The sequence below is a fragment of the Schistocerca piceifrons genome, chromosome 11 (genome assembly GCF_021461385.2).
Source record: "Schistocerca piceifrons isolate TAMUIC-IGC-003096 chromosome 11, iqSchPice1.1, whole genome shotgun sequence".
Classification (NCBI taxonomy): Eukaryota; Metazoa; Arthropoda; class Insecta; order Orthoptera; family Acrididae; genus Schistocerca; species Schistocerca piceifrons.
Window position 1 is genome coordinate 598,954 of NC_060148.1, and position 144,179 is coordinate 743,132.

At 44.3% G+C, this 144,179-nt stretch overlaps 1 protein-coding gene across 1 annotated transcript; it reads left to right on the forward strand.

Moving 5' to 3' along the window:
• Positions 1-35,900: 35,900 nt before the first annotated feature.
• On the forward strand, positions 35,901-118,234 carry LOC124720178 (zinc finger protein 782-like). The gene is given in 4 exon segments (XM_047245503.1): positions 35,901-35,921; positions 42,588-42,659; positions 110,812-110,886; positions 117,299-118,234. Coding segments are annotated over 4 exon segments (1,104 nt in total).
• The last annotated feature ends 25,945 nt before the right edge of the window (positions 118,235-144,179 follow it).

Here is a 144,179-nt window from a genome sequence, read left to right on the forward strand (position 1 = left end):
CCAAGTCCCTGTTTTTAGCTCTATTCTCTTCCATCGATTGGGTTTAACATGTAGTTGTTTTTAACTCTTCTCTTTGTGTTATACGGTTGTGATGTAGGCGTGTATGACGCTAGTTGTTTTTGCGCCCTAAACTAAAACAAACAGTTTACATGCTGCGTGCAGATTTGTTTGTGAGCGTTGCTACAGCTTTCCAGGTGGAATGTGGGCTTAAATTTAGTAACAACGAGCATATTTATATTGACTGCCAGTCACTTTGTTAGTGATACTCTTAAGTTTGACCTTTTATAACTAAACAGTTGTTAAAAAAAAATCTGTGGGGCAGATGATACCCAGAAGAAATCGTGGGTTAATCAAAGTTCACAATACTGCATTGGCAACTGTGAACAAAACTGTAGTCTTTTGACCTCACACACACACACACACACACACACACACACACACACACACACACACACACACACACACACACACACACACTCTTTCACAAGCACATCATTGTCATAGGACAAACCCGACATGTGGCATGGTAGGCCCATTCACCCAGTTGACCTGAAATTATTTAAGGCTAGATATTTGAAATGTACCTGGTTATCCATAATATCTTTTGGACAATGATCTTTTGTGGATGTATACTGAATGCCTTCTTGTGCATATATTTGGGTATCTTTCTCTTCAAATTGGGAAAAATTTCATTTGTAGGCACACATATTTTGATGAAGCAGTTGAAGAGGTTTCTTCTAGACACTTGTGGGTTTATCTGTTTCTCATAAATTCCATCATAAAGAGATTTTATGTTACTGTCAGTACCTTCTTTTACACAATTTATACTCTTTCTTATTAAGTTACTAATAAGTGGAAATATGCAGATACACAAGAGATTTGATTTTCCAGAGCTGACATTGGAGAACTTAACTGCTCAGGTCACTCAGTAACATAATTCTTCCAGTCCAAGTTTTCATCAGCACGTATACCCAGAGATTTAGAACCTGCTACCCTTTGTGCTGATTGCTGTGGGAGTGCAACATTAATTATTGTCATTACTCTGTTTGATGTACAGAGGTGAATAAACAGTGATTTCTAAGAACTAATGGGGGTTCAGTTTCCAGTGAGACACTTAGTGATTCTTTGCTCGTCCCATCCAGGCGACCATCTCTGCTCTGTACACTATGTGGCAGGTTTTCAATGTGTATTGGGAGTAGATGGGGGTGGAACCAGAGGTGTATGCTTTAAAACTGCCTTTTTGATCCATCCCCCGTCACAGAATTTAGGCATTTGAAATTTTGAGTTGTTTGTGAGTGTCCACTTTGACTTTATCTGTTAATGTCGTGTATGTCGGTTTAAAGTAGCGCACCATCGTGCCCGTACCATCTGCAAATTGCTGTTATCTGTTCTAGTTCAAAGAAAGTCAGTAACAAATATTAAGCAGAGAAGCAGTTCTACTGCAGAAAGTCTGCAGACAACCCCTGTCCCCCCTCAAGATTCTCTCATCCACACATTGTTTCCTGTCAGTTGCGTCAGAGAGAAGTCCCTTATGGGATGTGGAATGGCTACAGTTGTGTGTTAGCATACAGAAACTATACTGACATCAAATTCTGACCAGTATTATTACACCCACCCTGCAAACTACAAAACAAATTAGTAGCATTAGGGGTTACCTGTAGACCCCTGATTCCTTAAAGAATCAAAGTGGAATGTGTAAGACAGGTTCAAAGTTCTGATTACTTTACAAAAGAGTTGATGCATTTTATAGTAGACATTAAACATGCAAGTGAGAAAAAGTTTTTGTCTGAAGTTGCTAAGTGCTGTTAATATCAGACAGTGGATGAGTACAGTCTGAGTAATTTGTCCTCTCTCGAGAGGAAAAGCTAGTTTTTCACAACAAATACCAATGTGCGAGTCGTATCTCCTGAACTGTGTGTCGTACAGTGATACAGTTGTGCAGGCATAGTGTATGGTATTTGTGGATGCTTTCTGCAAAATTTGTTGCAAAAAGTTATTAGTAAAGAAGTAATACATTAATCTTCTCTTCTTTCATCATTTCCCGAAACGGATGTCCGTGAGAAAAAATTTCTTAAACATTTGAAATTATGGGTAAAGTTTGTCCCTGTCAAGTACTGGACGAATCCGGGCTGGGTATTTGCACACTGCGAGTTCCACTACATCAGAGCGTAACACAGTTTCTAACAGTAATACGTGAGTCAGTGTGTTTAATGGTAATATGTACCTCACAGTGTTAAACCTTCCACCTCTTAATGAGTCAATTATGACAGCATTTTGAAACTGTAAATTCATATAATTATGAGGTACTGAAAATAAAACAAAGGGTAACATGCAGCTGAGCTAGTGTGCCACAAACTGGCTCAGCTTCTTACTGGTATCTGTGTGTGAGAACCCCTCGGCCCCTGCGACATGTACCATTAATGCCTCGATTGAATTTTCTGACACTGTATTTCTGTAGGATAAATGCTCATTTCACGTTGACATGCCCCAGAACATTCTGAACTTAAGAAAAATTGTATATTCTCCCAAAAATTAATGTGCATCTGGATTTGACAGTGTTTCCGATGGAGTACGAAAGATACGTTCCCGTAGAATTGCCCCTGTCGTACCTGAAATATGTAATGCGTCACTAACTAGGCAGTTTTCCAGAGAAACTGAAATATGCTGTCATCACACCCCTCTTTAAGAAAGATATCAGTGAGTACCGACCTGTTTCACTGCTTGACATTTCCTAAAATTCTTGAGGAACAGATATATTCTAGAATAGTATCACACCTGAGTGTATTATCTTCAGTAAATCACAGCTTGGGTTTCAGAAGAGTCGGAAGCCATTTACATGTGCACTCACAAAATTCTAAAAGTACAAAATAACAAAATAGTGCATTCAGTACTTTGTGTGACCTACCCGAGGCATTAGACAGTGTGAAACACAATATTCTCCTAGATAAATAGTTTTTATGGTGTTGACCAAAGCTCAATCTTAGGACCACAATTGTTTCTCATATATGTAAAAGATCTTCTGTCTAGTATATGACGAGCAGAACTAGTTCCTTTTGCAGATGGCACCAGAGTTTCTCAGTCCGGGCATGTACACAGTGACAAAAGAAATGGTGAACGATGTTCTCAGAAGTATCAACTCATTTTGTGCAAATCGTCTCGCCCTCAATTTTAAAAAGACATGACATATTCATTTCTGCACCTCTTGGATACTACACCACTTGATAACTAACAAATGATGAGAAAATAATAAGTAGGGTTGTTGTTGTTGTTGTTGTTGTGGTTGTTGTTGTTGTTGTTGTGGTTGTTGTTGTTGTGGTTGTTGTTGTTGTGGTTGTTGTTGTTGTGGTTGTTGTTGTTGTGGTTGTTGTTGTCGTCTTCAGTCCAGAGGCTGATTTGATGCAGCTCTCCAAGCTACTCTATCCTGTGCAAGCTTCATCATCTCCCAGTACCTACTGCAACCTACATCCTTCTGAATCTGCTTAGTTTATTCATCTCTTGGTCTCCCTCTACGATTTTTACCCCCCACACTGCCCTCCGATACTAAATTGGTGATCCCTCTATGTCTCAGAACATGTCCTACCAACTGATCCCTTCTTCTCGTCAAGTTGTGCCACAAACTCCTCTTCTTCCACTTCTATTCAATACCTCCTCATTAGTTATGTGATCTACCCATCTAATCTTCAGCATTCTTCTGTAGCACCACATTTCGAAAGCTTCTATTCTCTTGTCCAAACTATTTATCATCCATGTTTCACTTCCATACATGGCTAAACTCCATACAAATACTTTCAGAAACGACTTCCTGACACTTAAATCTATACTCGATTTTAACAAATTTCACTTCTTGAGAAACGCTTTCCTTGCCATTGCCAGTCTACATTTTGTACCCTCAGTTATTTTGCTCCCCAAATAGCAAAAAAATGGTTCAAATGGCTCTGAGCACTATGGGACTTAACTTGGTAATCAGTATGCAGTAGAGGTAGAAAGATTGCGGAATAGGAGGGGAAAATTGTTGCCCTTCAGGCTGAGTTAGATGAGGCTAGGCGAGAACTGGGCAGGTTAAGAGGGGAGAAGGGTAAACAGGGGTGGGAAGTGGCAACAGGCATAAGGAACGGGCCAAGAAATTCTTCTGACAGCTTTGTTATTAATTGACCTGTTGCCTCAGTCAGAAACTGATGAGCCTCTCACAGAAGTAGATGTAGACAGGGCTCAACAAGCTTTCAGCAGCAGATTGAATAAGAATGTAGGGAAGTCTGCAAAGAGAAAGAAGGTCTTGTTGCTAGGTAGTTGGCATGCTAGGGGTGTGGGCCAACTTCTGCAGGATGAATTAGGGTCAGAATACCAGGTCACAAGCTTTTCAAACCTAGTGCTGGATCGGGGCAGGTTACAGAGGATTTAGGTTCACTATGTAGAGGCTTTACTAAGGAAGATTCCGTGGTTATTGTGGGTGGGCCGGGCAACAGTATTGACAGAGATTCGGGGTACAGCATAGAGTGTGACCTGGCGAAGATTGCATCAACATCGAGTCATACCAGTGTCGGGTTTGTGTCGGTTCTGGATTGCCACGACTGACCTTATTTGAGCTCCTCTGTCCGGAGAGTTAATTTGGAGTTGGAACGGCTACTTGGATCTGGTGCAGGGTCACACATTGGTGTGGTCCCTGTTGATTCACTAGACATGGCCTACACCTCAACAAGAAAGGGGAGGGTAAACTGGCTGGGCTGATAGCAGGAAATTTAAAGGGGGGAGGAACTACATCTCGTAGTGGAAACTCTTTTTTAGTATAAGATCAGTGCCCAGTGGGAAACTCAGCCAGGCAAGTACTAAAGATGTTAAAAAAGTTCAAGATACTCACAAAAGTAAAGTGAAAAATAATGTTAGTATATTTCATCAAAATAGTGGGGGATTGAAGAATAAAATTGATGAGCTTCTGCTTTGTTTAGAAGATATAGAAACTGAGAATGTAATAGATGTACTGTGCATGTCTGAGCATCACATTGTCACTGATATGCAAAAGGTTAGCATTAATGGGTACAAATTAGTTGCACATGTAAGTAGAGATAATATGATGAGAGGAGGAGTTGCCATACATGTCAAAAGCTTCCACAGTGTAAAAAATTTAGAAACTAAAAAATTTTGTGTAGAGCAACATATGGAAGCATGTGCCACTGAACTTAAACTAAATGATGGCACTTTCATAATTGTAACAGTGTATAGGTCCCCCTCAGGGAATTTCCAGCTATTTCTAGAAAACTTGGATGCTTTGTTGTGCTATCTGTCAGACAGGGGGAAGCAAATTATCATTTGTGGGGATTTCAATGTTGATTCCCTGAAAGTGTAATAGGAAGAATGACCTGGTAGTATTACTCAGTTCATTCAATTAGAGCTCCGTCATTGATTTTCCTACTCGGATAACAAAGAACAGCAGTACATTGATAGATAACTTTTTATAGACCAAGATAAGTTTGACATAAATGCGTATCCTGTTGAGAATGGTCTTTCAGACCATGGTGCACAGCTAGTTACAGTACATGACATAGCTCCATGCAGTATATCAAATCAGACTTTCAAAGCAGTGTGTTCAATTAACAATATAAATATTGCAAACTTTAGGGAAAGCCTACATCAGCTAGACTAGGATGAAGTGTATAAGGAACCCGATGCAAACTTGAAACATAACTTATTTCACGATACATTTTTAAGGGTATTTGAAATTTGTTTTCCCAAGAAAATAGTTAAACATAATTCCAAGAAAACATATAAAAAACCTTGACTAGCTAAAGGAATAAGAATAGCTTGCAACCGTAAAAGAGAACTGTATCTAACAGCAAGAGGGAGTACTGACCCCGAAATTGTTCAGTATTATAAAAACAATTGTGCGATACTAAGAAAAGTTATTAAAAAGTCCAGAAGCATGTGTATCATGTCTGAGATCAGTAATTCTGATAATTAAATTAAAGCAATTTTGAATATTATTGAAAGGGAAACAGGGCAACCAAGAGCACAGGAAGACTTTAGTGCCACAAAACTGAATGACAAGTGTACTAACAAACAATCAGAAATTGAAAATATTTTCAATAATCATTTTTTAAATGTTGTGGAGAAAATAGGATCTAGATCTTCACTAGAAGAGGTGAGGCTACTAATAGAAGAGGCCATACCTGTGCAGTTTGAAACAACTGTAATTCCACCAACCTCTTCCTCTGAAATCAGTAAAATAATAAACTCACTGAAAAGTAAAAGCTCTTACAGAATTGATGGCATTTCCAGCAAGGTACTTAAAGCTTGTTCCCCACAGATAAGTAGGATTCTCAGCCACGTATGTAATAGCTCTTTTTTGGAGCATGGTGTTTTCCCCGATAGACTGAAATATGCCATTGTAAAACCATTGCATAAAAAGGGGGATACATCGGATGTCAACAACTACTGCCCAATGTCTCTTCTGACAGCTCTATCAAAAATTTTTGTGAAAGTAATGTATTCAAGAGTAGCCTCCCATTTTTGTAAAAATAAAGTAGTAACAAAATGTCAGTTTGGTTTTCAGAAAGGCTTTTCAACAGAAAATGCTATATACACAGTCACTGATCAAATATTAAATGCTCTGAATAACTGGACATCACCCATTGGTATTTTTTGTGATCTCTCAAAGGCCTTTGATTGTGTAAATCATGGAATTCTTTTAGATAAGCTAAATCATTATGGTTTGAGTGGGGCATTGCACAAATGGTTTAATTCATACTTAAATGGAAGAATGCAGAAAGTTGAAACCCACAGGGTTTGGTCTTAGGTCCTTTACTGTTCTTGATATACATTAATGACTTACCATTCCACATTGATGAATATGCAAAGTTAGTTATTTTTGCGGATGATACAAGTATAGTAATAACATCGAAAAACCAAGAACTAAGTGATGTATTTGTAAATGATGATTTTCACAAAATTATTAAGTGGTTCTCAGCAAACGGACACTCTTTAAATTTTGATAAAACACAGTATATACAGTTCCGTACAGTAAATGGCACATTTCCAGTAATAAATACAGACTTTGAACAGAAGTCTGTAACTAAGGTAGAATTTTCAAAATTTTTAGGTGTGTCCATTGATGAGAGGTTAAAGTGGAAGCAACACATTGATGGTCTACTGAAACGTCCGAGTTCAGCTACGTATGCTATTAGGGTTATTGCAAATTTTGGTGATAAGAATCTCAGTAAATTAGCTTACTATGCCTACTTTCATTCACTGCTTTCGTATGGCATTATATTCTGGGGTAATTCATCATTGAGTAGAAAAGTATTCATTGCTGAAAAACGTGTAATCAGAATAATTTCTGGAGCCCACCCACGGTCATCCTGCAGACATCTAGTTAAGGATCTAGGGACCCTCACAGTAACCTCACAGTATATATATTCACTTATGAAATTTGTTGTTAATAATCCAGCTCAGTTCAAAAGTAACAGCAGTGTGCATGGCTATAACACCAGGAGAAAAGATGATCTTCGCTATGCAGGGTTAAATCTGACTTTGGCACAGAAAGGGGTAAATTATGCTGCCACAAAAGTCTTTGGTCACGTACCAAACAGCATCAAAAGCCTGACAGATAGCCAACTAATATTTAAAAATAAATTAAAAGAATTTCTAGATGACAACTCCTTCTACTCATTGGCTGAATTTTTAGATATAGATTAAGGGGGGGGGGGGAAATAAAAAAAAACAACTTAAACATTAGTGACATGCAATATATTGTGTAATGTAATATCTTTTACAGACATCTTTTATTAGCCTGACATGTTCCACATCATTACGAAGTGTCTTATTCATGATCTATGGAACAAGTATTAATCTAATCTAATCTAGCACCACATTTCAAAAGCTTCTATTCTCTTCTTGTCTAAACTATTTATCATCCATGTTTCATTTCCATACATGGCTACACTCCATACAAATACTTTCAGAAACGTCTTCCTCACACTTAAATCAATACTCGATGTTAACACATTTCTCTTCTGCAGAAACGCTTTCCTTGCCATTGCCATTCTACATTTTATATCCTCTCTACTTCGACCATCATCAGTTATTTTGCTCCCCAAACAGCAAAACTCCTTTACTACTTTAAGTGTCTCATTTCCTAATCTAATTCCCTCAGCATCACCCGACTTAATTCGACTACATTCCATTATCCTCGTTTTGCTTTTGTTGATGTTCATCTTATATCCTCCTTTCAAGACACTATACATTCCATTCAACTGCTCTTCCAAGTCCTTTGCTGTCTCTGACAGAATTACAATGTCATCGGCGAACCTCAAAGTTTTTATTTCTTCTCCATGGATTTTAATACCTACTCCGAATTTTTCTTTTGTTTCCTTTACTGCTTGCTCAATATACAGATTGAATAGAATTGGGGAGAGGCTACAACCCTGTCTCACTCCCTTCCCAACCACTGCTTCCCTTTCATGTCCCTCGACTGTTATAACTGCCATCTGGTTTCTGTACAAATTGTAAATATCCTTTCGCTCCCTGTATTTTACCCCTGCCACCTTTAGAATTTGAAAGAGTATTCCAGTCAACATTGTCAAAAGCTTTTTCTAAGTCTACAAATGCTAGAAATGTAAGTTTGCCTTCCCTTAATCTTTCTTGTAAGATAAGTCGTAGGGTCAGTATTACCTCATGTGTTCCAACATTTCTACAGAATCCAAACTGATCTTCCCCGAGGTCGGCTTCTACCAGTTTTTCCATTCGTCTGTAAAGAATTAGTTAGTATTTTGCAGCTGTGACTTATTAAACTGATAGTTCGGTAATTTTCACATTTGTTAAGACCTGCTTTCTTTGGGATTGGAATTATTATATTCTCTTTGAAGTCTGAAGGTATTTCACCTGTCTCATACATCTTGCTCACCAGATGGTAGAGTTTTGTCAAGACTGGATCTCCCAAGGCTGTCATTAGTTCTAATGGGATGATGTCTACTCCCGGGGCCATGTTTCGACTTAGGTCTTTCAGTGCTCTGTCAAACTCTTCATGCAGTATCATATTTCCCATTTCATCTTCATCTACATCCTCTTCCATTTCCATAATATTGTCCTCAAGTACATCGCCCTTGTATAGACCCTCTATATACTCCTTCCACCTTTCTGCTTTCCCTTCTTTGCTTAGAACTGGGTTGCCATCTGAGCTCTTGATATTCATACAAGTGGTTCCCTTTTCTCCAAAGGTCTCTTTAATTTTCCTGTAGGCAGTATCTATCTTACACCTTGTGAGATAAGCCTCTACACCCTTACATTTGTCCTCTAGCCATCCCTGCTTAGCCATTTTGCACTTTCTGTCGATCTCATTTTTGAGACGTTTGTATTCCTTTTTGCCTGGCTTCAGTTACTGCATATTTATATTTTCTCCTTTCATCAATTAAATCCAGTACCTCTTCTGTTACCCTCGTCTTTTTACCTACTCGATCCTCTGCTGCCTTCACTATTACATTCCTCAGAGCTGCCCATTCTTCTTCTACTGTATTTCTTTCCCCCATTCCTGTCAGTCGTTCCCTTATGCTCTCCCTGAAACTCTGTACAACCTCTGGTTTTTTCAGTTTATCCAGGTCCCATCTCCTTAAATTCCCATCTTTTTGCAGTTTCTTCAGTTTTAATCTACAGTTCATAACCAATAGATTGTGATCAGAGTCCACGTCTGCCCCTGGAAATGACTTACAATTTAAAACCTGGTTTCTAAATCTCTGTCCTACCATTATATAATCTATCTGATACCTTCCAGTATCTCCAGGATTCTTCCATGTATACAACCTTCTTTCATGATTCTTGATCCAAGTGTTAGCTATGATTAAGTTATGCTCTGTGCAAAATTCTAGCAGGCAGCTTCCTCTTTCATTTCTTAGCCCCAATCCATATTCACCTACTACGTTTCCTTCTCTTCCTCTTCCTACTGTCAAATTCCAGTCACCCATGACTATTAAATTTTCATCTCCCTTCACTACCTGAATAATTTCTTTTATCTCATCATACATTTCATCAGTTTCTTCATCTGAAGAGCTAGTTGGCATATAAACTTGTACTACTGTAGTAGGTGTGGGCTTCGTGTCTATCTTGGCCATAATAACGCGTTCACTATGCTGTTTCTAGTAGCTTACCCGCGCTCCTATTTTTTTTTTTTTTTTTTTTTTTTTTTTTTTTTTTTTTTTTTTTTTTTTTTGTTAAACCTACTCCAGCATTACGCTTATTTGATTTTGTATTTATAACCCTGTATTCACCTGATCAAAAGTCTTGTTCCTCCTGCCACCGAATTTCACTAATTCCCACTATATCTAACTTTAACCTATCCACTTCCCTTTTTAAATTTTCTAACCTACGTGCCCGATTAATGGATCTGACATTCCACGCTCTGACCCGTAGAACGCCAGTTTTCTTTCTCCCGATAACGACGTCCTCCTGAGTAGTCCCCGCCCGGAGATCCGAATGGGGGACTATTTTACCCAAGAGGACGCCATCATCATTTAGCTGTACAGTAAAGCTGCATGCCCTCGGGAAAAATTACGGCTGTAGTTTCCCCTTGCTTTCAGCCGTTCGCAGTACCCGGACAGCAAGGCCATTTTGGTTATTGTTACAAGGCCAGATCAGTCAATCATCCAGACTGTTGCCCCTGCAACTACTGAAAAGGCTGCTGCCCCTCTTCAGGAACCACACGTTTGTCTGGCCTCTCAACAGATACGCCTCCGTTGTGGTTGCACCTACGGTACGGCTATCTGTATCGCTGAGGCACGCAAGCCTCCCCACCAAACAGCAAGGTCCATGGTTCATGGGGGGAAGATAAGTAGGGTGGAAATTTCAAAAGTATTGGGTGTCCATATTGATGAGAATCTAAACTGGATATGGCACACTTTGAAACTCTTGAAACAGTTCAGCCATATTTGCACTTAGAATCACTGCAAATTTTAGGGTAGGAGAGATTATTGAGTTGACGTATTTTTCCACGTTTTCATTCAATAATTAGTAACTCACATTATTAAAAATAAAATAAAGCCGTCAGTTATCAACGCGTAGGTATATTGAGAAACTGATTTGTGATGTGAACTTAAAAAAGACTCGTTCCAGATCGTTACGAAATATTGTGCAAATGATCCGTGAAGGTCCACTACAGGACTGAGTGAAACTATGCAAATTGACCCAGTGGAAGAGATTTGAGAGTGGGAAGCAGCTAGAACTCAGCTCTGCGGCTGACTCGCCCACGCGCTGGTCACGCGTGCGTTCACTACCCGTGCGGATGCTCGGAAGCCTCGCCTGCGGCGTGCCCGGCGGTCTCCGCTTCTTTCTGCATTCCACATGCGAATGGAACAGAAAAGAGCCCAAACAACGGATACAGTGGGACGTGCTCTCTGCTCTGCACTTCACAGAGGTTTTGACAGTATAGATGCAGATGAGACCTGGATTCATCTGGAATAGCAGAATTTGAGTTTTTGTTCGTTTGAGGACTGAACTGTCACGTCTGAGTGACTGTCCCATTGTTCCCCTCCATGTGTTTAGTACAGTATGTATGTAGTTGGGTCTCTCAGCTTTGTATTTGTCATCTGTTATTGAAGGATCGTCCCACATCTTGTTGCTGTCATATTATTCAGTAATATGACCTTCAGGTTTTCTGTCATTCGGATAAAATGCTGTCTGTGCGTGCGTATTGTCTTCAAAGATGTGAAGTGCTGATTTTCCTGGTGGAAACTTACGATCTACGAAATCATAGGTCTCGGAAAGAGTGCTGCAGAAAATGCTTATTTTACCTTATTTAATTCTTACGTCGGCAGAATGTCGAATCGAAAGTTCCGTTTTGCTCCTGTATCCTAATGACATTTGCCTAGTTGTTGTGCTCTGATAAATTTCAGTGCGTTTGTATTAGCCTAGGAGATAACTGTGCCAGGAGGAAAATTCGTGCAATGAGGCTGTAAAATTGCACGTACTGTCAACAGGACAGCCACATATGAGAGCAGATAAAACTGTAGCTGGCTTTCGGACCTGTCGACCTCTCCCTCAGTGGGCTGGTGACCCTCATCGTGAGCTCACTCTCGTATCCCTTCTCTCCGCACCCCTTCCCTCCCCACCCGCACACCCCTTCCCTCCCCACCCGCACACCCCTTCCCTCCCCACCCGCACACCCCTTCCCTCCCCACCCGCACACCCCTTCCCTCCCCACCCGCACACCCCTTCCCTCCCCACCCGCACACCCCTTCCCTCCCCATCCCCCGCGGCCCTTCCCTCCCCATCCCCCGCGGCCCTTCCCTCCCCATCCCCCGCGGCCCTTCCCTCCCCATCCCCCGCGGCCCTTCCCTCCCCATCCCCCGCGGCCCTTCCCTCCCCATCCCCCGCGGCCCTTTTCATCCCCGAGGAAGGAACTAACAGTTCCAAAAGCTGAGACAGATTTTTGTACTTTTATTTTTGTCTATCGGCAGTACTAGAGTGTTTCTGCCTCCACGTGTAAGGACTCGCATTCCTACAACGGATAACGGCAGATATTTAATGTACCTGAGGAAGGGTCGGTTTTTTTCCCAGAGTGGCCGTGTTAGTGTCAGTTTTGTGGACACCCTTTAGGCCTGTACTGCACTGCACAAGAACTTGGTGAAAGATCTTTTGATAAATATGCTTTCTTTAATGTTTCAGTGTACTGGAGTAGTCTGATGATACATTTCATAAAAGTGCACAGTGTGCAACGTGCCGGGCTGTATCCTTGTGTTAGTGCCACTTAAAGTTCACGTCACAACCGGATGTATTGAAACATTTCCTCACCCAGTAGATGGTGCGCAGTGTTCTCGACCTTCCTTGCTTTGCTTATTCAATACTGTCTTCCCAGTAGCTGCATCCGTCTCACCTAAATCCCACTGAAATTAAGAAGCCAGGATCCTAGGTTAAGTTTTCCAAAATCAAAAGTCAAGATTGTATTCATTGTTGAACATTTATGTCAACCACAGTGCGATTTGTTTGTTATCACTCACTCACACACACACAATATCCATGTGACCAGGCCTCTTACACTTAATCGTCACATTAGGTAGGTCAAAAACTTCCAGTCCTGAACAATGTTCACAATTACAATTACCGAAAAATTAACCAACTTGCCGCACTTTTGCTCCAAGAGAATCTGACCGAGAACTAACTTGAGAACTGCACCAGCTCGGACCTTACATAGACGAGCGCTTGAATATTTGACTATTTTTGTTAATATACAGGGTGATTCAAAAAGAATACCACAACTTTAGGAATTTAAAACTCTACAACGACAAAAGGCAGAGCTAAGCACTATCTGTCGGCGAATTAAGGGAGCTATAGAGTTTCATTTAGTTGTACATTTGTTCGCTTGAGGTGCTGTTGGCTAGGCGTCAGCGTCAGTTGATGCTAAGATGGCGACCGCTCAACAGAAAGCTTTTTGTGTTATTGAGTACGGCAGAAGTGAATCGACGACAGTTGTTCAGCGTGCATTTCGAACGAAGTATGGTGTTAAACCTCCTGATAGGTGGTGTATTAAACGTTGGTATAAACAGTTTACAGAGAATGGGTGTTTGTGCAAAGGGAAAAGTTCTGGACGGCCGAGAACGAGTGATGAAAATGTAGCACGCATCCAGCAAGCATTTGTTCGCAGCCCAGGAATTGGCTGTTCCCTCAGCTCGAACAAGAAGCACAACAATTCATATTTCAGCAGGATGGAGCGCCACCACATTGGCACTTATCTGTCCGCAACTACCTGAACGTCAACTACCCGAGGCGATGGATCGGCCGCCAGGCAGCCCGTGACAGAGCACTTCATCACTGGCCTCCAAGAAGCCCTGATCTTACCCCGTGCGATTTTTTCTTATCGGGGTATGTTAAGGATATGGTGTTTCGGCCACCTCTCCCAGCCACCATTGATGATTTGAAACGAGAAATAACAGCAGCTATCCAAACTGTTACGCTTGATATGCTACAGAGAGTGTGGAACGAGTTGGAGTATCGGGTTGCTATTGCTCGAGTGTGTGGAGGGGGCCATATTGAACATCTCTGAACTTGTTTTTGAGTGAAAAAAACCTTTTTAAATACTCTTTGTAATGATGTATAACAGAAGGTTAAATTATGTTTCTTTCATTAAATAAACATTTTTAAAGTTGTGGTATTCTTTTTGAATCACCCTGTATTATAGTTTATAATTTTCCAGGGTTAAAATGATCCTTTCTAACTGGTTTTGAAGTTAACTATTGGAGTTTATTACTTAAATAACACGAGTGAGCTGTATCAATTTAAATACGCGGAAGTAACTTATGCATCCGCTGTGGGAATTCCCGACTTATAACCACGGCAGCCCTCTTGAACAATAATTTTTACATATTCAAATTTACTTAATTCTTGATTAATGCACTTACAAAGTCGACACTGGAGTTATTTTATGTAGAAAAATAAAGGTAGCAAAAGTATCGAAACAGATGTCGGAATTATTCAGTAGTTCGGTCACAATTGGCACTGGAAGTCATACAGGCTACAGGTTTCGAGTCTTCATATCTAACTAATAAATAGACTTTAGGTTAATTTAAACACTTTGCTGGAATCAGTAAAATTTAGGCTTTCTTTTGGATGCAGTCTTATAGCTGAATTCGATCTATTAGCTCACTCGAATTTTACTTAATATGTATTGCACAATATGTCATTGTTCATAACTGTTAATATGATGCATTTCCAACAAAACTAATTAGCTCATTACTTGCAGAATGGACATTAGAATGTACTGAAATAATAGATTTTACAAGGGGAATTTTTATTTAAACTATTTCTGAATTCTGTACTATGAGGCTGAAGACCACAGAATCTGTAGTCGGAATCTGAGTAGTGAAAGTGGAAAAAAAAAATCATAGCTTAACTAAGTTACTGAAGGAGTGTAAAGCAAATCAGAATAGCAGTGGGCAACCCTTCTTCGTTACAAGTGGTAGTACCTGTATAGAAGATTTGTCAGAGGTCTCTGGGAGCACAGTGCGGGCTTTGCGATTGTCGAGTTGTCGAGCTGTAGGTGGCTGTAGCTGCCGGGGACTCCCTCAGGCCAAATTAGCGGTCAGGTTCTCTACAGAGTTGCGATGACGTCACGGTCGCCGCCGGCGACCTAGTGCAGGGGTGAAGATTCCGACACACCGGATACACATTTGGGAGAATAGGCCGTCCAGAATTTGGTTTTCTGTGTCTTTTGTAAATTGAGCCTGGTAAATGTGTGGACGGTTCCTTTGGAAGGAGCTGCTGGCCAGTTTCCTTCCCCGGCCTCGAACAGGTCGGAGCTCGCGCTCTCTTTGTGACGACCTCGGTGTCGACGTAATCGTAATCCTACTTCCTTTTGATGCAGCTTCCTACACTTGTCTGCTCGTCTCAGTGTAACTACATCAATTACCTGAACCTTCTCACTGCATTCGTCTCTTGGCTTCCCTCTACAATCTTAATTTTAACCCCCAGCCCTCCCCGCACAACAAATTCTCACACCGTTGCCAAATTGAAGATACTGTGATACCGCAGTACATGTCCTTCAGCTGATAGTCTTTTAGCCGAGTTGTGCCACATAGCTGTTTTGTCCCTGATTTTATCTGCTACCTCTTCGTTAGTTATTGTTTAATTCCAAAGAAAGCAGGTACTGACAGGTGTGAATATTACCACACAGTCAATTTAATAAATCATAGTTGTAAAATGCTAACACAAATTCTTTATAGAATGGAAAAACTAGTAGGTGACCTCGGGGGAAAGAACAGTTTGGATTCTGGAGAAATGTAGGAACACGGGAGGCAGAACTGATTGTACGGATTCTCTTAGAATACAAGTGGAGAAGAGACAAACCTACATTTATAGCATTTGTAGACTTGCAGAAAGCTGTTGATAATGTTGACTGGAAACTCTTTGAAATTCTGAAGATAGCAGGGTTAAAACACAGGTAACAAAAGGCTATTTACTTGTACAGAAACCAGGCAGCAGTTAAAACAACTCAGGGGCACGAAAGGGAAACATTGGTTGAGAAGGGAGAGACATATTATTCAATTTGTATATTGAACAAGCTGTAAAGGAAACCGAAGATAAATTTTGAGTAGGAATTCAATCCAAGGAGAACACTAAAAAAATCTTGAGGTTTGCCAATGACATTGTAATTAAGGTTTTCAGAAATTACTGCAACCAGTCGCCTTTTATGTAGATGTATTTTATTTAACCATGACCGATTTCGAGCTGCCTAGCAACTCATCATCAGATGGTATATACATTTAGTGCTTTTTTGTACCCATTGTACCCATTGCAGTAATTTCTGAAAACCTTTTCACACCACAGTCGCAGTGTTCCACATCCACAATGGATAAAAGTCTGACATTGTAATTGTCACAGTCGGAAAGGACTTGGAAGAGCGGTTCAACAGAATGGACAGTATCTTGAAATGTTGTCGAATGAAATCAGGTGATGAGTGAATTATGTTAGGAAACAAGACACTTAAAGTAGTAGAAGAGTTTTGCGGTTGGGGCAGCAAAATAAGTGACGATGGTCGAAGTAGAGGGAATATAAAATGTAAACTGGCAATGGCAAGGAAAGCATTTGTGAAGAAGGGAAATTTGTTAACATTGAATATAGATTCGAGTGTTCGGAAGTCTTTTCTGAAAGTTCTGCTGTGTCGTTCCTCTGGCTCCCGGGACACGTTGGTATCTGTGGAAATGAGGCAGCCGATATTGCAGCCAAGGCTGCAGTCTCTCTTCTTCGGCCAGCTATTCGCACGATTCACTTCGCCGGTCTGCGGAGTGTTTTACGTCGTCGTGTTGCTCTTTTATGGCACGCACATTGGTCGACACTTCCCCATAATAAATTGCGGGACGTGAAAGCTCTTCCCTGTGCTCGGACCTCTTCCTCCCGAACGCGTCGTCGCGTCGGGAGGAGGTAATTTTAACTAAACTCCGGATAGGGCACTGTCTTTTTAGCCATCGACGTCTTTTAAGTGGCGATCCTCCCCCACTCTGTCCCCACTGCTCTCAGCTCTGGACGGTGAGACACTTTTTACTCGAGTGCCCCTATTGTACTCCGTTACGCGCCCGTCTACAGCTGTCGCCTGATATATCTTCCATTTTAGCAGATGACACTTATTAGTGCCAGTGAGAGGACGTCAGCCATTTGAAGCTCTTTTTGGGGACAAACAACCCCCCCCCCCCCTTCTATAGTGGTTGTTTAAGCTTTCCTTCTGTTTTTAGTTTCCCCACTTTTTTGAGTTTTGCTCCCATTGCTGCTGGTTTCCAGTTTCGTTTGCTTTAGTTTTCCCTAAGTCACATACCGGGCGCTAATGACCGTCCTAAAACCGTAACAAAAAAAACTTCAACTGCTCGCCACATTAAGCTCGCTATTAGATAAACCCTCAATATTTATTGAGAACACTAGTCGACAGAGGAGACTGACGCCCATCCACATATCCTATTTTTTATTACGAAAGTGGGAGAAACTGTATTCCGTCAACTGCCGAGGTCGGCAGTCGGTGTCGAGAACTAGGATCGCAAAGTAAAGAGAGGGAAGAAAACTGTAGTGGCGACTTGGCGGACTACGATCCTCCGCGGTTCCTCCCAGAAGGAATACGATCTCCTGTGTCGCTTCCTCGGACTGACTCTAGTTCCGTCTCACGTGACGAGTCGTCCCCACGTCGCGGTCGCAGAGCCTCGGACAGTGGCCCGCGTTCCGGCAGAATTCTCCCTCCGTCTGCCGCTCCGTCTTCCAGATTCTTCACTTCTAGCACTGTCAGTCTGCTTACAGACAGCCGAACCGGTTCTCCCGCCACGCACCGGGTCCGGAGAACCCTCGACCGTACCTCCTCTGCCGGCTGCCTCGGTTGCTGTCCCCTTTTACTCCGTTTTAATCGCTTTTAAGTGCGGTCCTTTTTTCTGTCACTCCCTGTTTTACATTTTAGGGGCACTTTCTGTAGAACAGTGGGTGCCGCCTCCCACCTCCCACCTTCGACAGTAAGAGACCGGGGATGTGTGCCGGGTGTTCTCTTATTGTCGGGGCACACAGTTTCAAATACCGGCACCGTGGCCATTGCTCGGTCTTCACAGCTGAGCTATTTGCCCTCTACCGGGCTGTTCTTTACATCCGCCGCCACCGACATTCTGCTTACGTCATCTGCTCCGATTCCCTGAGCGCCATGCAGAGCCTCGGTGATCCGTATCCGGTTCGCCCTTCCGTGCACCGGATCCGACGCTCTCTTCAGCAGTTGTCCGGCTACGGTTCTCCGGTTAGCTTTACGTGGGTTCCTGGCCGTGTCGGTATCCCTGGGAACGAAGCTGCAGATGCCGCGGCCGAGCCTGCGGTCCTCCGGCCTCGGACAGCTTCTCGTTGTGTCCCTTCGTCAGATTGTAGCAGGGTCACTTGTCGGCGCGTTGTGTCGCTGCGGCGTGCCGATTGGGCTGCACTTCCGGACAAGAAGCTTCGGGCCTCGAACCCTCTCCCCACGGCTCGGACGACCTCTTCACGCCCTTCTCGGCGGGAGGAGGTCGTTTCGACCCGATTGAGCCCGTCTCACACGGAGCAAGATTCGCTGCAAGTTTCCTTGCTGGCTCGCGCGGCGGCTGCCTTGCGGGCTCCGTCGTCTGCTAGCCGGCTACCTTGCTGGGATCCTTGTAAGATTCCCAGGATACGTCCGGTGCTGTTTTTCTTGTAAGGTTCCCCACGTGCCACCTGCGTTGGCCAATCGTGAGGCGTTTCGTTTGTGACGTCAGTCGCGGAAAGCTTGGGCGGGAAGCCTTTGTTGATAGTCGCTTTTCTGCTGTTGTGAGGTGCGGTAGGAAGTTCGTATAATTATTAAATAATGGCACCGCAGTGGTCCAAGGAAGCGATTAAAGCATTGATATGTACTTATAGGGAAGAACAGTGTCCGTACGTCATGAAAAGCGCAAACTACTATAGTAAACACTTGCGTGCAGAAGCACCCGGAAGAGTCGCAAGTGACGTGAGTCTTCTTCGACCATATCCATACGTATAAAATTTGCAAGGGATGTACGATCTTCTATCCTCATATAACAGTGATTATTGGTATATTTATAAAGTCAAACAGTAATGAAATGGTTATACTTTTCAAACAAAAGTAGGTGTTATGCGAACTAACCTCAACTCTTTATGAAGCATGGAGAGCACACCTTTTCCAGCGTTTCTCCTCTTAATACAGTTTTTCGTCAATTCTTTCTTTCTTTCTTCTCTCATTAGCATGCATTTCTGCATCGTTTAGCACCAATACAGCTAATAACGCCAGTTCGCTCTGAACATCTGTACCTGAAGCAGCCATCTTCGTTCGATACAACATGCAGCCGATCACGACACATCTAGCTGGCGATCTTGCACCGTGGGAGAGCTTCGGCGTGGAAGACAGCCGGCTCCCTTCCCTGCAAGCCGGCGAGCATGCACGCCATCTCGCAAACTTGCGGCGAACCTTGCTCCGTGTGAGGTGGGCTTTACGGATCGGACACTGCCGGTTCAGCCACCGCCATCTGCTGACGGCTGCCCGTGTGGGCAGTTGCTGACGGTCCGCCACATTTTGACGTCCTGTCCGAAGTTTAATTCACTGCGCGTCGATCTTGGCCTGCCACGTACTCTGGATGACATTTTAGCGCATGACCCAGGAGCAGCTGCTCGCGTTCTTCGTTTTATCCACTTGAGAAACCTGTCTAAGGAGATTTGATTATGCTGTTTTTTTTTTTTTAATCCTTTGCCTGTTACTATGCCTTTTATAGTGCTGTCCCTTTTAGTTGCTGTTTTAACCTTGTGCCTCGCAGTGCATTCCTAACTTAGTCTGGGCGCTAATGACCACTGTAGTTGTGCGCCCTAAAACCACAAAAAAAAAGATCGGGGACCTGAGAGCTGCGGGCAGGACGTGCTCCACCGCGCCGGGAGCCTCGAAAGCTGCCGACTGCCGCTCCAGTTATTTAATCTAGCGCCTCGTTTTATTATCGACAGTCCGGCTCGTGTCAGTGACTTACTAGCCTTCTCAGTCCGCCAGTGAGAAATCATTCTGTACCCTGCAACTGTCTTTACCTTCGATCCGGACACGCGTGGGATGTGTGTCACCACATTCGAGCCCTGCGGGACTCGTGGTCTGCTCTGACCTACGTACCGGCGCGGCCCGTGTACTTTTACCTCTCCGTAGATTCTCTCGGCTCTGGCTCTAGTATTCCCTCCGGTGCCTCGATTTTACTATTCCTACGTACTTTGCTCGTCCGATTGCGTTCGTGGGGGTCGCAATTAACTCTGGACGTTCTAACAACCCTACCACAACAAAGGTTAAAATTTAATGATGACTGTGGTGTTGCTCACGCTGCCAAATACTGCATTTTCGGGCAACAACAAAGTTATTAAGTGGCAGGTGTCATTAGAGCTCAGTTAATAAAGTCATTTCATGTAATAACGAATAAACTAGACACTCATCTTTTCGTGTCTCGTTGTAAAATCGTGGCTCAATCGTCGAAAATCTAGGTGGTTGTGATTCCAAGCTCGGATGCAAAGAGGCCTAGGTTTTATTCTGCTATATTCAAAAGTTTTGTAGATGCCCTTCTCAAACCATTCTTGACAATTAAACCTTTCAAAGTTAGCACAATAGTGAGGTAAAAAAAAAATAATCAGCACTCCGAATTTAAGTTACCTTTCCTTTTAATTGCTTTTATTGCAATATCACGTAACACACAAAACATCACTTCACAATACAAAACATACTTGAAAACCTTCCTCACTGTTAAAGTTCACATTTTATAAGCTGACTACGTTATCCGTCTTTCCAACATGACGTCCAAGACTTGACCTTACAGTCTCTAACTCTCTAACAACTAACTAACAATCGCTTACGCGCCCAAAATTCAGAGCTACAAGTACGTCAAAGATCATAGTGACAAAAGAAAGAATACAAATAAGAATAATATCATTGCAATATAAATATATCGAAGTATCAAAGTACCTCCACATTAATCTAATCAAATCTGAATGTTGTCTCAGAAATATGTTAACTACTTTACAGAAACACAGTAGGCACTTCGGCCGGGAACCGCACTGCTGCTACGGTCGCAGGTTAGAATCCTGCCTCGGGCGTGGATGTGCGTGGCGTCCTTAGGTTAGTTAGTTTTAAGTAGTTCTGAGTCCAGGGGACAGATGACCTCAGATGTTGTTAAGTCCCGTAGCGCTTAAAGCCATTTGAAAAATTTTTCTGCCGGGCTCACAGTCGTTTACCTTAACTGCCACCCGCACCGCTCTTTTAACTTTTCTAAAAAGAAAAAAAGGTGTATCTGTTCCCCACCCCAGATCTCTGTTGTGTACCAGAGATGCAGATATATTGATCTGAAATGCATTTGGCTTAGGGGATTGTGGTTTGGGGAAGCTTATACGTGTTTCAGTAAATAGAAACTTGTGCCGTCTTTCTTACAATACGATCTGTACGGTCTTTCCGTGACAGGTGTCAATCTGCAGTTATACTGAGGAATTTTTGTATATTTGTGTACTGGCCAATTGCCAGTGGTAGTATAAACGGAGTAGCGTCGGTGTCTAGCTTATAGCTAAGCGTGGGTTGTGTTGCCACTCACTGTCTTCCAGGCAGCTTATGTGGAGTGAAGGCGTTGTGACTGCAGTGATGTGGGCAGCAGCTTCGTACCACAATCCCAGCTGACACATTCAAATTTAAACACTCCAGAGTATGCAGATAGAAACAGCTATTCTCGCATCCGTGATGTTGTTGTTGTTGTTGTTGTTGTTGTTGTGGTCTTCAGTTCTGATACTGGTTTGATGCGGCTCTCCATGCTACTCTATCCTGTGCAAGCTTCTCCATCTCCCAGTACCCACTGCAACCTACATCGCTCTGAATCTGCTTAGTGTATTCATCTCCTGGTCTCCCTCTACGTTTTATACCCTCCACGCTGCCCTCCAATACTATGTGATCCCTCGATGCCTCAGAACATGTCCTACCAACCGGTCCCTCCTTCTTGTCAAGTTGTGCCACAAACTCCTCTTCTCCCCAATCCTATTCAATACCTCCTCATTAGTTATGTGATCTACCCATCTAACCTTCAGCATTCTTCTGTAGCATCCGCGATAGGCCTAAATTAAATCGCGTACGGGCACCGGAAGCGGAGATGGTCGATCACAAACTGGTCGGAGCCCGACGTGCGACTTGCTGGGTGCACAGACGGGTGACAGACCGGCGTGTCGCCGCCACACGGGCGAGTCGACCACGAAGCTCAGTTCTGCGTGCTCTCCACTCCGGGACTGGGCCCAGCCATGTCTGCCTGCCTGCCGGTGACGTCACTAGCGCGCCGCGTATACTTTTCGCTCGACACTGCCGTACGATCTACTGGGGCACCGGAGCCGAGCTGAAGAAAAAAGTATTCGCTCTGCAGAAGTGTGCAGTAAGAATACTGTGCGAAGCTGATACCTGAACATCTCGCAATAGCCGCTTCAGGGACCTAGGTGACCTTATACTTAGATGACAGTGCACAATATTAGGTCGGTGCGTAAGCTTGTAGCGTGCTCGTTTCGCGTGTTGGTATCGTTTTGCTGTGGGTTTATTTATAGATCGTCAGTTTTAATATGTAGTTCGGTGTTGCTAATTGAGTTTGTAGTGGTTAATAGAAAACAAAAGGAGAAGAGAAGAAAAGAAAAGGTTGAAAATTTGGGAAGAAATGGTGAATAAAAAGGGGGGTTTTAAAATCGTTAATGACTGTGAAAAAGGGAAAAGATGAAATGCAAATCGGACTTGGATTTACAGAAAAGTTATCGCACTTCGTGATTCGGAAAAGCTATTGTTGCGGTGGTCCTTTTCGCGTTTCTGAGAAAAAGTTAAACTAATTTCCACTACAAAAATTATTTGAAGGGCAACAGAGAATAACAAATGTGATTAACAGAGGGAAATGGCGTAGATAAGAGTTCATCCTTTACCACGTTAACATGTCTTCTATCGTGCAGCGTCCAGGTCTTCAAAAATCTCCTACTTCATTTCTGGGTCAAAAGTAGTAGCTGCTCCGAAATCTGGCAATCGTCCAGGAATCCCTAATTTATACAAATCAAAATCGTCTTGATATTAAATGCAATGTATTTTATGTTGCTGCTTCCATCCTCTGAATTTCATACAAATTTCGACAATACATCTGCACATCAATAAGTTGTTTTTCGTCTTAATCAGACCAAGACTAGCTAATAAGTAAGTTAAGCTTCTGCTCTCAAGAGACAAAAAGGGTTACAATTTTAGTACCTTCATTTTCTTATATATTTTCTCTGCCGTCGAGCGCTCATACCGCTGCGACGGTATAATTTATATCTGAGGGAACGAGTGTAGCGCGGCGAAATTCAAAGTCCCGCCACAACTTTATATATTGTCATTTGGAGGTAGTGTGTGGCGCTGTGGATGCTAGAAAATGGAGTGGCGAGCGGAGAAATAGACACATTTGCGACGTGTTCTTCTTTTTGAGCTCAGCAGGGGGGTCACAGCAGCAGAGGCAGCCAGAAACAGGTGTACCACGTGCGGGGGTAGTGCCGTCGGGGCAGAGCACGGCAGTAAAAGGATTTTCCCACTTTGAGAAGGATTTTTTTTAATGTTAGTTACCCTCCACGTTCGGGAAAATCTTTAGGGTTCGATGAAAATCGTGTAGAAGCATTAATCCCCAATGATACGCGTCAGTGCATTTGAGAACTTGCCGTGTGATTAACTGCGATCGTTCCACCGTCGTGTGACTTTTGGGTGTGGTGGGAGAGGTTCAAAAATTAGGTTTACAGGTACCGCGTACTCAGAGCTAAAATCACAGAGTCGGCGAGCGGCCGTACGTGCGTCGCTGCTCGCTCGCCGTCGGTCGGTCTGTGGACGACACGGGCCGTCCCTGTGCTGTGCTGTGCCGTCGTGTACCGTGACTGGTGACCAGAAGCGGCGTCTTTACGCTAACGTAAGGACGAGAAAAATAGTCTGAGGACAAGTGAAGCGGCAGCTCCCCGTACAGAGAGCTGCGCACATTCACGGGAGGAACACGTACTGTGTTAGAGTATAATGACTTTTATGGAGACTAGAAATCTACTCTGTAGGAATCAGCATGGGTTTCGAAAAAGACGGTCGTGTGAAACCCAGCTCGGGCTACTCGTCCACGAGACTCAGAGGGACGTAGACACGGGTTCCCAGGTAGATGCCGTGTTTCTCGACTTCCGCAAGGCGTTTGATACAGTTCCCCACAGTCGTTTAATGAACAAAGTAACAGCATATGGACTATCAGACCAATTGTGTGATTGGATTGAAGAGTTCCTAGATAACAGAACGCAGCATGTCATTCTCAATGGAGAGAAGTCTTCCGAAGTAAGAGTTATTTTAGGTCTGCCGCAAGGGAGTGTTGTAGGACCGTTCCTATTCACAATATACATAAATGACCTTGTGGATCGCATCGGAAGTTCACTGAGGCTTTTTGCGGATGATGCTGTGGTGTATCGAGAGGTTGTAACAATGGAAAAGTGTACTGAAATGCAGGAGGATCTGCAGCGAATTGACGCAGGGTGCACGGAATGGCAATTGAATCTCAATGTAGACAAGTGTAATGTGCTGCGAATACGTAGAAAGAAAGATGCCTTATCATTTAGCTACAGTATAGCAGGTCAGCGACTGGAAGCAGTTAATTTCATAAATTATCTGGGAGTACGCATTAGGAGTGATTTAAACTGAGTTATCATATAAAGTTGATCGTCGGTAAAGCAGATGCCAGACTGAGATTCATTGGAAGAATCCTAAGGAAATGCAATCCGAAAACAAAGGAAGTAGGCTAGAGTACGTTTGTTCGCCCACTGCTCGAATACTGCTCAGCAGTGTGGGGTCCGTACCAGGTAGGGTCGATAGAAGAGATAAGAGAAGATCCAACGGAGAGCAGCTCGCTTCGTTACAGGATCATTTAGTAATCGCGAAAGCGTTACGGATAAACTCCAGTGGAAGACTCTACAGGAGAGACGCTCAGTAGCTCGGTACGGGCTTTTGTTAAAGTTTCGAGAACATACCTTCACCGATGAGTGAAGCAGTATATTGCTCCCTCCTACATATATCTCGCGAAAAGACCATGAGGATAAAATCAGAGAGATTAGAGCCCACACAGAGGCATACCGACAATCCTCCTTTCCACGAACAATACGAGACTGGAATAGAAGGGAGAACCGATAGAGGTAGTCAAGGTACCCTCCGCCACACACCGTCAGGTGGCATGTGGAGTATGGATGTAGATGTAGATCGCAATTATTTTCTTCACTACTATTGGTCTTTATGTACATTCAGTTTGGCACTAGGCTTCATTTATGTATGAACCATCTTCAGTACCGTATTTATGCACTGCCGTGTGGTTCACGTTTTTTTTTTAATTGTGCATATAATTGTTGTGCAGCATTTCATATTATAGTTTCTTCTTTTCCTATTAACTCAGCTGTCTTCTGATGACAATGTTTTGAAATGCGCCAGTAAACGAAATTGCGACAGAGTCTTCCCACAATGCATTAAGTGTCTCATAATACGTACAAACGAGTGTGAAGTATTCTTTGAGTAAGTACCGTAGTAACAATGTGAGCATGTTAGCATTAGTCACGTTGTGTTGACAGTATGCTTTATACAGAAGTGGCCAGCAGTGGTCGGTTACGACTGTTAGATAGTGAGTTGACTCGTGTCGCGTCCCTGAAGGCTGTCCTTCACAGTCGGACTCACGGAACACACTGCACGGATCATTGATGCAATGACTTTTCGTGACCTCAAAAACTCGTGTGGATGGAAGAACTGTCCTACTAGTAAATTTTATACGGAGCTGTAAATAGTTGCCGTTTTTCCTGCAGGAATACAAAATCGCAGTCTGCCCGGAGTGAGTACAGTCCGTATGCTCGGTGCGTCATCTCCTCTTTCTGTGCTCCTCCAGATCCGTATTTTGACTGTAATTGGTGCTGTGGAACACTGCCTCCCCCTGACTGTTTTAATTTCTGTCACAGTCTAGGTCACATTCAGATTAGAGTAAACGCTTCAAATTCCACATAATTATTTTACTTGGGTGTGCGGCAGTTTAATTTCTGTTACATTCGGATCGTTCTGTTTTCTCTCGCAGGTCACAGACACGGCGGAACTGCTCCGGCGGCCGCTCGAGATATACGTCAAGGAGGAACGCGTGAGTAAGCCTCGCCTCGCCCGTCTCTCTTACTTTTGTTCTTCGCTGGCCTTTTCACCTGCAGCTTACAAAACTATTGGCTCACCACACTGCTCACTGTTGCGGCCCTGTCCACACGACGATCGGCAACAGTGAGGAGCCAAGTGCACTTTGTACACTTGAAGTATTCACAGTAGACTAAAAACGACAAACAAATACCGGCAAGTTCTTTGAGAACATTTTTGCACGTTACCCCGTACCTTTACCCATCCCCGAGCTTACAGAGGTATCTTATTGCAACAGCAGTTGTTGTTGTTGTTGTTGTTGTTGTTGTTGTTGCGGTCTTCAGTCCTGAGACTGGTTTGATGCAGCTCTGCATGCTACTCTATCCGGTGCAAGCTTTTTCATCTCCCAGTACCTACTGCAACCTACATCCTTCTGAATCTGCTTAGTGTATTCATCTCTTGGTCTCCCTCTACGATTTTTACCCTCCACACTGCCCTCCAATGCTAAATTGGTGATCCCTTGATGCCTCAAAACATGTCCTACCAACCGATCCCTTCTTCTAGTCAAGTTGTGCCACAAACTTCTCTTCTCCCCAATCCTATTCAATACTTCCTCATTAGTTATGTGATCTACCCATCTAATCTTCAGCATTCTTCTGTAGCACCACATTTCGAAAGCTTCTATTCTCTTCTTGTCCAAACTATTTATCGTCCATGTTTCACTTCCATACATGGCTACACTCCATACGAATACTTTCAGAAATGACTTCCTGACACTTAAATCTATACTGGATGTTAACAAATTTCTCTTCTTCAGAAACGCTTTCCTTGCCATTGCCAGCCTACATTTTATATCCTCTCTACTTCGACCATCATCAGTTATTTTGCTCCCCAAATAGCAAAACTCCTTTACTACTTTAAAGTGCCTCATTTCCTAATCTAATTCCCTCATTTCCTAATCTAATTCCCTCAGCATCTCCCGACTTAATTAGACTACATTCCATTATCCTTGTTTTGCTTTTGTTGATGTTCATCTTATATCCTCCTTTCAAGACACTGTCCATTCCATTCAACTGCTCTCCCAAGTCCTTTGCTGTCTCTGACAGAATTACGATGTCATCGGCGAACCTCAAAGTTTTTATTTCTTCTCCATGAATTTTAATGCCTACTCCGAATTTTTCTTTTGTTTCCTTTACTGCTTGCTCAATATACAGATTGAACAACATCGGGGAGAGGCTACAACCCTGTCTTACTCCCTTCCCAACCACTGCTTCCCTTTCATGTCCCTCGACTCTTATAACTGCCATCTGGTTTCTGTACAAATTGTAAATAGCCTTTCGCTCCCTGTATTTTACCCCTGCCACCTTTAGAATTTGAAAGAGAGTATTCCAGTCAACATTGTCAAAAGCTTTCTCTAAGTCTACAAATGCTAGAAACGTAGGTTTGCCTTTCCTTAATCTTTCTTCTAAGATAAGCCGTAAGGTCAGTATTGCCTCACGTGTTCCAGTGTTTCTACGGAATCCAAACTGATCTTCCCCGAGGTTGGCTTCTACTAGTTTTTCCATTCGTCTGTAAAGAATTCGTGTTAGTATTTTGCAGCTGTGACTTATTAAACTGATAGTTCGGTAATTTTTACATCTGTCAACACCTGCTTTCTTTGGGATTGGAATTATTATATTCTTCTTGAAGTCTGTGGGTATTTCGCCTGTTTCATACATCTTGCTCACCAGATGGTAGAGTTTTGTCAGGACTGGCTCTCCCACGGCCGTCAGTAGTTCCAATGGAATATTGTCTACTCCGGGGGCCTTGTTTCGACTCAGGTCTTTCAGTATCATATCTCCCATTTCATCTTCATCTACATCCTCTTCCATTTCCATAATATTGTCCTCAAGTACATCGCCCTTGTATAGACCTTCTATATACTCCTTCCACCTCTTTGCTTTCCCTTCTTTGCTTAGAACTGGATTTCCATCTGAGCTCTTGTTGTTCATACAAGTCGTTCTCTTATCTCCAAAGGTCTCTTTAATTTTCCTGTGGGCGGTATCTATCTTACCCCTAGTGAGACAAGCCTCTACATCCTTACATTTGTCCTCTAGCCATCCCTGCTTAGCCATTTTGCACTTCCTGTCGATCTCATTTTTGAGACTTTTGTATTCCTTTTTGCCTGTTTCACTTACTGTATTTTTATATTTTCTCCTTTCATCAATTAAATTCAATATTTCTTCTGTTACCCAAGGATTTCTACTAGCCCTCGTCTTTTTACCTACTTGATCCTCTGCTGCCTTCATTACTTCATCCCTCAGAGCTACCCATTCTTCTTCTACTGTATTTATTTCACCCATTCCTGTCAATTGCTCCCTTATGCTCTCCCTGAATCTCTGTACAACCTCTGGTTCTTTTAGTTTATCCAGGTCCCATCTCCTTAAATTCCCACCTTTTTGCAGTTTCTTCAGTTTTAATCTACAGGTCATAACCAATAGATTGTGGTCAGAGTCCACATCTGCCCCTGGAAATGTCTTACAATTTAAAACCTGGTTCCTAAATCTCTCTTACCATTATATAATCTATCTGATACCTTTTAGTATCTCCAGGGTTCTTCCATGTATACAACCTTCTTTCATGATTCTTAAACCAAGTGTTAGTTATGATTATGTTGTGCTCTGTGCAAAATTCTACCAGGCGGTTTCCTCTTTAATTTCTGTCCCCCAATCCATATTCACCTATGTTTCCTTCTCTCCCTTTTCCTACACTCGAATTCCAGTCACCCATGACTATTAAATTTTCGTCTCCCTTCACAATCTGAATAATTTCTTTTATTTCATCATACATTTCTTCAATTTCTTCGTCATCTGCAGAGCTAGTTGGCATATAAACTTGTACTACTGTAGTAGGTGTGGGCTTCGTATCTATCTTGGCCACAATAATGCGTTCACTATGCTGTTTGTAGTAGCTTACCCGCATTCCTATTTTCCTATTCATTATTAAACCTACTCCTGCATTACCCCTATTTGATTTTGTGTTTATAACCCTGTAGTCACCTGACCAGAAGTCTTGCTCCTCCTGCCACCGAACTTCACTAATTCCCACTATATCTAACTTCAACCTATCCATTTCCCTTTTTAAATTTTCTAACCTACCTGCCCGATTAAGGGATCTGACATTCCACGCTCCGATCCGTAGAACGCCAGTGTTCTTTCTCCTGATTACGACATCCTCTCGAGTAGTCCCCGCCCGGAGATCCGAATGGGGGACTATTTTACCTCCGGAATATTTTACCCAAGAGGACGCCATCATCATGTAATCATACAGTAAAGCTGCATGCCCTCGGGAAAAATTACGGCTGTAGTTTCCCCTTGCTTTCAGCCGTTCGCAGTACCAGCACAGCAAGGCCGTTTTGGTTAGTGTTACAAGGCCAGATCAGTCAATCATCCAGACTGTTGCCCTTGCAACTACTGAAAAGTCTGCAGCCCCTCTTCAGGAACCACACGTTTGTCTGGCCTCTCAACAGATACCCCTCCGTTGTGGTTGCACCTACGGTACGGCCATCTGTATCGCTGAGGCACGCAAGCCTCCCCACCAACGGCAAGGTCCATGGTTCATTGGGGGGGGGGGGGGGGGGCCACAGCAGATCTCCTAGACAAATGACGAGCTGTGTGAGCACCACCCACGTCCCAGAGTCGTGTCATCCCTTTATGCCCTCACCCTGCTATGGGGTTCTTACTTCACAATATTATTATTATTATTATTATTATTATTATTATTATTATGACTACTACTACTACTACTACTACTACTACTACTACTACTATTACTATTATTTTAGTTGCTGGTGATTCATGTTCCAAGTTTAAGATTTAGGAGAAAAGGGCACATAGTTCTAATATATAAAAATGGATGCAGTTAATGTATAGCATGACTTATAAAATGTGAAAAATGAGTCTGTTCCTTTTGTGAACTAGAACTATGCCATTTTTTATATAAATCATTAATGGAAAGTCTCATATAAAGATGTGAAACAAATACTAACAGAGATAGAGGGGTGGCCAGTACTTACCTCAGCTTAGTACAGCCGACAAAAACAGAACAGAGAATTTACATTCCTAGCTTTCGGAACTTTGTTCCTTCATCAGGGAGGGGAGAGGGGGGGGGAAAAGGGGAAGAAGGGAAAGTGGATTCAGTTACTCCCAACCCAGGTTATGAAGCAACAGGGAACCTGGGTTGTGAGTAACTGAATCCACTTTCCCTTTTTCCCCTTTTCCCCCCCTCTCTCCTCCCTGATGAAGGAACAAAGTTCTGAAAGCTAGGAATGTAAATTTCCTGTTCTGTTTTGTGTTATCTATCGGCTGTACTGAGCTAAGTACTGGCCAGCCCCTCTATCTCTTTGTCAGTATTTTTTATATATAAATTTCTCTATGTACCTCAGTCGTACTTTTTTTGTGCTTTTGTGTGTTTCTTGGTGCCGATAAAACAGATTGACGTGTACAGAGGGGCGATTCAGCTAGTGTAAATTGTCGGCCTCTCAATCTGTTTTTACAACAAATACATACAACATGTAAATTTTTGGACATATTGTGGCATACTAAACCATTACTAAGCCTCCGAAGAAAAATTAATTTGTCAAATCTGGTGAAGCAAAATAAAAATGTACTTGTAACAAATAACTGAATTTTATTCTTAAATATGCAGGTTGAATCAGCTAAGCTTGCTCTGCATATATTGCCAAAATGGAAAGTGCTATTGATGTGCAGTTTCCACAGAATGGATCGGTAGTCGAGGTCTCATTCTTAGCCAATAAACAAAATGTAATAATACTGTCGCAGCAGAAGCTGAGTAGTACCGTGGAGTAGTGGTTATGGTACTAAACTGTTGCACGGAGGGTCGTGAGTTCAAAACTCACCTCTGCTGTACAATTTTAATTTCTATATTCGGTTTAAGTACATTCTAGAAGTATCCACAAGTGTCAAGAATCATTGTACTGGAATGTTCTGTAGCTGTATATATACTGTATGTGTTCTGGCCAGAGGCAGTTCGCTTCGCACTCTTGTATGTGCAAGTGCTGAATAAACCTTCAGTAAGTGAAGTTAGTGTTCATCATTCAGCTAATTGCTCCTCCTCCTACGTGACATTATTCTGGTGCAGGCGCTGGGTATCGGAACTTGTGATAGCGCACATTACCGACGGCGCAGTGGCTCCCATTCAGGCACAGAATCAAACGCCCCATAGAGAACATCACGCACAACGACCAGGCACTACCCTGGAAAGTAGTAGTTACCTACCTAGGGCTAAAACTGGATAAAAATCTGACATTGATCCACCACATCAGAGAGGCCAGAAACAAGGGCTCTGCCCGGCTCTTTCAGTTATATCCACTCCTTAAAGGCAGGGGACTCACAGTACCTGCCAAACTCAAAATTTGGAAAACGATCATCCTGCCAGCCATGCTCTACGGATCAGAAGCGTGGAGAATGGCTGCGGACACCAACCTCAAACAGTTCGAAAGTATCCAAAACAAAGCCTTCCGAATCGTTGCTGACGCTCTGTGGTTCTCGAGCAATGAGATCAGAGCAACAGCAACAGCCCTCATTCTATCATCTCATAAAACAAAGATCATTAAAATTCTATGAATCGTCCAACGCATCACCACACCAACTCATCAACTCTCTGGGAAGGGATGAAAACCCTGACCAGAGAGCACCAATCACTACCATCCATCGCCAATTCAGGCGATAGTGATATGAATTCAAACGCAACCATACACTTACATCATCATCATCATCATCATCATCGCCGCCGCCTCCACTGACATCATCTACCCAGGGGAAAAAACGACCCCCAGCCAGTTCCGTATAACCCCCGAATCCGCACCACCAAGGCTCATTTCGTGAGACAGAGCGTTTTCAAGGACGCTGGTTCTTCAAACACGTCATGGGTATAGACCCAGCCATTTCACGTCCCACCAGGCCACGACAGAGCCGCCGTTTTTGGCGAGAAACCTGAGTTCGAGCCATATTCGACAGATCGCTATCTTCAAGAGACAGAACGAGAAGAGGACGTTACGATGGCGGCAGCTGTGTACCACCACGTGAGGCATCGTTCTGGGTTCTCTGATGACGATGGCCGAGGTCCAAACAAGTGGCTGAGGAAACCTGAGCATATAGCCAAATTTAATGAATGGGATGACGCCGTGTGTTTGGCTAACGTACACTCCTGGAAATTGAAATAAGAACACCGTGAATTCATTGTCCCAGGAAGGGCAAACTTTGACACATTCCTTGGGTCAGATACATCACATGATCACACTGACAGAACCACAGGCACATACGAGGTGTGGCTAGAAAAAAACCGGACTAGTACTGGTGAAACAATAAAACGAATGCAATAAGGCTGAAAGTCGCGTGGTCTGTCACGTGACTCTCACTCCGCCTACTGCTCGAGTTTCATCTGCCTCCTGCACTCAGTCTGCCCGTGGCGTCTGTTTTAAGTAGTTGACGTTTTGTCTGTGCGTCGGAAAATGTTGAGTGTACAGAAAGAACAGCGTGTTAACATCAAATTTTGTTTCAAACTAGGATAATCTGCAAGTGAAACGTTTGTAATGTTACAAAAAGTGTACGGCGATGATTGTTTATCGCGAACACAAGTGTTTGAGTGGTTTAAACGATTTAAAGATGGCCGCGAAGACACCAGTGATGACACTCGCACTGGCAGACCATTGTCAGCAAAAACTGATGCAAACATTGAAAAAATCGGCAAACTTGTTCGACAAGATCGCCGTTTAACAATCAGAGCAGTGTCTGAGTTAACAGGAATTGACAAGGAAAGTGTTAGGCAGAGTCTTCATGAAAGTTTCAACATGAACAAAGTGTGTTCAAAAATGGTTCCAAAGTGTCTCACAATTGAACAGAAGGAACGCCGAAGAATGATTTGTTCTGACATCCTGGAAAACATTGAAAGTGGTCCCACCTTCTTACAAAATGTTATTACTTGCGATGAATGTGGTTTTTTACTTACGATCCCGAAACTAAATGCCAATCGATGCATTGGAAAACTCCTGGTTCTCCACGACAAAAAAAAAGCACGAATGTCAAAATCGAAATTCAAGGCAATGATGATTGTTTTTTTTTGACATGAAAGGCATTGTGCACATTGATTGGGTACCAGAGGGACAAACAGTGAATCAGCATTACTACATTAGCGTCCTGGCTACCCTACGTGAGCGAGTACGGAGAAAACGGAACGATTTGTGGAGAAAAAAGTCATGGCTCCTTCACCAAGACAATGCCCCAGCTCACAGTGCGTTGTCAGTGAAGACGTTTTTTGGCAAAACACAACATTCCCATCTTAGATCATCCACCCTACTCACCTGATTTGGCCCTCTGTGACTTTTTTTCTTTTCCCTAAAGTCAAGTCAGCTTTGAAAGGAACTAGATTTGAGACTGTTGAAGCAGTAAAAGAAAAAGCGACGGAAGTAATGTATGGACTTACCGAAAATGATCTGCAGCATTGCTGTGAACAGTGGAAAATTCGTATGGAGCGGTGTAGAGACCGAGGAGGAGAGTACATTGAAGGTGATAACATGAAATTGTAAATAATTGTAAATAAATGTTTTTTCCAGCATCAGTCCGGTTTTTTTCTAGCCGCACCTCGTAGAGACAGGCAACAGAGCATGCACAATGTCGGCACTAGTACAGTGTATATCCACCTTTCGCAGCAATGCAGGCTGCTATTCTCCCATGGAGACGATCGTAGAGATGCTGGATGTAGTCCTGTGGAACGGCTTGCCATGCCATTTCCACCTGGCGCCTCAGTTGGACCAGCGTTCGTGCTGGACGTGCAGACCGCGTGAGACGACGCTTCATCCAGTCCCAAACATGCTCAATGGGGGACAGATCCGGAGATTTTGCTGGCCAGGGTAGTTGACTTACACCTTCTAGAGGACGTTGGGTGGCACGGGATACATGCGGACGTGCATTGTCCTGTTGGAACAGCAAGTTCCCTTGCCGGTCTAGGAATGGTAGAACGATGGGTTCGATGACGGTTTGGATGTTCCGTGCACTATTCAGTGTCCCCTCGACGATCACCAGTGGTGTACGGCCAGTGTAGGAGATCGCTCCGCACACCATGATGCCGGCTGTTGGCCCTGTGTGCCTCGGTCGTATGCAGTCCTGATTGTGGCGCTCACCTGCACGGCGCCAAACACGCATACGACCATCATTGGCACCAAGGCAGAAGCGACTCTCATCGCTGAAGACGACACGTCTCCATTCGTCCCTCCATTTACGCCTGTCGCGACACCACTGGAGGCGGGCTGCACGATGTTGGGGCGTGAGCGGAAGACGACCTAACGGTGTGCGGGACCGTAGCCCAGCTTCATGGAGACGGTTGCGAATGGTCCTCGCCGATACCCCAGGAGCAACAGTGTCCCTAATTTGCTGGGAAGTGGCGGTGCGGTCCCCTACGGCACTGCGTAGGATCCTACGGTCTTGGCGTGCATCCGTGCGTCGCTGCGGTCCGGTCCCAGGTCGACGGGCACGTGCACCTTCCGCCGACCACTGGCGACAACATCGATGTACTGTGGAGACCTCACGCCCCACGTGTTGAGCAATTCGGCGGTACGTCCACCCGGCCTCCCGCATGCCCACTATACGCCCTCGCTCAAAGTCCGTCAACTGCACATACGGTTCACGTCCACGCTGTCGCGGCATGCTACCAGTGTTAAAGACTGCGATGGAGCTCCGTATGCCACGGCAAACTGGCTGACACTGACGGCGGCGGTGCACAAATGCTGCGCAGCTAGCGCCATTCGACGGCCAACACCGCGGTTCCTGGTGTGTCCGCTGTGCCGTGCGTGTGATCATTGCTTGTACAGCCCTCTCGCAGTGTCCGGAGCAAGTATGGTGGGTCTGACACACCGGTGTCAATGTGTTCTTTTTTCCATTTCCTGGAGTGTATTTTCCTACTTGGATGGCACTGCCAAGCAATGGTATGAGAACAACGAGGGGAAGTTCACAAGCTGGGAAGTATTCCTGGCGGAACTGCGCGAGTATTTCGGCGACACACAACGACAGAAGTGCGAGGCTGAAGAGAAATTAAAGTCCGTGGCACAGCGTCCAGGAGAAAGTGCAGCATCCTACACTCGAGACGTCTTGCAGCTGTGTAAAATACTGTATCCTAGAATGGAGGAGGAAGGTAAGGTTGCACATATCATGAAGGGTGCTGCTGAGGACGTGTATCAAGCCCTACTCCTGAAGGAGGTTTCGACAGCAGACGACTTCATAAAATGGTGCCAGTATATCGAGACAATGCATAAAAAAAAAAAAAAAAAAAATTACACGCAAGAAGTTTGAACGGCTTCCAAACGTCGTATCGATGTCTGTGATGCAGGAAGCAACTGATTTCACAAGAGTTCATCAGATAGTGAGAGAGGAAGTTCAGAAGGCACTCGGATTGCTTGGCAAGCCTAAAACCGAGACGCTTCAAGAGGTCATAAGGGAGCAAGTGGAGCAGATATCGAACCCAATCTATCGTCCTTCATTTCCCTCTAAAACGATGAGAAAGTAGAGACCCGGGCGGAGTTACGTTCCTGCAGTGCCGCATGAGGATCCTGTTTGGGCACCGAGGAAGACTGATGTCTGGAGGACCCAGGATAACCGACCAGGATGTTTCCACTGCGGACGACCGGGACACGGGGTGCGCTATTGTCGAGAAAGGCGGCAGGTATTTGATGATGCCCGTGCCAGAAGACAGCAGACCGATCTTAGCTGACACCAACTTCGGGACGACGAAGGCGAACAAGATGATGTGGGTGCAGGACGACGTAGGTCACCATTGCCGCAAGCTAGCCGCCGGAAAGAATGGTCCCCAACACGCCGATTGAGGTCTCCGTCACCGTTTAGAAGCTCCAGCCGATCACGTAGCTGCCGCAACTGGAAAACTAAAGGGTGGAGGTGAGGCCGCCGAAGAGAAAAATCCTCCGCCGTCGATCACTACAAAAATGATAGGAAACTAAGTCGATATCTTCATCGATGGCCGACCACCCCGAGCTCTTGTGGACTCTGGAGCATCATATTCAGTCATTTCGGAGAAGTAGCATTGCGAGTAAGAGAAAACCGTATTCGTCAACAACAAAACATCTCTGCTGAAGGTGGCTAATGGGAAGATGTATACCATTCGTGTGGACTGTGGGTGTAAGTGGCCATACACAGAATTCCTCATCTTACAAGAGTGTAGTCATGACGTCAGTATCTGGTGGGACTTTTTGAAAGCTTCTCAGGCAATTATAGATTGTGTACTTATATGGATACGGCGTCTGTTCTTTCGGACATGTCGGATGCCCACATATTCTCCGAACTCTTACGGGTCTCGGTAAGAATGTCTTCAACGAGTAATGAGTATGTTGGGGTGAGACACTACAAATGTAGTGTGTGGACATACTAGTTGAGAATGTGGGCCTCGCGGGAAGCGTGCAAGGGATAAGTCCCTGCAGTCGCACTTCCCTCTGTGCCCTCGGTGGCTCAGATGGACAGAGCGTCTGCCGTGTAAGCAGGAGATTACGGGTTCGACTCCCAGTCGGGGCACACATCTTCACCTAACCCTGTTGTTATATATATCAATGCCTGTCAGCAGCTGAAGGTATTAATATAATATTAATTTCATTATAGATTGTGGTCACTCAAAGATTGAGATACTGTGAACAGGAAGACGCGCATCCGAGTGTGTGCAGACTGTGTGTGCTGGATGAAGTGATCACTCCTGCAGTCTGCACTAGAAAGGTGACTTTCACATGTCGTGAACCCGTGGATCTTGCAGTGGAACGTAAGAGAAGCATACCAGTGGAGAATGACTTGGCCATCCCGCCCCCTGTCGTCACGTTTGAGAATGGATTCGATGAACTGTGGACAGTTAATTGTCGCCGAGAACCGCAGATCCTTCCAAGACACACGTGCGTAGCAAACACGCTGAGCCGTTAATTGAAGAACAGCTGAGCCTCATAGAAACCTCCCATGCCAAGTCTGTGGGCAGATGAGTGCTACTACTAAGAGACGAGATCTTCTAGCTCGACTATCACCAGATCTCACTAAGGAACAACAGAAGCGGCTACTTGCCATTCTCCAAGAGTTCTCTGAATGCTTCAGTCCACAAGTGACGGGCAAATTAGACAAATCGATGGTGAAGCACCGGATTAGAACTCGAGACCATCAACCAAAAAGCCAGAGAGCATACCTTGTGTCAGCAATGGAACGTCGAATAATTCGCGACGAGGTAGAGAAAATGGTCAAGAATGACATCATTCAGCCTTCCCAGAGCCCACGGTGGTCACCAGTGGTTCTCGTCATGAAGAAGGATGGCAGTTGGCGCTTTTGTGTTGATTACAGGAAGCTTAATAAGACAACTAGAAAGGACGTTTACCCTCTCCCACGAATTGACGATACACTAGACCGTCTGAAGGGGGCCAAGTTTTTCTCAACCGTGGACATGTACTCGGGATACTGGCAAATCGAATTGGATGAGGCTGATCGTGAGAAAACTGCATACATATCCCCTGAGGGCCTGTAAGAGTTTGGGGTAATGCCGTTTGGTTTGTGTAATGCACCAGCAACTATTGAATGGATGATGGATAATCTTCGTCACCTGAAGTGGTCAATGTGTCTTTGTTATTTAGGTGACATTATAGCGTTCGCAGAGACATTTGATAAACATATAAAAAGACTCCTGGCCATTCTTAAGTGTCTTCAACAAGGCAGACTGAAACTTAATCCAGGAAAGTGTCTCTTTGGAGCAAAAGAAATCGAAACACTTGGACACCTTGTGTCAAACGAAGGTGTGCAGCCAGACCCAGAAAAGGTGACGTCTGTAATGGAATTTCCAATTCCTAAAGGTATCGGAGATGTGAGAAGCTTCCTCAGATTATGTTCTTATTACCGTCATTTTATCAAAGACTTTTGTATCAAAGCCAGGCCACTCCAAGAATTGTTAAAAGCTGATGCGAAATTTATGTGGGGTGGTGCTCAACAAGATTCTTTTGATGTGCTGCGAAAAGCTCTGACGACTGCCCCTGTTGTACTTGGTCTGTATGGTGAGGGAGCACCCACAGAACTACACACAGACGCCAGTGGGTATGGAATCGGTGCTGTTCTGGTGCAAATTTCGGATGGAAAAGAGAAGGTTATGGCCTATGCTTCTAGGACACATACAAAAGTCGAGGATCTGCAAGAGATTTCTCTGGCCAGGTTTGTTTAGGAGTGTCCGTCGCTATGTGTCGCACTTTCGAGAGTGCCAGAGGAGAAAGGCAGTTCCTCAGAAACCACCTGGCCGACTCGTACCAGTTCCACGAGTCAAAACGCCTTTCCAGCGTGTTGGGATTGACCTCCTCAGATGATTTCCAACGTCTGCTAGTGGCAGTAGATGGATTATTGTTTGCACTGATTATCTCACATGCAATTCAATTACAAAAGCCGTGAAAACAGCCGAAGCATCCCAAGTAGCCAAATTCGTCACGGAAGACATATTAAAACACGGTGCCCCGAGGTCGTTAATTACAGATTGAGGGAAAGTTTTTCAGTCGAATCTCGTGACAGAGATAAACTGTCGGTGTAAAGGGTTTACTGAATGCCTTAATGAGTCCTCGGCCGACACGCTATCAGTGTTCGCCAATGTCGAGCAGAGCAGCTGGGACGAGGCGCTGCTACCTTTTGTGACGTTTGCCTACAACACCGGCAAGCAAGACACCACAGGATTTATGCCGCTTTTCCCGGTACTCGGGCGTGTGGCGAATACGACGACGGACACTGTGTTTCCGTTACATCCTGACGACGTGGAAGATGAGTACGACAGCCAGGTGTTAACCGGAGCTGAGGAAGCTCGGCAGTTAGGTCGACTCCGCACGCTGCGGGCCGAAGGTACGAAGCGAGCCACCGCCCTCTTCTCTACCAGCCTGGTGACCTCGTCTGGATCTTCACTCCTGTTCGGAAGGTCGGTCTCTCCTCAGGCGCTACTTTGGACCTTATGAGGTTGTAAGATGTGTCTGATGTTGATGACTTGGACTCCGACACGAGATGACGAAATATCAAGAGATAAGCTCTACGGAGAATCCTGCATCCCGGGGTAAATTCGAAGCTCCGGCGACCGGCGACGAGCAAAAGGTTACGAAGAGGCGTAGCGGCGAAAGAAGTTCTGAGAAAATCTTCACCGCCAGGGCGAGCATCGGTCATCGGGAGTCTGAGTAGGCAGGACCGATGCCTCGTTCCCAGGACTAGCAGGACGTGACACCGAGACGCTGTTCTCTTAAGGACAGGGCAGTGTCGCGCAAGAAGCGCAGTAGCAACGTGCTGTAGTGGTTATGGTACTGAACCGTAGCATGGAGGGTCGTGAGTTCAAAACTAACTTACACTGTACAATTTTAATTTCTGTATTCGGTTCGAGTACATTCTAGAAGTATCCACAAATGTCAAGAATCATTGTACTGGAATGTTCTCTAAACATTGCACGTGGGAAAAATATATCTAAAAACAAAGAAGCTGTAACTTACAAAACGAAAGCGTTGGTATGTTGATGGAGACAATAAAAAACACACACACAAAATTCAAGCTTTCGCAACACACGGTTGCCTCATCAAGAAAGAGGTAAGGAGAGGGAAAGACGAAAGGATGTGGGTTTTAAGGGAGAGGGTAAGGAGTCATTCCAATCCTGGGAGTGGAAAGACTTACCTTAGGGGGAAAAAAGGACACACACACACACACACACACACACACACACACACACACACACACACACACACACACACACACACACACACACGTGTAAATGCAAAGAGGTTGGGCAGAGATGTCAGTTGAGGCAGAAGTATGGAGGCAAAGATGTTGTTGAATGACAGGTGAGGTACAAGGAGCAGCAACTTGAAAGTTGAAATTACCGGAGGTTGTCTTCCCATTACCCACCAGGCGTCAACCTCCGCTAATTTCAAGTTTCAAGTTGCTGCTCGTACCTCACCTGTCATTCAACATTCTTTGCTTCTGTACTTCCACCTCGACTGACATCTCTGCCCAACCTCTTTGCATTTACATATGTCTGCCTGTGTGTGTGTATATCTGGATGGAGGTGTGTGTGTGTGTGTGTGTGTGTGTGTGTGTGTGTGTGTGTACCTGTCCCTTTTTCCCCCTAAGGTAAGTCTTTCCGCTCCCGGGATTGGAATGACTCCTCTCCCTTAAAACCCACATCCTTTCATCTGTTCCCTCTCCTTACCTCTTCCCTGATATATATATATATATATATATATATATATATATATATATATATAGTGTGTGTGTGTTCTGGGTGGAGGCAGTTCGCTCCGCGCTCTTGTATGTGCAAGTGCTGAATAAACCTTCGTTAAGTGAAGTTAGTGTTCGTCATTCACCTACTTACACCTTCTTCTACATGACAATACCTAGAAAGTGTATCTTTTCTGTAAACATACATTCTTTTAAAATGGAAAAATGGCTGTGGCGATTGAAAAACTGAACGTGGAGTAAATTACCAAGTCAGTGGTGGTCACTGTGGGATTGTAGTGCGAGTCCTTAGAGAGAGATAGCATTTTGAAATGTTTCCATACCGACAATTGAACAACACCTGTGGTAGCACACAGACACTAAAGGAGAACACAAGTGCAGACACTAGCGATGTGGATTCTGAGTAGTAATGAGACAACTGACCGTAAAAGGTTGTGTTCAAAATGACCACGAGCAGTGGCTATAGATGCTCTGTCTAGTATGGAACGACCGCTACACACGTGCTGGCATTTCAGCGGAGCTATCTGAGCAGGTTGCGGTAATACGTCAACAGGCGTAGCTGGGTGCCCGTGTAGGCAGTGTCTTTAGCTTTCCCTACTCAAAAATATCTACACGCACCAAATTCCAGGAATGGGCTGTTTGAGCTACAAGTCCTCCACATCCGATCCGACGATTTGGTCAGAGTTTCTGAAGACACGCTGTAGTGTAGCACCTCGCGCACTACGGGCTGGCCGGCCGTCGTGTCGGTACCGCAGGTTCTTCCCGGTCTGCAGAGGAACGTCTTCTGTCGTCTGTGGAAGATGGTCTGTTAGGAGACTGTGATACTCGTGTGCATTCAGTGTTCCGTCTGTGAGCTGACGGTTCACTATCCCACACCACACGTTTAAACTCCGCGGAAGCTGACGTACCACCTGTCCAACCCGACAGGTATCGTCGACAGACCGACAGTTGCAGGTCTTCGCAGTTTGCCCGGTCGCGATCGGTAAATACGGTTTCGTCGCTAAACGAGACACGTTTGGAGTATCCCGTCTTAATGCCCGCGTACGTAAGTTAATACGATTCTCATAATCGTTTCCACGCAGCTCTCGACGGAGAGAGACGGATAGGATGGATAGGGACGGAACCTCCATCTGTGGGGAATGCGTAGGACGACTTGCCGCTCCCTCGTGCAGTTCTGTGGGACCAACATTAATTTTTCCCCTATTCTGTCCTCATTTGTTTCCTTCTGTTGCACTGCCTACGTGTTACACTACCACTTTCACGTAACTGGTCTAAGAGGTCGATACATAGCTGCCGAGATTGTCGACATGTATTGTGATACTTTACCTCGTACACCGTACGAGAACGAGATGCGTTCTTCCTACACACTCCGTACACCGTGCCGCGTCAGCTCTTTCTGCGTCGGTAAATCCCGCCGTCGACTCGCGACCTACTACTCAGACTGTCGAGTTGCAATGAACTCGAGGAACACAGGAGCGCGCTGTAAGAAAACGTAACATAACATCACCGCACTGAGCGACTGGGCAGGTTCGATTGCACAAACAGATGTCTGTGTGGAAGCTTCTCTCAATATGATATCTCGTAAATGTCTCGCACTAGAATCCTGCGACAACCACCACTGACATTCTAGTTAACCCTACTTTTAGTTCGTTAATGTCAATAGGCATTTTTACATTTAAGAAAGTGTATGTTTGCACAAAAGATAGACTTCAAGTATTATTTCAGTATGTTTATTGGTGAAGAGTAGAAGCCCCTGACTACCAGTCAATTCTGTGAGAACTGAAAATAGATAGCACTTTCCATTTCTGCAATTTCTGAGGAGTAAGTTAAGGCGATTCACCCTGTACACTAGAGTTGCTGAAAAATTAAAATACGCAACTTTCTTCGGCCCACGCACATACACGCGCATGCCCCATCAGGTCAAACGTTATCTGTAAGCCTGTGGTAGCTCTGTAACAGTGTGGGCTGTTTGAAAGTATTTCTTGTCATTATCGGGAAAGATCCTCCAGTGTGTGCGTGCAGTTTTGTAAAAATGGCAGTACAGTACCGGCAATAACTTTCTAGCGGTCGAATTTCCACATTTTCCGGAGCCTTCACAATATACGTGGGCCCTGATTGACCTCGGGTGCACTGCGTCGGCGCGAGATTATTTTTCCTCTCTGCCTGCCCGAGTTTCTCTCCGTGTTCTCCATATTTGGTTTTTTTTTTCCTTTCAGGAGTCCGAGTGTGAAGACGAGGAGGCGGAGGCAGTGGTCGGCTGTGACCCGCTGTACGTGAAGCAGGAGCCGGTGAGTGGAGCTGCGTTCTGCCCTGCCCTGGGGATGTGGCTGCGTGGCTGCTCCAATATTCTCTCTCCCTCTCTCCCTCTCTCCCTCTCTCCCTCTCTCCCTCTCTCCCTCTCTCCCTCTCTCCCTCTCTCCCTCTCTCCCTCTCTCCCTCTCTCCCTCTCTCCCTCTCTCCCTCTCTCCCTCTCTCCCTCTCTCCCTCTCTCCCTCTCTCCCTCTCTCCCTCTCTCCCTCTCTCCCTCTCTCCCTCTCTCCCTCTCTCCCTCTCTCCTCCTCCTATTCTATCGCATTAATTCTACACTATCTTGAGATCGATCAGGCAGAATTTGTATAGTGATTTCACAAACATTTGTAATTTTGTTTATGCAATATTTGGATGTAGTTTGCACAAGCAAATGGTTATCATGTGGTACACAGTGTAATCAGAAATTACTGGCTGTTCGAATTGATATCAGACCTCAGAATACACACAGTATACGCAGCAAGTAGAGGGTGACTCAAAAGAATGAGGAATTTTGGAATGGAGATCAATCTGTAAGCACAATTACGCCACACATATTTCTTTATGTCAGTGTATAGTACAGAGTGTCCCATTATTGATGTCTCGAGCATTTTTATTCCTCAAATATCGTATCTAATACACGAGCTCCCTCGTGTAGTGGTTAATAAAAAAGAAAAAGAGAAGAAAAGCTTGAAAATGTGGGAAGAAATGGTGAATGGAAAAGGGGTTTTAAAATCGTTAATAACCTTGAAAAAGCGAAAGAATGAAATGCAAATCGCACTTCGTATTACAGAAAACTTATCGCACTTCCTGATCCGGAGAAGCTGTTGTTGGGGTGGTCCTTGTGGCGTTTCTGAGCAAAAGTCAAACCAATTTCCACTACAAAAATTATTTGAAAGAGAACAGAGAATAACCGAATGTGATTAACAGGGGTGTATGGCGTAGATAAGAGTTCATCCTTTACCGTGTTAACATGTCTTCTCTTGTGCGGCGTCCAGGTCTTCTTCCCCAAAAATCTGCTTGATTTCTGCACGAAATGTCGTAGCTACTCCGAAATCTTGCAATAAATTTCATTGTCCAGGAATTAGTAATGAATACAAATGAAAACCATCTTGATGTTGAATGCAATGTGTTTTACGTTGCTTCCCTCCTCTAAATGTCAAACAAACTTCCACAATACGTCTGCACATCAATAAGTTTTTTCGTCTTCATCCGACCAAGACTAGCTAATAAGTAAGTTAAGCTTCCGCTCTCAAAGACAAAAGACGGCTAGAAAACAAATAGTTACAATTTCAGTACCTTCATTTTCTTATGTATTTCCTCTACATTTTCCTGCAGCCCTACAGGAACATTGTCCGTGGCTCGAGCTAACATTTTGCTGGGAATCCGGGAGGTTTCCTCTCACATTCTCACTCTGTCCTCCAGTGGTAGCAGGTCGAGTGCGATAGACCGTGCCGTTGAGGTGTTCGCACGAGGAAAAAAAATCGGACGGCGGCGGGTCGGGCTGTCTCGGAGACCGCACCGTGTCATCGTGCCTCGGAATGACGCGGTTACCGAACGACCGTCGATACGTCGCCGACACCCGTACCGTGCCGACAGTGCCGTCGCGTGGAAACCGAATGTCGAAAGGAAAATGGGGGCAGCTCGTCCGCGACAAAACTTTCTGTTGCGGCAACGTACCGAACAAGTGCTACGGTGGTCGCACACCGATTACCATCTTCGGACGAGTAGGGGTTTGAAATGCTGCACGATGACGTGGTGCACAGTGCAGTCAGCTCGCGGCAGTCAGTGGACACACGTGTAGCTGATGTGGACGTTGCCGAGATCAGGAGTGAAAATTCTGGCTATCGAGAAGGCCACTGAGGTAGGAGTGAGCTCTGTCCGACATCCACAGCTCGTCGACGAAACAGTTACCGTCGCAGTGTCGCACTTTTCCTAACGTGTTATAATGGTCGCCTAGTCGTAGATATTGCTATAATCGCACTATTTCACTCCCATTTACGGAGCTTGTTAGCACCTGATGTTAGGTTGGCGCCATTAAAGTGCATTGTGGTAATCGCTGCTGCTTGCTGGATCGCTGCTGTGTCCCGATGCTGATGCGGGCTCTAAATCTGGTTGTCTGGGGGTAAAAAGATGAGGTCCCGTGTTTTTGATCTGCTTTTGATGATAAATAATGAGCGAAACCAACAAATATTTAAACTTCAAATATTTATTACTCTGGTGGCCATCTTAATTCCACTGTCCACCAAAGACAATGACTCAACTCAAAGTAGCACTTCTTTTACATGTTCTTTGCAACGTTTATCCACCTCGAACAATAACACACACACACTTTACCAAAGTGACATTCAGACTCCGCTCCCGACCCTTCTTGCTGCTTGTATTTATAACCTTGTCAAAGAACTATTAAAAAGAGATATAGTCTATAAGTCACATGTACATCTGTCATCGTAATTTGTGCAGAAAAGTTATTAATTTATATCGAGTGACATAATTTAACAGGTTATTAAAATGACAGACAGATTAGTTGACTTGACAGAATAATTCTTTGTTACAAAAAGGCCGATTTTTAGAAGTTTGTCAATTGACTTCTCTAATTTGCTTAAATAAGTAAATAACATGAATTATTAAGAATTACATCGGTTTTCGTCTAAAATAGGAGTGTTTACGTGAATAATGAGTGAAAACGGTCCTAGTGAACAAATAAGTTTCACTGGGTGATTTTTATTTAAGGAGATTCAAAATACGTGAGTTGACCACTATTTTTCGTACTTCATTTATTTAACATGAACTTAGTGTTTTTACATGATGACATTTGCTGTATCAGTGATCAAGTGATATTAACTTTTGTGTGGGTCAGTTATTCAGTATAATTTAATGGGCTGACTGTTTATGGAGACATGTTATGCAATCATTGTTAACATAGACAATAACTTTTCTATAATCATAAATACTCATTAAACTGGTTGAATTTGGAGGGTATCGCATACTTCGGTTAAGTGAAGCCTTTAATAGGTTCCGTCACAGTGTGTTCTGCGTACTGTCTGCGCGTTAGCAGCCCGCTGGGTCGAAGTTGCCCAACGGCCTGCGGCTCGTACGGACGGAACTTTGAATCCATTTTCAGCGTTTGTAAACACTCGAACAGTGCAACTGTAGAGACTGTGTGTGACGTCGAACGGTAGTCTAGTCAAATAGCAGATATGCCTTGCAAAAGGTGGGGTAGAAGAGTTTTTTTTTCTTTCAACTCGTTCATATGGTTGGAAAGATTAGAAAACCGAGTTTTGCCAACAAAATTTCGCTTGGGAAAACTTTCTGCGGTCAAAAAAACTTGTAAATTTGGGCCTTTCTTCAGTTTTTTTTCAAAATAAGTTTTTTGCTCCTATCGCTATAACGTCTATTTTTCTATTTTAAAGAGCACAAAATTTTCTACAAATTTGATTCTTGCCATTTTTTTCTACTCCCAATATCTAAGGCGCTACAGCACCTCAAAAAATACGAGCTTTTCAAATTTTGAGCATAGTGGCAAGATACCTTAATTTTGGACACTATTTTTTCAGTTTCTGTTTGTGTCGTATAAATACATTATACATTATGTTATATGTTGGAATTTACCACCTCATTTTCAGGTATTCAATTTCTCTGCGTGCAACAGAGGATTGCTGGGCACCGACCGTTCTGGGTGTGTAATACTTGTAATGTCGCACAGATCTGGGCATCACTTCCAACGTTTTGATGGGCCAGGTTCCTCAGTGTCACCAGAAATACCTTGAGTTACGGATTCAGGGTCTGTGCCTAGAGTTGATCCCAGATTGACCTCTTCTTTAAACAGCGAGTCAGCCTCAGCAAGTTCGTTGATTTCGTCAGCGGTTTCCTCAACATCCTCCATAACATCTTCTTCACTGTCTTCGTATAAAAATTTTCGCACGTTTTCACAGTTGACCCCAATACATTTCTTGCAAACTGAAGAACATTTCAAATCCGCTTTTCTGCAGGACCACGCTCCGCCACAGTTCAGCTTGCATGAGCATGAAACAATGTGAAGAAGTGCTTCAGGTGCTGGATCTTGGCTCCTTATAACGGGTATTGGACCGTGGTCACTGCGATTCCAGCCCCATTTCTCACGAGGTTTCCAGTTCCCCATCCAACTTTGGACTTGTTGGTAAGTCCGCAACGAATGATGATGTACAGTATCTTACGTAGGTGGCAACCGTGCAAGGTTCAGTTTGCTTTTTGTGGCAGACTTGGCGAATAGCTGGTACCGCAAATGGTCTAGTGTGTGGGAACTGCTCACACCTCCACTATACAATGCGATAGTAACCTGTTCTTCTGCTATTACTATTTCTTCACGGGTAGCATGTGGTTTATTGAACGTGCAAAGCGCTGAGGTTAGGTGTTCATTTTTCGCAACAATATTGCAGCACTTAATTTTTCCTTGACCAAAAAAAGACGATGTTGTATCACATCCGCTAAAGGCGTGAGTGAACAGAATATATTCACTGTCAAACTTGTAAGATGCAGTAGAAAACCACTTGTCTTCTGCCTTTCCTCTTCCTGGCTTTAAGAAAAATAAGTTTTCAATGCCTTGCCTCAAAGTGGTCATGAGGACATGCAGGTCAACATCTTCTCCTACAATGACAACACTTCCAAAATCTTTGGTTCTTGAAATGGCAGATGTTACATTCATAACGTGAGCATCTTCTTGTGCCTGGTGCACTTCAATGCTACACTCCAGAAATTCCTTTTTAAGAAGTGTGATCAAACGCATCTTGTTTCGTTCGTTGTACAAGAACTTGTTCTGAGGGTCTTGGTTCACCATCTCTGATTCAACCACAACGTCAACCGAAGAATGTTTTTTGGACCTACGAATCCTCTCAGCAGTCTTTGTGCTACATTTGACTCCCTCACATGGATACATAGCAAATTGAGATCCAAAATGACGTTGCAGGTAAGAAACATAGCTTTGGGCTGTTGACTTGAAGCAAACATTTCGAGTCCAGGTCACTTTGTGGATAAGGTACCCTCCATCAATGGCAAAAAATTTACTCGGTGCACTTGACTTCACATCTTCCACTGGAACGAAGGCATTGTAGAATGAAGATTTTGTTCCTTTTCGCATGCATTTTTCTGAGAATAGGGACACTGGGTAAGGAGCAAGCATTTTTAGCACCACAACATATACTGAATGGAAGCGACTCCAAACTGTAGGACCCTTATTGTTGTGTGCTAATAGCTGCCAGCGCACTGTGAACAATCACCAGAGATAATTGCCTTCCGCCCGCCAAAGAATAAATACGCTTTTGTCCGCTAAAGAACAATTCCTACATGCTTTTTCTTATAACTGATCATTAACGTCAATCAACTGTAGAAAATGTACGGCACCTGCATGCAATCGTATTACATATTGTAACACAAACTTCACGCAATCCGACGTGAATGTGTTCGCAGTTACTGAATATGATGCTGTTTGTCCTGGCTCTGCTGCAGAGTGAGATGATAAATTCCAATGAATAACATGATGAGTAATATGTTTATACCACACTAATAGAAAGTGAAATAAGTGTTCAAAAATTAGGTAATTTGCCACTTCGCTCGAAATTTGAAAAATTGGTATTTTTTGACGCGCTGTAGCGGGTAGAAAAAAACGGTAAGAATCAAATTTGTAGAGAATTTTGTGCTCTTTAAAAAAGAAAATAGACGTCAAAGCGATAGGAGCAAATGAAACTGAGTTATTTTGAAAAAACTGAAAAAAGTCCGAAATTTTCGAAGTTTTTTGACTGCAGAAAGTTTCCCCAAGAGAAATTTTGTTGGCAAAACTTGGTTTTCTAACTTTTCCAACAATATGAACGAGTTAAAAGAATAAAATCTTCTACCTCACCTTTTGCAAGGTACAAGTTTTTTGTCTGTTTCACTGGACTACAGAGCACTGTGGGGCTATTACAAATGCATTCCGTACGGCACCGACATTGTCTCCAGTAGGAGCGTTTCGAGGTTTCCCTGCAGGTAGCCTCTTCAGTGCAAAACCGTTCGCTCCGAGGTTGCGGACCCGGGTGTCGGTCGCACGTGCCGAGGGAATGTGACCGCAGAGTACGGTGTCGAAACGACGCCAAAATTGTCGTCGCGCTGCCTCTGCACTTCCGTTCTCGTGATAGGATTTAACCGCAAAGGCGTGCTGCACGCTGTTACGTTGCTCTGTGTTTACTATTTGCTAAGTGGCGAGGCAGTGCGACCGGCATTCTGTATATCGTTTGGTGCCAGCCACCTCGTGGCATTACCGTGACAACTTTGTGTTTCCCAGTCTTCTGACTCACCGTCTGTATGTATAAATATCAAAAATGAGACAGTCGGTACGACCCATTTCCTTAGCGACAACTATTTTAATTACACATTCTAATCACATCGATTGCAGAGTATACAGGGTGTTACAAAATGGTACGGCCAAACTTTCAGGAAACATTCCTCACACAAACAAAGAAAAGATGTTATGTGGACATGTGTCCGGAAACGCTTAATTTCCATGTTAGAGCTCATTTCAGTTTCGTCAGTATGTACTGTACTTCCTCGATTCACCGCCAGTTGGCCCAACTGGAGGAAGGTAATGTTGGCTTCGGTGCTTGTGTTGACATGCGACTCATTGCTCTACAGTGCTAGCATCGAGCACATCAGTACGTAGCATCAACAGGTTAGTGTTCATCACGAAAGTGGTTTCGCAGTCGGTGCAATGTTTACAAATGCGGAGTTGGCAGGTGCCCATTTGATGTACGGATTAGCACGGGGCAATAGCTGTGGCGCGGTACGTTTGTATCGAGACAGATTTCCAGAACGAAGGTCTCCCGACAGGGAGAGGTTCGAAGCAATTGATCGGCGTTTTAGCCTATGACTCGTGACTGGGGAAGATTTAGACAGACGAGGACACCTGCAACGGACGAGGCAATTCTTCGTGCAGTTGACGATAACCCTAATGTCAGCGTCAGAGAAGTTGCTGCTGTACAAGGTAACGTTGACCACGTCACTGTATGGAGAGTGCTACGGGAGAACCAGTTGTTTCCGTACCCTGTACAGCGTGTGCAGGCACTATCAGCAGCTAATTGGCCTCCACGGGTACACTTCTGCGAACGGTTCATCCGACAATGTGTCGATCCTCATTTCAGTGCAAATGTTCTCTTTACGGATGAGGCTTCATTCCAACGTGTCAAATTGTAAGTTTTCACAATCAACATGTGTGGGCTGACGAGAATCCGCACGCAATTGTGCAATCGCGTCATCGACACAGATTTTCTGTGGACGTTTGGTCAGGCATTGTTGGTGATGTCTCGATTGGACCCCATGTTCTTCCACCTACGCTCAATGGAGCACGTTATCACGATTTCATACGGGATACTCTACCTGTGCTGCTAGAACGTGTGCCTTTACAAGTACAACACAACATGTGGTTCATGCAAAATGGAGCTCCTGCACATTTCAGTCGAAGTGTTCGTACGCTTCTGAACAACAGATTCGGTGACCGACGGATTGGTAGAGGCGGACCAATTCCGTGGCCTCCACGCTCTCCTGACCTCAACCCTCTCGACTTTCATTTATGGGGGCATTTGAAAGCTCTCGTCTACGCAACCCCGGTACCAAATTTACAGACTCTTCGTGCTCGTATTGTGGACGGCTGTGATACAATACGCCATTCTCCAGGGCTGCATCAGCGCATCGGGGATTTCGTGCGACGGAGGGTGGATGCATGTATCCTCACTAACGGAGGACATTCTGAACATTTTGTGTAACAAAATGTTTGAAGTCACGCTGGTAAGTCCTGTTGCTGTGTGTTTCCACTCCATGATTAATGTGATTTGAAGAGACGTTATAAAATGAGCTCTAACATGGAAAGTAAGCGTTTTCTCACACACGTCCACATAACATATTTTCTTTATTTGTGTGTGAGGAATGTTTCCTGAAAGTTTGGCCGTACCTTTTTGTAACGCCCTGTATACACAAATTTTATTTAATAGCCACCCTTTACAACTGAGAGTGCCGAGGTCGTCCTTTTTGGAGGATTTTAGCGGGCAGAGTATGCTGTGTATGTCGTTCTTGCTCTGTCAGTTGTAATACACTTTCGAGTGCGAGCACCGTTACGGTGTGAAGCAGAACATCGTCTGTTCGACTCGCACAGTGATGCGAGGGGCACGGCACACCGGAAAAGCGGTCTCGGGTCGGGTCGATCTGGGGAGGAGGCAGAACTGCGAGAAGGAAATCGGCCGAGCCCTTTCAGAGGAACCACCCCGGCATTTGCCCCAAGCGATTTAGGGAAATCGCAGGAGAAACCTAAATCGGGACGGTCGGACACGGGATCGAACAGTCGTCCTCCCGAATGCCAGTTCGGTGTGCCAGCCACGGCGCCACCTCGCTCGGTTCGCGGTCTCGGACGGCCGTCGTGTGCGCGCGGGTGACGGCCGTCTCTGTCAGACGCCGTCCACCGTGAGGGCGTCCGGGTTTCGATCGGAGCCTGCTGCACCGGCCCAGCTGGGAGGCGGGTGAGCCGCCCTCCTCCCGGCTCATCTGCATCTACATTTATACTCCGCAAGCCACCCAACGGTGCGTTGCGGAGGGCACTTTACGTGCCACTGTCGTTACCTCCCTTTCTTGTTCCAGTCGCGTATGGTTCGCGGCGAGAACGACTGCCGGAAAGCCTCCGTGCGCGATCTAATCTGTCTAATTTTACATTCGTGATCTCCTCGGGTGGTATAAGTAGGGGGAAGCAATATATTAGATACCTCATCCAGAAACCTGGACAGCAAGCTACACCGCGATGCAGAGCGCCTCTCTTGCAGAGTCTGCCACTCGAGTTTGCTAAACATCTCCGTAACGCTATCACGCTTACCAAATAACCCTGTGACGAAACGCGCCGCTCTTCTTTGGATCTTCTCTATCTCCTCCGTCAACCCGATCTGGTACGGATCCCACACTGATGAGCAATACTGAAGTATAGGTCGAACGAGTGTTTTGTAAGCCACCTCCTTTGTTAATGGACTACATTTTCTAAGGACTCTCCCAATGAATCTCAACCTGGCACCTGCCTTACCGACAGTTACTTTTATATGATCATCCCACTTCAAATCGTTCCGCACGCATACTCCCAGATATTTTACAAAAGTAACTGCTACCAATGTTTGTTCCGCTATCATATAATCGTACAATAAAGGTTCCTTCTTTCTATGTATTCGCAGTACGTTACATTTGTCTGTGTTAAAGGGTCAGTTGCCACTCCCTGCACCGAGTGCCTATCCGCTGCAGACCTTCCTGCATTTCGCTACAATTTTCTAATGCTGCAACTTCTATGTATACTAGAGCATCATCGGCGAAAAGCCGCATGGAACTTCCTACACTCTCTACTAGGTCATATATATATATATATATATATATATATATATATATATATATATTGTGAAAAGCAATGGTTCCACAACACTCCCCTGTGGCACGCCAGAGGTTACTTTAACGTCTGTAGACGTCTCTCCATTGAGAACAACATGCTCTGCTCTGTTTGCTGAAAACTCTTCAATCCAGCCACACAGCCGCTCTGATATTCCGTAGGCTCTTACTTTGTTTAACAGGGCCCCGAGCTCCCGGCACTGCCTCGGTCGGCGGCATTTAGTGCGGCGCTCCGCCACAGCTGTGGACGGCTGTTCGGGAAGTGGCCCTGTGGTACCGAGCCGAATGGCACACGTGTTACTGTGTGTTCAGACGATCTGGATATTTCACACCTCAGAATATACAGCCAGCAGTGGAACAGTTGCACTCCAGATTGTTTTATAGTACATACCCTTTCAAATTCTAAACATGGCAGGGGTAAAATACAGGGAGCGAAAGGCTATTTACAATTTGTACAGAAACCAGGTGGCACTTATAAGAGTCGAGGGGCATGAAAGGGAAGCAGCGGTTGGGAAGGGAGCGAGACAGGGTTGTAGTCTCTCCCCGATGCTATTCAATCTGTATATTGAGCAAGCAGTGAAGCAAACAAAAGAAAAGTTCGGAGTAGGTATTAAAATCCATGGAGAAGAAATAAAAACTTTGAGGTTCGCCGATGACATTGTAATTCTGTCAGAGACAGCACAGGACCTGGAAGAGCAGTTGAACTGAATGCACAGTATCTTGAAAGGAGGATATAAGATGAACATCAACAAAAGCAAAACGAGGATAATGGAATGTAGTCGAGTAAGTCGGGTGATGCTGAGGAATTAGATTAGGATATGAGACACTTGAAGTAGTAAAGGAGTTTTGCTATTTGGGGAGCAAAATAACTGATGATGGTCGAAGTAGAGAGGATATAAAATGTAGACTGGCAATGGCAAGGAAAGCGTTTCTGAAGAAGAGAAATTTGATGACATCGAGTATAGATTTAAGTGTCAGGAAGTCGTTTCTGAAAGTATTTGTACGGAGTGTAGCCATGTATGGAAGTGAAACGTGGAGGATAAATAGTTTAGACAAGAAGAGAATAGAAGCTTTCGAAATGTGGTGCTACAGAAGAATGCTGAAGATTAGGTGGGTAGATGACATAACTAAGGAGGTACTGAATAGAATTGGGGAGAAGTTTGTGGCACAACTTGACTAGAAGAAGGGATCGGTTGGTAGGACATGTTCTGAGGCATCAAGGGATCACAAATTTAGTACTGGAGGGCAGCGTGGAGGTAAAAATCATAGAGGGAGACCAAGAGATGAATATACACTAAGCAGATTCAGAAGGATGTAGGCTGCAGTAGGTACTGGGAGATGAAGAAGCTTGCACAGGATAGAGTAGCATGGAGAGCTGCATCAAACCAGTCTCTGGACTGAAGACAACAACCACCATTGTTTTATCATTGTTTACATAGAAGGATCCCAGTAAGAGCAGGGTGTATACGACCCGGGACATCCGGGAGAAAACAGCGAAAAACCCAGGAATTTTTTGTTTTAGTTTTCAGTTAAATTTGTCATTTTGACTGGTAAGAAATAATATTCAAAGAAAGGATGTTACTGTATCCCGCTACTGCAGAATAATAGTGGAGCATTAAAAGATGAACTAGAGAAAAAGGTAAAATAAAAAAGCAAAGGAAATGTGCCATGTACAAGAGCACAACACAGTGCTCATACGAGCATCTGCCAGCAGCAAAATGTGCCGGAGGCATTGGGAAGACTGTGCAATGCTCCATAACAACAAATTGCCTCCGATGAGCGTGACGTCGCAACTGTTTACATTGCAGTTGTTTGAGCAGTTGCGTCGCGTTCTCCCTCCCGCTTCTGGCTACTAAAGTGTGTGTGTGTTAGCTGTATAAGCAGTAGCAGCAAGAAAGATGCTATTCGAAAAATTTTACTGTCGCGCGCAAGCTGCCATATTCACTAGGGGCGAATTTGGGTATCTGCGCCGGGCGGTAATTTCAGTCAAGCATTAATCGCCTTGCAGAACAATGAAGTTATTTTTGTCTGTTTTGCTAAACAAGAATGGTTTTCATTAATCTTCTGCGCTGAGGCAGTCAATTTATTTGTAACGAAATGCTTGATTCCACACTATTGGCTAGTTTTAACTGTTCTCTGCATTTCATAAGAGCATGTTTTCGTATTGTTGCAAGTATGGCATTATGCCATAATAAAGAACCAAAAATGAAATAATACATTACTGGTATTCCAAGAAAATTTACAACCGAATCTGGACGTACGAATGTACGCTTTAAAACGAATTATGCACGTTATACTGGTTCATCAAATTCCGATGCTCTTGGAATATCCTCTGATGCCTTGTTTCTTTTATGACGTAACGTAAGATCTGTTAATGGTTTACACGTACGAAGATACGTGCTTCTGAGTCATGATTGACTGAAAACCATTACTTTCAAAGTAAGTTTCCTTTTATCCAATATGAACTATGTGCGATGAATTTCTGTAATCGCCCGCATCTCGTGGTCGTGCGGTAGCGTTCTCGCTTCCCACGCCCGGGTTCGCGGGTTTGATTCCCGGCGGGGTCAGGGATTTTCTCTGCCTCGTGATGGCTGGGTGTTGTGTGCTGTCCTTAGGTTAGTTAGGTTTAAGTAGTTCTAAGTTCTAGGGGACTGATGACCATAGATGTTAAGTCCCATAGTGCTCAGAGCCATTTGAACCATTTTTTTTTTTCTGTAATCAGAGAACGTTTGACTCTCATTTAAAAATCAACTGTTTGAGGATGACCATTTAGAAAAATTTCTATCCCAGAAGATCATACACTTATGTCGTTATTAAAAATTTTGCTGGCGCGTTTGTGTACGCGGTACTTAACAGTGATAATGCTATTGGCTGACGACATGACGTGTCCTTTACTGTGAATATCCGCTGATATCGGCTGGCGAGATCACGTGACATGAACTACGACTGGCTTACAAAAGCGCGTTGCAATCTGTATAAATTGATAAGTTCTACAGTTCCGAGGAAAAGTATACTGTCACTTAACACGGAAAAGTGTATTTTCACCCTGGAGAAAGCGTATTTTTAACCGGGAAATCCGGGAATTTTTTTTCTTTGTCCACGCATACACCCTGAAGAGAATACCCTCGGTCGTTCAGCACTTTCCCGGGCAGCGTGTTCAAAGTGTGCGTCCCGGAACAATTTACAAATTACAGTACAGAGTTCTGTGGCATTATAGCAGATTTGCAGGCATCACAGTACAAAGTTTCTCGTTCGTTCCGACTCGCTCACTATCCTACGAGCGGTCCACCGAAATCGTCGCGTGGGCCAGGGGATCGGGCTCGCCCGTGACTGACGGTAGCGGCTCGGACACCGTGTCGAACGGGTGGTCTCTTGCCGGGTGGCCGGCCAGCCGGCAGAACGGCCGGGCGAGCGCATCCGGACAGTTTAGTGCGTGTGCCGCCGTCCACGTTATTCGACGCCCGAGTTGTCTGTCGGTGGGAAATTGAACAGTCGCAAGTGGCAGAAAACGAATTGCATTCACTCGAACGGAGCGTGCGGTGCGGCCGACTTGGTGCTGACGTCAGTGGTAGAAGGGAAACGCTCGCTGCTCACTGGACTGTGGGCAGGGCGGAGCCGCGCGGCAGGAGGGTCCAGGGTCCCCGTGTGTGCCACATGCAGTTCGCCACATTTCGGCTACTCGTCTTGTATACCGAAATCGGGGCAGCGCCCAGTTTTGTCGGAGACCTTGCCGCCACCCTCACTGCCACACGGACGCACTCTTACACGGGCTCTGTGGTTTTGTGACTTGTCAGGGCTCTTCCTAAGGCACTGGGCGCGGGGGACGGACTTTAATGCATTACTGTCTACCCCAGGTGCGGGGGAGGGGGGGGGGCACGCTCTGTTCCCTCCCCCCCCTGCCACCACGAGGGTGGCAAGCTGGCTTTTTGTTGGGGTGCCGATGACCGTGATGTTGAGCACCAGAGTCAAACAACAACAACAACAACAACAACAGTTGGGGATGCCATTTGGGTGTTGCTACAAGTGAGTGCGAAGCACCGGTCCGTGTCGCACAGTGCATTATTCGTTTCCTCGGCAGCGAACGTGTGCAATTTCAAAATTTACACGAGAAGCCTGAAATGGCTTCTGGTGATCACTTGCAGTGTTACGTGGCTTTATGCTTAATTACAGACTTACTGTTTCATCCGTTACTTTGTTTTCACCACGTAACGCCCGCTGCTTACGTCCTCCTTCGTTACTGAGCGATGTATCACTTTTCGTTCTGACGCCGCGACTCTTCCTTTCCTATATCTATACTACATTTTACCTATATAAATGATGAGCTATTGGTTTTGCCGTTTAACGACTTTTTGATGACTGTGGAAGTATTACAGGCATCGGGTCCCACCTAATGTGTCACCCGCCTATACGTTTTACGTGAACCTTTCGAGACTCGATCGATCTGTTTACAGAGAGAAAGCAGAATACCTCTTCCTCTGACGTCGTCCGACAATGACCTAGGAAGCTGGACGCCCTCGCGGCCCGGGCTCTTCCGCGGCTCGCGGCAGTTTGCGGCATTCGTTTTGTTCCTCGCCCACTTGCCGCTACGTCGAACTTTCGTGGTGATTGTCGGGCGACGTCTTCCACGTTATCTGCGACATAAATAAACATTCTTCCCACAGTATTTCTAAAACCCAAAAACAAACTTAAAGAACACAATAATAATAACTGCCCTTACAATTTTTCGTATATTTCTTGGTCGATTTAATTGAGGGGTGGGACAGGCCTAAGCCACATTGTTGTAGTCAGTGTGTTCTGAAATCTCTGTTAGAGTGGATGTACTTACTTCATCGAGAGTGTAAAATGTGTTATGTGCTTTGTTCTGTGTGTAATTTGTAATTAGTTTTGAGAGATTAGCTGGAATGCAATAACATGGATGAACAGTGCTCTGTTGGACAGATCGGACAGAGTCGGACAGGCATAAGCCTTGTGACACCACACAGTGTCAATGGGTACAATATTTGAACCACACCCGAGTGTGTGAAAAGCAGTTGCTGCACTACCACCGATAGGATTATTATATGGTGGTCGGAGGAGCGTGTCGGATACTAAAAAATATTGGCGGGTCGGGTTCCACTTCTTCTCGCAGAGACCCGAAAGAATCTGTCGACGTAAAAGTTGTCAAAGTATCGTACTGCATCATAATGTAAGAAGAGTGCGCTGGAGAAACCGACATTGCAGCTACGGTTACAGTGCTCTCCTCCCGGATCTACTCGAGAAGAAGAGAGAGGCCCCTGCAGTTACGGCTGCAATGTCGGTTTCTCCAGTACAGTTTTGTACATTACGACGCGATACGATACTCGGAAAAGTTTTATGTCGGGTGACTCCGGCTGCGGAAGCCCGTGCAGAGGCACGTACCAACAGCTTCCGAATTGCATCTCTACGGGACGGTAGGCTTTTGCAGACAGTACCGTCACCTGTGACAAAATAGAGAGTCCGCCACTGCACTCCGGAGAGGACGAGGACGAGGGCGAGTGCGAAACGGAGGAAAGCAGGGGCGGCCCACACACTGGACTGCGGGCCGGGAAGCTGTCGGCGACTGGAGAGCAGCTCGGCCGGGCAGAGCGCGGCGGACACTGTCGGCGACAGACTGGCAGAGCCGCCCTGCCGAACAGCATCGCACGCCCGCGTACAAACTCACCGAGCTAAAATGCCGATCTCCCGAACGACCACCCGATAGCTAAAAAAATCTGAAAATAATTTCTAATTATATCACAAGCAAGTATTTTTGCCATTAGAGTGAGCATTGGGTTTCTCATCGTCCTTCGAAAGCACACTGAAAAATGTTACTGCATGCGAGTGTAATATGTCTGTTTGAGTCGTGCTTTAGCAAGTAAATACACTACTGGCCATTAAAATTGCTACACCACGAAGATGACGTGCTACAGACGCGAAATTTAACCGACAGGAAGAAGATGCTGTGATATGCAAATGATTAGCTTCTCAGAGCATTCACACAAGGTTGGCGCCGGTGACGACACCTACAACGGGCTGACGTGAGGAAAGTTTCCAACCGATTTCTCATACACAAACAGCAGTTGACCGGCGTTGCCTTGTGAAACGTTGTTGTGATGCCTCGTGTAAGGAGGAGAAATGCGTACCATCACGTTTCCGACTCTGATAAAGGTCGGATTGTAGCCTATCGCGAATGCGGTTTATCGTATCGCGACATTGCTGCTCGCGTCGGTCGAGATCCAATGACTGTTAGCAGAATATGGAATCGGTGGGTTCAGGAGGGTAATACGGAACGCCGTGCTGGATCCCAACGGCCTCGTATCACTAGCAGTCGAGATGACAGGCATCTTATCCGTATGGCTGTCACGGATCGTGCAGCCACGTCTCGATCCCTGAGTCAACAGATCGGGACGTTTGCGAGACGACAACCATCTGCACGAACAGTTCGACGACGTTTGCAGCAGCATGGACTATGAGCTCGGAGGCCGTGGCTGCGGTTACCCTAGACGCTGCATCACAAGCAGGAGCGCCTGCGATGGTGTACTCGACGACGAACCTGGGTGCACGAATGGCAAAACATCATTTTTTTCGGATGAATCCAGGTTCTGGTTACAGCATCACGATGGTCGCATCCGTGTTTGGCGACATCGCGGTGAACGCACATTGGAAGCGTGTATTCATCATCGCCATACTGGCGTATCACCCGGCGTGATGGTATTGGGTGCCATTGGTTACACGTCTCGGTCACCTCTTGTTCGCAGTGACGGCACTTTGAACAGTGGACGTTACATTTCAGATGTGTTACGACCTGTGGCTCTACCCTTCATTCGATCCCTGCGAAACCCTACATTTCAGCAGGATAATGCACGACCGCATGTTGCAGCTCCTGTGCGGGCCTTTCTGGATACAGAAAATGTTCGACTGCTGCCCTGGCCAGCACATTCTCCATATCTCTCTCCAACTGGAAACGTCTGGTGAATGGTGGCCGAGCAACTGGCTCATCACAATACGCCAGTCACTACTCTCGATGAACTGTGGTATCTTGCTGAAGCTGCATGGGCAGCTGTACCTGTACACGCCATCCGAGCTCTGTCTCAATGCCCAGGCGTATCGAGGCAGTTATTACGGCCAGAGGTGGTTGTTCTGGGTACTGATTTCTCAGGATCTATGCACCCAAACTGCGTGAAAATGTAATCACATGTCAGTTCTAGTGTAATATATTTGTCCATTGAATACCCGTTTATCATCTGTATTTCTTCTTGGTGTAGGAATTCTAATGGCCAGTAGTGTACAAAATATTTTATTAAATTTTCTCTTTACACATATATAAACCGAGGTCCCTTGTTTGCTTCTTTTTGTACGTCTGGGCTTGTCTCGGGAACTACTGCATAGATTTTGATACAGTCTCAGAATTCCTGCGACCGATATTGCGCCGGCACCGTACCGATAACAGATAAAAATCGTCGAGATTCTGTTTGTATACGTAGTCGTGTGTGTACGGAACCCGCGGTGCACGGGTTTCTGCTCTCACTCGGCCAGTTTTTTTCTGTCGTGAACACACTTTATAGTTGCCGGCTGACTTCCCTTAATAGTAACTCCGTACTGCTGCTGCCGTTCAAAGAGTTACTTACTACAAAGATGATGTTTTCCAGCGTCAAATTTTCGGAAGTGAAATAACCATTGTCGGCATAAGTAAATAGGGTAGGGTAGGGCAGGGTAGGGTAGGAAATGCGGACTCGCACCGGATATAAATCGGAGTGTGGGGAAGTCTCTAACGGAGGTACGCGTCGGAAGTGTCGTCGCGTACGGAACTTAAACTGCGGACAATTAGCGGGTCACACAGAAAGAGAAGAATAGAAGCTTGTGAGGAGTGGTGCTGCAGAAGAATGCCGAAGAGAAGAGTGGCAGATCGCGTAGCTAATGAGGTGGTAGGGGAGACTGGGGCTAGTCGGCACACTCTTTACTTTACGATTTTTCTGTTGTACTCCCCACTTTTTTTATGCTAGATGCTGCAGCTAGTGGTATCCTGTGGCTGTTAATTAATGATGAAACTGTCACACAGAATTGCATGCTGAATTCGTAAAAGAATAGTTTACTAAAACTTCACATCTGTTTTCCAATTTACCTCACATGTCAAAGTTGGCACACGTGCTGAGGTAAGTTGGCATGTTTAACAGGCTCTGAGGAATAAGCACAAGTTAGTAACTCAGACACTTTTATTTCAATTGCTAGTACACTTTGTATTAGTGTCTGTCAAAATGGCAACAATATTACACTATTATTAAGTCAGTAAATGAACGTAGAAAAGTTACACGATAATAAAATAAAAAATAGCAACGATATTGTAAAATCGCAACTTCGTGTCCACTGAGAAGGTAGCTCAATTGCTCACTCGGACTGTCGGTTTTACTTTTCGCACAATTTTGCTTCTGTTATACCGAATCGACTCGGGAACGTCGGGCCGTCTCCGAAATTTATTTTCTTTCACCGTTGATGAAACAAATATTTCATCACCGTCAATTTCCCATACCTTTCCAGGATAGAGATACGGACTACACTTCACCGTCGTGACGTCATCCGCGTCTTCTCGAACCACATCCGTGCCGTTGCCTTTAGTGGTCGGCGCTGGTGGGCGTTCTGGAGACGGAGTGTGGGGCCCGTAATTCCTCTTGAGTGTCCGTACTCGGCGAGAAATCGAGGCTCCTCAGAGTCGGAGTAGCTTCTTACATCTGACGTTTCGTCTTCACATTCTGTTATTTGTGAATAATTTCTCTGACAATGTTTTCCGTTCCTCTTTTTCTTTGCGTTTCAGCCCTTTTGCCTGTCTTCTCTGAAATAGGCCTACTCGCTTACTGTTTGTCAGCACACTTTTGGTGGGGGTCACTGTCAGGATAGCTGTGTGTGTCCTTTTCCTGCCACGGTTGCACAGTTTTCGTGGGTGTGCTTTTGGAAAAGGACAAATTTCTTCTGGTGTTACAATTCGGGATGACGGTGGCGTGCTTGGAGTAGCTGCACCAGTGGAAGACGAGATGCGAGGACTCTCTTGAGCAGGCGGATCAGTTATGTCGGCATTCACAGTCTGGACACCGCCAGGAGACGGGCGGTCGGTGACAGACGGTGGCGGAAAGTCGAATTCGTGAAAGGTGTCGGGACTGAAAGGGCAAATACCACTTACTCTAAACCCTGCAGTCATATTGGATGGGTTTGCTGAAATTTTGTCATATGATGACATGATGGAGACCGTGGCTGTTGTTTGAAGACAAATGTTGATGGTGTTGGGGCAGCAACCAGCCACAAATTTACTTTCAGTTCCTTTATTCAAAGGGTACCGTTACCGGTTTCGAATCGTTGTGATTCACGTAATTCACATGCAACGAAAATCTGTAACGCAACCATCTGTGTGTGGCGTGTTTATAATTATGTTTTATTTATATTTTAGGACAATTAATCTGTAAAAACACACCAAATGTCATAAAGAAAGCGTGTAAACCGTCTGAGGATGAATCACAACGATTCGAAACCGGTAACGGTGCCCTTTGAATAAAGGAACTGAAGGTAAATTTGTGGCTGGTTGCTGTCCTAACACCATCAACATTGGATGGGTTTGTTGCAAGCAGAAAAGCTGTGTACACGATGCTAGGTATGTCACAAATCGAAATCGTTTGGCCACGACGGTTACTCGTCCGGGCTTTGTGAGCGGTACTGATTGGCCGAAACGCACTCCGGTTCGGAGGCTGCAGTTTCTGACTGCAGTGTGGGGGGGAAATGACAGGACGACGACCCCACTTTCTTCCAAGTAGACAAATGTGTCGCAGTTGTCAAGCAGCAGAAGTGTCGGGCGATCTTTCGAACTAGAATAGCGAACGAACTGCTTGGAGAACTTAATGAAATTTGTTTCTACCATCCGACTTGACTCGGCATCACCGTTAGAGCCAGCTGGAGTGTCTCAGACAAAATGTGGTTTGTATTTTGCTCTAGTAAATATGAACAATGGAGGGATAGCGTTACCTCCAGCTGATACGCGTTGCTAGAGTTACGGGTCTGCCTCTTTCGGCAGAGGTTATCCTTCCAATTTGTTTCAAACCATTCCGTGTTACCTCTCTGTCTGATGCCCATTTCATCCGTGTTCCATATATCTTGAGCTTGCAACTTCAGTCTATCCAAAATCTTTTTAAGCAAACTGGACAAGTTTTTGCGTTTACTTTATTGAAGCTTGTGGCTCTGGCTAGGGTTGTGACGTCAGTTGTCCAGATGGATAAACTCTGATGCCTCTCCATAAAATACGTGTAGCAGCCAGGTCCTGCTATTTTCTAATCTCCTTCGGGCTTAAGCTGAAATAAATATCTGAGGCTTTCTTAAGGTATTCACTGAACAGATACTCCTGTTCAAGAGAGATAACCTGAAACACAAAATACAAAGTATGTCGTCAGTTTCGAACCTGATATTATGACAGGCATGTGTAATAGCGACATATACGGTCTTAGAGTTCAGTAGGGCCACAGGAAAAAGCTTACGTAACTATTTAACTTGCTACATAACTATTTTATAGTTATGTCAGTTGGCTGATACATACCTTCCTAGGATTTTTATATCCAGTTAAAACATCAGGGATTTCATCAGTGGAAGCATCACATTCTCTCAATTTTTGGCATTATGTAGCTAAGGCCGGTATTACACTATCAAAAATCTTTGTCAAAGATATTTGATGGTGTAATAGGAACTTTGTCAAATGTCGTCCAATATTTGATCAAATCTAGGGCCTTGCTGTAGATTTGATCAAAGAAGTCGCTTGTCTTCTGTTCACTGCAGTGTGACATGTTACCGCGTGGAGCGCTAGCATCGCTGCAGCGTTCTGTCGTCTGTAGTGTTTTTATAACCATTGCCGGTAAATACAATTGGTGTGTGCCGACAAATTCAAAATTAATAGAAATGTCTGAAGCTGATGAGGCGCTTTACAACTTGAGGCACCCTGAATACAGAAACAGATTAAGAAGATTGGAGACCTAACCTGACCTAACCTAACATAACCCTCTCCTGTAGCAAGGAATCGGAGTGTTACAGTGAGCCTGTCTTCTGAAGATGTAGCAGTTCTTAAGTGAGTATTGTGCTTTGTGATACGAGGATGCACTTCATTGAGCACATACAGAGATGTATGCTCATCCATTCTTGAGTAATTCATGTACGACTTGACGTCTTCCACTGTAAGCTCACGTGACAAGTTTTGTTGAATGCTTTTATCGTGTCGTCGTAAAACCCACGGCTTCACCCAGATTAGATTAGTTTTTCGTTCCATAGATCCGTGCTGAGGAGATCCTCGTGGATGTGAAATATGTCACTTTTTTAAGCTCAAATAACAATACTAATAGTATGAATAAATACAATACATCATTTGTTTCTATTAAAAGTTTCGTCAATGGAGTAGGAGTTAGCCACTAGTAAGTCTTCCAGGCCCCTTTTAAACTGATCTTTATTTGTAACTAAATTTTTTATGTTTGCTGGCAAATTATTGAAGATGAGTGTTCCTGGGTAGTGGACCCCTTTTTGAACTAAAGTGAGTGCTTTTAAGTCCTTGTGCAGATCATTTTTGTTCCTGGTATTGTATGTATGAACTGAGTTGTTTGTTGGAAAAAGATATATTATTTAGGACAAATTTCATTAAGGAGTAAATATACTGAGAGGCCAGTAGTTAGCATACCCAGTTCTTTGAAGAGGTTTCTGCAGGACGCCCGTGAATTTACTCCACAAATAATACGTATTACGCGCTTTTGGACTCTGAAAATTTTTGTTTGACTAGAAGATTACCCCAAAATATTATATCATATGACATTATGGAATGAAAGCAGGCAAAGTATGCAAGCTTTGTCATTTTTATGTTGCCTATGTCAGCTAACACTCGAATTGCAAATACAGATCTGTTAAGGCGTTTCTGCAGTTCTGTGGTGTGCTCCTCCCAACTGAATTTATCATCAAGTTGTATTCCCAGGAATTTAAGACTGTCAACCTCGTATGTACGGTTCCTTTTTTCCCCCACTTCTTTTCCGCATGTGCACACAATGCAATTGGGGTACATGCAAGTGCTGCGGTTAATAACAAGTTGTTGTCAGCCATCTTGAACTTTGACGAAAAATTTGATGACAGTGTAATACCCCTTCTAGCGCTACGTCAAAGATCTTTGTCAAATATATTTGTCGGAATATTTGATCACATCTTTGATCAAATCTTTGACAAAGAAATTCGATAGTGTAATACCGGCCTAAGCTCCGTACAGGGATGTTAAATTCATCTGCTGTGGGAGCTAGGCTTCTTTTGTAGATACTGTGAAGACATGTGGCATTCTTTACGTTCTGAGCAGTATGCTTTGCTCGTTCCACCTTTCTCTTGTAATTCCTCGTGGCATTCGTTTAATGAAATGTATCAGAAAGTAATTAAAAAACCTCAGCAGACACCTATGTGAAGAAATGTAAGTGAGGGGTAAGTTGCCATACGCCGCACGATCTATGCCGACATGCCCCTAAGCCGAGATGCCAACTTGCCCCAGTGACATGTTTTATGCAAGATGAATGCCTCACTGTTACAAAAAAGTTTTATGAAGCAGTTCAGTACTTGAATACAATTATTACTGTGTGCTTTACCCTTCACACCTGCTTAAAATTCCCAGACATATTCTAGAGCTTCACAGAATAACAAAAACTTAGAGTGGAAAAAAAGAGAGCGAGAGCGAGAGTTCTTATCAAACTTAAATTATAATGGAAGACACAGTGTCACTTGTGAGTTTGACTGTTGCGATCCTAGTGCTCAGTCCTCATAGAGGTAGAAAGAAGCAGCAGTCTGCCAACTTACCCCACATCCCAACGAGCCCCAGTCTCTGTTACCCAAACAAGAGAGAAGTCAGTCTTGTAGCACGAGTTGACTAAAAGAAGGAATCACTAGATAGGACACGTTCTGACATGCCAATGAGTCGTCAGTTTAGTAATGGGAAAGTAAAGGGGGAGAGAGAAAAGGGGGGGGGGGAGAATGGTACGGATAAAAATGAGAGAGAAGCTAAACTTGATCAAAAAGTGCAAAGTGATTCTTCAGTAATCTTGTGAGCCCCATGTGCATCTGCAGAAATATTAAACTGTAAATTAAGAACTCACTGCTTATAGGCCCTCGAAACATGTCATTGGATTTTTAAGTGTTGGCTGTGCTACAATCTGAGAGCAGTTGAACACATTGTTGCATTAACCCAAAAAATTAGTCACAAAGTTGTAAGCAGGAATTTGTGGTGAAAAATAATGTCCACTACTCACAGTATTTTAATTTTTACAAACTGAGTTCATTTGATTACTGTAACATTTACCACAAGTATTGACACAAAATATTCCAAGTCCGCAAGCTGAAAATATTTTAGAGTATTTGCTAGTGACGTGCACGACTATCAAAAGTCCACTTCGAGTAATACGCCCTGTTCCAGATCTCAAACTCGACTGACTCCACATCTGAGCCAAAAGAAAGAAGTCACACACAAAGGTCGCTGTCCCTATGTAAGCACTCGCCTCGAAGTGAGTCGAGTGTACACACTTCTGACCTCTGCAACGTATTTAAATTTGATGTTATATACGTGTATTATACATAATTTAATAAATAAATTTCCTCAATTTCCTAGTACTGTTCTTAGGTTTTCTCTGACTTGAATACTTTTAAACAGTACTTTGCATTATTCGTTACTAATGCCCGTGTGTACGTCCACGTACACAAGCAAGCATACCTGGTGTCCCGCAGCTCAGACTGGAGTTCGGGCATTCCAGACTTAGTGGATAAAGTTTCGATCAGCACCCTGCCTCTAGAAATAAACAATGTGAAATAAGTTTGTAGACGAGCTCACTTTCAAATCTCGCACATCACGATAGGCGCACAGTGGAGACGGCGAGCTGTGACTCGTGGCGCTGTCGTTTGTTGTGCGAGGTGTATCTGTATCTGGACGCACACTTTCGTACGCACAGTGTGCAATCTGCAGCCCGTCTCCGCGGAGCTCCAGTTGACCCTCCCAGCTGCAAACGTACCAGTTAACTGAGCCACTGTCGTAGTAATATTGACCGTCTACGGACTGCTAGACAAGCCCTTTTCTGTTGTTGCATCTAGAAATTCAGAAAATTAGTAGAAAGCTCTGCATAGTAACTAACAGTTCTTGATAAAACTTTACGTAGTTTTCGTGTTAGATTTCTTAGTGTTTTCTTGATCGTTTAGAACAGAAAGCGCCCTAAAACCGTCTTTTGTTTGTTTCGCGGCCGTTAGCCACTAGTCACTTGAATCAGCAGTTGTCTTGTGACAGCCAGAGCGAGAGCACCAGCAGCAGCGAGTACTGTTTGTATAAAGCGTTTTTGTACTTATTTGCTGCGCTTAGCTTTTAAATAGTTTTTCTGGGAAAACCTAGCGTAGTTTTCGCGTCTCGTATTTCAGTGAGTGTTTCTTGATTATCAGAGTAGCTCATCAGAAGATTATCTTGGGAATTTGTCACCGTATAGAGTAGGGTAAACATAGTCATGTGTAGGGACTGTGGTTGTTGTGAGCGGACGCAAGGAGAATTGGCCACTCTTCGGGGGCAGGTGGAGGCTTTGTCTGTTAGGCTCATCGAGCTCGAGGCGCAGGCGTCGGCTCGTAGTGGCGTTGGGGCAACTGTGGTGAGACCTATGCCTACTTCGGTGGCCTTGGAATCACACGGAACCCCTGATGTCGCTGCGTCTTCCGGCAGTGAGCATCTTACCGGTCAGCCATCACTCCAGGGTGAATGGCGGACAGTGGTGGGCTCGCGCGTGCCTGGCCGAAAGGCGAAGGTGGGATCTGGCCGCGTGGCAGCTGCCTTACCCCTTTCCAACAGGTACGGGGTGCTTCCTAGTGGTGATGACATCGTTTCCGAGCCACCACAGGATGCCTCGCCTGTTGGGCCAGTGGCCGATTCTCCGGCAAGGTCCCGACAGTCACACAGGGCGGGCCTATTAGTTATAGGGAGCTCCAACGTTAGGTGGGTTATGGAGCCCCTCAGGAAAATAGCGGGTAGGTCGGGGAAGAATGCCAGTGTGCACTCGGTGTGCTTGCCGGGGGGTCTCGTCCGTAATGTGGAGGAGGCCCTTCCGGCAGCTATTGAACGCACTGGGTGTGACCGGCTGCAGATAGTAGCACATGTCGGAACGAATGACGCCTGCCGCTTGGGTTCTGAGGCCATCCTTGGTTCCTTCCGGCGGCTGGCTGATTTGGTGAAGACAACCAGCATCGCACGCGGAGTGCAAGCTGAGCTTAATATCTGCAGCATAGTGCCCAGAGTCGATCGCGGTCCTCTGGTTTGGAGCCGTGTGGAGGGTCTAAACCAGAGGCTCAGACGACTCTGCGACTATAATGGTTGCAAATTCATCGACCTCCGTTATTGGGTGGAGAACTGTAGGGCCCCCCTAGACAGGTCAGGCGTGCACTACACACCGGAAGCAGCTACTAGGGTAGCAGAGTACGTGTGGCGTGCACACGGGGGTTTTTTAGGTTAGAGGGACCACCCCCTTGGGCGAAACGATAAAATACCTGACGGCTTACCAGAGAGGACATTATCATCGTTGATAAAGAACGTCCGTCCTCAGAGACCAAAAACAGGAAAAGTTAACGTAATATTGGTAAACTGCAGGAGTATCCAGGGCAAGGTTCCTGAATTAGTATCTCTTATTGAAGGAAATAGTGCGCATATAGTATTAGGAACGGAAAGTTGGTTAAAACCGGAAGTGAACAGTAACGAAATCCTAGACACAGAATGGAATATATACCGCAAGGATAGGATAAACGCCAATGGTGGAGGAGTATTTATAGCAGTAAAGAATTCAATAATATCCAGTGAAGTTATTAGCGAATGCGAATGTGAAATAATCTGGGTTAAGTTAAGTATCAAAGGTGGGTCAGATATGATAGTCGGATGCTTCTATAGACCACCTGCATCAGCAACCGTAGTAGTTGAGCGCCTCGGAGAGAACCTGCAGAACGTCGTGAAGAAGTTTCGTGATCATACTATTGTAATAGGGGGAGACTTCAATCTACCAGGTATAGAATGGGATAGTCACACAATCAGAACTGGAGCCAGGGACAGAGACTCTTGTGACATTATCCTGACTGCCTTGTCCGAGAATTACTTCGAGCAGATAGTTAGAGAACCAACTCGTGAAGCTAACGTTTTAGACCTCATAGCAACAAATAGACCGGAACTTTTCGACTCCGTGAATGTAGAAGAGGGTATCAGTGGTTGCATCGATGACTACAAGTGTAATAAGAAATGCCAAGAAAGGAAGGAAAATATATTTGCTTAACAAGAGTGATAGGGCACAAATCGCAGAATATCTGAGTGACCACCATCAAACGTTCATTTCTGAGGAAGAGGATGTGGAACAAAAATGGAAAAAATTCAGAAACATCGTCCAGTACGCCTTAGATAAGTTCGTACCGACTAAGGTCCAAAGCGAGGGGAAAGATCCACCGTGGTATAACAATCATGTACGAAAGGTACTACGGAAACAAAGAAAGCTTCATCATAGGTTTAAGAGTAGTCGAATCATAGCTGATAAGGAAAAGCTGAACGAAGCGAAAAAGAGCGTAAAGAGAGCAATGAGAGAAGCATTCAACGAATTCGAACATAAAACATTGGCAAACAATCTTAACAAGAACCCTAAAAAGTTTTGGTCATATGTAAAATCGGTAAGCGGATCTAAATCCCCTATTCAGTCACTCGTTGACCACGATGGCACCGAAACAGAGGACGACCGAAGAAAGGCAGAAATACTGAATTCAGTGTTCCGAAACTGTTTCACTGCGGAAAATCGTAACACGGTCCCTGACTTCAGCCGTCGCACGGACGCCAAAATGGAAAATATTGAAATAAACGATATCGGAATTGAAAAACAACTGCTATCACTTAGTAGCGGAAAAGCATCCGGACCAGACGAGATACCCTTAAGATTCTACAGTGATTATGCTAAAGAACTTGCCCCCTTTCTATCAGCAATTTATCGTAGATCGCTGGAAGAACGTAAAGTACCTAGCGACTGGAAGAAAGCGCAGGTCGTTCCCATTTTCAAGAAGGGTCATAAATCAGATGCGAATAATTATAGGCCTATTTCGCTTACGTCAATCTGTTGTAGAATAATGGAACATGTTTTGTGTTCTCGTATTATGACGTTCTTAGATAATACAAATCTCCTTCATCATAACCAACATGGATTCCGCAAACAGAGATCATGTGAAACTCAGCTCGCCCTATTTGCCCAAGAAATTCACAGTGCCGTAGACACTGGCGAGCAGATTGATGCCGTATTCCTGGACTTCAGGAAGGCATTTGATACGGTTCCGCACTTACGTTTAGTGAAAAAAAATACGAGCTTACGGAATATCGGACCAGGTTTGTGATTGGATTCAGGATTTCCTAGAAGAAAGAACACAACATGTCATTCTTAACGGTTCAAAATCTGCAGATGTAGAGGTAATTTCGGGAGTACCGCAGGGAAGCGTGATAGGACCTTTATTGTTTACAATATACATAAATGACTTAGTTGACAACATCGGTAGCTCCGTGAGGCTATTTGCAGATGACACGGTTGTCTACAAGAAAGTAGCAACATCAGAAGACTCGTACGTACTCCAGGAGGACCTGCAGAGGATTAATGCATGGTGCGACAGCTGGCAGCTTTCCCTAAACGTAGATAAATGTAATATAATGCGCATACATAGGGGCAGAAATCCATTCCAGTACGACTATGCCATAGGTGGTAAATCATTGGAAGCGGTAACGACCGTAAAATACTTAGGAGTTACTATCCGGAGCGATCTGAAGTGGAATGATCACATAAAACAAATAGTGGGAAAAGCAGGCGCCAGGTTGAGATTCATAGGAAGAATTCTAAGAAAATGTGACTCATCGACGAAAGAAGTAGCTTACAAAACGCTTGTTCGTCCGATTGTTGAGTATTGCTCATCAGTATGGGACCCTTACCAGGTTGGATTAATAGAAGAGATAGACATGATCCAGCGAAAAGCAGCGCGATTCGTCATGGGGACATTTAGTCAGCGCGAGAGCGTTACGGAGATGCTGAACAAGCTCCAGTGGCGGACACTTCAAGAAAGGCGTTACGCAATACGGTGAGGTTTATTATCGAAATTACGAGAGAGCACATTCCGGGAAGAGATGGGCAACATATTACTACCGCCCACATATATCTCGCGTAATGATCACAACGAAAAGATCCGAGAAATTAGAGCAAATACGGAGACTTACAAGCAGTCGTTCTTCCCACGCACAATTCGTGAATGGAACAGGGAAGGGGGGAGTGGCTCGCGGAGTATAGATGTAGATGTAGATGTAGAAAAGTTGGCTCGTGAGGTGTGCTGAAAGATTCTTTTCATTTAGTGAGGCTCTACTGTTTATGTAGTATGTCAGACGGGAGCACATTGCCAATACATAATTCTGCTCCGAAATGAGGCAAAGTCTGTAGGAAAAACACTCGTCTCCTAGTGAGCTTTCTTCGTAGAGCAGAGATGGGCCGAAACAGATTTTTGCTGTCGGCAACCGAAGCCGTCGGGGAGTAAGTTTACTGGGAGGTTTAATAGTAATAGTGTATTATACAGGTAACCTCTGTGCCTCGTTTTACTTCTCTTTTTATTTTAAAAAGCTAGCATTTAGTTTGAGGTTGCACAAATCAGTAGACATGCCTCCCTCGCAACATCGGGACGATGAAGCGGGGCTTTGAATTTCGCCGCGCCACACTCGTTCCCTCAGATATAAATTATACCGTCGCAGCTGTATGAGCGCTTGACGGCAGAGAAAGTATATAAGAAAAGGAAGTTACTAAAATTGTAGCTCTATTTGTTTTCTATCCGTCTTTTGTCTCTCGAGAGCAGAAGCTTAATGCAGACGTAAAAACTTATTAGCTAGTATTGGCCGGATGGAGACGAAAAAACTCATTGATGTGCACACGTATTGTGGAAGTTTGTGTGTAATTCGGAGGGCGTAAAATACATTGCATTCAACATCTACGTCTACCTCCACACTCCGCAAGCCACCTGACGGTGTGTGGCGGAGGGTACCTTGAGTACCTCTATCGGTTCTCCCTTCTATTCTATTCTCGTATTGTTCGTGGAAAGAAGGATTGCCGTTATGCCTCTGTGTGGGCTCTAATCTCTCTGATTTTATCCTCATGGTCTCTTCGCGAGATATACGTAGGAGGGAGCAATATACTGCTTGACTCTTCGGTGAAGGTATGTTCTCGAAACTTTGACAAAAGCCCGTACCGAGCTACTGAGCGTCTCTCCTGCAGAGTCTTCCACTGGAGTTTATCTATCATCTCCGTAACGCTTTCGCGATTACTAAATGATCCTGTAACGAAGCGCGCCGATCTCCGTTGGATCTTCTCTATCTCTTCTATCGACCCTATCTGGTACGGATCCCACACCGCTGAGCAGTGTTCAAGCAGTGGGCGAACAAGCGTACTGTAACCTACTTCCTTTGTTTTCGGATTGCATTTCCTTAGGATTCTTCCAATGAATCTCAGTCTGGCGTCTGCTTTACCGACGATCAACATTATATGATCATTCCATTTTAAATCACTCATAATGCGTACTCCCAGATAATTCATGGAATTAACTGCTTCCAGTTGCTGACCTGCTATTTTGTAGCTAAATGATATGGGATGTTTCTTTCTGTGTATTCGCAGCACATTACACTTGTCTACATCGAGATTCAATTGCCATTCCCTGCACCATGCGTCAATTCGCTACAGATCCTCCTGTATTTCAGTACAATTTTCCATTGTTACAACCTCTGGATACACCACAGCATCATACGCAAAAAGCCTCAGTGAACTTCCGATGCCATCCACAAGGTCATTCATGTATATTGTGAACAGCAACGGTCCTACGACACTCCCCTGTGGCACACCTGAAATCACTCTTACTTCGGAAGACTTCTCTCCATTGAGAATGACATGCTGCGTCCTGTTATCTAGGAACTCCTCAATCCAATCACACAATTGGTCTGATAGTCCATATGCTCTTACTTTGTTCATTAAACGACTGTGGGGAACTGTATCGAACGCCTTGCGGAAGTCGAGAAACACGGCATCTACCTGGGAACCCGTATCTATAGCCCTCTGAGTCTCGTGGACGAATAGCGCGAGCTGGGTTTCACATGACCGTCTTTTTCGAAACCCATGATGATTCCTACAGAGTAGATTTCTAGTCTCCAGAAAAGTCATTATACTCGAACACAATACGTGTTCCAAAATTCTACAACTGATCGGCGTTAGAGATATAGGTCTACAGTTCTGCACATCTGCTCGACGTCCCTTCTTGAAAACGGGGATGACCTGTGCCCTTTTCCAATCGTTTGGAACGCTACGCTCTTCTAGAGACCTACGGTACACCGCTGCAAGACGGTTTTGTATACATTAGTAATTCCTAGACAATGAAATTTATTGCAAAATTTCGGAGCCGCTACTACTTTTCACGCAGAAATGAAGTACGAGATTTTTGAAGACCAGGACGCCGCACGCGAGAAGACATCATAACATGGTAAAGGATGAACTCTTATCTACGCCATTTCCCCCTGTTAATCACATTTTGTTATTCTCTGTTATCTTTAAAATAATTTGTGTAGTGGAGATTGGTTTGACTTTTGCTCAGAAACGCCACAAGGACCACCCCAACAATAGCTTTTCCGAATCACGAAGTCCGATAACTTTTCTGTAATACGAAGTCCGACTTTCATTTCATTCTTTCCCTTTTTCAAGGTTATTAACGATTTTAAAAACCCCTTTTTATTCACGATTTCTTCCCACATTTTCAACCTTCTTTTCTTCTCTTTTTCTTTTCTTCTCTTTTTCTTTTCTTCTCTTTTTCTTTTCTTCTCTTTTTCTTTTCTTCTCTTTTTCTTTTCTTCTCTTTTTCTTTTCTTCTCTTTTTCTTTTCTTCTCTTCTCTTTTTCTTTTCTTCTCTTCTCTTTTTCTTTTCTTTTCTTCTCTTCTCTTTCTCTTTTCTTTTCTTCTCTTCTCTTTTTCTTTTCTTTTCTTCTCTTCTCTTTTTCTTTTCTTTTCTTCTCTTCTTTTTCTTTTCTTTTCTTCTCTTCTCTTTTTCTTTTCTTTTCTTCTCTTCTCTTTTTCTTTTCTTTTCTTCTCTTCTCTTTTTCTTTTCTTCTCTTCTCTTCTCTTTTTCTTTTCTTCTCTTCTCTTCTCTTTTTCTTTTCTTTTCTTCTCTTCTCTTTTTCTTTTCTTTTCTTCTCTTCTCTTTTTCTTTTCTTTTCTTCTCTTCTCTTTTTCTTCTCTTCTCTTCTCTTTTTCTTTTCTTCTCTTCTCTTTTTCTTTTCTTTTCTTCTCTTCTCTTTTTCTTTTCTTCTCTTCTCTTTTTCTTTTCTTCTCTTCTCTTTTTCTTTTCTTCTCTTCTCTTTTTCTTTTCTTCTCTTCTCTTTTTCTTCTCTTCTCTTCTCTTTTTCTTCTCTTCTCTTCTCTTTTTCTTTTCTTCGCTTCTCTTTTTCTTTTCTTCTCTTCTCTTTTTCTTTTCTTCTCTTCTCTTTTTCTTTTCTTCTCTTCTCTTTTTCTTTTCTTCTCTTCTCTTTTTCTTTTCTTCTCTTCTCTTTTTCTTTTCTTCTCTTCTCTTTTTCTTTTCTTCTCTTCTCTCTTTCTTTTCTTCTCTTCTCTCTTTCTTTTCTTCTCTTCTCTCTTTCTTTTCTTTTCTTCTCTCTTTCTTTTCTTTTCTTCTCTCTTTCTTTTCTTTTCTTCTCTCTTTCTTTTCTTTTCTTCTCTCTTTCTTTTCTTTTCTTCTCTCTTTCTTTTCTTTTCTTCTCTCTTTCTTTTCTTTTCTTCTCTCTTTCTTTTCTTTTCTTCTCTCTTTCTTTTGTTTTCTTCTCTCTTTCTTTTGTTTTCTTCTCTTTTTCTTTTGTTTTCTTCTCTTTTTCTTTTCTTCTCTTATTCTTTTCTTCTCTTTTTCTTTTCTTCTCTTTTCCTTTTCTTCTCTTTTCCTTTTCTTCTCTTTTTGTTTTCTTATCTTTTTGTTTTCTTATCTTTTTGTTTTCTTATCTTTTTGTTTTCTTATCTTTTTGTTTTCTTATCTTTTTGTTTTCTTATCTTTTTGTTTTGTTTTCTTATCTTTTTGTTTTGTTTTCTTATCTTTTTGTTTTGTTTTCTTATCTTTTTGTTTTGTTTTCTTATCTTTTTGTTTTCTTATCTTTTTGTTTTCTTATCTTTTTGTTTTCTATTTACGTTTCGATCGACAACCGTATAACGGTGTCTCGTAATTGTTCCAGGAGTACTCGCTTCCGGAAGATGTGGCCAGTTTCCCCGGTTCGTCAAATGTAAAGGAGGAAGAGGAGCACGGAGACACAGAGGTACGTAAAGTGTTCAGTGACCTTTCTTGGCAGTAGTAAAGATGTAGTGGATATGGTGTACCGACTAGCTCTCGCCAGACACGTACAGTTGTGCCGGTTTTTTAATGCTCAGGCAGTGTGCTGGGGGCCGCCACAGTGTCGGTATTATTTCTTCGTCTTTCCTCCCGGAAAATCCGACAGGCGGGGAGTCGATCGAGGACGAGGCGTGGAGCACTCCTCCGGTGGGTAGGGTGGCAGGGGGACAGGGGGGGGGGGTCTGTTCCGACCGGGACGCGTCCGCCGAGCCTCCGGTCCTCGAGAACACGTGCCGAGTCCTGTGTGCGGACATTTGCCACGGTTTCAGCTGCTCCGAAGGGTTGGGTCCCTTGTGTCTCCCCCCCCCCCCCCTCCTCCTCCTCCTCCTCCTCAGTCGCCGCCCGACCCCCAGTAGAGGTACTTACTGAGCCGTTCCGCTGGTTTACTTAACATAGGACCGGAATGTCTCTGGATTTTCCGCCACATTTCCAGAGAGAGTTTAGTTGTGAAACTATTAAATGCATCTCGCATTGAGATCCGCACCAAATTTCGAGCCTCAGTAAAACTTCACCAATCTTGGAGATTTTGCGCTCGTCTAAATTATACGTGGTTTTCTCGGTGCTCCTGCAGCACCTTTGTCGTGTTTTGTGTAGCATGGGGGATCAGTTCCGTCTCTTATTAATTTATTTGGTATGAATATCTCGGGTGCTGTTGATACTATTTCTTTGAACTTAAGCCACATATGGTCTTCACTTACATATTTTGGAAGGATTGGAGACTGTCTCTTACAAAGACGTCAACTGAATTTTGAGTTGCTTTTATAAATAGATATATTTCGCGTTTAGGTTTGGTGAGTTTCTTTGTTACGGAATTGAGCCTCGCTACGGCTGTGTGTTCACTAATCCCTGTATCCGTCGTGATGCTCAGGATTATTTGTGGCTAAGAGGTCGAGTGTGTTTTTGTAACCATTTACAATTTGAATGGCCTCGTGAACTAACTGTTCCAAATAATTTTAAAAAAAGCATTTAGAACAATTATGGAAGTTTTCTATCTACAATAGGGTCTGAAAACGTATTTTTGTCAACATACGGAAGGTAGATTCAAGTCACTGCCAACTATAACTGTATGAGTGTGGTACCTATTCGTGATGAGACTAGAGTTTTCTTTGAACTGTTCAGCAATTGTTTCATCTGAGACAGGGGATCGGTAAAAGGAGCCAGTTATTAATTTATTCCCGTTCTCGAATATAACCACTGACCATACTAAGTCACAGGAACTGTCTGCTTCAGAGTCGCTTGTGAGCTGGAACACACATCACAATATTTTCCCTTAAGTTGTGCCTCTTGCTTCTGTTGTAGTGCAGATCATTACAATTACGGCTTTTCCCTTCAAAACCTAGGATGCTTTCTGTGCGACCCTGTAAATACCAGAGCTAAACAATGTAGAACAACAACGTACGTTACAAGCATAGCATTCTGTATTACTTCATTTCCTTATTCCTAACATTTCAAAATTGTTTGTCGACTTTAGATGACATATCAATCATAGATGTTCTTATCTCTATTTAGTGAACGTATTTTCAGACATGTTTTGAACATTGTCCCGCTACACTTTATTAACTAATGTTTCGCCGCAAGGGAATCGGATTTTAGAGAATAAATTAATATGGAGTATGTCGTTCTTCTTTCCAGACATTCACATACCCATTTCTTCTTTCCTTATTGTCTTTTGGACATGCAGTTGTAGTAATTAAAGTAGGCACAAATGCAGTGGTCAAAAAGTAATGATTAGCGTGCATTCGCATTCTGTGGACATCGTTCCTTTCTTGTTGCTCCCGTGGCGATGGACTGTTTCTATCGCAATCAGTAAGCGTGAAAGGAAGCTACCGTACAGACAGAGGGATCTATATTTATACTCGGCAGAAATAATTACATACCGACATAATCTTCGGTATTGCTTTCGTTTCCCAAAAGTAATAAATATTTCGGTTTCGCAAAAGAAGCTCTGTATTTGGCCAAGATGTCGAAGGAGAAGGTCCCTTACGTACTGGTTGTATCGAGTGAGACGTGGAGACGGCGGCACAGAGTGATATCTTTGTCTGTGACGGCGGTTCGAAAGCGGACAGAAGTAGTAGGAGGAAGGACGTCCCTTAGCTGAGGGATCGCTACTCAAGCTACCTGGCCAAGGGGCGAGTGTGGCGAATGTCCGGTGCAGCAGGCAGTGCCGGGCCAGACGAGTGGGGGAGGTCTGTGCAGCAGGTGGCGCCTGGCGCCCCCACTGGGGAGGAACTGCCCCGCCTTAAAGCCAGTGACGGGAACGACTGAATCCAAACACGGGCTGTTTCTTATCTACGTAAACGATTTGGGAGACAATCTCAGCAGCCGTCTTCGGTTGTTTGCAGATGACGCCGTCGTTTATCGACTAATGAAGTCATCAGAAGATCAAAACAAACTGCAAAACGATTTAGAAGAAGTATCGAAATGGTGCGAAAAGTGGCAGTTGACCTTAAATAACGAAAAGTGTGAGGTCATCCACATGAGTGCTAAAAGAAACGCGTTAAACTTCTGTTACATGACAAATCAGTCTAATCTAAAAGCCGCAAACTCAAGTAAATATTTAGGTATTACAGTTACGAACAATTTAAACTGGAAGGAACAGACAGAAATTGTTGTGGGGGAAGGCTAACCAAAGACTGCGTTTTACTGGCAGGACACTTAGAAAATGTAACAGGCCTACTAAGGAGACGGCCTACACTACGCTTGTCCGTCCTCTTTTAGAATACTGTTGCGCGGTGTGGGATCCTTACCTGATAGGATTGACCGAGTACATCAAAAAAGTTCAAAGGAAGGTAGCACGTTTTGTATTATCGCGAAATATGGGAGAGAGTGTCACAGAAATGATACAGGATTTGAGCTGGAAATCGTAAAAAAGAAAGGCGTTTTTCGTTGCGGAGGAATCTTCTCACGAAATCCGAATCACCAGTTTTCTCCTCCGAATGCGAAAACATTTCATTGACACCGACTTACATAGGCAGGAACGATCACAAAGATAAAATAACGGAAATCAGAGCTCGTGCGGAAAGATATAGGTGTTCATTCTTCCCGCGCACTGTACGAGATTGGAATGATAGAGAATTGTGAAGGTGGTTCGATGAACCCTCTGCCAGGCACTTAAATGTGATTTGCAGAGTATCGATGTACATGTAGAATTGATTCGGTGCGTTGTTGGAAAACAATTGCCTCATTAGGTTGTAATCCTACATTTTCTTCAAATTATTCATTCGCTCTTGTGAATCGCATCAGTCTGCGCCACATTCACTTCTGAGCAGACAAGCATTTGGTCATCGTGCCGTTACTAAATCACTGTTCGTGACTACTCTGGCTCTCCGTTACCGCGTCTCGTCACTCTTACTGCTGTTCTGAAATTTGCTTTATATTACGTGCCAATGAACAGCTTTCAGCTCAGTTTTTGATTCATTCTTGTGAATGGGTGTGCACTCGACAGGGACCTTTTGTCTGGATGGGGACGCCGAACCACTCGATGGCACGGGAATGGAAGATACTGTGTGACTGAATAAAAAGTGATCCTCGAAATAAATTCGGTACGATATACGGCATCTGCGAGGATGATTCGTATTCCGAAACCGTTTTAAATGAATTGCGAGAAAATTAATAAATGACAAAATTTCTTCAAAAAAGAATGCTTCTGGCAAGTGACATTACAGTATATGCTTAAAAAAATAATCTAGTCACAAAACAGTTAAAGAGACTGTATCGTATATGCTTTCCGTTCTCACCACCTAGGGATGTACGAGAATAGAATTATCAGTAACGCGTGCAAAATAACAGGAAGAGATATACCTTCAATAATCTCCAGGCCCTACTGACAGATTTGTGTAAGAATTCGAAACCGGAAAAACTGTGTGAGGTGGGGATGTTTATTGTCACCACTGGTGCTTATTTGTGCACTGAAAAAGAAATGAGGGAAGTGAAGAACTGCCGGAGTTGTTTGTGGGAGACAGAAAACGAGCACAATCTAGTTAACTGATGGACGCGATTGCTAGCTGCAAGTGGACTGGAATTTAGTTTTGTGCTAAATGTAGTGAAACACGCGCTACCTGTAGTTGAAGGTAGGCACATAATTAAGAAGAAAAGAAAAGGTTTGCTGAGTGCCACAGGTTTATATCTGGGGGACTAAATGTTACAGCAGAGAAAGAGAATATTGGAGAGAGGGAGACATATTTCGATACCTGGTAAACAGAGTAGATAAATATTATATGAACACACAAGCTCCGACGTTAAGTGTGCGAGGGGCCCCTTACGAACGTGGCTGCCGAGGCGGGGAAGGAAGCCGGTGTGCACTCCGTGTGTATACCGGGGGGGGGGGGGCGGAGTCATTCCAGATGTGGAAAGGCCGTGAAGAGTACAGGGTGCAGCCGACCGCAGCTGGTGGCCCGTGTCTGTACCGATGACGTGTGTCGCTTTGGATCGGAGGAGATTCCCCTCTGGTTTCGGGCGGCCAGCGGAAATCGTAAAGGCTGCCAGTCTTCCTGCCGTGATTGAGGCGGAGCTCACCGTCTGCAGCACCGTCGACAGAACCGACTGCGCCCCTTTTGGTGCAGAGCCGAGTGGAAGGTCTGAATCGGAGGCTCGGGCGGTTTTGTGACCGTGTTGGCCGCAGATTCCACGACTTGCACCATCGGGAGGTGGGTTTCCGGGTTCCGCTTAATAGGTCAGGAGTCCACTACACACAGGAGGCAGCGGGGGCTATGTGTAAGGGACTGGGTGGTTTTTTAGGTTAGAGGGTCTCGGGGAACCACAGGAAGGGCGTCCGTCTAAAAGGGGCAGGTAAAACACAGTGAGGTAGTTGTAGAAGGGATCGCTATTGTAGTTGACATGTGGAATAATCGGGTCCGCTGCCGGATGTTTGTGTCGCTCTGGCACAATATTTCGGCCACGTAACTCGTTGCCTTCTTCAGGTGCTACCTGAGACTGCCGTGTTGGAGACAAGGAGAAGGATGGGGCCCCTCCACGCCCACAGCAACGTGGAGACCAAACCAAAAGTTCTTCTTTCACCTCCGTAAACATGTTAGTTTTTGAATCAGGCGTCACAGGATGCGGGCTGTGATGTTATCCATGCGTCTGGGTAAGACTACTCATTAACATGGTCCATCAGGAGATAGAAGTGGTCGAAAACGATCGAAGGGTAGCGGTTGTAAGGGCAGAGGAAAAAAAGTGCCGAGGCCAGCGCCAAGGGAAAAAAAAAACCTCTGCGGCAGTAGGACGGGTAGTAAGGGCAGTAGCGGCTTGTTAGCTGCGGCAGAGCATGCAAGGTGAGTGAGCTAAGGTTAGCGTGAGGTATCGTGCATCGTTACCTATGTGCTGCGTGGTCGTTAGCTGGGTCAGTCCGGGTGCTGCGGCTGGGCTGGCTTGTAGTCTCCTGGGCCGGCCGCAGTGGCTTCCTCCCTGTAACAGAAGGGTTCGGCGCGGCAACGCATGCGCTGCTGTTAGGCCCTCTGCTGCGCCTTGTCGTCGGTGACTTGGTGCAGCTTCATCAGGCTGGTGCAGAACGGCGGCGATCGGCTACCGTTCAGCGTCCTCCTGTACTGCACGCCGCAGCCCTTCCGTAATGTAGCTTCCATGAGCTCCGCTTGTTCGGAGAGCTGCGCCAGTTCAGCGTCGGCGTGTTGGAGGATCTTGTCCGGTATTTACGCCCAGAGGACACTGGGTGCTCTCTTTGCCGTCCGCGCCCACCTGGCGCTGCTTGTAATGTGTTGTCTGTTCCCCGGTGCTCCCTCGGACGTCCGCGCCCGACTTGGTCTCCGCCTGTGGCAGCTCTCTGAGGCCAGTCCTCTGTCGGGCGCTCCATTCGCGGTCCGCGCCCGCCTGGCGCTGATCCTGCGGTGTCACTACTTCTTGAGGAGTTTGTTGGTTCCTCTCGTTGAGCCCTGATAAGCTGCAGAGCCGGACTCCACGCCGAGCTGAGCTGGTAACCGCCGTCTCCGTTTGTTAGGTTGTCTGTGACCTCGATCTCGATGGCCTCCTTCGTGACCCTGTCCCAAAATCTTGGCGTCTGTCTGACAATTTTGGTGTTATAGTCCATCGATTGGCCGAGCTCCAGACAGTGCTCCGCTATGGCAGATTTTGTTGCCTGTCCGAGTCTGGTGTGCGTCTGGTGTTCTTTGCACCTGACGTCCACCGTCCTGGTTGTCTGGCCAATGTATGACTTTCCACACTGGCACGGGATGTTGTAAATGCCCGGTTTACGTAGCCCCAGGTCGTCCTTCACACTCCCTAGCGTGGTCCCAATTTTGGAGGGTGGACGGAAGACACTCTTTATATCATATTTTGAAAGAATTCTGCTGATCTTTGCAGAAATAGGTCCAGCATATGGCAGCTATGCCACCTTCTTCGCCTCCTCTTGCTCCTCTTGTGTACCCTGTGGTTGACCGGTAGTACGAAGTGCCCTTTGGATGTCTGTGGAGGAGTATCCATTTCTGCTGAACACCAGCTGTAGATGTTCTATCTCTGTGGCCAGACTTCCCGTATCTGTCAGAGCTCGAGTCCTGTGAACTAATGTTTTCGAGACTCCATTGTTCTGTGCCGGTTGGTGGCAGCTACTGGCTTGAAGGTATAAGTCAGTGTGGGTGGTCTTACGATACACACTGTGCCCCAGAGTACCGTCTGCCTTCCTCTTGACCGGGGCATCCAGGAATGGGAGCTGTCCATCCTTCTCTAGCTCCATAGTAAATTTTTTATACTTGGATGGCGTGAATTTAGATGTTCCAAAAAGTCATCTAGCTTCTCCCTACCAATGGGCCAAATGACATAAGTGTCATCGACATACCTAACAAACCACTTGGGTTGGTAAGTAGCTGATACAAGTGCCTCCTCTTCGTACCTTTCCATGAAAAGGTTGGCTACCACTGGTGATAAAGGGCTGCCCGTTGCCACTCCTTCCGTTTACTCATAAAATTGACCCCCGTAAAGAAAAAAAAGTTGAGGTCAGTACGTGCTTGAACAAGTCAAGCAGGGCACCATGGAACTTCTCTCCAACGATATTGAGTGAATCGGTGAGTGGCACTCTTGTGAAGAGCGACACCACATCGAAACTGACCACGATGTCAGGGTCCACGATGTTGTAGCTGCCTTAGCCGTTGTAGGAAGTCCTCAGAGTTCCGAATGTGGTGTGCAGATTTGCCCACATATGGTGCAAATATCTTCTTCAGGTATTGTGCAGTGACGTATGTCGGTGCGCCGATGTTACTGACAGTAGGTCGAAGAGGGACCCCCTCCTTGTGGACCTTGAGTCTGGGTGGTACAGGTGCTTTGGGATAACGTTTCTTGGTGACCTGTTCAGGTAGACCTGTCTCCTTCAGCGTCTTCTTGTCCACCTTGCCAGTGGGGTCACCATGTAGTGGTTTGTAAGCAGTGTCTTCCAGAAGTTGTTGCACCTTCCTATCATACTCCAACTTGTTTAAGATGACCGTGGAGTTACCCTTATCAGCTGTAGTTGTAAATTGTCGCAGCTGTGTTGGGAAAGATCCAGAGCGCCGACCGAGCGAGGTGGCGCAGTGGTTAGACACTGGACTCGCATTCGGGAGGACGACGGTTCAATCCCGCGTCCGGCCATCCAGATTTAGGTTTTCCGTGATTTCCCTAAATCGCTCCAGGCAAATGCCGGGACGGTTCCTCTGAAAGGACACGGCCGACTTCCTTCCCCGTCCTTCCCTAATGCGATGAGAGGGATGACCTCGCTGTCTGGTCTCCTCCCCCAAACCAACCAACCAACCAACCAACCAACCAACCAACCAGAGCGCTGAGCCCTAATAGAAAGCACTGAAGCTAAAATAGTTGTAGGGGCAGAGAGCTGGCTAAAGCCAGAAATAAGTTCAGCCGACATTTTTTCGAACGATCTAACAGCGTTCAGAAAGGATAGATTAAACACAGTTGGAGGTCGAGTATTTATTGCTGTCGGAAGTAATTTGCCTTGTACTGAAATTGAAGTAGATAGCTCTTGCAAAATAGAATGGTTAGAGGTTATACCTGACAATCAGACTAAACTATTAATTGGATAGTTTTACTGACACCCCCCCCCCCCCCAACTCAGAAGATATAGTTGGTGAACACTTCAAACATAACTTGAGTCTCATTTCATACAAGTACCCCACTCCTTCAACCTACCCTCGATATTCTAGAAAAATTACGTTTAAAGCTGGGGACAGGCATAAAACGTCATCTGAAATTGTATTGAATGCTTTCTCAGAAAATTATTTTGAACAATTAGTTCCTGAACCCACTCGAAGTGTAAGTGGTTGCGAAAGCGAACTTGACCTCTCAGCGGCAAGTAAGCCTGCACAAATAGTGAGTGCCGTGACGAATACAGGGATTGGCGACCATTAGGCAGTTGCTGCTAGGCTGAATACCAGAACACCTACAACCACCTAAAAGAAATGCAAAGTATATCTATTTAAAAAAAGCTGATAAAAATGCTCTTAACGCCTTTTTAAGAGGCAGTCTTCACTCCTTCCGATCTGAATAGTTGTTGAATGATTGCAAAGAGATAGCATCGACAGCGATTGAGAAATATATACCACATGAATTAATATCTGATAATGCTGATCCCCCCCTGGTACACAAAACAGGTCAGATCGTTGTTGCAGAAGCAGCGGAAAAAGTGTGCCAACTTTAAAAGAACGCAAAATCCCCAAGACTGGCAGAGTTTTGCAGAAGTTAGAAATATAGTGCGTACTTCGATGCGAGATGCTTCTAAAAATTTCCACAATGAATCTCTGTCTCGGAATCTGGCAGAAAACCCAGAGAGATTCTGGTCATATATAAAGCACACCAGTGGCAAGACGCAGTCAGTACTGTCACTGCGCGATAACGAAGGTGAAGTCCCTGATGACAGTGCCACCAAAGCAGAGTTATTAAACACGGTTTTCCGAAACTCCTTTACCAAAGAAGATAAATTAAATATTACTGAATTCCAATCAGGAACAACTGCTGAGGTGAGAAACTTAAAAGTAGATATCCTCGGTGTGACAAAGCAGCTTAAATCTCTTAATAAAGCCAAGGCCTCCGGTTCAGATTGTATACCAGTCTGGTTCCTCTGAGTACACTGATAAAATAGCTCCATATTTAGCAATTATATAAAAGCGCTCGCGTGCAGAAAGATCTGTACCTAAAGACTGGAAAATTGTTAAAGTCACACCAATACCCAAAAAGGGAAGTAGTAGTAATCCGCTGAATTACAGGGCCACATCACTAACGTCGATTTGCAGTAGGGCTTTGGAACATATACTGTGTTCCAACATTATGAAATACATCAAAGAAAACGATTTATTGACACATAGTCAGCATGGATTCAGAAAATAGTGTTCTTCTGAAACACAACTAGCTCTTTATACTTACGAAGTATTGAGTGCCATCGACAGGGGATGTCATATTGATTACATAGTTTTAGATTTGCAGGAGGCTTTAGACACCGTTCCTCACAAGTGTCTTCTAACCAAACTGCATGCCTACGGAGTATCGCCTCAGTTCTGCGACTGGATTCGTGATTTCCTGTCAGAAAGGTCGCAATTTGTAGTAATAGATGGAAAGTCATTGAATAAAACAGAAGTAATATCTAACATTCCCCAAGGAAGTATTATAGGCCCTCTCTTGTTCCTGATCTATATTAACAACATAGGAGAAAATCTGAGTAGCTGTCTGAGATATTTTGCGGATGATGCTGTCATTTACCATCTTGTAAAGTCATCAGATGACCAAAACGAATTCCAAAATGATTTAGGTAAGATATCTGTATGGTGCGAAAAGTGGCAACTGATCCTGAATAAAGAAAAGTACTAAAAGAAATGCGCTAAATTGTGATTATGCGAAAAGTCACACAAATCTGAACTCCGTAAAATCATCTACATGCTTAGGGTTTACAATTACAAAGAACCTAAACTGGAATGATAACATAGATAATGTTGTGGGTAGAGCAAACCACAGACTGCGATTCGCTGGCATAACACTTGGAAGGTGCAACAGGTCTAGCAAAGAGAGACTGCTTACACCACGCTTGTCCGCCCTATTCTGGAGTATTGCTGTGCTGTGTGGGATCCGCATCAGGTGGAACTGACGGATGACATCGAAAAAGTACAAAGAAGGGCAGCTCGTTTTGTATTATTGCGAAACAGGGGAGACAGTGTCACAGACATGATACGTGAATTGGAGTGGCAATCATTAAAACAAGGGCGTTTTTTGTTGTGACGGGATCTTCTCACGAAATTTCAATCACCAGTTTTCTGCTCCAATTGCGAAAACATTCCTACATAGGGAGAAACGATCATTACGACAAAATAAGAGAAATCGGGGCTTGCGCAGAAAAATTTAAGTGCTCGTTTTTCCCGCGTGCCATTTGAGAGTGGAATGGTAGAGAGAGACAGCTTGAAGGTGGCCCATTGAACCCTCTGCCAGGCACTTCCTCGTGAATAGCAGAGTAATCACACAGATGTAGAAGCTGTAGAAATGAGGACAAGGGTACAAGGACTTGTCCAAGAAAAAAATACTGGTCATTATGTCCAAGAATGTAAAAATAGTGCCTAGTTTTTAATACATTAAAAGAACGAAATCCGTAAAGAAACTTGTGGAATGAGTTGTGGTGCAAAGTGTCAGAAAGCAGGTGGTGAGCGCACAGATGTACTCGTAATCAGTCCCTTTTGAACTTAAACACACCAGGTTGCATGCCATTTCTCTTCTTAAAAGGATTTTTTGATGACGATGAAGACCCGGCTGCTGTGAAATGTACTCGTACATGCAAAGGACGGTGGACTGAATAATTTGGGTGAGGCATAATACGAGGAATTTAAGTAGGCTTGCCCAATTTATATAATTAATTTGTTTGTATTCATTTGAAATACTTGTTGAAAAAAATCTGCTGCATTGCACCATTTCAGAGCTGTTTAGCATCAAAGTTAGCTAGTTAGGTCATTCCACACACTAATCTGCTAAAAAGCAATAATGCACAGATATCTGTGGACCTGTGATAACTACTTGTTCAAATGTTCATTTGCACTTAAATTTATTAGTTCCAAAACAGGCACATCGTAAGCTAGGTATGCAAAAGCTGCGTTTGTTTGGTTTGAGGGAACCAAACGACAAACAAGTTTGGCAACAGGTTGCTCGAATTTGCACCCTCAGTGACATGACTGGCTAGCTTCGAAGCTAAATAATTCATAAATGGTGCAAAATATAGAATTTTTTTTTATTAACTGTTATTTTCCCACAACCTGCCCTGCAACACCCTTACAAGCTTCTCAGACTTTCTGACCAACCTGTATATTTAAAATAAATGATTATTAAAAAATAACACATTTCAGTTGTTAATTAGAGACAAATTATGAAAGGTAGAAACATATTGCACACACTACTGGACAGAGGAAGGTTCAGAGTTCTATGGTTCTATGTTAACACAGATACTGTACGCTTAGCGTGAGCACCGTTCGTTGCTCGAGAAATGTCGAAGCTGTAGGCCATTTCATTCCAAATGGAATCAACAGACCCCTGTTTATTGGCTTGACAGCTTCGGCAATTGGATTTCCCAAATCTGTTGTTGTGTTTTCACCATTTCAAAAAAAAAAAAAAAGGGGCAATGCTGCTTCAGCTTTGTCCAAACCAGAACTCTGAACCGTCCTCTGTCCATCGATACACCTATGTCCGTCTGAATGCACATCAGATAATTGTGTAAAAATTTGAAGTAAATCGGTCAAAAGCATTTTGAGATTTTTGAGAAATTTTTTCCCTTTATATATTACATATTTTTTTATATATAATATATGTTTTAAAAGTATGTATATAGAAATGGGTGAATTCATATGTAACATTGTGTCAAAATTTCAAACCAATCGGTGGAGAACTTTGAGATTTAAGATTTTGAACAAATCATTTACATTTTTGTTAATATACATTAACAGCAGGTGGTATGTTAGCTTAATTACATTTTCCTATTTGTATTGGAAAAGTCACTGCCCGTTTAGTGCCTGGGGAATATGGAAGTAACACCATTACGAAATAGCAATTTCTATTGTGTTAAACATCAGTTGCAGATGCATTATTTAATATTAAATAGGAAACACTTCCTAATGTTGTGCAAAATATGTATTTAATCACAAACTGGCTTTCACCTTCTTGGGGCTTCTTCAGATGATAACTGAATGTCGCAAACACAGATAAAATTACTTTTGGATTACACAGATATTATTTTCATAGAAGACATGAAAATGAATACATTAGAGTGATTACGTAGTAAAGTATTACATTTTTTGTCACCCAGGAATAGTTACATTAATTAAAAATTGTATTTCCTTTTGATTAAAAAATGTTACTTTTGATCACCCAACTCCACCTTTACTCCTAAGGCTAACACCAACTGTGGTCAAGCTTCAGAAAAACATAATGAAATCAAAGATAGCTTAATTTACTGAGGCTGAGAAAAATACAAGCATATACGTCAAGTGTTGTGCAACATAAATCTTAAATTTTAATATGATAACTGCAAGAATTTGATTCACACAATGAAATAACTTTTTAGAACATTATAATTTTGTGATGCAATAAAAAAAGGTCACACGGCTGACTCAGATGTGACAGAACCACACACTCAATTGTTTTTTCATCGAAATTAGTTTACAAAAAAGGTGTCTAAAATGATAAAACTGAACTCGATGTCACACAAATTACAAAGTGAATCAATTGATCCCACATCGCGACAATAAATGAAAAGAGGGATATCCACCAGAATGAAACTCCACGCCCTGAAAACATTACAGTGGCCTCTCGTACGTTCGAGGTGCACGTCGGTAAGCTGGCTACGTTTTCTGACGTATTACCGCCCGCGACACGCACGTCGGTCGCTCTGCTGCGAGAAGCAGAGAAGCAGTACGCGGACACCCGGGACGTGTTCGCGGCGGAGTTTACTGCCGCCCGCAGCTTCCGTGCGTCGGCGGAGGGGAGGGGAGGGGAGGGGACCGGTCGCTCCGTACGGGCAGCCACTGGGCCCCGGAGTACGAGAAGGCTGCCAGGTGTAGTGGAAGCTTCGCCGACGAGCACACGTGAGACTGTCCGCGTAACGAAATGAGTGTGCAGCTGCAGCCCGTCTGTAAACAGTCTGTGCGAATATTGGGGGCGGCGGCCCGATTCAGCTGTGGTGTCTTCTGTCTGCCGGACTCACGAAGACAGTCGCCCCACGTCTGTCCGATTCAGAGTTCACCTCTAATCGTCCTGTAAGAGCTTTCGTGCTGGCGTCATTGGAGATCGGCTCGCAATTGCTAATACTCGGAACTCCGTGTGAAGGTACAGAGATGGGTAGCATATTACCAGTTCTCTGCGGATCGTATTTGTCCACTGACGTGCCTGTCGTTACAAGTCTGTTCTGGTGAAAGGCAAAGCTAGTTGGCCATTGAATTCCACCCCTGCTTGCCCCCAATAGTCTTCTCTCTTTCTCCCTCCCCCCCCCCTCCATCATTCCTTCTCCTTTCAGTGTGTTGCCTTTTACTCTACCCAATCCATTCTGAACCCATTTTCTGTCCGTTTGTAAATTTGTACTAACTTCCCGACTCTGGCTCGTAGTCGACTCAGTATCTGAGGATCCGTTCAGTTAATCTGTCGACATCCGTTTTGTACGGACGACCGACGTTTATTGGGCTCCTCCTACCTTATCGTTTGTGTTGTACTTTCTACATTCTCATATATTTTACGAGTACTTTGTAATTTACGAGAGATCGCTTCTTTTAGTGGACACTGTACTTTTCTTATAGCTCTTTCCGATGTTTTTAGCCTATACAAATTGTAATTCACTATAAGGCATTAATTGGCATGTAGTCATTCTGGTTTCCCACTGTATAGTACTTTTTTTGTTGTAATGTTATATTATCAGTTTTTGGCATTGCATTTTTTAAGCATTTCCACAGACGTGGCACATTAACACTGACGCAGTTTTTCTGAAAGTTCATGGAACAGTAGAGGCACTGTAAAATTAAGTGCTTTTGTAATTGTAGAGGTGAGGTGATGTGATGTGATTTGCCCGAGTCTTCAGAAACCAGCTGAATTCTGTCCAGGCACACCGCAGTCGTAATTTGTCGTCGGTATACGTCGCACAGAAGTAGGCGGCAGTGGTCGCCTCAGACAGAACGAATGACCGCCGGAACCTTCTTGTGGGGTCAGAGTGGAACTGGGTCCGGCCAGAGTTAACCCTGTGTACGCTTCACGTGCCGAACTAATAACTTCGTGTGTCTAAAAGTCAGCACTCCACTGCTGCTCTGTTTTCAATGTGTCTTGAGAAAAGGGGACAATGTTAACAAATATTTCACAGTGTCATTTCTGATTTTCCCTGTATAATCTAAAATTTGATGGGTCGACTTGCTGGAGAGATTTACAAATGACATCTCATGTTCCAGGATGGAGAATTTGCAGAAGCAGCCTCCAGGAATTCACGGTAAGACTTCGGATCGACGAGTTGTCCGAATGGTAGCGGACAATAGTGGCATCTGATAAATTATTTGTGTTGCCGTACACTGGCACAGGTCACACGTGTCTGGTAGACCTAGCAATCTGCCGACAGAACTTGGGTCCTGCGTGCGTGTGCCTGTGCGTGTGCGTGTGCGTGTGCGTGTGTGCGCTAAGAAAGGTGGCAAATGTGGTTCACTGAAGAGATACTCATGCAACACAGACTGGAATATGTCTCGACTGGGTGGGATTCGTACCGTACGGGGGGGGGGGGATATTGAAAGTATACAGAGAAGATCAGCACGAGTGATTACAGGTTTGTTTGATCGATAGGAGAGTGCGACAGAGGTGGCGGGAGAACTGCACTGGCAGAGGCTCGCAGATACGCGCCGGTTATTCTTCTTACAAACTGTCCAGTACCGGTACGGAGCGAGCAGTCCAGCAGTAGGCTTTGACACCTCGACTATTGCTCTGGTACGGACTGCGGACACGAAACTGGACAAATTACGGTGCACACTGAAGTTTTTGAGCAACGATTGTTCCCCTACTCCGTACTCGAATGGGACGAGAGGAAACCCTAATACGTACCACAGTGAAAAGTTCCCGTCAGCTGTTCTGCCATTAGGCAGCTGGAGATCAGTTATGGAATCCAAAGTTTTCAGCTGTCAGTCACGGCCATTCCTAAATGTGGGACATTTTTCGTATCCTTTTTCCCTTTGCACACTGTACAGCCCTGTCGTGCAAAGCTGTGCTGCTCTGTAAGCCTCGTTTCGTGTGCCACTGTGACATGTACAACGTGTTGACTAAGAATGCCTGTCATCTATTTAAGTTTCCCAGTTCCCAGAAGTGGATTTAAGTTAGCTGTTGCAAAGAGATTCTTCTGTTAGGGCTCAATTCCAGAAAGCTCAGACTCTTTGCAGCACGATAAAATGTGAGTTCTCCAGACTCTGCCTGTGCTGCCCGTGCCGAGAGTCGATCGGATACCCCCGAAGTGACTCTCCGTATTCCAGTTGAAAAAAGGTTTCGTTGTGAGGTTAGCAGTGTTTTAGCTAATCCGAAGTACTTACAGGGTTGTTAGTCTTGCAAGTCTGTGCCAGTGGCCTTTGTTGGCTCTTGTGCTTTGTAAGCCTCTTCCCACTTCAGTCGTAAAAGGTTTGACCTATTTTCCTGTCAAAATCAAAATGTATAATTGGACTAAATGTTTGACAGCACAAGAGGCTAGCCTTACTACCTTCGTACACGTGTCACATTATTTATGTTCCTAACTGTGAACCTACTGGTGTGTACCCTTTTGATACATCTACTATTTCTGTCCATTACTCCACACCAAAAAAATAAAATATGAATGATAAGGTTTTCTTGAAAACGAGCACAGTTCAAAGGGGGAGGGGGGGGGGATGTGCACAAACTGTACTGTTATCAAAAAGTGTGCCTAAAATATTAAAGATCAACAAGTAAAATTGTATGTGGTTTTTAGCAATAGTAGAAAGCAACTTTAAAGTCAGTTTCAAAAATTTTTCTTCAGTTTTGGAAATTACTGTAAAGATATAAATTTTTTATACACACACAATTATTAATGAAACTTCCTGGAAGATTAAAACTGCGTGCCAGACCGAGACTCGAAGTCGGGACCTTTGCCTTTCGTGGGCAAGTACTCTAGCAGTAGAGCACTTCCCAGCGAAAGGCGGAGGTCCCGAGTTCGAGTCTCGGTCTGGCACACAGTTTTAATCTGCCAGGAAGTTTTGTATCGGCATACACTCCACTGCAGAGTGAAAAATTCATTCTGGAAATAATTATTAATGTTCCTTTTCCTCATAAGCTTCTAAACCAATCACTGCCAAGGTTGATGTGTGTTACATCTACATCCGTAAGAACAATTATATGCAAGGAATTTTGCATATATTTGATAAAGATTTAATGTAGTTGAATGTGTTGCACTGTGAGAAATGTATGGGCCAAATATCAGAGCAGTTATATGACAGATGTCCTGAGAAAAATTAGTTTTGGGTAAGACAAATTTAAAGACTGAACTTATATTTTCTTCAGCTATACTTTCTCACAAGGGAGCATCCCCATCGCACCCCCCTCGCATTTAGTTATAAGTTGGCACAGTGGATAGGCATTGAAAAACTGAACACAGATCAATCGAGAAAACAGGAAGAAATTGTGTGGAACTACGAAAAAAATAATCAAAATATATAAACTGAGTAGTCCATGTGCAACATAAGCAACATTAAGGACATTGTGAGCTCAGGAGCGCCGTGGTCCCGTGGTTAGCGTGAGCAGCTCCGGAATGAGAGGTCCTTGGTTCAAGTCTTCCATCGAGTGAAAATTTTACTTTCTTTATTCTCGCAAAGTTACGTATGAACCGTCCGTACGTTCATTGACGTCTCTGTTCATTGTAATAAGTTTAGTGTCTGTGTTTTGCGAGCGCACCGCAAAACCGTGCGATTAGTAGACGAAAGGACGTGCCTCTCCAATGGGAACGGAAAACATTTGATTGCAAGGTCATAGGTCAACCGATTCCTCCACAGGAAAACACGTCTGATACATTCTATACGACACTGGTGACGGCATGTGCGTCACATGACAGGAATATGTTGTCGACCCACCTAACTTGTACACTTGGCGAATGGGTAAAAAGATTCTTCTACCTTGCCGATTTAGGTTTTCTTGTGGATGTGATAATCACTCCCAAAAAGTGATGAAAACATAAGAGTTTGTCACATGAACTGCAACAAACGAATGCAACAGTTTCACAGTCGCACAGTTTTCCCTGTGCTCTGTCAAAACATATGTTTTTAACATTTTCAAATTTTTCCGTGTGTAGACCGTCAAATCCTGCATGTGTCCAAGCAAATCTGAACATGTCCTGGAATTTTGGAGAGCGAAGTTGATTATGTTTGAGTGCCTTAACTTTGATAATAGTCTGAAAATAAAAAATTTTTCACTCGAGGGAGGCTTGAACCAAAGACCTTTCTTTCCGCAGCTGCTCACGCTAAACACGGGACCACGGCGCTCCTGAGCCCACACTGTCCTTGATGTTGCCTATCTTACGCATGGACTACACAGTTTGTATATTTTGCTTATTCTTTCATAGTTCCACACAACTTCTTCCTGTTTTCTCGATTGATCTGTGTTCAGTTTTTCAAGGCCTATCCACTGTGCCAACTTGTAATTAAATCTGAGGGGGGTGCGATGGGGAGGTTCCCTTGTCAGAAAGCTCCAGAAGTGTACTCTGGATCATCTTCATCTTCGAGACTTTTCTTTTGTCTCGTTTCCTTTGTTGGATCCTGAATAGAGATTTCAGCTCTAGACACATGACAGTAGTCAATTTTCTCAACAATTGCTTTCGCAAATGCCCAGACGCTGTAACACTTCCACTCTCCCTATGTTTCCACGATAAAAAGTGACTGCAGCATCGTATGTTGCAAGTTTTACAGCTGTAGGTGACAAAAAATGGTATCTCGGAGTAACATTTCCAGAAAAGTGCATTCAGTGACTAATTCGTATTTTGGTTTTGTCACTAACACGTTTCATTAGTAGGTCAGGATTTGCCCTAAATGTGGGCTCGATAGCATTCATTACGCATTCAGGAATGAATTTCTTTTTGGTGTAGAAACTGTTATTCCACAGACAGTTGCAAATGTGAGCTCGATCAGAAAATATGAAATGAAGTAGTTTTTTTTGTATTTTTTTTATCATTTCCTGTATGATTTCAAAAGTGAATGTTTGGGAAATAGTTAGGAATAAACTTTACTACTCAGTGGAAACAAAATCGAAAAATGAAATGTTTTGTTACATTTGCACTCGCCCCCCCCCCCCCCTTTAAATAAACACTGAGTTTCTTAGTTTTTTTATGCACGTGCAACATGACCCTACGTTGCCTAGCACCGTTAACTCTGCAGTCAGTCACGTGTACTGCACAGTGGGAACGAGCGGAGGGCGCTCTGGAGGCGTCTTTCGCCTCTCGTAATCGCGAGTGGTGTAACGGTGTAACACCAAAGCTCAAACGTGCTCTCACCTCACCACGGCACTCCACTCCACTTCAGGGCCAAACGATATTAACGTGCAGGTGTTGGCAGCACCTGTCTCCCGGTGGCAACCACTTTCTCCTTCTTACGTATAATCGGGTCTGGACGGACAGCACATTCCCCAGAGATCGGCACGGAGACAATGTAACCGTCTTACGCGATGTAGCGGGACTTTGAATTTCGCCGCGCTGCACTCCTTCCCTCGGACATGAATTCTGCCGTCGCAGCGGTATGTGCGCTCGACGGCAGAGAAAATACTAATATTGTAACTCTTTTTTTGTTTTCTATCCGTTTCTTGATTGTCTCTTGATAGCCGAAGCTTAAGGCAGACGTGATCTGATGAAGACGAAAAAAACTTATTAATGTGTAGACATATTGTGGAAGTTGTTATGAAATTCGGAGGATGGAGAGAAGCAACTAAAATAAATTGCATTTAATATCAAGACGGTTTTGGATACATTAGAGATTCCTCGACAATGAAACTTATCGCAAGATTTCGGAGCAGACTTTTCGCGTAGAAATGAAGGAGATTTTTGAAGACCTGGACGCCGCATGAAAGAAGACATTTAACCTGGTAAAGGATGAACTCTTATCTGCGCCATTTCCCCCTGTCAGTTACATTTTGTTATTCTCTGTTCTTTTTCAATACTTTTTGTAGTGGAAATTGGTTTAACTTTTGCTGATAAACGCCACAAGGACCACCCCAGCAATAGCTTTTCCGAATCACCAAGTCCGACAGCTTTTCTGTAATACGAAGTCCGATCTGCATTTCTTTTCATTCTTTCCCTTTTTTCACGGTCATTAACGATTTTGAAAAACCCATTTTCACTTACGATTTCTTCCCACATTTTCAACCTTTTTCTTTTTCTTTTTTATGAACCACTACAGCGAGCCCGGTAAGGACACGTATCTTATGTCCAGGTACTGCGCAGTTTCCGTCAGCAGCAGTGTCAGAAAGACGATCGAACAGCCGGTACGGTGGCTCGAGTCTCGGACTTTGATTACAAATGCACAACGGGGATGTCATAAGCGTAGCCAGACTAGCCGTGTTTTTGACAAAGCTAAGATGGCGGCTGGATGACGATGCATTCGTGGGGCTTCCGAGACCGCCTGCTGCATTTTATTCGGGAGTTCTTCGGAGACCGGGTTTTCGAGGCACGTGTAGGTTTGGCATAGTCGAACTTTTTTTTTTCATCGTGACGTCTCTACTGTCTTTACTCGTGGAGCACCGACAGAGGCTTCCGCCGAAAACGCTGTCCGAACTTGTGGCGGCGTAAGGAGTTTCTTCGACCGTCCTTACATCTCACACCTGTCGCTCTGTGTCGAAACCGTGAAGTTCTCGTGCTCACGCTCGATAGGATATTCAGTCGTTGCTGCCACGTATCTTATCTGGCAGCACACTGTACCCGGTCTCTAATATCTTACGTGTTTCAAACAGTGTTTCATTGGGAGTGGACAGAAAATCCTCCTCCACGTACACCGATCCCTCGCCCGATCGGCAGTGACAATAAAAAAAGGGGGGGGGGAAATGAAGGAAAGGACAGAACACACTTTATTGTCTATAATAAATCATACAGTCACCGTTGATCTTTATTTTACAATTGCCATTGCCGACTTTCGTCCATATAAACAAGTACTCATCAGCATTTAACTACTTCTTCCCTCTCGTAGTCAAAACAAATGGCATGCTTGGAACAAGCGTACCATAAGGCTGTTTAGCCAACAGTCCTGTGGTCTCAGCAATACTCCACGTCTTCCAAGCCAAAATGTTAGCATCTGGAAAAAGCTTCGAGGCCACCATAATCTGCTCGGTTGCCCCATACAGCAGCCATTGTGAGCCATGTACTACCTCCAAACACTGCCTGAACATCACAAGTGAAGTTCAGATGCACGGCCGTCTATTTTACAACGTCTCGACACGATCCGCCGTCGAGGCGTACGCCCGGCCGCTGGAGCCTTCTGCACTGGCCCAGTCACATCTGTGCAGATGCTGCCCCACTGTCTCCCTCGTCGGCAGCCGCGCGTGCCGCCTGCCCTCTGTGCCCGACCACGCGCCTCTCTCTCCACCACCGATACGGGGTGAGAGCAACTTCTCTGTCATCTCCCAGAGTTCGCCTCGGTATACTGCTTCGGAAACTTGACCGTTCGTTACCCGCCACTTCCCCGACGGGCGAGAACCCTTCGCCGCATCGGCTCCGTGCAGAGGCCTGCGTTCGTCTCGGACTTAATTTGCTTTCAAATATTGCACGCAACTCGGATTAGGTGTCAGATCAGAGGAGTGTTCTGAACACAATTTAGACACAAAGCAGCTCAATAGGCTGTGGAGTGGAAGGGCTAGGCTAGCAATAGAACTGTGCATCACCATTGACTAGACACTCATTTATTGAACACACAAGTCAGGTGTTACCCAAAGGGAACAATCAGTACAAAATTACAAAATAATACTCTTTTCCTTTAAGTCACTCAAACATTTAAACAGGCAAATAGCAATCATTTAACTGAAAGCCTTTTAAGAAAGCAAGACTAGAAATTTTGAATGATCAGTTAAAATCATATTTAAATAGGCTGTGACCGAGAACACATTTTGAAACAAAATACTTCCTTTAAGGAAGCAGCGATCAAAATTAATTACATAATTCTCAACAACCATATTACATCCGAGACATTTAAGATTAAACAGTAATATATAACATCAGGGAGCTGCAGTCCCAAGTTGTATGCAGCACGTTTGAGATGGACTGCACTGCAACAGTACAATACAAGTCCCTCAGAGGATCTGCCCACGCAGGAAGTTAATGCCGCAATCGACAAAATATCAGCATCATTCCATGTACAGACCTGAAACAAACTAAAAGCTCTCTGAAGTTTGGTACAGTTAATTCCCTTTCAACATAACATACATCACAAGTCTAGGCCTAGGACGGCATGGACACCCCGCAATTTAGCACGCGAAAAACTACAGCGATGCACTCATCACGTGTCCTTATACAATCCAAGGACAGAGAGCCGGCTCGGAACATTTAACCACGCGCAGCGTGCGGGTTTGCGGGATGCTCATCTCGCCCTTAACCTCGACACCTGTTCAAATACTAGTGTAACATTACCAGTCAAGACAGCTGTAACGGAACTTGAATAGCGTAAAGTTATCGTTAAAAACGCACGCCGCGCGATTTGTTACGATTTGGTCGGTCATAATAGTAGTAACATGCTTTTGAATACAATTAAAATATAACGGCGATACCTGTTTAGCGTTATTGGAAATAATATGTAATAAATTAATGAGTAAGGTAGCCGATCCTATAAGAAGAGGTAGAATTGGGCATATTAAGGTGTTTTGCTTTATATCGACTAAACCGATGATACGGCGTCTTTTTTTTCCGTTTACACTTACAAGAAAAAAAAAAAGTAACGAAGTGCTAATTGTGCGTTGTGAAAAATATAGGGGCGAATTTTAAATAGCTACAGTGTATAATCAGACTAACAAATGGACATTCAGTTACGCGAAATAGCCGACAGTGAAGTGTGGTCATTAAATTGAGTACACCTACAGGGCGGTCAATTCCGGGATAAGTCTATTCGCATCTCACGGGGGACGCGGTATTGAGACCGTTTTTTTTTTATTATATCACGTAGAGCGGGCTTCAATTTATAAAAAGGAGAAAAGCTGTATCATTATCATTGACTGTTGGTGTTAAGCAACCAAAACTGTTCATCAAAGGGTTTCGGTGAATGAGTGGTGAATGCGAAATGAAACTGTGAACGAAGTTATGTTAAATAAAGCAGAAGAGACAAGACAGTTTGGTCGTATCTGTTATTATTCCATAAACCGTAACATTTATTCTCGTTGTACGAAGCCTTTATAGACGATCGTTATGACAATTTGCTTTGAAGGGATCTCGTTACGAGTTAAGTTTTGGGGACCTGGTCAAGAGCGGGTAGTTGGTAGATCCTAACTACTGCAGCTATTCTGGAATCAGGTGCTACCGTGACCGTTGTGTGTTGTCAATGGCTTAAGGTCATCATATCTCATGCTCTAAGATCGACGCGCCTTTCGTCCTGGTGTAACGGTGTCTCACGGTAACCACGACAACGCCGACGGCGAAGGAAGATACGGTAGAGTAGTCAGCCTACAATCTTGAACCGCCACACACATTCCTTCAGTTACTGTGCAGAAAGCCAATGTGATGGGCAAACAGACCAGCATATGATAAAAGCTTAAGCAGTTTCCTTACTAGACAACACTTATGAATAGTAGCCGTAATTTTTATTTATTTATCTTTTTTTAAGCGTGAGCACACCCACAATCAAGACAAACAACGGCAATCATAAGGACAGTAGCACATAAGCAAGTAGCAATGGTAACATCTGCTGAGATTGGCTACAAATTAGCGCGTGATTTAACACACCAGAGAATAGTCCTTACAACATAACCATCAATACAATAGCAAATTACTCACACGTGTACTCCCCCACGATTTCGATTCGCAAAGCCACATACAAAACGTGGAGCACGTATCACTTAGACCGACATAATGGTGCTCCCTCAGTTACCCCAAATAACTGACTCCCTTAGTTGCACAGCAAAGAACCAGTCCTAATGAAAGCACCACAGTTTTCGCCGCTAAATTGTCACAGTACAGGTGAGACTTAATCACAAATGTAATTTTTCATCAGTTCCTGTATAGTCAATACAAGCGCCTGATTTTCACCCGTTTATAACGGCAGGCAGCAACACCGTACGGAAAAGAGCGTAGACACAAAACAAGCTCTTACCAATTCTCTTACCGCAGCTCTCGGGAACCACTGGGACATCCAGTGCAAAAATCGTTACTGCTTCACACAAATTACAGGACGGCCGCTTCCCGCTTCCCGCTGCTTGCTACGGCGCCTTCCGCTCAGAGCCAACTCGTATATCTCCGTGCGATAGGTCCGGCCCCACACTGGCTGCGTCAACCCGACAACCGCCTTCCACCGCGCCCCGGAGCACACACCCCCCACCAGGACCTCGCCTCGCTACTCCTCGCCTGACCGTGGCAGGAAAGATAAACCACCAGAGTGGCACCACAACTCATCGGAGACGGCACCTCCGTGTACACTTACGGCCCTAAGTACGACCGTGGTGTCGGATGTGCCTTTGTCATTGACAACAAACATTTTAGATACCGGCTTGTAGAACAAAGTCCAATTTTTACTGCAGAGCTTTCTGCCGTCTATCGGGCCACCCGGTACATGTGACGACACGGGCTTCTCAGTTGTGTATTACGTTCTGATTCGCTTAGTGCCCTCCGAAGTCTCTCTCTCTCTGCTACAGACGTACCACCCCTGAGTACGAGCAATCCACTCGCTTACCGGTAGTGGAGCCGACGTGATGTTTATGTGGGCCTCCGGTGAAGTCCGAGTGTCGGGAAGTCTTCTCTACGTGGGAACAAACTCTGGGAAATTAGCTGTGTCTCAGCAGCTCGGACGACTTCCTCTCCCCCCCTCTCGTCACGAGCGGATACCCTCAGCTCGTCTGTGTGTATCGGGCACCGTCATTTGTCGAGTGGTGACCCTGCACCGCTCTCTGCTTACTGCCACCGACCGTTGACAGTACACCATTTTTCGGCCCCATGCCACTTTTATAACCGTTTACATTTTAATGCACGTTTTCCACCTGCATTAGCAGATACGGCACGAGCTGTAGATTGTGTTTTACTTCTTATTTGTGTCAGTAATATGGCCGAGGAAATTCAATTCTCGACCATTTGAGCAACCTCCTCAAAAGGGGTGCATTCGTTTCTAGCTGTTCCTCTGCTCTGCTCTGCTCCACTCGATCAGGCTCCGAGTATTATAGGCTTCAGTCATTCAGTAAGTGACCATTTTCAGTTATGACACACACGCTTATGACCTCAGCTGTTTTGCGCCATAAAGCGACAACAGACAAAAACAAATGCGTATTTCAGAGTTTCTTCTGAAGTGTTTACGTGTTTATGGGCTGTAACCGAGTCGACAGCTTCAGGGACAATCTGTCACCCAGATGTTTTTCGAGATCACTCGTGTAGTGATTATTTTCTTACGGTCGCCTTCTCGCAGTGTCTGGACGCTCGCTGTCGTCCCGTGAATTTGTGCGACACCTCCGAGCCGGGACTCCGGAGTACGGACGACGCCTCCCTCGCCGGTAGAGGTGCGCCTTCGCCGTCGCGCCCTGTCGGTGCTGTGCGGCCGCGTTTCTCTATTATCTGCATAACTGTTCACTTGAAACTTCCTGGCAGATTAAAACTGTGTGCCGGACCGAGACTCGAACTCGGGACCTTTGCCTTTCGCGGGCAAGTGCTCTACTGGCAGAAGTAAAGCTGTGAGGACGGGGCGTGAGTCGTGCTCGGGTAGCTCAGTCGGTAGAGCACTTGCCCGCGAAAGGCAAAGGTCGCGAGTTCGAGTCTCGGTCCGGCACACAGTTTTAATCTGCCAGGAAGTTTCATATCAGCGCACACTCCGCTGCAGATTGAAAACTTCATTCGACTGTTCACTTCTCGGTGACCGTCTTTCGTCAGTTCGATAGGAAGAAGTGGAACCTGTGGATATTTAATAATGAGATGTTCCACTACACTTCAGAGTTTGTCATTGCCATCGCCATCGGCATTCTTTCGTACAGCCAGAGTTAAAGACACTTTTAAATTAACGTAATTCTGTTTGCGGTCAGACTCGGCACGTGTGCCTGCGGCCCGTTCGGTACTCTCTCTCTCTCTCTCTCTCTCTCTCTCTCTCTCTCTTTCGCGCCGTGCCGAATATCGGCGGGCGCCGAACGTCGCCCTGCTCCCACTAGGGGCTGCCCACGTCACTGGGCGAAAAGGATTGAGGGCACACCGCGTTTGTCACGTACGGGGGTGGATAGCTGTACCATCGAGAGCCTCCGGAGACGGTTTGTCGTCCCGAGGCTGGGGCGGCGCCCCGTCTGCCCCGGAAGGCCTCCGGAACTGCTTACTCTGGCAGCCACTGCGTCGCCCCTCTCCACCCTGAGGAGGCGTCAGCTGTTTCCATTTCGTGCACCCTTGCTCTATTTTCAATTTGCACCGTATACCGGGTGAATCACCTGAAACTTGCACCACTCTACTCTGCGGACAATTGAAAGTGCTACTGGTGTCTGGTTTTCACGTAATGGATTGGTAGTCAGGGCTCCTATTGTTACAAATGAACAGATTGAAAAAATACTTAGAAAGTGAGTCTTTTTGTAGAAACACACACTTTTTTAAATGGAACAGTGCCTATTCACATCAACAAACCGGAAGTATGGTAAATTAAAATTTCAGTGGAGATTGTAGCAGGATTCGAGTCCACGTCATTTACGAGATATCGTATTTTGGTAAGTTCCCGTATCGACACTCGTCTGTGCCGGTCGACGTGCACAGTCGCTAGGTACGATGGTGTTACGCTCGCTTACAGTGTGTCTCTGTGTTCCTCGAGTGCACTGCAAGCTGCTGCTCGGTCAGTGTGTGACATTCCGAGCAGTAGGTCGTAGGACCGTTGCTATTCACAACATACATAAATCACCTTGTGGATGACATCGGAAGTTCACTGAGGCTTTTTACGGATGATGCTGTGGTGTATGGAGAGGTTGTAACAATGGAAAATTGTACTGAAATGCAGGAGGATCTGCAGCGAATTGACGCATGGTGCAGGGAATGGCAATTGAATCTCAATGTAGACAAGTGTAATGTGCTGCGAATACGTAGAAAGAAAGATCTTTATCATTTAGTTACAAAATAGCAGGTCAGCAACTGGAAGCAGTTAATTCCATAAATTATCTCGGAGTACGCATTAGGATTGATTTAAAATGGAATGATCATATAAAGTTGATCGTCGGTAAAGCAGATGCCAGACTGAGATTCATTGGAAGAATCCTAAGGAAATGCAGTCCGAAAACAAAGGAAGTAGGTTACAGTAGGCTTGTTGAGCCACTGCTTGAATACTGTTCAGCAGTGTGGGATCCGTACCAGACAGGGTTGATAGAAGAGATAGAGAAGATCCAATGGAGAGCAGCGCGCTTCGTTACAGGATCATTTAGCAATCGCGAAAACGTTACGGAGATGATAAACTCCAGTGGAATACTCTGCAGGAGAGAAGCTCAGTAGCCGGTACGGGCTTTTGTTGAAGTTTCGAGAATATACCTTCACCGAGGAGTCGAGCAGTACATTGCTCCCTCCTACGTGTATCTTGCGAAGAGACCGTGAGGATAAAATCAGAGAGATTAGAGCCCACACAGAGGCATACCCACAATCTTTCTTTCCACGAACAATACGAGACTGGAATAGAAGGGAGAACCGATAAAGGTACTCAAGGTACCCTCCGCCACACACCGTTTGGTGGCTTGCGGAGTATGGATGTAGATGTGGGTGTAGACCTCTTCGACCGATTACGTGAAAGTGGTAGAGCGACACCTAGAGGACACGAGAGAAGGAAACAAATGACGATAGAAGAGCGGAAGTTATTGTTGTTGCCGCCGCCGTCGTGTCGCAGTCGGTCCGCACGATCGCACGAGGAAGTGGCGCGAATCGGGCAAGAGTCGTAGGCGTTCTCCCTAGATACAGATCCTCTCTCTGTCCCGTCTCTCTGCACTGACACTTGCATGGCAGTGACTCTGAGAATCATCTTAATTTATGTACGTAGCCATTAAGATGGGATATCGGAGATGTTTCACATACCTCGTTTAGTAACGAGGCCCCTTCTACCGATCGCGGCCAGGTAAACCTCCTAAACGTGCGACACCGGTCTGTCGACAGGCAGAGCGTCGGTGTCCGTGGAGTCTGAACGCGTAGAGTGGGATCGTGAAACGTCAGCTCGTAGGCCTGGAACACTGGACCCGCACAAGTGTTGCAGCCTACCGACAGACCGTCTTCCACAGGTGACAGACGTTCCTCTGCGACCAGCGGTGCCGGCGCGACCGCTGTCCGGCCCGTAGTGCACCAAATACTGCGGCGCATCTTCACGAACTGTTTCCAAGTCGTCGGATCGGCCGCGGAGGACTCGTTCCTCGGCTGGCCCCTTGCACACATTTGACGCCAGTAGACTTCTTTCTGTGCGGAAAGCTGAAAGGTGCTGCCGAAAAGGACATCCGGGCTACACATGACGATATGTTGTTGTTGTTGTCTTCGGTCCTGAGACTGGTTTGATGCAGCTCTCCATGCTACTCTATCCTGTGCAAGCTTCTTCATCTCCCAGTACCTACTGCAACCTACATCCTTCTGAATCTGTTTACTGTATTCATCTCCTGGCCTCCCTCTACGATTTTTGCCCTCCACGCTGTCCTCCAGTACTAAATTGGTGATCCCTTGATGCCTCAGAACATGTCCTACCAACCGGTCCCTTCTTCTAGTCAAGTTGTGCCACAAACTCCTCTTCTCCCCAATTGTATTCAATACCTCCTCATTAGTTACGTGATCTACCCATCTAATCTTCAGCATTCTTCTGTAGCACCACATTTCGAAAGCTTCTATTCTCTTCTTGTTCGAACTATTTATCGTCCGTGTTCCATACATGGCTACACTCCATACAAATACTTTCAGAAATGACTTACTGACACTTAAATCTATACTCGATGTTAACAAATTTCTCTTCTTCAGAAACGCTTTCCTTCCCATTGCCAGTCTACATTTTATATCCTCTCTACTTCGACCATCATCAGTTATTTCGCTCCCCAAATAGCAAAACTCCTCTACTACTTTAAGTGCCTCATTTCCTAATCTAATTACCTCAGCGTCACCCGACTTAATTCGACTACATTCCATTATCCTCATTTTGCTTTTGTTGATGTACATCTTATTCCCTCCTTACAAGACACTGTCCATTCCGTTCAACTGCTCTTCCAAGTCCTTTGCTCTCTCTGACGGAATTAAAATGTCATCGACAAACCTCAAAGTTTTTATTTCTTCTCCATGGATTTTAATTCCTACTCCATGCAGTGACATATTACTGCGGCCTGCTCGGACAACTCTGCTGAAATGCTAGCACGTGTGAAACTGTCATTCCGTATCGGACTGGAAGCATGTAGTGCTCCCGGTGGTGGCCATTTTGAACACGACCTGTGTCGGTCAGCTGCCTCATTACTGGTCAGAAAACACGTAACTAATGTATGCTCTTGTGTTGTGCAACAAACACCACTGACATTCTAATTTACCCAACTTCTAGTTTTTCAATGTAACTATCCACTGTTCCATTTACAAAAGTGTATTTTTGCACAAAAAATACTCTCTAAATATTACTGTAATCTTTTCATTGGCTAGCAATACTAGCCCCTGACTACTAGTCCATTATGTGAACACTGCACATCAATAGCACATTCTATTTCTGCAATATTTGCGGTAATTTTAGGTGATTCACCCCGTACGCTCATCTAGCTCTTGTACAATATCGTTTTTGCAGCAGGTGTACGTACGTATAAAAAAAGGTTGTAGGTACGCGAGAGGGTCGAAGGGGAAGAAGGAAGAGGACTGGAGAGATTACTGGAGAGATTTTTAAAAAGGGCAGAGTTTGGAGAAGTCCTCCAGAACTGCAGGTCACGAGAGACTTACCAGACAGGATGAGAAGGAAAGACTGAATGTTGGGGACTGCAGTGGATGAGATTTGAAAACCTCAGAGCTTAGAGGTGAAAGAGAGGATAATATGCGAGACACAGATTACTGCCGAAACATTGTAAACGAGTTAATACGAGTGAGCAGCTAAGTGTATTGTTGGGAGGGGGACAGCAAAAAAAAAAGATAAGTTAGAAAATAGGAGACGTATAAATCCAAACAAAGTGAGGAAAGGAGTAGTTACTGTGAATAAATGTCGAAGACAGAAGCAGTTAATGTAAATTAAGGCCAGGTGGGTGGCAAGACACGTTGTGGCACTAGCTGCCACTTGCGGACTTCTTAAAATCCGGTGTCCGGGGGAGGAATCCGAATGGCGCGTGGCTGGTGAAACGGGCACAGAGGTCACGACTGTCATTTGTAGAGCGCGCTCCCATCGACAGTATACGTCCTCCCAGTTACAGGGCTGATACAGGTGGTGGTAGAAGGGTGCGCAGGGCAAGTCTCGCTCTGGGGACAGTAACAGGGGTAGGAGCCGCAGGGCAGGGCAGGGTAGGGAGACGGCTGCAGGAGCAGCGCAGCCTCTGGGACGGCAGCGAAAAGCCGTTCTGGATGTGATCGGCAAAATTCCAGACGAAATGGATGTCATTTCAGGGCACGATTTTAGGAAGTCGTGACCTTGTCGAACTTGCCGATCGGTACTTTAGAGACCGGGATAATACTGTGGTGTGGTGTGCTCCAAAATTTTTTTTTTCTTTTTTTTCTTCAAACTACACAGATGGGTCAATTACATCCAGTGAAGGCTTAGGTGAGAATGTTGGTCTAGTGCTTAAAGAGTGTGCATGTCAACAAATATGTTTGCCTCGGAAGCTGAGGCTGTAAGGGAGAGAACGTTTAACACGGAAAGGATGGCAACTGTCAAAACATTGTTATTTACGAATTTGCCTATAACAATTTACTTACGGTTCATTACACTGAAGCACCTTCTCTCGATCGCCTTTCACGAATTTCTTTGAAAATTTTACAGCTGTTTTCATTCCCAGCCTCTGCTTGCCTCATAGTAGTTCTTTCGTATTGTTGTGCATTCATTTTTTGCAAAACCGCTACGATCCACTTTTACTGCTATCTCCTAAATTACTGTATTTGACAGGCAAATTAGTTAACATTTTCTCGTACGACTTTCTCTTTCTGTTTGGCAAGTTTTTAAAATTTTATCTCTTCACGACTTTCCCTATCGATATTTTTCTTATCTTTTTTGTCACCTCCCCCCATAGAGACCTCTTTTCTGGCGACAAAGTCTCACCCACTTATTACCTATTATTTACCACTGTCTGTTCTCATAATTTTCGTACAAATTTTTTCATCTCTCTTTGTCCGTTTTTATATAATTTTCTACCCTCTACCGTTTCCGCCACTCCGGACCGTACTCTCTCACTACGACGAGTCCCACTGTGTATTACATTGCACTATCGAAATTAGAGGTCCGCATTCTGTTCCTCGAAACCTGCGTGTCCCTCGAAATTACTCCCGAAGGCCTAACAGCGAAAGTCTGTTTCTGGATGTAATCCTACTTTACGGCAGGCTCTTTTACACTTTCAAATACAGCAGTCTGTTGCACTTACCCGGTTAATCCGTGACCTGTGTGCCTCATCTGGCAGTTTCCAGTCCACCAGACTTCTGTCCTCCTCCAAAATCCTGTCCTTACCTGCCCGTCACGTATGCTCGGACGGCGCCATCTGCCGAGCCGGCTTCAAACTGCGACAACGTGCCAGACTTCCCCCACACTCCTGAACTACGTCAGTAGTGGTCTCTCTCTTCCTGTCCCTAAACAGCTGCGCTGTCGACCGTCACTCCTCTCCGACAGACCGAGCTTGCCCGGCCGTCTTAGTGTCCCACAGTTTTCACCACTGCCTCCCAGACTGAGAATACTTCGTAATCATGAGAACCGGGCACAACAGTGCAGTGTTCTTAACCTTTTGTCTAAAGCACTCTCCCCTCCCGAATTACCTTTATTATCAGAAGGTCTCAATTTCGGACCTAAACCTACATTTAGTCCTGCCGCTTCGGTGGAGGTCTCGCTTTTCTTCACACGTTATGTCAGCTGAAAGTATCACCTCGCAACCCGATCCCGAAACCTCTCCGGCAGCAAACCTGACACCGAACCCCGCCTCGAACAGTTCTGCCCGTGATCCCGACTCGATCCACGACCGCTACCCCAGAATCTCCCCTTACGCGCCTTCCGAGAATTCCCGACCTCGAGCTTTTTCCTTCGTAACCCTTCCTCAGGACCCTACGACGTGACCCTAACCTGTCCTCTGCAGAACTCCAGGCCCTGCATCCCCTAAAAGCTGACGACTACGTCATTATTTTCGCAACAGACAAAAGATGTACCACTGTGGCACTAGACCGACAGGAGTATGTCGGTGAAGGTCTGTGCGACAGCTGTGCGTACAGCTTCTGCCGTAGAGATCCCGTGCCCGCGCGATTCTATCTGGCCCGCAGTCCCACCTTAAAACCTCGATCCGTCGAACGCCTCGTCCCCCCGAACCGCGCACCCCTACCTTTCATTTCCTTCCCGAGATCCACAGATCTAATCGTCCCGGCCGTCCAGTACCTGCCGGCTTCAGAGCAGCCACCGAGTGTAGATCTGCCTCGGTCGATCGACACCTGCGACACGTAGTACGGAGGCTTTGCGGACGCCGACACACACACCGACCACTTCACGCACACACCTGGCGTGTCACCACTGGTGCCACCTCTCTCTGTACTGGCACTCCCCAAGTACGTCCTCTGTCTGCTGGTGTTTCCAAGCCTATGACATCCTTCTTGCACACCTTAATCAACTTTACACTTGCCAACAATTACTTCACCTTTGAGGGGCAGACATACTACAAACGGATCAGGGAACCGGAGTGGCTCCTTCCTATGACAACCTTGTCACGGGCCACTGAGACGCTACTTTCTTGTGTTTTGTTTAGATTAATCGATGACATACTTTCCGTACGGACTCGCGGTGATGTTAACCTGTTAAAATTCCCGGAATTTGTGAATACTGTCTCTCAATTAAATTTTAGGTTGTCCTATTCCGAATCCCGTGCCACTTTCTGCGGTGTCGATCTTTTTCTTAGCCGAGGCCAGCTACGTACTTCTGTTCACTTTAAACCTGTTGTTGTTGTGGTCTCCAGTCCTGAGACTGGTTTGATGCAGCTCTCCACGCTACTCTATCCTGCGCAAGCTTCTTCATCTCCCAGTACCTACTGCAACCTACACCCTTCTGAATCTGCTTGGTGTATTCATCTCTTGGTCTCCCTCTACGATTTTTACCCTCCACGCTGCCCTCCAATACTAGATTGGTCATCCCTTGATGCCTCAGAAAATGTCCTACCAAACGATTCCTCCTCCTAGTCAAGTTGTGGCACAAACTCCCTCCCCAAATCTATTCTATACCTCCTCAATAGTTATGTGATCTACCCATCTAATCTTCAGCATTCTTCTGTAGGACCACATTTCGAAAGCTTCTATTCTCTTCTTGTCCAAACTATTTATAGTCCATGTTTCACTTCCATACATGGCTACACTCCATACAAATACTTTCAGAAACGACTTCCTGACACTTAAGTCTATACTCGATGATAACAAATTTCTCTTCTTCAGGAACGATTTCCTTGCCATTGCCAGCCTACATTTCATATCCTCTCTACTTCGGCCATTGTCAGTTATTTTGCTCCCCAAATAGCAAAACTCCTTTACTACTTTAAGTGTCTCAATTCCTAATCTAATTCCCTCAGCATCACCCGACTTAATTCGACTACATTCCATTATCCTCATTTTCCTTTCGTTGTTGTTCATCTTATACCCTCCTTTCGAGACACTGGCCATTCCGTTCAACTGCTCTTCCAAGTCCTTTGCTGTCTCTGACAGAATTACAATGTCATCGGCGAACCTCAAAGTTTTTATTTCTTCTTCCTGGATTTTAGTACCTACTCCGAATTTTTCTTTTGTTTCCTTTACTGCTTGCTCAATATACAGATCGAATAACATCGGGGAGAGGCTATAACCCTGTCTCACTCCCTTCCCAACAGCTGCTTCCATTTCATGCCTCTCGACTCTTATAACTGCCATCTGGTTTCTGTACAAATTGTAAATAGCCTTTCGCTCCCTGTATTTTACTCCTGCCACCTTTAGAATGTGAAAGAGAGTATTCCAGTCAACATTCTCAAAAGCTTTCTCTAAGTCTACAAATGCTAGAAACGTAGGTTTGCCTTTTCTTTATCTTTCTTCTAAGATAAGTCGTAAGGTTAGTATTGCCTCACGTGTTCCAACATTTCTACGGAATCCAAACTGATGTTTCCCGAGGTCGGCTTCTACCAGTTTTTCCATTCGTCTGTAAATAATACGTGTTAGTATTTTGCAGCTGTGACTTATTAAACTGATAGTTCGGTAATTTTCACATCTGTCAACCCCTGCTTTCTTCGGGATTGGAATTATTATATTCTTCTTGAAGTCTGAGGGTATTTCGCCTGTCTCATACATCTTGCTCACCAGATGGTAGAGTTTTGTCAGGACTGGCTCTCCCAAGGCCGTCAGTAGTTCTAATGGAATGTTGTCTACTCCCGGGGCCTTGTTTCGACTCAGGTCTTTCAGTGCTCTGTCAAACTCTTCACGCAGTATCGTATCTCCCATTTCATCTTCATCTACATCCTCTTCCATTTCCATAATATTGTCCTCAAGTACATCGCCCTTGTATAAACCCTCTATATACTGCTTCCACCTTTCTGCCTTCCTTTCTTTGCTTAGAACTGGGTTGCCATCTGAGCTCTTGATATTCATGCAAGTGGTTCTCTTTTCTCCAAAGGTTTCTTTAATTTTCCTGTAGGCAGTATCTATCTTACCCCTAGTGAGACAAGCCTCTACATCCTTACATTTGTCCTCTAGCCATCCCTGCTTAGCCATTTTGCACTTCCTGTCGATCTCATTTTTTAGACGTTTGTATTCCTTTTTGCCTGCTTCATTTACTGCATTTTTATATTTTCTCCTTTCATCAATTAAATTCAATATTTCTTCTGTTACCCAAGGATTTCTACTAGCCCTCGTCTTTTTACCTACTTGATCCTCTGCTGCCTTCACTACTTCATCCCTCAGAGCTACCCATTCTTCTTCTACTGTATTTCTTTCCACCATTCCTGTCAATTGTTCCCTTATGCTCTCCCTGAAACTCTGTACAACCTCTGGTTCTTTCAGTTTATCCAGGTCCCATCTCCTTAAATTCCCACCTTTTTGCAGTTTCTTCAGTTTCAATCTGCAGTTCATAACCAATAGATTTTGGTCAGAATCCATATCTGCCCCTGGAAATGTCTTAAAATTTAAAACCTGGTTCCTAAATCTCTGTCTTACCATTATATAATCTATCTGATACCTTTTAGTATCTCCAGGATTCTTCCAGGTATACAACCTTCTTTTATGATTCTTGAACCAAGTGTTAGCTATGATTAAGTTATGCTCTGTGCAAAATTCTACAAGGCGGCTTCCTCTTTCATTTCTTCCCCCCAGTCCATATTCACTACTATGTTTCCTTCTCTCCCTTTTCCTACTGACGAATTCCAGTCACCCATGACTATTAAATTTTCATCTCCCTTCACTACCTGAATAATTTCTTTTATCTCATCATACATTTCATCAATTTCTTCATCATCTGCAGAGCTAGTTGGCATATAAACTTGTACTGCTGTAGTAGGCATGGGCTTTGTGTCTATCTTGGCCACAATAATGCGTTCACTATGCTGTTTGTAGTAGCTAACCCGCACTCCTATTTTTTTATTCATTATTAAACCTACTCCTGCATTACCCCTATTTGATTTTGTATTTATAACCCTGTATTCACCTGACCAAAAGTCTTGTTCCTCCATCCACCGAACTTCACTAATTCCCACTATATCTAACTTTAACCTATCCATTTCCCTTTTTAAATTTTCTAACCTACCTGCCCGATTAAGGGATCTGACATTCCACGCTCCGATCCGTAGAACGCCAGTTTTCTTTCTCCTGATACCGACGTCCTCTTGAGTAGTCCCCGCCCGGAGGTCCGAGTGGGGGACTATTTTACCTCCGGAATATTTTACCCAAGAGGACGCCATCATCATTTAACCATACAGTAAAGCTGCATGCCCTCGGGAATGCGGCCGTAGTTTCCCCTTGCTTTCAGCCATTCGCAGTACCAGCACAGCAAGGCCGTTTTGGTTAATGTTACATGGCCAGATCAGTCAGTCAACCAGACTGTTGCCCCTGCAACTGCTGAAAAGGCTGCTGCCCCTCTTCAGGAACCACACGTTTGTCTGGCCTCTCAACAGATACCCCTCCGTTGTGGTTGCACCTACGGTACGGCTATCTGTATCGCTGAGGCACGCAAGCCTCCCCACCAACGGCAAGGTCCACGGTTCATGGGGGGGGGGGGGGGGGGGGCGGATGTGGATCGCTTCACGATTTTGCGTGTCATCCTTTAAACCTACAAAAGTATAATTGACAGTTGCCGTCCTTTCCGCGTCTAACGTTCTCTTCCGTACGGCCTCGGCTATCGAGGTGGACGTGTCTGTTCGGATGCGGACCCTACACGGCACTACACCTCCGTTCTCGTCTCGGCCTGCCTAGTTCGAAAGCAGACTTCCTGGGCCCTCACTGTCAGATCCTGGCACAGCTGATCCCTCCAAAAAACAACTTTGGAGCACACCACTTGTCACACAGTGTTATACTGGTCACATCTGTATTAATCGGTTAGTTCGACAAGTGCACGACTTCCTAAGATTGTGCCCCTCACACGTAGCTTTCGCCCGCCGTCCCAGTCTCCGCGGTATCCTCGTCGCATCCTACGTCCCCTCTGCACCCGCCTCGCTGCCCTACGGCTCCTTCCCGTCTGACCGTCGCCGCTGCCAGACTTGCCCCGTGCGCCCTTCTACCGCCACCTGTACCGGCCCTGTAGCTGGCAAAAGGGCGTATCATTAAAGGGAACGCCCCCTACGACGTGACGGTCGCGACCTCGGCATCTGTTTCGCCCCCCCCCCCCCCCCCCCCCCCCCCCACCCCGCACCGTCTGGATTCTTCCCCCTGGCACCAGTTTCTCGGAGCTCTGCAGGTGGCAACTGTCTCGCCACCCACCTGGCCTCAATGTACCGTATTTTCTTTTGTCTCAGAATTTATTCACAGTAACTACTTGTTTCTTCACTCCGTTTTACTTTTCTACGTCTTTCATTTTTCTGACCCATCTTTTTTTACACCATCCACCTCCCAACTCTGTTGCGTACAGTGCACTTAATAATATTTAAAAATCTACTCACCAAGCGGCTGCAGAACATACGAGTAAAAAAAGAAAAGTGATTATTTTCGTTGTTGTACGTACAGTGCACTTAGCTGTTCACTTGTATTAACTCCTTCACAGTGTTTCAGCGACAATCTCTGTCTTACATATTACCCTGCTTCTCACCTTTAGCTTCTCAGGTTTTCAAATCTTGTACGGCGCAGTCCCCAACGATCAGTCCTTCCTTCTCGTCCTGACCGGTAAGTCTCCGCTGACCTGCGGTTCTGGGTGACTTTATCGAGCTCTACCCTTTCCCTAAACCTCTCCGGTCCTTTTCCTTCACCCCTCTTCCTTCCCCTTCGACCATTTTGTTGGAAGGATGAACCACTGGCTCAGAAAGCTTCCATACCTAAAGCCTGTTTTTTAATTTTTGTTTTCACCTGTTGCTGCATAGTGAGTAGATTTTTTTTTATCTACCCTAGTACTTTATACTGTCAAAAATTGATAATTTTTGTTGTTATAATATTACTTTGCATTCGATATGTGACGGTACAACCTTTGACTTTCCTTAAAAATCTAATTTCAGTTGCTCGTATTCGGCTTTTACTTTTCTTAGGTAATGTTCGAGGTTCATTTCCGTATGTTAGACTGAGGGTTGTCTTTACTTTGTGAAAATTTAGTTTTGTATCCTTCCTTGTGTTATCAGCCGGTGTTGTGTATATTGTGCCAAACATCTTTTGAAACTTGTTTTATTTATTAGGTATGTTATTTTCATGTTCGTAACTAATATTGCTGCGAAACACCTGAAAATACGACACCTGTTCTATTATAATAATGCTGTATGGCCAATGACGTGACGTGCTGCAAGTCTCTCATTTGGACACCACTTTGGTCACTTACGTGTGCCCAGTTGTTCCTCTAGTAGTATTTTGGGCAACATTGAAACTTTCTGTTTGAGAGACATTATTTCAGTTTCTTTACTGAAATTTTTAGATGACTGTTCTTACATATTTGATTCAGGCAATGCATTAAAAGATGTAAATGTTTTGCACGGTCCACAATGATAGTCACTACCATTCACAGTAGGTAATTTTATTTTTGCGTCTATCTTCAGGTGGTTTACATCATGTACATATTCCCATATTCAGTGTTGGAAATCTCTGTTCTAAAGAAAATCAGATAACGTGATGATGACTAGACACACACACACACACACACACACACACACACACACACACACACACACACACACACACAAAAATGAAACATTTGTAAGTGGTTAAGTGATGTGTGTTGTAAAATATTATAGTAGTTACATATAGCTGGTGTATCTATATTATTTTAACATTACATTTATCAGATTTTTTTACAAAAACATTTTGTTTTTAACACATTAACTGTGTATTAGTCAGCATGTTAATTATTGTTCCTTCCATATTATGTCTCTGATAAAATAGTGGCACTTGAGATGTTAGTAACTTCAGAAGGACATCCGCTCACAATATCCAGTGCATTTACAATTGGGAAATAGAAAATCAGAAAAAAGAGCTTAGGTCAAAGAAGTACAGACATGTTACACATAAGGTCATTCCATGTCAAATCACAAATGAAAGTATGATCTACAATCTGACACTTTTGGATTCATTTAACATTAAGTATGCATGAAGTATACATAAAGAGTAACAAAAAAACTTTTTTTAATATTTTTCTGAAAATGGGTACCAAATAATAGGTGCTCAAAAACATTAAAAAAATTGAATTTTTGACTTGCCCAACATCATTGATTTGCTCACAAATTTTGTTCTAATTAAGCTAGAAAAGTGAAACTGAGTTCATTTGAAAGCTCCTTTAAACAGTTTTCATATGATATAAAACAGAATTAGTTGTAAAAATGTATACATTTTTAATAAAACTGAATTTTGAAAACTATATTCTTAAATTTCCCAAAAAAATATATTTGAGAGATACTCTTTTCATCTAACTATTTTGAAAGTTTCAACATGTGTCAAGAATGGGATCACGATAAAAAGTAATTTTATGTTTTAGATGCTACTGCAAAACATCCTCAAAAATTAGGATTACTTCTCATTAGCTTTGTGTTATTGTATAGCTATATGTGGACATCAAAATAAAATTGTTTGTAAAAGTAAAAAAGCAATATTTCTCTTGTCAGTGTAAAATTAAAAAATACAAGTTAAAAAGCCTACAGCTGAATAGCAGAGAGAGGCTTAAAATCAGTTAAGTTACTAGTTCCTGGTACTTGCTGACAAGAGTGAGAAGAGTCCAATTCATTGTGCTTCTAGCCAATCAGTTTGTTACACATAACCACTTCTGCACGGGATAATATATACGCTCAGCCTGTAGCAGTGTGGGGGTTGAGATTGTATTCACTTCCCTGCTGCTTACGGGGAGAATGTCTGCACGACTGGCGAACGTGAAGGTTGTGGATGTAGGAAGCCATCCACTGTGAGTTTGTCCTCCTCCTTACTTTTCCTCCTTGGCTACTCGTGTAGACTCTGTATACCAAAAGAAACTTAAAACTGGAGTAGTGTTCACTGACCTGTCAGCAGCTTATGACACGGTGTGGTGTGAGGGCCTGTTACTGAAATTTTTGAGAGTAGTACCTCGCAAAACTGTGGGCAACCTCGTAAGTAGCATGTTAATCAATAGGTGGTTTAAAGTACATCAAAGAGAAGAGGAAAGCAGATGGCGTGTACTCAGCGATGGAGTACATCGGGGCTCTGTTCTCGCTCCATTGTTATTCGACCTCTACACAGCTGACCTGCCGAATTTGATCTGCCGAAAATTTCAATATGCAGATGACCTGGCAATTCCGTATCAGAGTCAAGACCCTTCTGAATGTGAAGAGCACCTAACGAACAGCATTACTAAACTTTGAGTATTTTGAGACGTGGCGACTGAGACCGAATGTTTCTAAAACCGGGGTGAGCCTGTTACACCTCTCTGATCGCCTCTCGTCAGCAGAGATCAGGCCACAGTTCGGCCCTCTCGGCACAGTCAGATACAACGAAAACCCAAAATACCTGGGAGTCACTCTGGGCAGAACTTTAACATACAAAAAACACCTTTCCAGCGTGGTCGAGAAGATACGAACACGAGTGAACCTCGCGAGAAAGCTGGCAGGCAGTACACGGAGAACGACTACGTCGGTGCTCCGAGGAGCGTCCCTCGCACTGGTATGCTCTCCCCGGTGGTACAGTCCGGTCTGCACCTACTAGCTGGCTACCACTGCTTTCAAACATCCGCCCACCAGACCTCCGTCGGTAGGCTGCTCTTCACAAACTGCGTCAGCAAGTTTCTGAAAACGACTCGATCCCTCTTTGTGACGATTTGCTATCACTGCCTGGGAAACGCCTCAAATCTAGAACACCGGCATACGAAACGGGAGTCCAAATGCTATCCACAGGATTCAACTGGGACGCAGAGTGGAAACGTGAATGGCAAACTATGAGAACCCGAAAGCACGAATTTGTAGACAATCCGACTGTTCCAGTTCCTGGTTGGTTGGTTGATTGATTGATTGATTGATTGATTGATTGATTGATTGATTGATTGATTGATTGATTGATTGATTGATTGATTGATTGATTGATTGATTGATTGATTGATTGATTGATTGATTGATTGATTGATTGATTGATTGATTGATTGATTGATTGATTGATTGATTGATTGATTGATTGATTGATTGATTGATTGATTGATTGATTGATTGATTGATTGATTGATTGATTGATTGATTGATTGATTGATTGATTGATTGATTGATTGATTGATTGATTGATTGATTGATTGATTGATGTAACAATTTACATTGTGTGGATTTTGTCATCAAAATCATATACAATACAATGTGTCTACAATTTACACACATAAAATTAATATTTACACACATTTTTAAGGTATCTTACATTAGTTTTATATCTTTATGTAATGTTATTATAATACTGAACAATTTTTGCTTTCATATTATAATTATTGCCTCATGTATTACAATGCAGGCTACTTTAATTACTGTACGTGTTTTAATTCAGATAGTCCGTTACTGCGTAATAACTTGTATTTAATAAAAAAATTTTAGTTTTGTTTTGAACTTTCCAATTGTGCCAATATCTTTTATATTTTGGGTTAATTTATAATATAATTTAACGGCATTGTACAATGAGCTCTGCTGAGTTTTAACTTTGTTTGTCCTCTCTGGGTGCAGATTGTTCCTAGTTTCATAGCTTTGTACTACAGAATTTTTAACATAGCAGTCAATATTTTTTTTACATACATAATAATACTTTGAAAAATGTATTCACAGGGAACAGTTAGGATTTCCAGCTTTTGGAAATGTTCAAGGCAGTGAGGCTTACTGCCGCTCTTGGTTATTATACGAATTGCTCTTTTCTGTAATTTGAAAACTATTTGAATATTTTTACAGTTGACTCCCCAAAATATTATTCCATAGGTGATAACAGAGTGGATATAAGGAAAATATACAGATCTGACACATGTAGTATCACACACCGCAGTCAGAATTCTAAGAGCATAGTATGCTGCAGCGATTCTGTTACTAAGTATTTTAATATGTTCTTCCCACTTTAACTGACTGTCGACATGCATATCAAGAAATTTTGTGTAGTCTACACATTCTATAGTTCCACCAACTGAGGGAGGTGTGGGTACAGTTGAACAGATACCGGACCGAAGGGGGTTCGGTGCAAATGCGACGTGCACGAGTGGGGCTTTTTGAGTGGCGGTGTGTGTGGCTGGCTTTGGTGACACCCAAACAGTGGGCCACATTGTGAACCAGTGTCTAGTCGGGCGCTTCCCCGGTGGCACTGAGCAGCTCTGTCGAGTGTCCCACGAGGCACTCTGCCGGATAGAGTCCGTCGACATCGGAGTGTAGTCGGAGCCGATTTAAAACCTGTGCACTATATATAATTTCACGTGTTCATCTTTATACACTGGGCGATCAAAAAGTCAGTATAAATTTGAAAACTGAATAAACCACGGAATAATGTAGATAGAGAGGTACAAATTGACACACATGCTTGGAATGACATGGGGGTTTTATTAGAACCACCCCATATTACTAGATGTGTGAAAGATCTCTTGCGCGCGTCGTTTGGTGATGATCGTGTGCTCAGCCGCCACTTTCGTCATGCTTGGCCTCCCAGGTCCCCAGACCTCAGTCCGTGCGATTATTGGCTTTGGGGCTACCTGAAGTCGCAAGTGTGTCGTGACCGACCGACATCTCTGTGGATGCTGAAAGACAATATCTACACCTACATTTATACTCCGCAAGCCACCCAACGGTGTGTGGCGGAGGGCACTTTACGTGCCACTGTCATTACCTCCCTTTCCTGTTCCAGTCGCGTACGGTTCGCGGGGGAGAACGACTGAAAGCCTCCGTGCGCGCTAGAATCTCTCTAATTTTACATTCGTGATCTCCTCGGGAGGTATAAGTAGGGGGAAGCAATATATTCGATACCTCATCCAGAAACGCACCCTCTCGAAACCTGGACAGCAAGCTACACCGCGATGCAGAGCGCCTCTCTTGCAGAGTCTGCCACTCGAGTTTGCTAAACATCTCCGTAACGCTGTCACGCTTACCAAATAACCACGTGACGAAACGCGCCGCTCTTCTTTGGATACTCTCTATCTCCTCCGTCAACCCGACCTGGTACGGATCCCACACTGATGAGCAATACTCAAGTATAGGTCGAACGAGTGTTTTGTAAGCCACCTCCTTTGTTGATGGACTACATTTTCTAAGCACTCTCCCAATGAATCTCAACCTGGTACCCACCTTTTTTACCAATGGGATCTCATCATAAGGACAAATGAACAGGCGATAAGATGATGAAACCAGTCATTTTATTTGTGAGACTGGAACTAGCACCGTTTGTGTGTGTGTGTGTGTGTGTGTGTGTGTGTGTGTGTGTGTGTGTGTCCGGCGCCAATGCCTCAGCCTAACTCCAGACATGCTTTACAGTGCTGTTCACAACATTATTCGTTGACTACAGCTATTGTTGAGGAATGATGGTGGACATATTGAGCATTTCCTGTAAAGATCATCATCTTTGCTTTGTATTACTTTGTTCTGCTAAGTATTGTTATTCTGATCAGATGAAGCGTCATCTGCCGGACATTTTTGAACTTTTGTATTTTTTTTCTTTTTTTTTGTTCTAATAAAACCCTGTGTCATTCCGAGCATGTGTGTCAATTTGTACCTCTCTATCTACATTATTCCGTGATTTATTCAGTTTTCAAATTTATATACTGAGTTTTTGATCACCCGGTATATTTCTTTGTTTCGCTAAATGTGTGTTACTGTAATTGGTGCGTACGATAATAATAAATACGTGTAACTCCAAACTTGGACAGAATGAAACGATGACCTATTTGCAAGAAATGCTTGAGTTCTTAGACCAAAATTAGTTTCTTCACCGTAGAAGCACTGACACTTGAGTTTAAAGTGTGGTTCGAGCGACGTTCTCTCCGTGCCTGCCTGCCTGCCTGCCAGGTCATCCCACGACGGTGCCGGCGAGACGGCGGCGGACTCGCAGTACTTCTACTGCGACACGTGCTCGCAAGTCTTCACCTCCAAGTCGGACATCGCGGACCACGTGCGCACGCACGCGGCCGGCCACGTGTGCGGGCTGTGCGGCGAGGTGTTCGCCGCGGTGTCCCGGCTGCGGCGGCACCGCCCCCACTGCCCCGAGCGGCAGCTCGCGCTGGCCGCCGGCCGCCTCCGGGCCCCGAGGACGGCGAGGGGCGGCGCCGGCGGCGGCAGGCGGGGGGCGGCGAAGGGGGGCGACGGGGCCCGGCGCTTCGCCTGCGACGAGTGCGGCGCGGCGTTCGCCTACCGCAGCTCGCTGGCCGTGCACCGGCGCCGCCACTCGGACGAGCGGCCGTTCGCGTGCGGCGTGTGCGGCGGCGCGTTCAAGCGCTCGGACCAGCTGCGCACGCACGCGCGCCTCCACACGGGCCACCGGCCGCACGCCTGCGGCGTGTGCGGGCGCGCGTTCGCGCTGGCCGGCAACCTGGCGGTGCACGCGCGCCTGCACACGGGCGAGCGGCCTTACAGCTGCGGCGCCTGCGGCAAGACGTTCCGGCAGGCCGCCTGCCTCAAGCGGCACGCGCGCCTCCACACGGGCGAGCGGCCGTACGGCTGCGGCGTGTGCGGCCGCCGCTTCACGCAGGCCGGCAGCCTCAAGGCGCACGCGCTGCTGCACTCGGGCGAGAAGCCGTTCCGCTGCGCCGTCTGCGGCCGCGCCTTCCGCCGCTCCTGCCACCTGCGCGACCACTCCAGGCTCCACGCCGCAGAGGCGCGCCAGCAGCAGCAGCAGCAGCAGCAGCAGGCCGCCGGAGCCGGCCCGGAGAAACCCGCAGAGGAGGGAGCGCAAAAGTGACTCTGGTGGAGGGGTAGCGGGGGTCGGACCTCTCTCGCTGTCGCCTCAGATACTTCCCCGTCTGTATACGTACATGTACAGTGGTCGGCCCGTACTTACCTTCGAGATGTGAAATTGCAAATACTGCCAGTAGGCGCGTTTAGCTCTCGGAACCCGTACGTACCTTTCTGGGCTGAGAAAGCGGGGAGGAGCGGCTCACTGGGAGGGTGGCGGGAGGCGGAGGTCTAGTGGTGTAGTGAGGTGAGAGAGGTTCTGTGGAGAGTCGGTACAGTGGCGTGACAGACGGAGATGTATTAGGAGTGGGAGGAAAGAGAAGCGGAACGAATATTGCAGTTAAGAAATAGGGAAGTCGCAGAGGGGGCGACGGTGGTGGGGGAGAGGGAGATATCGCCATAAACTACAGAACAGTGTTACGAAAAGGACAGTTGCTACTCACCGTATAGCGGAGATGCTTAGTTCCAGAGGGGCACGACAAAAAAGTGTCACAGACAAAGCTTTCGGCCAACAACCGAGGCCTTTATGTAAAACACACACACACACACACACACTCTCACTCACACTCTCACTCACTCTCTCACTCTCACTCTCACTCTCACTCTCTCACACTATCTCACTCTCTCTCTCTCTCACTCTCTCTCTCTCTCTCTCTCTCTCTCTCTCTCTGTCTCTCTCTCACTCTCACTCTCACTCTCACTCTCACTCACTCTCTCACTCACTCTCTCACTCTCACTCTCACTCTCACTCTCTCACACTATCTCTCTCTCTCTCTCTCTCTCTCTCTCTCTCTCTCTCTCTCTCTCTCTCTCTCTCTCTCACACTATCTCTCTCTCTCTCTCTCTCTCTCTCTCTCTCTCTCTCTCTCTCTCTCTCTCTCTCTCTCTCTGTGTCACTTTTTGTCATACCCCCTCTCAGACTAAGCATCTCCGCTATATGGTGAGTAGCAACTATACCTTTCATAATATTGTTAAATTCTGTCCTCGATTTTCCTTTGTTTAAACTACCGAACAGATACAGCAAATAATGAAATTCTACCGACGGAAAAACGGCACATTGTCAAAGGATTTATTTCTCTGCTCATGGAGCTCACTCAATCTGTTTGTGTTTGCCGGTGATATTTCCTCTCTTCTCTCTCCAGCCTCCCTCCCCTCTTTCCGAGTGACTCTGCCCGCACTCCTGTGTCTCTGGAGCACCATGCCTCCTCCCCCCCCCCCCCCTCCCCTGTCTGTCTCAGTTTATTATGTTCGTCGATATCTTTTTGTGGAAGACAACTCTGCAGAATGCTTCTTTGGGTTGAGTTTCATTTCTCGTCTTCCTTATTGTGTTTCAAGGACTGTATACAAGTTCTGTGATTGTGGTTTTGTGAAAATAAGTCAATTTTTTTTTCAGCCGCTTTCACTCTATTTCTTTGAGACAACCATAAAATTGTGCGGATGACAATAAAATTGTTCTTATAATTTGCAGATAATATTTGCAGTTTTCTTTGTTCCTTACTGTAAATTTCATTGTTTGTATTTTTGATGAATGTTGATTTGTCATTGAATCCCAGCTTTCCCCTCATGATTTTCTTCTCTATTTCTGAGGAGTTCCTTACCCTCCCCTCCTCCCCCCCTTCCCCTCGGGAAGATGGTGCAGAACTATTGACAGACACTGAAGCTTACCTCGAACAGGTCCACACCTCTGGTCCCACTGTCATTTTTTGTCGACAACATTTTTCCCGATCACCTGCGTTAAGTACTTAATTTTTCCATCTTGCAGATATGCCTGTATTTTCTCTGCTATTTTGACCGGTGCATTTTGATATTACCTGTTACTTCTGTTATCTCAAAGGCTACCTCTAAGCTTAGTTTCTCATCAACTTGCTTCATACAGTCAATTTCAGTGCTAGGAGTTTGTCATTTGACAGGCTGGAAATGCCGTCAGGAAAAGTTACACACAGTACTGCAATCGAATCGAATGAACTTTCATTCAAACTCGCATTTTGACCGAACTCCGCAGAAATATTTCTGAGAGGAGACTACATTTTAAAATTGCCTGCTTTGATGTAATTGACTTGGTGAGCTTTAAAACCTACCCTCTCCCAAGAAGTACACAACATTTATTGTGCCTGAAATGACTGATAGTATCTACTCAGTACTTTTGAGGTAGGGTACTTTAATACCTAAGCAGTATTCGTACTTCAGAAGTATATGCAAATTTCATCATTTTATGTTATTGATACGAATGTGGCTGCCACCTTTCTCAATTCAGTGATCTGCAATTATATTCTCGTATGTTCGAATCTGGGATATACAATGATATAGGAAGTAATGCTCGAAAATGTTAGTCGTATTACCGTTGTATTATTTTGAAACTGAAAATTAAAAATCCGGAATAGAAAACGAGTCGTTCCGTATGGACAAAAACTGCCGGATAAACACTCAGTCGGCGGGAATATCGGGGAAGAGACTCCGTAAAGGGCTCGTGCATCTTTGATGCCATCTACGACACACTGTTTTTTGCACTACTTCGTGTGTGGTCATCTTAATGGATTTATTGCATTACCAGCAGGAGAAGTTCTGTGAAGTTTGGAAGTTAGGAGGTAGGTTCCGGTGGAAGTAAAGCTACGAGGACAGGCCACGAAGCGCGCCCGGGTAGCTCAGTCGGCAGAGCGCTTACCTACGAAATGCTAAGGTCCCGAGTTCGAGTCTCGGTCCGGCACTCAGTTTTAATCTGCCGGGAAGTTTCATATCGGCGCACGCTCTGCTGCAGAGCTAAATTCCTTGTGGGGACAATCCCAGAGGCCGCCGTGGCTGTCACCTCCACTAATGGCACTACTGGACGGGCTGTGCTCGCCGGCAGACGTGTAGCGTGCAGCGCAAAACCACCCGCCTGCTGCACTTACTCCTCCTCGCTCTGGAAAAAATAACTTTTCACTGCCTCGTCCTAAATCGGTCACGAACGTGAGGCGGTCTACTTTTCCGCTTTGACCACACTTGCAAAAATGTCAGTTTTTGAAATAGCAGATGGTACTCTCATAATGTCATCTTCTTGCAGTCTGTCCACATCGTACTACAGTCTCGAAGTTCTCTCATGAGGAGCGTAATCGAGCTATTCTTATTCGGTTCGTCGTGCATAACCTCGCCCTCAAGGTTTACCGTTTCCGATTCGACTAAAACTTCGACAGGAGACTGTTCTCTAGAACTGTGGATTTTTTCGGCACTCTTTGTGCTACATTGCTCTCTCTCTCTCTGCGTGGGCACCCATCAGATACAGCAGCAAATTTAAATCCAAAATAGCTGTGGAAGCGAGAAACTAACTTCGGGGTATCGAGTTCGTTGAAACATTTTGAGACCGAGTTACTCGGTGTACGAGGTACCTTCCGTCAGTGACAAAAAAATTATTTGTTGCAATTGAGTTCACATCCTTCACTGGAACAAATGAGGTTTTGTTCCTTTTTGCATGCCTTTTTCTGAGAATAGAGATATTGGAGTGTAGCCATGTATGGAAGTGAAACATGGGTTAGACAAGTTAAAACAAGAAGAGAATAGAAGCTTTCGAAATGTGGTGCTAGAGGCGAATGCTGAACACTATATGGGTAGATCACATTACTAATCAGCAGGTATTGAATAGAATTTGGAAGAAGAAAAATTTGAGGGACAACTTGACTAGAAGAAGGGATCGGTTGGTAGGACATGTTTTGAGGCATCAAGGGATCACCAATTTAGTACTGGAGGGCAGCGTGGAGGGTAAAAATCGTAGAGGGAGACCAAGAGATGACATTTGATCGCAAAGTCATAGGTCAACCGATTCCTCCACAGGAAAACACGTCTGATATATTCTATAGGGCATGTGCGTCACATGACAGGAATATGTTGTCGACCCACCTAACTTGTACACCTGCCGAATGGGTAAAAAGATTCTTCTACCTTGCTGGATTTAAGTTTTCTTGTCGATGTGATAATCACTCCCAAAAAAGTGATGAAAACATAAGAGTTTGTCACATAAACTGCAACAAATGAATGCAACAAAACAGTTTTCCCTGTGCTCTGTAAAAACATATGTTTTTAACGTTTTCAAATTTTTCCGTGTGTAGACCGTCAAATCCCGCAAATGTCCAAGCAAATCTTAACATGTCCTGGAATTTTGGAGAGCGAAGTTGATTATGTGTGAGTGCCTGAACTTTCATAATTGTCTGAAAACAAAAAAAAATTGAAACTTTTCACTCGAGGGAAGACTTGAACTACGGACCTCTCGTTCCGCAGCTGCTCACGCTAACCACGGGACCACGGCGCTCCTGAGCCCACACCCCCCTTGATGTTGCCTATCTTGCGCATGCACTACTCAGTTTGTATATTTTGCTTATTTTTTTCCTAGTTGCACACAACTTCTTCCTGTTTTCTCGATTGATGTGTGTTCAGTTTTTCAATGCCTATCCCTGTGCCAACTTGTAATTAAATGTGAGGGGGGTGCGATGGGGAGGTTCCCTTGTCAGTCAATACCTGTGGAGCCTGTGGTCAGTGAGGCTCTGTCTTTTGCCGAGTTCGTGGAACCACAAGTGGATAACAGTGACACTGATCAGCTTGTGGAAGATCACAGCCGAGAAATGACCACCGAATAGTTTATAGAGTTGCAGTGTGTTTCGCGGCAGGAAGCTGTGGAGAGGAGTTCTTTGGAGGAGAAGGAGGGAGGAGGCGTTGGTAACAGCAAAGCAGCAAACTTCTAGCACCATAAGCGAAATGCCGAAAGCACGAGAATCGTACATTGAAAATTGTCGCCCCAGTAAAGCAGTGGCTACGCTCGCTACAAATTTATTTGACGATAACGTGTGTCGCATTTTCGCCGAGTGCCGAAGCGACTGCAGACACAAATGACTATAGATAGATTCCTAGTAAAATAGAATTAGTTATGTATCGTGAATAACAACGTACGTAATATGATGCGAATAGATAGATAAAAAAAAGCCTACTCACCAAACTGTGGCAGGAGAACACACACACACACACACACACACACACACACACACACACACACACACATAAAGGGACTTAACTTTTATAAACTTTCGGAGCCAGTGGCTCCTCCTTCTGACAGAAGAGTTAAAGGGAAGGAAGGGGGGTGGAGGAAAAGGACTGGAGAGATTTAGAGAAAGTGAGTGAGGCGTACAGTCCAGAAAAGTCACCCACAACCCTGTGTCAGGGGAGACTTACCGGAAGCAGAGACCGAGATTGTCGGGCACTGCACCGGATCAGATTTGAAAACGTAAAGGTGAGAGGCAGGGTAATGTGCGAGACGGAGATTACTACTAAGACACTCTGCTCGTGAGTTGTTAAGAGTAAAAAGGTAAGTGCATTGTGTGTGACAGAAGTGGGAGGGGGGGGGGGGGGACGGTGAAAAATAGACAGGTCAGAAGACGAAGGAAGTGGAAAAACTAAAATGGAGTGAGGAAATGAGTAATGTTAACGGGAAATATCACTTGGCAAATCGATCCCAAAACTTTTCTAACAGCAAAGCCGACAGTGAACTTAGCCTCGAGCGGTTCGGACCGCAGAACCTCCGAATCGTCCCTCACGATCCTTCCGAGAATTCCTCTCGTCCAGAATTGCTTCACAATCTTTCCTCAGGTCTGTACGGCGTGACCCTGACCTGTCCTCTGCAGAACTCCCTGCTAAAGGCTGACGACTCCATCATTATCCTCCCAGCAGACAAAGGATCTACCACTGCGGTACTGGACCGACAAGCGCGCATTAGCGAAGGCGTGTGCCGACTGCCCGACACCTCCACGATCGGCGTCTGCCGCCGAGATCCGCCCCTGCGATTCAGATTGCCCTGCAGTCCCACCTCGAAACCTCACGAGGACTGACACCTCGATTCGTAGAACTTCTTACCCGACCCTCACCGTGCACCCGTAACTTTTAGCTCCTTCCTAAAATCCGTAAACCCTATCGTCCCTGCTGTCCTCTAGTTGCTGGCCTCAAAGCACTTGCCAAACTTACATCTGCCTCAGTTAATCGATACGTGTGACCCGTAGTGCAGAGACTTTCCTCCTATACTGAGGACACCGACCATTTCCTGGATCGTCTGAAATCCGTGCCCATCCCACTGCCACCACACACCGCCGATGCCACGCCCCTCGGTACCGACATCCCCCCCACGTACGTGGCACGTCTGCTGCCGAACGTTTCCTCATTCGGCGCCCACCCGATTCCGGACCTACGACATCCTTCTCGTGCGCCTCAATGAACTTCGTACTTACCGACAATTACTTTGCATTTGAGGGGTAGACGTACAAACGGACCAGGGAACCGGGACGGCTCCTTCCTCTCCCGACCTTTTCTCCTCGGGTTGCTCGGAGAGGCTTTCCTAAAATCCGTGCGCCTTCGGCCCCCCGGGTCAGCTTACGTACGTCGGTGACGTCTTTGCTGTACGGACTCGTGGTCAGGCTGACCTGTTAAAATTCCCAGAATCTCTAAATATTTTTTTCCAATTAAATTTCACGTGATCGGATTTCGAATCCCGTGGTGTCGATGTCGTTCTCACTGAAGGCCATCTACCCACTTCCATCCACATTCAACCCACTGACAAACAACAGTACTTGCATTTTGACAGTTGCCATCCTTTCCGTGTCAAACATTCTCTTCCGTACAGCCTCGAGATTCGAGGCAAATGTATTTGTTCAGGTGCAGACTCTTTGCACCATTCTCTTCACTGGATGTAATTACCACACCAGCCTAGTTCAGATGCTGATTTCCCAGGCCATCACAACAGATACTGGTACTGCTGATCCCTTCGGAGCACACCGCTTGACGCCCGGCGTTATCCCGGTCTCAAATGTATTAATCGGCTACTTCGACAAGGCCGTGACTTCCTAAAATTGTGCCCTGAAAGGAGATTCATTCTGTCTTGAGATTTTGCCAACCACACCTAGAATAGCTTTTCGTCGCCTTCCCGATCTCTGCAATATCCTTGTTAGACCCTACGCTCCTTCTGCGCCCGTCTCCCTTCCCTACGAATTTATTTATTTATTGGTCCTGTGAATCTAGGACTGTACAGTGTACAAAAGATATTGGACCATTCATTAATTACAATACACATTCCTTGCTTTTTTAAATTTTTCAGACATCATTTTAACAAAAAAAAGATAAAATTATAGAATATTTTCTTACTCTACACATTTCAAAAAACAGTCTTAATTGGTGAGGCAGTATTGTTTTTCTAGGTATTTCCTTACTGTATAGAAGCAGTGCTCGAGCAAGTAATCCTTCATAGCTGATTTTAACTTTTTTAAGTCTATTATTATTTTTGTGCATTTCAGGAAGTGCATTGTACAGTTTGATGCTAGAGTAGAGTGCAGCTTTCTGTAATAGCGCTGTGTTTTTCTGCTGTACACGTACATTATTTATTTGTCGTGTGTGGTAGCTGTGTACAGATTGATTACAGGTGATTCTCCGACTCCTGCTGTTTAATTTTTCTTTTATAATAATTACATTTTCAAGTATATAAATACACAGAAGTGGTAGTATTTTATTTTTGCTAAATAGTGGCTTGCACGACGATCCTTCCATTAATATAACAATCTTTTTCTGCAATCAAAATGATTTCTGACTAGCTCCACAATTTTCCCAAAACACTACACCATATTTCAATGTTGACTGAACCTGAGCAAAATATATGGTCCTGAGATTATCAAGTGATATACAGTTTCTTATTTCTATCATTACAAAACTTGTTTTGCTCAGTTTTTTGTTCACATAGTCCACGTGTGTGTCCCATTTCGTGTTTTGTCGAATCCGTAAATCGAGAAATTTTGTGTTCCCCGTTTTTTAGTTTTTTGTCCACTTATTTCTACAGGAAGATTAGCTGGTGTCCTGTTCTGAGTGAACAGTTTTTCCAGATTTATAATCAATCTGTACCGTCTTCTCCGTGATGGTCTGAGTGACATTTTCAAAGCTTTCTTTGCTTTTTCTGTAATTAAGATGCTGGTGTCATGCAGACTGATATAGCTTACTGCCTTCACTGTTTATATTATGTAAGTCGGTTCCATACAGTAAGAACAGAATTGAACCTGATATGAAATCTTGGGAACTCCATATTTGACAACTAATAAATCTGACTGATGACTTTTGACTGTCTCATTTACTTCATATGTTATCTCTATGAGCTATTTTCTTCCATGGAGGTACAGTTTAATCCAGTTATGCGCTGCTCCCCTTGTACCCCAGTTCTGAATCTTACCTGGTAATTTATCACGATTGATGGTATCAAACGCTTTTGATACGACTAGGAATATACTTGAGGTATGTTCCTATCTGTCTAGGGCCTGTAGAGTTTCATACAGAAAAGAAAAGATTGCTGTTTAAGTGGAATGATTTCTCCTAAAATCGTCTTGAGATGCCGTTAGTATGAAATTTGACAGTCTTTTATAAGAGTTTCTCTAGAATTTTGGAAAACACAAACAGTAGAGAAACTGGTCTATAGTTTGACACGTCTTCCTGGGTTCCTTTTTTGTGTAGTGGTTTAACTTTAGCAATTTTTAAACATGTTGGAAAGCTGTCATCAGTGGTTCAGAAATTAAGTCTACACATTTTTTTTAATTTACAACAAAATCTGGTATGTTAGCTATTCCTGATGAAAGTTTTGATTTTAGAGGCTGTACTTCTTGTGTATTAGTTGGTATGAGTAATATTGTTTTTTCTACGTGTTCAATTTTTGATGTTATTTGTGAGGAATGTTTATGGGTGACCTTCTTATCGATAAGTTTTTCTGCTAGATATACAGAATAACTGTTAAATGTATTTGCTACCTCCTTTGGTTTGCAGATAGTGTGCGATTTTTCATTCAGCTGTGTTTTTAGTTTTTGTTTTGTTACTTCCTGTTTCTTTCTTTACAATATTCCAAACAGCTTTCATTTTATTAGATGCATTTATTATGTATCTGTCGTTTTCCGTCATTTTGGCACCTTTTATTAATTTCCTGAGATTTATTTTATAGAGTTTTAAAATGCCTATCAAATTCTGGTGTTGTGTGACATGTTTTTGTAGCTCTGTTGAGGAATCGTTTCTCTGCACATGATTTTGATACCTTTAGTGATCCATTTGTTTGTGAGAGTGAGTTTTGACCTCCTAATTTTAAGTGGAAGTGCTACATCAAAATGATATTTAATTGTATTCGTAAAGATATTAAAGTTGTCAGATATATTTCCAGCATGATAAATTTACTCCCATGATTATTTTTTAAAATGATTTATAAATTTTTCAATATTCTGATCATTGTAAGATCTGGTCTCATGTGTACTTGTCAGGTTGTTGGCCTTAACACATTCAGTGTTGAAGCTTATGGTTTGCCCATAGCGCCTGCAAGTCCAGTCTTTATTATTTCTGCTTTGTAATGTTGTTGATTAGAGTTAATTATTATTTGGTCTATTGTGGACTTTGTAGAGCAAGTTTCTTGTCCTGGGGAATGTATTGTGATTTTCAAGTTATAAGACACTAAGAGATTCAATAGTTCTGTTCTTATTTTATGGGGTTTGTTAAAGTCTGTATTTAAATCACCACATATGAGGAGTGCTTGTCTATTTTTTGCAGTTAGAATTAAACTTGCTGCAACTTGCTCCATCAGGAGATCTGTAAAGGCATACTACAGTCGTATCAGGTGATGGTAATGCTATGGACGATATTTCAAAATCCTTTTCCCTATATAGTGTCTTTAGTTTTTTTTTTGTTTTTTTTTTATGCTATCCCTTTTCGGACAAAGATGCAGTTTCCATCACATTGAAGTTGCTTTATACAAGTGTAGGCTGCCAATTCATAGTTTGTTATGTTCACTGTTTGTAATATATCCTCTCTTAACCAGTGCTCATTAACACACAGCACAGAAGCGTCATTTAATTCATTTGAAAGCATTATTTCCAATTCTATTAATTTATTGCACGGAGATTGAATATTCTGATGGAACAGTGTAAAAATTATGAACCATTTTTCTGGATTACTTTGTTGAGCGCTTACCTTTGATTGATCTGTTTTACTGGAGGAAACACATCTAATATTTTTGGTAGTCTTATTTAAATCACCTCCTTTACTAAAAGTCAGTTTCTCTTCTTTTTTACAAAAGCACACACATTTTCCAACACTTTACTGCAAGTTCTGGATCCTAACCTATTCAGATGAAGTCCATCTTGTCCTAGACACTTATTGGTGACAAACTTATTAAGATCTAAAAATACTGTCCCTGAAATATCACACAGATTTCGCACCCAGTCATTTATCCTGACTATGTACATATCGCTCGCTGATCTCCTGTGTAACATTCCACTTCTACTATCTTCGATACGGGATACGTATTTTTGGCTGTTCAGATAATGTTTCTTGTTTCGCTTATCAGCTGACTTTCACTGCATCTGCGGAGAGAATTCGTCCCTTCATGTACAAAAACACCTTTATATATTTCGTTGTCGGCAATGGTTTCACCTTTCTTTGCATTTTGTTCGGCACTCAAACTGTTTTTCAGGTGTTTAGTCTTCTGATGTAGCCTTATCCAAGGTCGAACATCGATTTTACAGTTCAGGACTTCGATGTTTTTCACGAGAGAATTGCCAAGTAACAGGAATTCGTTTTCGACACACTGCTTCTTCTCTTCATAATTAGTGGTTTTCTTTATGTTACTTTTGTTTGTCCATTTGTATATGTTTGGTGGTCTCACACTTTTCGAGTCCTTTTTTTTCTCCATTTTCAGCATTCGTAGGATTAAAATGACTTCAGAGTGTGTTTTCTTCTCACTAGATAGTTTCGCAATTTCTTCCTTTAATAACGCAATATCATTTTTGAGAGTTCCCATATCACTGTTTAATTGCTTTACGGTTTCGTTTTTCAAGTTCACAGACTTAATCAGTTCCAACTTTTCTTCACATTCAGAGTCACGACAAGATCACAAAAAATCGTCAGGAATAGATTTTAAATTAAATTTTGCGCATCTTTCGTGCCACCAGAAGTTACATTTCACACAAATGATGACCTTTTGAACACGTTTCTCACATTCCTTACATACTGAAGTTTTGTGCACAGCATTTTTTGTGGATATCAGTGTGTTACTGCACGGATCTATCGCCAGCACGAGACCGAATCTACCCCTGTGACCGTCTCTGCCGCGAGACTTGCGCTGTGAACCCTCCTACCACCACCTATTCCAGCCCTGTAACTGGCAAAACATAGCCTGTCAAAGGGAGAGCCATTTGTCGAACAATACACGTCGTATACCAGCTGTTCCGTAAGCACTGTTCAGTCTTTTACATCGCGTTGGCTACCACCCAGTCATCGGTCAGGATGAGTCGATATAGGCAGAGGTGTCTACAGGCAACGCCCGACACCCTGTCGCAGAGCACGCTCTACGAGACGCCAGTCGTGACCTCGCCGCCTGTTTCTCCACACCCGCCATCTGGATTCTTCCCCCAGACGCCAGCTTCTCAGAACTCCACCCACCTGGTCGTAATTTACATTAATCCCTTCTGTCTCAGTATTTCTTCACAGTAACTACTCCTGTCTTCACTCCCTTTCAGTTTTCTACATCTTTTTTTCGCCATCCTCTTCCCACCTCTGTTACGTACAATGCACTTAACTCTTCACTCGTATTATCTCGTTCGTGACGTTTCGGCAGTAATCTCTGTCTCACGTATTACCCTGCTTTTCACCTTCGAGCTCTCGTGTTTTCAAACCTTGCCCAGTGCAGTTCCCGACAATAAGTCTTTCCGTCTTGTCCCCTCCAGTAAGTCTCTGTTAACCTGGGGTTGTGGCTGACTTTCCAGAACTGTGTCCCTTTACGTAACTTTCTCCAGTCCTTTCCATTCACCCCTCCTCCTTCCCCTCCAACCCTTTTGTTGAGTAAGAGGAGCCACTGGCTCTGAAAGCTTGTAAAAGGGGCTATTTTCGTTATGAAAGTACATAATACTGTATGAATAATTTTCTTTGAATAAGCGGCATGGAGGAGGTGAAACTTTTAGCACTTTTTCTGCGTGGAATGCATTAATGTATTTAAGTTGTAGGACCAGTGTCACCTCACATGTTAATAAATTTCTCTGGACAGGAAACTGATCTTCACCCAGTTTTTGGCCAAATGTTTTGAGTGTAGCAAAAGCGCACAGTTGGTATAAATTCACATTTGATTTTTGACTGCATTTTTGAAGCCGAATGAAAAGCGGGAAATGGACAAATGGGTATCAGACTGACCACGTGAGGTGTAGTTGTGCAAAAACTATATTATTTGAACTTGCTACCAGGTTAAAGCTGTGTGCCAGTCTGGGACTGTATCCGAGGACCTTTGCCTACAGTGGCAATGTGCTCTACCGACTGAGCTACTGGAATGTTTTTCTTGTAGGTTTGGGTTTTATGTAGATGCTGTCTCACTCCCAGTGGTTGAAACCGGGTCAGAACACTTGACAAGATGTGTCACCTGATTAACACCCGAAGTATTCACCTTTCTGTTCTCTCGAAGTAGATGTCCTGCCAATCGGTGCATCTGAAATCCTGTGTGTAGCCAAGCAAAGACTTGACTTTTTCACCTTCTGCGACTGTTGTTGGAGCAAAAAACCGTAACTTGTACTCGTATCACGAGAAAGCACGTCCACCACTTTCCTTTTACGAATGTGTGTTTCCTCGAATGGATGTACAGGATCGTTGGTGTGACTCGAGAATTTGAGTAGAACACAACTTTATGCACAATATACGCCTCAACAGTTCAAGATGACAGTAAAGATTACAAAATATTCCATTTTTCACAAAATCGTTTTGTCTTTTGTTCTGAGCCGTGACGTCAAAATGTAAAAGGCAGGTGAAGCTGGTTGTCACCACCTCGCGCCGTTTTTTGTACACTACACCTCCCATTTAATGCCTCTACATACAAAAACAAACACGTGCGCACAGTATGTGTTCTGCAACTTACTCCCTACTCAATATCATTCTTTCACAGTTGTCTTTCCTTGTACTACACGAGGAGTGTGAAATGAAATGTCGTCGGCCTAAAAGACACGTAAAACTTCAGTACGGGAGCACGATTCGAGGCCCGCCGTCACGGCATTACTTTTGCCAGTATCTCGTCTCCTAGCTTCCGAACTGATCATCAGCTCTCTTGCAGTCGTTGTGGGACTAACACTCTCAGAAGATGCGTTTGGAAGGTAGGTCAGGCACTGCTAGAAGTAAAGCCGTGAGGGACGGTCGAGAGTCCTGCACTGACTGGTAACTCGATCAGTGGAACACTTGCCTGAAAAAGGCAGAGGTCCGGGTTTGAGTCCTGATGCAGACACAACATTAATCTACCAGGAACACTGAAATCAGTCCTCACTAAGCTGCAGAATGAAAATGCATTCTGAAGAAGATTTAATTGCTTAAAAGTAATCTGGGGTAAATAAGAAAAATCCACCAGTAAAGTAGCCCCTAGTACTCTTTAAAATTCCATGTTATATGTTGAACTTTAAATTCTCAATTAACACCTCGTTTGCTTTCTGTTAACCCATATACTCCTAAGAATAATAGAATACATATTTATATTTAAATATATTATATTTCTTGCTTTCTGAGCAAAATGTGAAAATTAAAAATAACAAATTAGAAAAACACAGACAAATGTTTTGTAAAATGGTTTGTGTAAAAGTAAGTAATAAAAATAAGATTGGAGAAACATTTTACAGACTTTTGAATGATGCTTGAAATTACGTGTAGCAAATAAGGTACGAATTGAGAATATAATGTTTAATGTTCAGCATAAAATTTTGAAGAGTACTAGAACATAATTGTCTGGTGGGTTTTATAGACCGTGCAGTCTGCTGCTGTATGACCTAGACACGTTTCTATCATCTGTGCCCAAAGGTGTAAAAGAGTACCAACAATTTTTCAGTCTCAAAATTTTTTTAACAGAGAATCCTTCAGATATCAGGAGAGTGAATGTATGTAATGCAAGAAGTACTGTCTCCTTTACAAGTGCTGTTGGCATCATTGTTCTCACTCACATTTCCACTAAAAAAAATATAATAAATGGAATAAATTGGAACCGTAAATCAGACCAGTTCCATTCGAACTGCAGATTCTACTTGCTGCCGTTGCTACGTAACCGTGATTTTCTTCGTGTGAGGCACTGCAGCCTATATTTGTTAAAGGACATTTAAAACTTTTTATCCCATTATTCTTTAATTAATTCGGAAACGAAACCGAAGTCCCCACACTTCTCGACAGAGCGTAGGGAACGGTGCCGGAGACCCGCACTGCCGCACTGGGCGACGTCCTGACGGGGGGCGGCTGGCCGTCGTAACGGCCACCAGACGACACGACACGACACCACCCGGAGTCTACGGGCTGGTGAAAATCCCCGACCCCGCCGGGAATCGAACCCGGGACCCCGTGCTCAGGAAGCCAAAACCCTACTGCGAGACCACGAGCGGCGGACTTTAATTTATGGAAGTATTTTGTAGTCGTGATTTATCAAACTGGTGATGCAATAACAACACCTATCGGGACTTTACTTCTTTTAAATTGGCACTGTTAACATTCTCGTGTAAGCCCTAATGCAATTTGACTGTCTCGTATATCTCCTAAAGCAGGTGGAGTAAATTTGCCTCGGTCGGTTCCCCGAAGGATCTGGATAAGTCTGCTGTCGGACCGAGGTACTTCGGTGGTCGGTCAAATTGTCCTCGCAGTAAAGTGTGTTGCTTCTCGTCTTCCTCATTCCTTTCCATTGCCTCCCAAGTCTGTACCTGAAGTTCATCAGCTGATCAAAATACATTTGAAAGCTACACACAATACTTCATGCCATAGTGCATGTTATTGCAGGTAGCTCGGATCTCTCTCTCTCTCTCTCTCTCTCTCTCTCTCTCTCTCTCTCTCTCTCCTCGCCCCCTCCTCCCCCCCCTCTCTCAGTACAAAAAAAAAAAAAAAAAGTCTACAGGAGTAAAGTCCAGTGAATGGTAAGCGTAGGGCTGAGGTGAGCCTCTGTCTACGCCCACCTTCCAGGAAAGGTTCTGTTCAAGTAAATCGGGGACTATGGGTGCAAAATGTAGAGGCACGCCGTCGTGCTGTATCCCGTACGTCGTCGTCCTGAAGGTGCAGTTTAGGGAAGAGTTCTATCGTGTAGGGGTAGCTATTACCTGTTATTGAGCTTATGGCAAAGAAAATGGGCCGTACAGTTTTGCTTTTGTCGTACCCGACCCAATATTAACCTTTGGTGTATTTCGTTCCCACATCTGCACCTCGTGTCGTTCCTCGTTTGCCCGTATTCGGCTGTTGTCACTGTCTGTGCACTTTCCCACAAATGTGGAATGTGGCTACATCGGAGAATAATATGTTGTCTATTAAATTTGAGTTCTTTACGGATTCCAGGAAGTCGTACCGCATTACCCGACACTGGGTGAGATCGTTGTCCTCTAGACGGTGCAGATCCCGAATGTGATAGAGATGTTTTCCTGTAGTGAACTGCAGGATTTTCCACACTGTGTCGTGAGAGACATCCGGTTCCCTACCGAGGTGTCGAGCCGGCGCCTCTGGACTCCTATCGGTGGCAGTCCGATCCTGCCGATAGGCGCGCCCCTCCGTGACTTTCCTCGTCACACTCGCTACCGGTACGCGTAAATTTGTTCGCGAGCAGACGAATGTGTGCAGTCGACGGAGCCCGTTTGTGAAATTTGTGCGCAAATTCTGCTCTGCCGTTGTCGTACTACTTTCTGCGTAACCGTGCGCGAATGGTGGCGACCTGTTCTTCTGTGTAACACGTCTTGCACAAAGGTACCGGTGTCTGCAGAGAAAAGAAAAACAAATTAGCATTTTCGTGGAAATGGATAGTGATTTTACACACACTTTTCCAGTTAAAAAGACTGTACTAGTCACTTGCACTACTCAGAAGCATCTCCTGTTGGTTTCTTTAAACGGCAGTAATTTAATCACATTTCCAAAAATTAAGTTAAACACACTAATATTGTGTACCATGGACGTTGTTGTTGTTGTATTTTTCAGAATAAAATTCAGTCATCAGTTGCAGATATATTTTCATTAAGCTTTACCAGTTAATTTGTCGTCTTCAGAAGCTTAGTATTGGTTTTGCAGATGTGTCGATGCCTTGATGTGCCCAGAAATGTACATATCGTGTGAGCATTGTAAACACATACTGACAGTTTACAGTAACTGAATGACATCTATGTATGTGTCAAGCTGTTCTGCTGCCAACGGGATTTTATTCCGAGAGCTCTATAGTACAGTTGCTTAAAATTCCAGCCGTGAATAAAATAATATATTATTGTTAAGATATAGTGATAAATCCACATCATTATTTAGTGTTTCATTTTTCAATTCAAATTGTTAAAATTTCTTTTCAAGTATTTTATGTATACTTCATAGTATATATGTTTGCTTTCAAATAAATTATAGTAATTTATTGAATTTTTTCCCAAAACATTGACTTTGTCAGTTTTGAAAAAAATTGGTTACACCCAACCCATAGTAGAAAAGAAAAATAAAACACTAAAAATATATGCAGATGAATTGAATGGATATAGCAGTTTAGGGTTATGGATTTACCTTTGCTAAATCCGTGGGTCATTCTGTAAGATGTCTGGATAGGGTTCCTTTTTGACACTATCCTTTAGTCCCTTTTTCCCGGCAATTTTGTCCTCGTTTCTGGCACGGTACAGCTATTATCTGTAAGCCGATACATGTACAACCAAAACATTGTGTGTAATGTCAAAAGGCTTCCCCCATTCAATTCTCAGAAACAATCGGGAATAATTCGGAAAATGTTTTTCGCGATGAAAGCTATCACTGGCTGCCTGTCTGTCAAGCGACGAGTGAATCGCATGACGCGAGTGCTCCAGTTTTTTCTGTCTTTAATCGCTGCTGCAGCACTTATATTGTGTTCTATTGTTGCTGTTGCTTTCATTATTTGTTAAGTGGGGGCTACTTTGCTCGAATGCATTTATTTAGAGTTCTTTTACTGGTGTTGATCTACTTTGTGCATTGTTATCAACTGCTTTCTCTAAGTGAGTCATTTCAAAGAAGTATTAATGTCTCATGCTTTTGGATTCAGTGCTTACTTCCTATGTATATGTACACTATTTTAATTTTAATGTTGGTACTATGAACAATTGAAAAGAGCTATATTTATGTCTTTGGATGAAAGGTTTCTTTTTACTACCTTATATTGCACGGTTTAATTATGTGTGCAATTGTTTAATTCCGAAAAAAGAGAGCAAAAATTCTGTTGACCAAATAAAATTCTTTGCCAAGTTTTTCCAACAATTATTTGTTTGTGAAATGGAGTGTTTAGTAAACCCCTCAAGTTACCTTTGTAACCGGTTAGCAAGTTGAGTATTTCCCAAAGGACTAAAGTACGCAGTCGGATGTGATGCTCGTTTATGAAATCAAAGATAAGTAACTGGTAAGTGAATTGTATGTAGGTGGAGCGAAGGGAAGGGATCGCGGATGTCAGCTGCACCGAGACTGGACGCAGAATCGGCGGTGACGAGTGAAAACGCGTGCCCAGCCAGGAGTCCGACACGGGGGTCTGCCGCTGAATGGGCAGTGGCGCATTAACCACTGCACGGACTGCCTCAGCCGACCCACAGTTCCACCGAGCATCACGTATACGCATTCCCCGTCTGTGTCCTCCGTACTCGCCTCTTCGAGATTCCCGCAGGAGGTCGGATGTATTTCACGGGACACGATTTTATTCTTGCGAAATGCTATGTATTATGTCATCTACACGTTTATAGGTAGGTACTAGCCACTTACAGATTAGCCGAAAGCTAAGTGCCTTAAAAGTAATAATAACGGCCGTGTTAGTCTCTGTCGTTACTCGTGCTACTGTTGAGGGGTATTTACATCTTAATAACAGACGCAGTCACTTCTGTCTCCTGTCGTATCTACGCTACAAGATTTTAGTACATTATTTATCTACAGAGCAGGTGTTGTCCAGAAGAAGCAGTTTCAATTCGTATTTAAAATTTGTCTCGTTTCCTGTCGGACGTTTTATATAAGTTGGCAAATAAAAGAAATTTTTGTGACTATCGTCAAACTTTCTTAAGCTGACAGCAGATTTAGTGATAAGTAATAATTATGTTTTCTCCTATTCTTCAATAGGAATCACTCTGTGGCTGACAGGCACCGAGCGAGGTGGCGCCGTGGTCGGCACACCGGACTCTCATTTGGGAGGACGACGGTTCGATCCCGCGTCCCGGTTTTGGTTTTCTGTGATTTCCCTAAACCGGTTCAGACAAAAGCCGGGACGGTTCCTTCAAACCGGCACGGCCGACTTCTTTCATTAATCCGACGAGACCGCCGATCTCGCCGTTCGGTCTCCTCCACTAGATCGACCCCCGACCCACTGACGAGCACGTGTGGTCGGGACACTGCCTGTCGTGCGTGTTAACCTCCAGAGAAGGAAGTTGTGCAGTAAAGGAGTACGGTGAATACGTGACGGCGGGACGTACGGTTGGGAGCTCTACAGCCACTTTTTCGGTGCCTGTAATTAATCTTTTACTGTGGACAAAATGTTAAAAGTTGCAAAAAGTAAATGTTCAACTCTTACAAGTTAACAATACCCTATACAAAGTGGACGCGCATAACTGCATGTGGAATTATCTAAATTAGTACAGCAGACAAATGTGGATGGCTGGCTGGCTGGCTGGCTGATAACTGTTCATGAGACCCAGAAAATATTAGATACAGCCTCCCAGGTAGATGCTATTTTTCTTGACTTCCGGAAGGCGTTCGATACAGTTCCGCACTGTCGCCTGATAAAGAAAGTAAGAGCCTACGGAATATCAGACCAGGTGTGTGGCTGGATTGAAGAGTTTTTAGCAAACAGAACACAGCATGTTGTTCTCAATGGAGAGACGTCTACAGACGTTAAAGTAACCTCTGGCGTGCCACAGGGGAGTGTTATGGGACCACTGCTTTTCACAATATATATAAATGACTTAGTAGATAGTGTCGGAAGTTCCATGCGGCTTTTCGCGGATGATGCTGTAGTATACAGAGAAGTTGCAGCATTAGAAAATTGCAGCGAAATGCAGGAAGATCTGCAGCGGATAGGCACTTGGTGCAGCGAGTGGTAACTGACCCTTAAGATAGACAAATGTAATGTATTGCGAATACATAGAAAGAAGGATCCTTTATTGTATGATTATATGATAGCGGAACAAACACTGGTAGCAGTTACTTCTGTAAAATTTCTGGGAGTATGCATGCGGAACTATATGAAGTGGGATGATCATATAAAATTAATTGTCGGTAAGGCGGGTGCCAGGTTGAAATTCATTGGGAGAGTCCTTAGAAAATGTAGTCCATCGACAAAGGAGGTGGCTTACAAAACACTCGTTCGACCTATACTCGAGTATTGCTCATCAGTGTCGGATCCGTACCAGATCGGGTTGATGGAGGAGGTGGAGAAGATCCAAAGAAGAGCGGCGCGTTTCGTCACAGGGTTATTTGGTAAGCGTGATAGCGTTACGGAGATGTTTAGCAAACTCAAGTGGCAGACTCTGCAAGAGAGGCGCTCTGCATCGCGGTGTAGCTTGCTCGCCAGGTTTCGAGAGGGTGCGTTTCTGGATGAGGTATCGAATATATTACTTCCCCCTACTTATACCTCCCGAGGAGATCACGAATGTGAAATTAGAGAGATTAGAGCGCGCACGGAGGCTTTCCGGCAGTCCTTCTTCCCGCGAACCATACGCGACTGCAACAGAAAAGGGAGGTGATGACAGTGGCACGTAAAGTGCCCTCCGCCACACACCGTTGGGTGGCTTGCGGAGTATAAATGTAGATGTAGATAACGAGAGAGCCAGCCGCGGGTGGCCGTTCCGGCTGGGGTCGGCCAGAAGAGTGCGGTACACGAGTGCGGCGCCACCCTGCAAAGAAGGAGCGCCGGTAGTCCTCAGTCTTTCACACCCTGGATGCTTGAAACCCATTTTAATCCTTACGGAACTGTGGCACACTGGAAGCAGAAGCGTCAACGTGTCGTGCCCCGACGTCGGCTAAACAGGTACTCGACTGCCACCTGTCGCTCACTGGCAGACTCGGCTGTCCGACTGTAAACTGTGCCACCGGTGAGACCCGGCCGTACACCCAAGTCAGTTCCCGGCAGGTGGACGAAATAGTCACGTCGGGGCTCAGTTCGCACTGCTGTACGACTGTCTGAACGGTGCCGGAGCAGGTGTCGGCAGCGGGGCGGCGAGTGACTGACTGTGCGACAGTACGCTAGTGGCGAAAGCCTCGTGCGTCTCGAGTGTCAGTACAGGGTAGCCGATGAGAATCGCTCGTGCTTATTATCCTCGCCGTCACAAGTATTCGGCTGTTTTTTCCTGACTGTGTCACGATTTCAAATGCAGTGGCCAGGGCTGGAGGAAATTGTGAACAAGCAATGCGGTTGGCTATCCTGGTCCGACTCGTGAGTGGCATCCTGGTCCGACTCGTGAGTGGCATCCTGGTCTGACTCGTGAGTGGCATCCTGGTCTGACTCGTGAGTGGCATCCTGGTCTGACTCGTGAGTGGCATCCTGGTCTGACTCGTGAGTGGCATCCTGGTCTGACTCGTGAGCGGCATCCTGGTCTGACTCGTGAGCGGCATCCTCGTCTGACTCGTGAGCGGCATCCTCGTCTGACTCGTGAGCGGCATCCTGGTCGGAGCACGAAGAGTCTCTACATTTGGTACCGGGGTTGCGTAGACGAGAGCTTTCAAATGCCCCCATAAACGAAAGTCGAGAGGGTTGAGGTCAGGAGAGCGTGGAGGCCACGGAATTGGTCCGCCTCTACCAATCCATCAGTCACCGAATCCGTTGTTGAGAAGTGTACGAACACTTACACTGAAACGTGCAGGAGCTCCATCGTGCACGAACCACATGTTGTGTCGTACTTGTAAAGGCACATGTTCTAGCAGCACAGGTACAGTATCCCATATGAAATCGTGATAACGTGCTCCATTGGGCGTAGGCGGAAGAACGTGGGGCCCAATCGAGACATCACCAACAATGCCTGCCCAAACGTCCACCGAAAATCTGTGTCGGTGACGTGATTGCACAATTGCGTGCGGATTCTCGTCAGCCCACACATGTCGATTGTGAAAATTTACAATTTGATCACTTCGGAATGAAGCCTCATCCGTAAAGAGAACGTTTGCACTGAAATGAGGATTGACACATTGTTGGAGGCCAATCAGCTGCTGATAGTGCCTGCACACGCTGTACACGGTACGGAAACAACTGGTTCTCCCGTAGCACTCTCCATACAGTGACGTGGTCAACGTTACCTTGTACAGCAGCAACTTCTGACGCTGACATTAGGGTTATCGTCATCTGCACGAAGAATTGCCTCGTCCGTTGCAGGTGTCCGCGTCTGTCTAAATCTTCCCCAGTCACAGGCTGGAATGTTCCGTGCTCCCTAAGACGCCGATCGATTGCTCCGAACGTCTTCCTGTCAGGACACCTTCGCTCAGGAATCTGTCTCGATACAAACGTACCGCGCCACGGCTATTGCCCCGTGCTAATCCGTACATCAAATGGACATCTGCCAACTCCGCATTTGTAAACATTGCGCTGACTGCAAAACCACGTTCGTGATGAACACTGACCTGTTGATGCTACGTACTGATGTGCTTGATGCTAGTACTGTAGAGCAATGGGTCGCATGTCAACACAAGCACCGAAGTCAACATCGCCTTCCTTCAATTGGGCCAACTGGCGGTGAGTCGAGGAAGTACAGTACATACTGACGAAACTAAAATGAGCTCTAACATGGAAAGTAAGCGTTTCCGGACACATGTCCACATAACATCTTTTCCTTATTCGTGTGTGAGGAATGTTCCCTGAAAATCCGGCCGTACCTTTTTGTAACATCCTGTACATGTAAATGAATTTCAGCAAAACAGACGTGAAATTACTCCATGATCCAGTAAGTACTGTAAGCAGGCCTGTAGATCACTACACAGTCACAAATTCCTAATTTTTTTTTAGGTACATTTAATGACTCTTTTCCTCCTCCAACTTGGCAAAAGAAAGTAAGCAGTAAACTTAAGTGGATTATACCAGGAATAAATATTTCTAGTGACAGAAAAAGAAAACTGCGCAACGAGTTAAAATCAAACAGAGGTCCTGATTTTGTTTCGCATGTCAAATGCTATAAAGCTGTGTACAGGAAAGTTGAAATTGCAGCTAATGAAATGGCCAAGAATACTTTCATCCTCCAAGACAGTTGTAAGACAAAAGCAGTGTTGTCAGCTGTTCAGTCAGAATTATCAGCCAATATTCAAAGTCACGAGATTTTGAAAATTAGATTTGAAAATGATACATAATAACCCCTGTCGAGATATATTGTTTCAAGTAATTCTTAAATGTAGTGAGATCGGATGTCCATATAGCAACCTACCGAGACATAAGCTTGAAAACAACCTACACACATCTTTCTAACAGTTTGGAAACAATCATCCAAAGGGAATGAAATTTGTCTTCAAAAAAACAAATCCTTGTCTGGGTGGGATGAAATACCCACATCTGTAATCAAGAGTGTGTGTAAAATGATTTCACAACCACTGTTCGTTATCAGAAACCAATCTTTTGAGCAGGGATGTTTCCCAAACGTATTAAAATATGCTGAGTTAGAACCACTATTCAAAACGGGGAACACAGAAGACATGAGGAATTAATGCCTGTCTTTCCTCTGCCGGTGCCTTCTAAGGTGTTCGAAAACATTGCAGCAAAACAAATTAAAAAATGCCGTACTAAAAAAAGACAGTTTTTAAAAATCAGTTCGTATTCCAACACAAATAAAACATTGTAAATGTCATCAGTGAGTTTACTCAAAAGGTATGCGCTTCCTTGAAGAGAATAAACCCACAAGGCCAGTCAGGTGTTCCGTGACGTCTCCACATTATCGATACCTCCCTGTGCGCCATGTGATTCCTGCTTTGGAAGAGCACGAGTGTGTGGGAACGACTGTTTCCGTGCAAGATGAGACAACAGCTCATGTCACTTGCTCAGTGAAAGAGCTGCTTAAAGCAACCTTCCATAAACCTGTTATGGGAGTACATTGCTAAGATTGCACTGGAACTGCTGTTGATTGTGTCGTTTTACAGAAGCAGCATCTCACTGACATTTCCAAGTTTAAGCTACAGTTACTACGAAAATAAACTTTATGCCTCTCTTACTTGTTGGACCTTTTCTGCTCACATACTATTTCAGATCCATTACATGCTGAAATATTTCTATATATCTCTCTCTCACATTCACTGTCAGATTTGCACCTTGTGGCCAAAATTGAAACTAATTTTTTTGCAACGTAAATTCGCTCCACATTAACCCATCAGTGTGTCCACCAAGTTTGGCTGCCGTATGATAATTACAGCCCACACTGGTCCTCTGTGTGTAGCTGCACATTATTATTAACCACCCAGTACTATACAGAAACCGAATTTGGCGTAATCATCAGTTATTTTGCTCCTCAAATAGCAAAACTCCTTTACTACTTTAAGTGTCTCATTACCTAATCTAATTTCCTCAGCATCACCCGACTTATTTCGACCTACATTCTATGATCCTCGTTTTGCTTTTGTTGATGTTCATCTTACATCCTCCTCTCAAGACACTGTCCATTCCGTTCAGCTGTTCTTCCAGGTCCTTTGCTGTCTCTGACAGAATTACAATGTCATCGGCAAACCTCAAAGTTTTTACTGCTTCTCCGTGAATTTTAATACCTACTCCGAATTTTTCTTTTGTTTCCTTTACTGCTTGCTCAATATACAGATTGAATAGCATCGGGGACAGACTACAACCCTGTCTCATCTGGTTTCTGTACAAATTGTAAATAGCCTTATGTGCCCTATATTTTACCCCTGCCACCTTCAGAATTTGAAAGAGAGTATTCCAGTCAACATTGTCAGAAGCTTTCTAAGTCATAAGGTCAGTATTGTAGCATGTGTTCCAATATTTCTACGGAATCCAAACTGATCTTCCCCGAGGTCGTCTTCTACCAGTTTTTCCATTTGTCCGTAAAAAATTAGTGTTAATATTTTGCAGCAGTGGCTTATTACACTGATAGTTCGGTAATTTTCACATCTGTCAACACCTGCTTTCTTTGGGATTGGAAATATTACATTCTTCTTGAAGTCTGAGGGTATTTAGACTGTCTCATACATCTTGCTCATCAGATGGTAGAGTTTTGTCAGGACTGGCTCTCCCAAGGCTGTCAGTAGTTCTAATGGGATGTTGTGTAGTCCTGGGGCCTTGTTTCGACTTAGGTCTTTAAGTGCTCTGTCAAGTTCTTCATGCTGTATCGTATCTCCCATTTCATCTTCATCTTCATCTACATCCTCTTCCATTTCCATAATATTGTCCTCAAGTACATCGCCCTTGTACAGACCCTGTATATACTCCTCCCACCTTTCTGCTTTTCCCTTCTTTGCTTGGAACTGGGTTTCCATCTGAGCTCTAGATATTCATACAAGTGGTTATCTTCTCTCCAAAGGTCTCTTTAATTTTCCTGTAAGCAGTATCTATCTTACCCCTAGTGAGATAAGCCTCTACATCCTTACATTTGTCCTCTAGCCATCCTTGCTTAGCCATTTTGCACTTCCTGTCGGTCTCATTTTTGAGACGTTTGTATTCCTTTTTGCCTGCTTCATTTACTGCGTTTTTATATTTTCTCCTTTCAGCAATTAAATTCAATATTTCTTCTGTTACCCAAGGGTTTCTACTAGCCCTTGTCTTTTTACATACTTCATCCTCTGCTATCTTCACTACTTCATCCCTCAAAGCTACCTATTCTTCTTCTACTGTATTTCTTTCCCTCATTCCTGTTAATTGTTCCCTTATGCTCTCCCTGAAACTCTCTACAACCTCTGGTTTAGTCAGTTTATCCAGGTCCCGTCTCCTTAAATTCCCACCTTTTTGCAGTTTCTTCAGTTTTAAGCTACAGTTCATAACCAATAGGTTGTGGTCAGAGTCCACATCTGCCCCTGGAAATGTCTTACAATTTAAAACCTGGTTTCTAAATCTCTGTCTTACCATTATATAATCTATCAGATACCTTCTAGTATCTCTAGGATTCTTCCATGTATACAACCTTCTTTTATGATTCTTGAACCGAGTGTTAGCTATGATTAAGTTATGCTCTGTGCAAAATTCTACCAGGCAGCTTCCTCTTTCATTTCTTAGCCCCAATCTATATTCACCTACTATGTTTCCTTTTGTCCCTTTTCCTACTCTCGAATTTGTCACCATGACTATTAAATTTTTGTCTCCCTTCACTACCTGTAGAATTTCTTTTACCTGATCATACATTTCTTCAATTTCTTCGTCATCTGCAGAGCTAGTTGGCATATAAACTTGTACTACTGAAGTAGGTGTGGGCTTCGTTTCTATCTTGGCCACAATAATGCGTTCACTATGCTGTTTGTAGTAGCCAACCCGCACTCCTATTTCTTTATTCATTATTAAACCTACTCCTGCATTACCCCTATTTGATTTTGTATTTATAATCCTGTAATCACCTGACCAGAAGTCTTGTTCCTCCTGCCACCGAACTTCACAATTCCCACTATACCTAACTGTAACCTATCGATTTCCCTTTTTAAATTTTCTAACCTACCTGCCCGATGTAGGGATCTGACATTCCACGCTTCCATCCATATCATGCCAGTTTTCTTTCTCCTGATAACGACATCCTCCTGAGTAGTTCCTGCCCGCAGAGCCGAATGGGGCACTGTTTTTACCTCCGGAATATTTTACCCAAGAGGACGCTATCATCATTTAACCATACAGCAGAGCTGCATGTCCTCGGGAGAAATTACGGCAGTAGTTTTCCCTTGCTTTCAGCTGTTCGCAGTACCAGCACAGCAAAGCCATTTTGGTTAGTGTTACAAGGCCAGATCAGTCAATCATCCAGACTGTTGCCCCTGCAACTCCTGAAAAGGCTGCTGCCCCTCTTCAGGAACCACATGTTTGTCTGGCCTCTCAA